This window comes from Lytechinus pictus, chromosome 2 (genome assembly GCF_037042905.1).
Source record: "Lytechinus pictus isolate F3 Inbred chromosome 2, Lp3.0, whole genome shotgun sequence".
In the NCBI taxonomy this organism is placed as follows: Eukaryota; Metazoa; Echinodermata; class Echinoidea; order Temnopleuroida; family Toxopneustidae; genus Lytechinus; species Lytechinus pictus.
In genome coordinates this window covers 1,247,981-1,392,159 of record NC_087246.1, presented here as the reverse complement: position 1 = coordinate 1,392,159, position 144,179 = coordinate 1,247,981, and the positions used below count along the sequence as shown (strand labels likewise).

The 144,179-nt window shown below is 35.5% G+C and overlaps 6 protein-coding genes and 1 long non-coding RNA gene across 9 annotated transcripts; 3 read left to right on the top strand and 4 right to left on the bottom strand.

Moving 5' to 3' along the window:
• Positions 1–29,188: 29,188 nt before the first annotated feature.
• LOC129255034 (ribosomal protein S6 kinase-related protein-like) lies at positions 29,189–40,299 on the top strand. Its single transcript, XM_054893584.2, has 6 exons — positions 29,189–29,261; positions 30,002–30,150; positions 30,577–30,694; positions 36,179–36,378; positions 36,906–37,118; positions 38,847–40,299. The coding sequence occupies exons 1-6, from the start codon at positions 29,192–29,194 to the stop codon at positions 38,883–38,885; spliced, it is 789 nt and encodes a 262-aa protein (XP_054749559.1). The 5' UTR covers positions 29,189–29,191; the 3' UTR covers positions 38,886–40,299.
• A 9,072-nt stretch (positions 40,300–49,371) lies between these two features.
• Positions 49,372–58,146, bottom strand: LOC129279550 (cytochrome c oxidase subunit 6A, mitochondrial-like). Its single transcript, XM_054915654.2, has 3 exons — positions 57,978–58,146; positions 53,091–53,251; positions 49,372–51,477 (listed from the first exon to the last, which is right to left on the bottom strand). The coding sequence occupies exons 1-3, from the start codon at positions 58,078–58,080 to the stop codon at positions 51,397–51,399; spliced, it is 345 nt and encodes a 114-aa protein (XP_054771629.1). The 5' UTR covers positions 58,081–58,146; the 3' UTR covers positions 49,372–51,396.
• A 15,355-nt stretch (positions 58,147–73,501) lies between these two features.
• LOC129255036 (apoptosis-inducing factor 3-like) lies at positions 73,502–90,308 on the top strand. Of its 2 annotated transcripts, none has more exons than XM_054893586.2 (13): positions 73,502–73,709; positions 76,134–76,250; positions 77,423–77,684; positions 81,661–81,770; positions 82,180–82,289; positions 82,897–82,941; positions 83,476–83,557; positions 84,424–84,536; positions 85,597–85,775; positions 86,426–86,556; positions 86,884–86,999; positions 87,557–87,769; positions 88,658–90,308. In XM_054893586.2, exons 2-13 carry the CDS (start codon positions 76,211–76,213, stop codon positions 88,805–88,807), a joined length of 1,551 nt encoding a protein of 516 aa, XP_054749561.2. In that variant the 5' UTR covers positions 73,502–73,709; positions 76,134–76,210; the 3' UTR covers positions 88,808–90,308. The 2 variants fall into 2 exon arrangements, with proteins under 2 accessions (XP_054749561.2, XP_054749562.2); XM_054893587.2 differs by having other exon boundaries at positions 73,588–73,709; positions 77,540–77,684.
• Positions 90,309–99,536: 9,228 nt separating this feature from the next.
• On the bottom strand, positions 99,537–107,573 carry LOC129253699 (uncharacterized). Its single transcript, XM_064106897.1, has 2 exons — positions 105,083–107,573; positions 99,537–102,740 (listed from the first exon to the last, which is right to left on the bottom strand). Exons 1-2 carry the CDS (start codon positions 106,658–106,660, stop codon positions 101,994–101,996), a joined length of 2,325 nt encoding a protein of 774 aa, XP_063962967.1. The 5' UTR covers positions 106,661–107,573; the 3' UTR covers positions 99,537–101,993.
• Positions 107,574–107,860: 287 nt separating this feature from the next.
• LOC129270756 (uncharacterized) lies at positions 107,861–112,164 on the bottom strand. 2 transcript variants are annotated; one of them, XR_010295169.1, is made up of 4 exons: positions 111,976–112,107; positions 111,237–111,412; positions 109,904–110,018; positions 107,861–108,212 (listed from the first exon to the last, which is right to left on the bottom strand). It is a non-coding gene; the product is annotated as an uncharacterized LOC129270756 (long non-coding RNA). The 2 variants fall into 2 exon arrangements; XR_010295168.1 differs by lacking the exon at positions 107,861–108,212 and adding an exon at positions 110,430–110,547 and having other exon boundaries at positions 111,976–112,164.
• Positions 112,165–117,876: 5,712 nt separating this feature from the next.
• Positions 117,877–123,196, top strand: LOC129276553 (apoptosis-inducing factor 3-like). Its single transcript, XM_054912938.2, has 4 exons — positions 117,877–117,971; positions 119,274–119,349; positions 119,701–119,805; positions 120,487–123,196. The coding sequence occupies exons 1-4, from the start codon at positions 117,893–117,895 to the stop codon at positions 120,518–120,520; spliced, it is 294 nt and encodes a 97-aa protein (XP_054768913.1). The 5' UTR covers positions 117,877–117,892; the 3' UTR covers positions 120,521–123,196.
• On the bottom strand, positions 122,775–129,509 carry LOC129255037 (large ribosomal subunit protein mL63-like). Its single transcript, XM_054893589.2, has 3 exons — positions 129,070–129,509; positions 126,063–126,174; positions 122,775–125,081 (listed from the first exon to the last, which is right to left on the bottom strand). Exons 1-3 carry the CDS (start codon positions 129,138–129,140, stop codon positions 124,938–124,940), a joined length of 327 nt encoding a protein of 108 aa, XP_054749564.2. The 5' UTR covers positions 129,141–129,509; the 3' UTR covers positions 122,775–124,937.
• Positions 129,510–144,179: the final 14,670 nt, after the last annotated feature.

The window sequence follows — 144,179 nt, the reverse complement described above, 5'->3', positions numbered from 1 at the left end:
GCTTCACTGACCCGAAGATTCTTGAACCTTGAGTGGACATTGTATGGGTTAAGCTCTAACAATTTTGGAGTACTATACAGATATTTTGTGTTAACACTTCTACATATAGGCCTATACAGCTTATTCTCTGCTTTGACATTGACCTGGCCATCATTATCTGGGCCCGGGTTACTCTCAACATCCCCACTAATTAGCAATGTAACATTAAAAGTAGGGATTGCATTGTTATAGTACAAAATACGTGCATTTGAGTAGCCTTTTACCTTTACAAGCATTTGTTTCCAAACATTAATACATGGTAAACTACAAGTACGAATACATGAAGTTGTACAATGGTAGTTTGAGAACGTGAGAAGAGTCAGCATTAGACTCACAATAAAGAAAGGTCTCATTCCTTCCATTGTACTGAACCTGACAACTATTAGTCTAGTTCTAGATGATATTAAACGAATTTGTTTTCACCGATATATACGTTCTATTCCGTGCGTACGCCCCGCCGAGTGTGCGCGCAAAACCGAGAACCTGTACTCCGAGAAAAATATCGTCTAGAACAGTTGCTCAGCGGTGACGTCACTCCCTCAGATTTTTGAGGGAAAGTCGTTAAAAGTGGACACGCCTCCCGTTCAGCCGCTAGTCTTTGTTAACAGCAGGGAAGATTACTGGGTTGAGAAATATGGTGTGATCTACCGATAAAATGAATATTAATTACCTAAGAAAGGACTTTTTGTTGTAAATAATTTATAAAAGAAATCAAATTAAACACACAAAAACATCATAAATGAATCGGATCGTGTATGTTTCCCCTGATACCTACAATAAGGTTTTTGAGCGTAGACTATCGTATATAGATTACATATACAATACACACACACACATAATCAATCGGATCGCACAAAGCAGCACAACATTAGCCATAGACTTGTGTACTGTACCGTCTGCCGTGATGTTGTATCAGGGAGACTCCCAACTCCCTGGTTGTATTGTGTACTGTAGGCCTATACATAATTATACAGCGCGCGGTTTCCAAATTCAGTTTCTTGCGTGTTTACCAAATCAGACAAGTCTTGATCACTTATATCTTCGTTTTTTCATATATGGTGTGATGGCGACGGGTAATTAACGTCATTCTATCAGAGATTCCATCATGCATATGTCCAAACAGTTGGGAACAACGACTTTGAAGATCCAACAGAACAAAGCTCTCGAAAGTTTCCTCCGAGGCCACGATGTCTTCTTGAATATACCTACTGGGTATATATGGAAAGAGGGTAGCAACTTTATATCCTTCAAAATTGACACTCCCCTTGATTTGGGTTAATTATGTAATTTCTTCATGATGCCAGTTTAATTGAAGTCACATGGCCCCAAGTTTCCTAAATGGAGTCACTTAAAAAGCAAGAAATTCTATATTTCAACATGTAAAATGACAATGACAATTTTACACATTTCCTCATAAACTTGTTCCACAGAATTGCTTCTTTTGTTCGCATGACAGTAATATATAGCAGGAAAATAATGTCAAAGTCATTAAAGGTCAAGTCCACCCCAGAAAAAATGATTTGAATAAATAGAGACAAATCAAACATGAATAATGGTGAAAATTTCATCAAAACCGGATGTAAAATAAGAGAGTTATGACATTTTAAAATTTTGCTTATTTTTCACAAAACAGTTCTATACTCAACTCGGTGATATGCAAATGAGAGAGACGATGATGTCACTCACTCACTTTTTCTTTTGTTTTTGTTTGAATAATACAATATTTCAATTTTTACGAATTCGATAATATTAGTGCCCCTTTGCTCGAACCACAAAATGTTAGAATAATGGAATTACATGTGTTCAGGGAGGAATGAAACTTTTTTAACAGACAATGACGAGAAAATCAAAATATTTCATAAAATAAAATACAAAAGAAATAGTAAGTGAATGATGTCATCGGTCCCCTCATTTGCATGCTGACTAAGATGTGCATATAACTGTTTTGAAAAATTAAGCGAAACTTGAAATTGTTATAACTTTCTTATTTTACATCCAATTTTGATGAAATTTTCAGAGTTATGTTTGTTTGATTTTTCTTTATCTATTCAAGTCAGTTTGTTGGGGTGGACTTGTCCTTTAACTGGCAAGTTTGATCTGAAATGTACTGTTCTTTCATAATATGGCTGACCAAACAATAATTGGAATTTGCAGTAGAACAAGAATACAGTAATTGTCTCCCTTTTGCATTTATTGAAGTTGACTGAGTAAACTCTCTCTGGAACAAAAAAATCCTAAAGAACCATGACCAAAACAAAACTCACAAGTCGGTCATATTTGTACGTATACAGTATAGCACTTTAAACAGTGGCGTACCTGGAATTTTCCACAGGGGGGGGGGGGGGCAAAACCGTCCGCCAAAAAAATTGACAAGCAAAAAAAAAGTCTTCAATCACAAATAAAGGACTTCGTACCTGGAAAAAAAATTGACAAGCAAAACAAAAAAAAGGTCTTCAAGCTCGTCAGGGGGCAAAAAAGGCTTTTTTTTCAAGCTCGTCAGGGGGCCAAGATAGTCCTTCGCCCCACCAATAGAAATAATTGGGGGGGGGGGCAAACATATCGTTTTGCCCCCCCCCCCTCCTCCAATAATTCCGCATGTACAAAAATAAAATAAGATGGTAATGTTACACAGAAATCAGCAAGCGATATTGAGCTACACGACTCGTTCTTTGTTTAAAATCGTGCTCAAATTGTCCGCTTTTCAGATTGGAATACAAAAATTTTCAGCACGCGCTTCGCGCTCGCACCATTTCTGTAGCAAAACCCCATACTTTTCATGATTAAATAGGTGAATAGAATGTCCCGTTCTCAGTTCTAAACCTCAAAAGAAGTCCCGCTTCGATTTGCAATAATCTTTTGTTGGATATAATCTTGTTCTTTATTAAAAACGTCCATTAAACTGTCATTTTTTTTTCAGATCGAAATTTTAAGCTCGCGCTTTGCGCTCGCATGTTTTGTCTTTTTTAGATACCCATCTTAATCATAGGTACCAAAATGCAGAGGATATCAAGCTTTCTGGTCAGAATATAAAGAAATTTCAGCTCGCCCTCGGCACTCGCATTATCTGTGTAGTGAGATATGTATTCTCCTCATGAGTTACTACAAACAGTCTTTAAAAGGCACCTTTTTCCTATTTTCAGGTCAGTTTACTAAAAAATTTCAGCTATATATATATATATATATATATATATATATATATATATACGAGTGTGTGTGAGTTTGTTTGTTTTGTGTGATCGAGCGCCGTTGGAAAGTTGATTTATGATTTTGCCCCCCCCCCCAATGTGAAAAAAGGATCGACGCCCCTGTGTATATATAGTAAAAAAAATTGCATCTCAATTAATATACACAAGTATTGGCCTCATCGCAATAAAAGGGTTGGGACACGAGATTTTGAAATCGCACATAACATGCATAATTTGTGTTACTTTTTGCTTGTTTCTTTCTTTAATAAGTTTTTCAATCTCTCTCTATATATGTCTAAGAAAGATTATATGTCTAAATTCATGTATATTTTATGTTGTAATGATATATGTTTAAGTGGATTTCAGGGAATGGTCGTACGCAGCAAGGGGGAAGGGGGGGGGGCAAATTCCCGATCAGTTGTTGTGAAAACACATTTTTTCCCTTAACATTTCATGAAAACTATGAAAAATGTGCAAATGTGAGATGTGTACCAAATACTTTTATTACACTTTATAAAAAAAATAATTGCCGCATGAGCAGCTCGGTCCGTTTACTCTATCGTTTTTATTTTTCAAAAATATGTTCGAGTTTTGCCCCCCCCCCCCGGAAATATTATCTGCGTGTGGTCATGCAAAATGGCATGACTGGAAATCCTACATTTTGAAAAGAGCATTTGACAGGGTCAGACTTTACCCCTTTTTCAACATTTTCTTTTATGGTGCAAAAATATGTGCGCCGCTCGGCGGTGCCCCCCCCCCTTTCGCCAAAAGCTGGATCCGCCTATGCAAACTACATGTAAAAGTTACACTGCAAACGAATAGTTACTAGCAATTTAATTAACTGGCAAGGTACATGTAGATCTGAACATAACGCTCTTTCATAATGGCTGCAAAAAATATATTTCATAAATACTGTACTTCAAAGGTAATGAGAAAATGTGCCTTCAAGTTTATTTATAGATCCAGACCGGACCCGAAATGAAATTGATAAATTATATACCAATCGAAAGCTTATAAGCTACTAAATACAGCAAGGTATGCTATATTAATTTTCACCGCTTCCCAGCTGAGTAATTTGCTTAAGAATATTCCAATTATCGGCCTTCGAACCCCGCTTAGAAAATAGGCTTTATTGTGCTTTTCACCTGCCTCGAGACCGTGACGTCACGTTGTGTAAGAAGCGTTGTGATTCCATAGGTTTGTACACAGAAAAACAGGGTGATTTTTTTGCTTTCCAGATAACGCATTTCATTCTCTTCACTTCTCTCACAGAGGGATATCACATATATTTTTACCCACAAGCTTGAAATTATGAAATCTACAGTTTTGAACTAGTTTTTGCCATATTTATTTCCTGCTTACTTGGCGCAAATTTCAATTCTATCTGCATTTAGATTATGTATAATAACTTTTCCTGACATAGCAATTTAGGCCCAATAAGAGCCAAACAAAGAAATCACAAAAAAGGTAGTGAATAGTTGTAGGTTTACAACAATTTGAACAGTGAATAATTTTGAGTGCCATTTTCATCTGAAAACGAAAAAAAAATGGATTCATAACATGGAAATGGAAGAAAATACCCAATGCTTTTGTACACAAACCTACAGAATCAATCCTGACACAACGTGACGTCATCATTTCCAGGCGACATGGGGGTGCTCAATCGAAGCGTACTTTGGAGGAGTAGTTTCTTTGATTTTTATTTAATATTTTTAACTATTGGAAGAATCATTACCTTTATTTTAATATATGATTGTTTTTACACCGGTCAGGGTCTTTATCGAAGAGGCTTCGTGTACATCATTGGCAATATCATTTCCTGGCTACCTGTAGCTAGATAATAATGTAGCTGAACAACAAAAAATAATTGTACGCATTATCTATATGTCCATGTAAAGTAAATAAATAAACTAAAAGTTCCAAGGACAATTGCAAAGATTTTCTTCCAAAATCTGATGCACGCATCAAAATCCGCATTTGTGAGATTAATCTACTTTTAAAAATCAATAATGATTTTTATTCTGTTTTCCTTATCCCTTTCACAGCTCTGTACTAATCTGTACAAAGTACATGTACTTCTCAACCCTTTTTGTCATACTCTCTGCCCATGGGTGTCGATCGGTATTCTTGGTTGGGGGGGGGGGGGGTGATTGACACAAATGTTCTTGTGGATGGGGATCTTTCAACATTACCCCCACTAAAATCACAAGTTAGGACATTTGAGAGTGGTTGATATGCATGGTGTTCTTGGAAATTGCTTAATTGTTGCAGTGTACTTTACTTATATAATTTTTTTTTTAATTCAATTTGTGTTACAAGTAAGCTTATTATAAACCCATACGAAAGAAAAATGACAAAAAATGTCTGGACCATGTACAAAGTGATATGTTTATTGAGCATAATGTATACAACTTCTCTCTTAAATCTAACCCGACTGGCAATATCTTTTTTCTTCTTAATGCATGATGATAAAATGCACATTCGGACAAAAAATATAAGATTAGCACAAATTACAAACTGTGTGGCTTCTCGTGTGCCATCGGGCTTACCGTCATTCCTTAGACGATTTTAACCCTGGATTTTAACATGTTTTAAATACTTTATAAGTGCATGAAACAAAAACAAACATTAAAACAATCAAAACTCAACTGTCATGTCATGATATTTCTCCAACATTTTCTTGAACCATCAGCATGATCAGTGTGTAATATCAGCTAATATACATTATGTGTTACAATGAAATTTACGTACCGCATGAGTGTGCTCATATAGAATGTAAAACTGCCATCCTTTTCCAAACTCAAAAGATATTTCTTTTTGCCAAAATAAGAAAAAAATAATCAAGTTTAGTTATTCAAGTCCATAACAATAACAAGAATAACATGAAAAAAAAACATCCGATGTTCATATCCTCATATCCGCTTTAGAGAGAATGAATGATTATTCTTTCTGAAACCATCAATTGATTTCACTTATTAAAACATTTGTAAAAATATGATCATATTATATTGAGCTCACTGAACCTCAATATTTTCATGAGAGGTATCTGATGGGGTCACATGTGGGGTCACATAAAATGTTTTAATATCAATTACATCCAACCGCATACAACAAAGGCACCATATATGAGCTACTGATCACCAAACGACTATATATTATGACTTTTTTAAAGTGAAATTTTTGCATTTGATGTGGGCTCACTCTTTCATGACTATAGGCACCTCATTTCCACATAGATAGATAATGAGGACATCGATGCTCTCCTGCAAAATATTATTGACCAAAAGTTATCGTTCAAGCATGGACCTACTAGGTCCATGGTTCAAGTCAAGGTATTTGGATATACAAGTAGGGGTGACTTTCGTTTTGTGCACATCTTGCTTTTGGTATATTTTCTTGTTCAAAGGTTTACTGAATGCCGAACTTAATATATAACTAACATGACATACATCGGTAAAGTGTGTATAACCAGGCAAATAAATGAAGTGATAAGCCTATACTCTATAGAAACGCAAAGGTATTTTTCTTTTTCTCTGAATTTTCTGGAAATGAATAAGAAAAAGGGTGAAATAGAACAACATCTATTTCAGGTAGTCTCAATAATGTCCGAAAATCTTTCGCCTCATGTCAGACCTCATTGCAAATAACTTTTTATGAGCGGCGATCCCTGGCGATTTACTTATTTTACATAACAAAAAGGAAGTGATATTCAAAAGGGTTGTAGATTAAATGGAACAAACATCATGCACTTGGATGTGGGAGGGGTAAATCTGAGAAAAGTTATTTGTACTTTTTCAAAATTTACCCCTCTGGGATTTACGTCCATGGGGTTTTCCCTGTTTATCTTGCCACCCTTTTACTCCCGTTTATTTTTCCACCCGTTTATTTTTCCACCCTTTTGAATTAATTGATTTATTAAAATGTATTTATTCACCACTACCTGGTGGGATAGAACACCCTATCAACAAAAGTTGTTTTTAGTTCGTCGGGGTCCTTTTATGTCATGTGTTAAAACTTACATAAACATTTAAATTTTTGTCATCTTGAACCTCCACCCATCTGTTTTAAAGTCCTGGAAAATAATGTTTTTATTTAATAACAATATACACACATTGCGACGGAAACAAACTGATTGATGGCATACTATAATCATCACTATAATTATCATGATCATACTTTTTCATTTTTCATCATCATTATTATAATTTTTCTACCCTAAATTATTGGGGGGGATGATAATACAGGCCATCCCCCACTTGAAATATTAGGGGGGGATATATCCCCCCATCCCCCCCCCCCGTGATCGACACCCATGTCTTTGACAGTGAAATATGTGAAGAAGACTTTGAAAATGATATATTTACAAGTGCCCACAGTAAAATGTACCGCGATGTGATCCATTCACAAGAATGAGAGTTTAATTACATGTATGAGTCTGAATTTTCAATACCCATACTAAGACAAAATGCCTTTATGTAATTACATGTGTAGATGAAGAAGAATATAAAATATATCATTCAAACATGTACATTAATTATTCCATCTGAGTAAAGTGGAAAAACTATAGTCTGTATTGTTTTGAAGTTTGAAATTTGGTACATTAGCACCTTCTTTCATATATCATGATGGTAACATCATACCCACAGATTTAACCAAGATATGCACATAGAGTGAAATAACTATTATGCATGTAACAGTAATTTCCCAACAATGAAATTTCTATTTGTAGCCTTAAAAGTAATGAACTATCTCAAACTGTCGTATGATACATGTACATGTATTTACATCACATAGATCACGGACGCTCACGTCCCTGCATATATAGATATACTACATCAATCCCACGTGCACAATGTATGCAAATAACGAGTGCAAAACGTAAACAACGGTTCGGCGCAGCGAGATTGACAAGTAACTCATGCATATTCATGAGCACTCGTCCGTTGACCTTTGACCTCTGACGTCACCGCTGAGCAACTGTTCTAGACGATATTTTTCTCGGAGTACAGGTTTTCGGTTTTGCGCGCACACTCGGCTGGGCGTACGCACGGAATAGAACGTATATATCGGTGAAAACAAATTCGTTTAATATCGTCTAGAACTAGACTAGACAACTATAAGCAGCAGGCCTAGACAATAGTATTAAAAGCTTAAAGGTAGCTTATACAGACCATGTAAGCACTTCACAGTAAGAAAGATCAACTCAAACCAGTAGACAGTTGAGTGCACAGATGCTGTACATGAAGGACTATCAGTATGGAGACTGTGCACTAAAATAGCATAGAGAAGATATAAAAATCTAAATCCAATATAGCTGAAATACATCAAAAATTCAGAATTATACAACACAAAATTGGTCCAGGAGATTCACAAAGTATATGAGATATAGCTGATGTAAAAATAGAAGACTGAAAAATTAAAACAGCACTAGAAATAGCAAAACTATAGAGAACTGAGTGGAAGGCAGCCACGCAGGGCGCTCACTCATATCAAGATATTAGATAGCACTCTCAATTAATTATAGGAAATAATACTCAATAGAGAGACAGTTTTAATGGTTAATGGAGGTACATTTTCAGGAATTAATTATTGTAATTGATCAATAGCAAACAGATTCAATGTGAAAGTAATAACAGTGAACACGAAGGAGCTTTGTGATAAAATGTAAATGGCAAAGATATAGATTTCAGTGCTAAATAACAAATGTGACTTTAAAGTTTAAGTTTGCTTTGATACAGCAGGAGTAATAAACCATTAGCTAAAACTACTGTTGCTGAATAAAGATTAATTGATGAATTAGATTGATAAAAGGGTGCCTCAAGCATATATAGCGTCATGGGCGCAACAGGGGAAAAGATGATCCATGTCTTCGAAGATGACAAGCCACCTGGCATATGGAGAGTGAGAAAACTCAAACCTAAGGAACTGAATGCTAATATTAAATATGATACAATTAATGAAAATGAACCTTGTTGTATCAAACTGTAATAGTTTGGGGGTTTTAATTAAAATCAGAGATGGGTAAATTGATTTATTTAAAATTTTTCATATCATTGTGTCCAGTCGATTATCACAAAAGACTTTAATTGTCTACACTTTTGATGAATACATGTAAGACGAATGAGCAAGTGAATTCCTTTTCTAATCCATAAAGATGTTTTGTTTGCCCTTCTAGTTACATTCTTTTTATGACCAAAAGTTAAACATCAAAATCCCAGACATAAGTTCGAAGTTTCATATTAAAATTCTGAAATTCATGGTTGCATGAATTAAGCTGTGTAATCGGTAAATCTGTTTCCCAATACGAAAATTCCCAATACACAAAATTACCAAATCAAATGATAAAGTAGAACAAACTTCAATCAGGTGATAATAATTGAGAATATCTAGTTCCCATGCAAAGTACCTTCACTAAATTAGCACAGTTCTATTTTCAAATGGATTTTAGGCAGACAAAATCACAAACCAGGTTTTTTGAATATTTCAAATGCATTAACCCAAATATGTCCAAATAGATTGGGTAAAGGGGTCTGCTAATTGCTCATATCAGGTAAGAGCTGTGTTAGTATTTAGACTGTTTGAATCCAACCAAACTTTTTATAGAGGTTAATTTAATCCATAGCCTAGATTTAGATATCTAGAGAGAGAAAGAAAGAGAGTGAACGAGAATATGAAGGTTGGATAGTGGTAAAGAGTAGAAAGTGTTCAAGGAAATATTAGTCCAATTTCCTAATTCCCATTAGTCAGTCTTGAACCAAGAATCCAAAGTTTTAGAACCATTTCTAATTGATTGCAAACATTTCATTACAGTGCCATGATTAATTCTTTATCGTTCAGTAATGGTCAGAAAAATTGCTAGCATTGCTCCAGGACATTTGCTAGCTTCATTTCATTTATGTATTTCCAAATGCATTGATTTATAGGGTCAATAGAAGGATCATGAGCTGCTGAATGCAGATGTAATTTTTCTTCGTTTTTTTTTAATTCAGAGATACCTTACTTTAATACCCTGGAAGGGAAGTAAGTTATTACCATGGCCTCATTGCATTAGCAGTTATTAACAGGATTATAATAGAGATCAGACATAGGTCATTCTTTGTATGTTGGCAATTATATACAGACATATAAAATATGCTATAATTTCTTCAAGTAATTAATATAAAGGATGCTTACATTGTCATACTGTCCTTCATTGTTTTATTCAAACATCAATTTTGTTTACCTCCATTTATAGTCATTACTGAACTTAACTTTGAAGCAAACATTTTGGATGCATGAAGAAAAGTATTGCTAAATGGCAAATTTATCTTTATATAGAAAAAACAGAATAGGCGATTGTTTGTTTCTATTCTCTTTCAATCTGAAATTATATTATTTGGAAAATCAACATACGTATTTTCTTGCTTTGTTTTAAGCTTGTTTACTAATAATATATTACTATCTACTGATGATTGTGGTCTAGCATTTTGGTGAGAATAATTGTTCAAAACATCTCTATAGGTCTACACCCACACCCCATAAATTATTTATTTAAAAAGATGCTTATTCATTGCTTCAAAAACAAGTTTATAGTTGACCTTGATTCAACCTTTATTTATAAAAAGGATCCCTTGGAATTGAATTTTATATGTAAAGTGTTAAGAATAAATCCTCTCTCTGAACCTGTAATAAAGCCCTTGTTATATTCCTTTAATGAATGTCTGGGGAATAAATTACGTATAAGTGATTTCCATCCCCCTCAAATCTGACTAATTACCAACCATTCGTGCGGGGAACCAAATTAGGTTTGATAAACAAGAATTTATAGTGTTTTTGTTTTTAGCTGCGTAATTGAGCTGGTTAGGGTGCTGATGAGGTTTTCAGCTTCTCGTTTGGTGGTGTGTGTACTCTGTGATTGTTTGATGTGGGAAATGTTCATACGTTTGTCATGTAAAGCTGATACCTGACTCATGTACGATGATGTTGGTTTAATATTATATATATATTTATGTTGTTGTTGAGCATTGCACCTTGTGCACTCTTCATAGTGGATTGAAAGCATTATAGATCATATTTGATTTGCTTCATTTAAAAAAGTATTTTTCATCAGATATATATCTTAAGTAATAAGAATAAAATAAATTAATCAGTTCATATTTTACATACTTTTCTTGATAAACACATAATCTAGTATGTCAGCAGGGCCCTGGGAACAATTTTTTGACTGGGGGTGCTGATGTAAATTTGACAAGCAAAAATAATATTTAAAAAAAAAGGTTTCACTCCAAAAGGAAAGTCATTTTCTTCCTGAGAAATATGACGAGCCCCCCCCCCCCCAAAAAAAAAAACGAAAAGAAAGTGAAAAAAAAAAGGTTTCCCTCAAAAAGGAACGTCAATATCGTCCCTACCAATTTGATAAGCAAAAAATATATATTTTTTTTAAATAGAGGTCATTTTGGTTACATTTCTCAATTTTGTCACACCGTTGGGAATTCCAGGGGGTGCTGCCTATGGAAAATAATACACGCAGCACCCCCTGGAAAAATCTTTGGGTGCTTCAGCTCCCCAAGCACCCCCACTTCCCAGGGCTATGTATGTCAGTGTATTTAAAATTTCTCACAAATTTAATGATAACCCTTAAATTATAAATAATAACTATGAAACTTATAAGATGGCTAAATGGAATGAAAGCAATGATCATCTCATGTTGGATTTGTCTTAATTTGCCAACAAAAAATGTAAGCACGGCCGGCCGTAGATGATGAGCATCTGCGTTAATCATCACAGATGTCGAGCTAGGAGTCTTAGTGAAGAAATCAGGTCAACGGATGACACAATGCTCAAAACACATTTGATTTATAACAAGAAAATGTGTATGCATGATCAGAGCTTACAGCTATTAATCTTTAGAAATCATCTAAGAGGGAGATGATTCTCGAAGTATGAAAATCCCTCTTTGAGAGATTTGTTTATCCCTGTATGTCTATTTAATAATCAACAAAGGAAAGTTTTTGAAAAAAAAGCAAGCTGTTCCTAGCAATGTTTTTCAATTTGCAAGTGAATGTTTGAATGTTTTATTGCTCCTTTTTTTTTTTGGGGGGGGGGGAGGGCATTAGAATTTATCTTTGATTGAGAACTTTAGATGTGAAAATGAAGATCCTTCCCCCCCCCCCCGATATTCTACCCCATATACATTTTTTATGTCTTGTGAGTTAAACCATGAATTTTGCCCTGGATTATTGATGATTACACCAGTGTATAGCCACCTCTGGTTATTAACTGTCAAATACTCATAAAGTGGAGTACAGAAAAGACAAATGAAGAAAGAGCCACAACTATTAAAGGATGGCTTGATAAAACATTTGTTTCTTTTATTAGCTATGCAGTATTTATCTAAGATTAAATTGATTGTAGACTTGAAGCCGTAGGAATGCAATTTGATTTTCTCATTAAATCATAATAAAAGCAATTCAATATTTCAGAGAAATGATTTAAAGCATTTGATTTTCCAGAAAGAGATGATATTGAGGAGATATTCTCTCTTGATTTTGTTGAGCGGGTAATGATTTGATTTTTAGCAGCAGACTTGTTGTTGATCCTCTCTTCCTGTCTGTATAGCCATGAGATGAGTTCATTAAGATCAGTGTAATAGATACATTATTCATCATTACCTACAAACAATAGAGGTGATCTTTATCATCAGAAGATGAGATTGACTAGACTTCATTATAGTCATGGACAAGGATATTCACCTTAAGCTCGTTATTAAGATTCATTAAATATTCAAGGAAATGGGTAAAACTGTGATTCTTGGAACAGAGGCATGTATCTTTGTAATCTGATGGTGACCTACAATACATGTAGGTTTGGAACCAAGTTGACATGCCATTTCTAGGCTGCATAATAAATATCTTTTTATTTGATGGTAGGACTGGTTTGATGTACTTGATTCCATTGATCATTATGTATGTTCAAGCAAAGAAATCAACTTTACAATCAATCTTAAAGTTTTGTGATACAGGCCCCTGATCCATCAGAGAGAACTTTAAAGAGCTTTGACAGCAAAATCGATGTTGAGCAACAACAAAAAAGCACAAGTGCAGAATGGCCTCCCAAAATCTCATGTCAAGCACAATTTCTTATTGCAGGTCATAGCACAATTATTGGAATTTAAAGTTGTGTTAAAATTGATGTGTCTCTAACATTTTCAAGTGTTGTGGTATTGAGTGGATTTTTTACATTAAGCATAAACTGAGGCCCTTGATTCATGCTTGCATTCATATCCTTCTACGGCAGATGTGTAAAGTAGCTGTCAAGAATGTTTCTGCCCCTTATGTAATAAAGTTATCCTTGCAATTAGTAACTTTAGAGCTCAGTGATTACTTCTGTATATATCTGTTTCTGTTGAGTTAACTCCTGTAGGAACTCAACAAAGCAGCTTTCAGCTGCAATAACGTCAAGCTGCTGGTATATAACCAACATATGAAACATTTTTACATCTTGGTTAATCAGTCATAGTGGCTAACCATCATAGTCGACAGAAATTACTCTTTTGGTTAAAGTAGAGATAATCGCAGAGCTGGGATTTGAACTGACAACCTTCCAATCATGAGTCCAATGTTCTAGCCACTAGACCATACGACCCTCATATTGCTCAGCAGCAATTCAAAATCAAGCTTTCTATGAACCTGACTTTGTTCCATCTTAGGTTTTTTCAATTTTTAGTCGTGGTTCTTTGACTTACATTTCCTTCAATTGAGTACATTTGAATATACAAAGTACGGATGTGATGAAGAGAAATCGATCACATTTTCCTGGCTTTGGATGGTTACCGAAGCGGTATGGATGCCACATGGCCTAGGGAATAAATGAAGCCAGTGTGTTATCATTTCTCATTCAACCAGGAAGTATGGAACATGAGTAACACAGTCCCTGGATGAATTTACAAAGGTCATTCACATCACAATATCCTGCTCTATCAGTTTGGAATAGAGATTCTCAATTTCATAAGTACTCTCCTTGTATTGGGTGGAGCTCATGGCATTGAATTGCATTGTTATCTTAATCAGTATTTCATTGTGAAATCAAATACAATTAGTGTAAACTTCCTGAAGCAAACTTTATCCGAGAGTTTATGAGGTTAATGTTTCAGAAGCATAAGTGATGAACACCCATGTTCTGTAGTGAACTATATGGATGGCTTCACTAAATAATGTGAGGATGTATATGTGCAGCTGATGTGGTCACTTGTACGTTTCAGACTTTCATCTACTGACAGGGCCCTGGCAATGGGAACGCAGTCTGCTGTGAATTACAGAAAGCAGTGGCCTTAATATGTTTAGATCCAAAAGGTAGTAGGTTCTAAGTTGAAAGAATATGTGTTGATATCCTCACTGGATGGCATGACCATGAAGTTCCTAGAAAGCATTTTAACGAGAGGGATATCCTCTTTAATTACCCATCCACTTCTTTTATATAGATCCTGCACATCCCACCCGACTACCCCCACAGCGAATGAATTACCAAGCGCTAGACTCCCTTGGAGGTTTTTTGCACCCACTAGATTACCCACGATGCTTCTGTTTAATGGCTCATTAGCAATCCCGGTTAGCAATCATGCAATGACCGTGAGTGGTGCGTAATGCATTTAATTCTATTACCTTACCCTGCACATCACGTCCCATCGTCGTGTATGGAATAAGATTAATCTGATACAGTTACTCTATGGCTCAGGAAGGACCCTTGCTCAAGTCACATTAGTTCCCAAGATTTCGTCCTGACCTCCCGTACTATCGGTATTTTCAAGAAAGAGTTTTGTTTTTCTTTGAAATCTGAGCATAAAATTGTGTGTCGTGCTTGATGAACAAGAAGTGTCTTTAATGGTGTGGTAGCGAGAAGTTCACATCTGAATATTTAACTTCCTTTTTACTATTTAACTTCCTTTAATCAGTATGTAAATCCAGTTTTACTCACTGAAATAGATCAAATTTAAATGGCCGAATCGCTAGAAAAAAGATTGAAATACAAGCATTTGCTATCAATAATCCCTGGAAAATGTCCATCTGGGAAATGAATGTAGTTTTCTGTTACCGCTTAATATCTGTCAATAATGAGTGATATGTATGAGTTTAATTGCATTGACGCCCACTGGCGACAATGCATTGTTCTTGTTCCGTATTCCTATTCCGTCGTCTTCTTCTTCTTCTTCTTCTTCTTCTTCTTCTTCTTCCACAAAATCCCATTTGTTTAACACATGGTGTTTGTTAGCTCTGCCCTGGCTCCGTCCCTCATCCAAATTCATCCAAACTTTGTAGACATGTTGTCCAGCATCCCTAGTTGTGCCCCTCGTCTTCATTTTTCCAAAATCACTCATGCATGACCATCTAGGCGCCATTTTGTAAATTTCAGTCCATTTGCATACCATTACTAATCTCGTCCTAACTCCCGCATCCTGCATGCTACAAACTTCTAACAAATTCCTATAGATAGTCAAAGAGTTGCTCCATCATCTGCGACGTATAACCTGACCTTCAAAATGCCATCTTCATGCCCTAAATTCAAATCCGAAATAGCCTTCCTTCAAAAACGTCACATTTATTGAAATGTAAAGTCAAAAAATCGTAAAATGGCCATAACTTAATTGTTTTTATTCATTTCGAGCTCATACTTTTAGGAATTGATACTGGTACCATATCATACTTACGAGTCAGTTTTCACGCATCACTGAATGTCCGTTACTGAAATAGCGCCCTCTAAAGTTTCAAAAACGCTTATCTTTGAATGCTCCTCATTTCGTCATGCATGGCCAAACCCGTACCCTTTTTTAGATTTAGGGTGTTCAAGATATGCTCTTTCATGCCATTTAGAAAAATATATACCTTACCGCTGACAAAATATCTGAAAAATGCTCCCGAAAATCAGCAAAATACGAAAAAATGCACTATAATGCCAGCACAACTTCAACTTGCTCTTATTTCCTTATTATTGAAGCTTATCCTTTCTAACTTGGCAGATATGAGTATTGATATATACTTCAACCGTTCGTCAACCTTTTGTAACAGAAACTGACAAAAATCTGACGTCAGCTTAAAATTATTGTGCAAAACCTTCATTTTTAATGTTTTTCTTTATATGGCATTTACTTCCGGTCTATTGCTTGAGCACAAATAAAAGTGGTATCAATGTCACCGCATTTGAATGCTTTTTCCAGTGATACCAAATATGACATAGGTTACAACAGAAAATTTGAAGATAAGCCAATCTGAACACATGGTATACTACTCAGAATGCACACATTATTAACAACAGAATTGTACACAATGTCTATGGCATAACGTATTATGCATGCACATCGTTCTGCTATGTACTTTACACTGAGTTACGTTAATGAACTGTCAGGGAAATGTGTATGCTTATTCATATCACTCTCTCTGTGTCTTTCTCTCCCTTCTCTCTCTTTGTTTAGCGGCCATGGTCAAAAAATGGACGAAATATGTTTGACTCGAGAATGCAACTTCCTATGGAGGGCATAATGTCCTAAATCCACTTTGATTAACATGTAATTTTTTTTAATTCCTCCCCTGCCTCCGCTCCTCATCCAAATTCATTCCGATTTGGTAGACATGTTGTCCATGATGCATTATTGTGTACCTCTTATTTCATTTTCTAAAATCATTCATGCATGACAGTGCATGCACCATTTTGAGTGAGTGACATCATCATCTCTCTCATTTTGATGTAACTGGCTCGTTCATATAACTATTTTGTTAAAAATAAGCGAAACTTTGAAATGTCATAACTTTCTTATTTTACATCCGATTTTGATGAAATTTTCAGCATTGTGCTTGTCTGATTTTTCCCTATTGATTCTAATCAAGATTTTTCTGAGGTAAACTTGACCTTTCAATCAGACGCGTCAATGCATGCACATCGTTCGGAAACGATTGCAGTTCTAGTTAGTGAATTGTTTTTATGCATTGCACAGCAGTATTGCTAACTTCAAGGAAAGTGAGGAGGTTAAGGACATGTGTGCAATATTTGTTACACAATCTAAACTTCATCAGTCATGCTTTATCTCGGTCAAAAATTAATGTTTACAGAGAGCTACTATTGCATTTAATCCTTGAAAATTGTGAATATGTGTGATTTTTTTTCCATTGCATTAAATAATAGTTACCTTTTCATTTTAAGGTTTTATTATTCTTTTCCTGAAATATTTCAAATGTATAAAAAAAAATTAATAAGGCCAAAGAAAAATAACATCTTAGCAAAGCAGTTTGATGTTCCTTAATCCAATTACTTCACTGAAATTAGTTAGAATTGTATAAAGTTATATTTTTTATCCTATCTAATAAAAGTCAGTGACGGAAAAGTTGGTTGATCAATTCTGTTTTTATTTTAGTTAAACTCTAGGATACTTGAAGAGGATGTTTCATCAGGTGAGATGAAAATTGACTAGATTAACCTGTGTATCAAGGATTACCAGATAGATGTGTGGAGGCGAGGAGATTGGCATAGGAGTTTGTTTGAATAAATATTAATGGAAACAACATGTGTTTAAGAGAAATAAATGGGAAACGAAAGAAAAGCAAAATGCTGAACTTTCCACTTTTTCGAAAAAAGACACTAAGTTAAAAAAATTAGGAATAATGAATAACAAAAAGAAAAACAGACTGAAATGAAAGCAGAATTATGCAAAATAGTTTTCAATAAGAAGGTCATGCTTATAGTATAAACAGTCTTTCAAAAAATCTGAACAATTGTAGATGCATTCTCTTTTAAAAATGCTTCATTACGTTCTCTTCACAATTTCTAGTTCAAATCAGCATTCTATTATTTTAATAGGGAGAAAATAGCTCACATTATTTAGATCCACTTTCTGAGAAATCATTTAAAAAGACTAAAAGAGATTAGAACATCAATTTTGTTTTACTAATTGACTTTATCAGAGTGGATAGGGGAGTAATAGAATTGTTTATATCAAGCAATAATTCTTAATAGATTCAATGACATTTTAGTTATGATGTGTTTTCCTGAATTGAATGTCTGTCTTCTTTTATCACAAAGTTATGGCTGAGTGAAAGCTGAAACAAAATGTGACAATAAATAGGTCCATAAGAGATTGAGTGTGAATGAAGTTGATGTAAAAGAAGAAATTAATGTTGAATTTTGTCCTTCTTTGAGCAGTCACATTCTAACATACTGTCATCTTCAAGAGATGATGGGGGGGGGGGTGGTTGGCACTTGAATTCTTGTTAAAAGTGTTTTAAAAAATATTTCAAATGTGAAAAGAAAGCTTTTATAATTTCTTCTGAATACTTCAATTGTTTCTTGGAAGGAAATGAGAATTGCATGGCTTCATGTCCTTTTCTTTTAAACAAGAGGATGGCTTCGGTATTTCGTTAAAGATTAGATTTATAAAAAAGGAAACAAATTTAGAGAAATCTTGGACCATTCAATGCTCACATTGTGTTTTCATATTAAACTACAATTACTGTTTTTGTGGGCATCTGTGGGTGTATTTTGAAGTTAATTCTAAGTCAAGGAAAAAAATAATTAAGAAAGATTATGGGTATAAAACTATAAATCCTAAGAAAGATTAGGGGTATAAATCCTTAATCCTAACAATCAGGGGCGGTATTCTGAGGTCATTTTATCTTTAAAATATTAAGATGCGCTAGCGTATAGTGCAAGCGTATTTGAAGTCAATAAATTGACGCAATCTCACTCCTTTGCCACTCCTCCTGGCAGAATGGATTTCTATTGGTTGAGTGAGATGAGAGAGCTATAAAAGTGTGTTTCTAATTGAATATTGCTTCAAAAGTAGGTGTGTTTTACAGAGATAAAATGGAGATAAAATTGTTCTCAGAATAACAATTCGGAGAGATTTCAAGGGTATTTTATCTCACTGATTTTAACTGAGATAAAATATTTATTATTGGATGGCTCAGAATGGAATACCAGAAATATTCCACAAATCGCAGATGAGTGGAATATTTCTGGTATTTCATGAAATAAAGCCATCCAATATAATCATTATCATCTATACACCCCCCCCCCCCTTAAAGAAAGAGGGACAAATTTGATTAAACAAGTCATATCACTTATCACAATGGCATCATCACTTTAGGACCAATTTTAGTCATTGACCTACGACTTACATGTACTAGTAGTTCATTATGACGTCATTGAGCGTAATTGTGATCTATGCTGTGCATCGCATTGCTTTCATCGTTGTACGCATTGTATAATTCGCGCATACGCACTAGACTGTTGAATAAGTTCTCATACCCAATGGTAAATTTTGTACACGAGCCTATTGGATATTCGTTGGATTTCGGTCATTTAAGGATACACTCTGATACTGCACAGGCACTTGATGCAGACCAAAATATGCGGTTTTAATGTATGGCTAAAACGCTCTATATAGATGATTTTATTTGAGATAAAATGGATCTCAGAATACCAACCCTGAACTTTGATCTCTCTAAATACTTGTATTTTGATGTTTGGATCAATGTTAAAAACAAGATCACCTTAATGAATAATGTCTTGCCAATATCAATTAACATACTCTAAAGAATAAAGCCTGTAGTGATGATCACAGTCATGTGACCTTGTGTCAAAGCTTCATTAAGATTTTAATGATTTAAAAGATATAATAGGAATAATAACATTCTACTGAAAGAAAAAAAACCCACCCACATGTATCAAGCTACAGGGTTTAAGTGTTCTCCCATGTGACCACTACACCTATCAAGACAGTAACTGGAGATTGAGTAGTGTCAGCACCACCCATTGAGGCATCTCATCTCAACCTGATCTTACCTTCCCACACACTCTATATCAGGTAATGAAACTCAAGTTGTGCAGGACAGGTGAACACAGCTCTTTCCAAGATCGCAGAAGCCATTCCCCAGCCTTGCCTTCACCCCCCCCTCCCCCACCCCAAAACAGTGCTTTTCTTGCTTATACTAATATCTTCAGCTTAAATCCCATGTTACATTAATATTAGCAGCAATATATCATTGCTCTGAAACTGATTGACTATAGTTAATAGAGAGTTTTAGGAGCAGTGAACGTGAACGACGTAGCAGTCATCTGATCGTTAGAGTCAACGTCGTCGTCTGCCCTTGTTCACTAGAGATGCGAATACTTTAGATTTCACTCGACTTATACGTGTACGTACGTCCACATGAAACAGCGCGATAACCAGCGGGTCATGACACGCTGCCCGACCCGGAAGATCTGGCGCACCATCGCTTGTCGACCCGGTCGGGTGATGCGAAGGTGCAACTTGTGCACATGTGCCCTTTCACTTGCTTTGATTCCTTTTTACACGAGTTAGGATATATATCGATGTATATTTTGGAGATCAGAAAGCAATTTCAAATATGATAAACATAGTGCATCGTACAACTTACATTAATTTTGTGAAAAGTCACTGAAAACTGTGTTTTAAAAGGGAAAGGTTAATCTTCATGCTGGGCTTGAATGGTCAAAATGACGTCACTCACGTACACGTCCACTATGATTTAGGAGAACCGCAAAATGGATGTGGCGAGGTTCTCGATTCTGATAGTGGACGTGTGTGAGGACCTGATGCATATGGCAGGCCACTATGTGGACGTACATTTCTAAAAGTGCTCAATGATCTGTCTATAGGAAATGAAGATAACTCTACAGATCATCTATGTTACTCATGATTGAGAGTGAATTTCAGTCAAATGTTTTTAATGCCATGTCTTTCCCTAGGGAATGACTAGTGGTCTGTTGCCATGCAATGGTCATGAGATGTGTTATGTAGCAAAGAGATGTCTTGTAAACTTGTTCGAACTGTGAATAATGAAACAGAATTTTGTGTGTGTGTGTGATTGGGACATCTGTGATAGGTTTGGCCTATTTTTACCACTTGTTTGTTTTATTATTCATCATGAGGCCAAAACTTCACAGCATCATGGTTTTTGTCCTTTTCTGTTGCTCACTTGCTTTAAACAAGAAACTGTATTCATTTGTTTTTTTTAGTTCTCACTAAAATCGCTGTTGACTGCTTAACGGAATTGAACTTTTGATATTGCAGCATACTGGAAATGAAATTACTTTTCATGTAACTATTTTCTGTTTTCTTTTGGTATTTTCCATGATCTTTAAGATTAGCACATACTTGCTATTTCCTTCAGCTCCGTATGTGAATCGATTGCCAGGTTGTATTCCTGAAAGAATACTTTTACATAATTGCTGTTAGTGCTCTGTATGCTTGAATTGTAAAATTTAACCCCAAAAGGGTAAGAAACTCTCCAAACAGCATGGCAGTTATATCTTACGTTGGTGAAGGCGTCATCATATATTCCACCCACGTCGATATGGTTGAGAATAGCAATCGTTTCTCTTTGAAGGATTGCACTTAACAGACTAAAGAACATGCTTGAACCCTGAGGCTCCCATCACTCTATTCTAAGCTTGGCTGACATCAAGCGATGCTGTCCTCCCCACCCCCACTCCTTCTTTACCCCTCCCTGATAATCTTCCATCCTCCCATCGTGATTTGTTCAATCCATATTTTCTATCAAGCCTATATGAGAACATATACAGGTCACATACTTGATTACAGTTATGAGATTTAATTTGTGATTTCCTACCCCCCCCCTTCTAAGAATACATGGACTTTTAGCAATAAAAAATTGTAAATGTTTTCAGATAGATTAATATAATTTCATTACTTGGAATAAAAATATTAATCAGTTTCAACAGCTTATTGACAATAAGCTGAAAGAGAAAGTACTTTCTTAACTTCAAGAGAGTTTGTTATTTTACAATCAATACTGACTAAGAGGAAAATTTCCTCCATGTTTTATTTGCCATCATCATCTGAAGGGCCGGTAGCAAGGGATCTTTGTTGAGTGATCACTCCAGAGCCTTGTAATCCATAGAGCTTGTTTTTATATCCCATGATCCTCTCCCAATAGGGCGTGTCCCTACTGACGGTGTCTGTTGCTAGAGGGTTGTAATCCTTTTACAATTTTCTCAGCTTTACATTCTTCCTTTCTTGAACTGTTTCCATGGAATATTTCATTTTTTTATATGCTTATTTTTCAAGATGCAATCATTGGATTTGTTTATTTTTATTTGCTGTGATAGGATTTAGTGTGCATTAGCTTTTTGTGCATAGAATAAATTCATCAATATCCTTGAAGGTTTTTCTGAAGCCAAACTTGCATCTCCTGTCCAAGTCTCCAGTACTATTCTTTCTGGCTTAAGATATTGAAATCAATTTCCTACTTGATTCCTATATAGCCTCACTTCATCAGTTGGCTTGATCAGTCGTTCATAATATTTATAATTAGGTATTGGATTTAATTCATTAATTTTGAAAACCGAATCTAAATAGGTTATTATTAATTTCATTTGTTTCAGCCGAATACCTTTTTTTCTATACCGTATAATTATTAAAAAAAGAATTGAAAGGTACAGTTATTTCAAATGCTACAGTTTGATTAAGTAAAGAGTTATATATCTTAAGAAGTACATTTTCATTGAATTTTAATCTTATACCCCTTTCATACTGCCCTCTTCATTTTTCACCGGCGAACTTCTCCACCTTGCATTCCTCACTTCCCCGGCGAAGAAAAAAATGTACCCTTTCGCACTGACATTTCTTCCCCGGCGAAAGTCAACGGGCGATTGCAGAACAAACGAAAGAAAATTGTAAACATTACTTCTTACCTATTAGAAAAAGGTATCAAAAAATTAATTACAACATATTTTGGAAGTATTACGATAAAAAAAACAATATCACCTTTATATTTTAGCGCATTTTATACATGTAAAGAGTGCTTTTTAATAAATATTGTTAGTAAAAAAAAATTATGTTCGAGGGTATCTACTTAGCCATAGCATTCAGCTGAGCTTGCAACTATCGCGCGCGGAATCTCGGTACAGGGGACTTCGGGAGAGAAAAAAATTTACCTCTGACGTCATTAAAGAGGAGAAGTTCTCCGGTTTGCTTTCATACTGGCCTTTTCACCGGCGAACTTCGCCGGTGAAAAAGTTGCTGGCGAAGTTATCCACCTCTAGAGGTGGAGAAGTTCGCCGGCGAACTTCACCGGTGAAGTTCTCCTGTGTACCTTCATACTGGACACTTTCCCCTTCGCTGGCAAACTTCGCCGGTGAAGTTTGCTGGTGAAAAGCGCAATATGAAAGGGGTATAAGCTGTCCTTTTTACAAGGTCAGCACAATTTTATCGATTAGAAGCAGACCTGAACAAGATGAGAAATAAGATTAGTGATTTTGAGAGAAGATTTGGAAGGAGTGAGGATGCGGAATATTCAGCTGTTAATCTCGGAGGAAGTATTAATGCAGTAGAGTGCTTCGTGAAGCAACTAGTTAGTGACTTTCACTTACAAATCAGCTCTCAGCCAAAATGTTGCATTACTGTCTATAGAAACTACTAGTTTTAAAAGTTTTAACATATTTGTTATGGTTATAGGGATTTTTTTATCAATATATATTCAAACAAATAATTAATTCATTAATACTGTAGCGATGATAATTATTTGTGAGATGAATGTAACCAAATGTTACAGCATTACCTTTAATTAAAAGTCCAGCCAATATGAACTCTACTTTGTACTTTCTTAAGTACGTCACCATCTTCTTTTGAATTCCCCCTTCTCCTACCCAAACAAGTTTAATACTCCAGACTTAGCAGCATAGGGATAGTTCTCTGCTCAATTTCACTCCATTCAAGACCATCATCCACCCCTGAGTGAGCGAGGATTTGAACAACAGTGTTTGTGATGTGCGTAACTAAAGCCTGTCCGTAATTGCATCTTGATCTTACTGATTGTAAGATTTTAATTTAAGAAAAGTTTATGGGATTTATTTGACATTCATTGTTTGAAAACTAGAGCTTTCTTCATAATTGTGAAATGCTAAATTTTGAACAAGGATACTGTAGCAATGACAAAAAATTGGAGTGATCCTCCTCATTGTAATTTGGGGGTTAGAATTTTATTCTCATTAAATTTTCTTGCTAAAATTGTGACATGATGCTTGTTAATTGCATCTAAACCAAGACTCAAACTTCCAAGTTTTTTTTCCTTAAATGACATTGGTTTATTTAGGATAGAAATCAACAGCAATTCATTTAAACACACTTTGTGGTATTCCCCAGTCAGGATTGATTATTCGAGGAATGGATCTCAACTGCTTCTAGAATGATAGACATGATTTTAATGAAATACAGAACTGTGGTTTGCAATTCCATCAACAGGACAAGATGTTCTGCAGACAGAGCTTTGAATCCAGCACTTATTTTGTTAGAGTCATAAGATGAACTAGTATTGTTTTTTATCATGGTTTAATACTTGATGATGGCGGCTTGAGATAAATATCCCCCAGTGAGAATGGACCGTTATTAATCAGTCTGATAGGGAGCCAGCCGACTGATCAATCGAACCATGTTCTCAGACTTGCTGCTTCATTTGGCGAGTGACGACAATTTTTAGACCCAGTTTCCTCAACCCATCTTTTGGGAGTATCACATTACTGGACTGCATCATCCCAACAAATATTGACACTCCTCCTACCAACAAATGATTTTAATCTCACCCTCTCATGATGTGATATTTTGTTACTTGACAGAAGGATAGTGAAGTGGGAAGGAGATAGAGAATGAAAGATAGATAGAGTGTCGGTGGGAGAGTAAAAAAAATTGAGTGTGAAATAAGAGGAGGAAAAGAAAAAAAATTGGGCAGGAAGAAGCGTTCAGAGACTTAAAGAAAAGGGATTGAAAGAAGAAATAAGTGAGAGAATGAGAGGGGTTAGTGATAGAAAGTTTGAAAGAAGGTATGGAAGTTGATGAAGAAGAAGGAAGGGGGAGGAGCAAGGATTTATGGTAGAAGAGAATCGATAGGTTGATTTTGAAAAATAAGGAGGAAGATGGAATAAACAAGAGAACACCATGATAATGTGATTTCCCATTCAGTAGATAAGATTATTTTCAAAGGTTTATGTTCCCTAACCAGTCTCAAATTCCCACAAAATAAAAACAATTCAAGTTCATACCCTTGTCTTATATCAATTGAGCAATAGTGTGCAAGAAAAGAAGTAAGAGAGGAAGAAATTTGAACCTTTCATGAGTTGAGGTAGACGCACTCTCCAAATTCTATTTACACATGAGCTTCCGCCTTTGTGAAGTATGTCTTCCTCCTTTCTTAACTACTCCATTGTCTGGCTTGGTTTCTTCCTACCCACTCAAACAGCTTCAATTTTACCTGTCATCATTTTTATGTACTGTAACACTAAGCAGGGTGCAACATAAGCATTTGCCCGATTGCCCGGGGCAAGTAAAAGTTAGAGTCGGGCAAGTGTTTTTAAGTAAAGACCAAAACTACTTGCCCGAATTGGGCAAGCAAGATTTTCACAATAGAATGACCAATATTAGGGTGGATATGATATAGATCTATTGACCCTAATTTTGGTCATGGCAGGCAAGATAAAATCACTTTGGAAAAAGAAATGCAATAACGAAGTAGATCAGTTCATGTCAAAAGAGAGAAAAGGGTCAATGGTTTATAAAACCGCAAAACTTTCTTTTGGAGAGGTTAAACTTTTTTTCAATGATTTTTGGGGGCAAGTGAAATAGATTTTTGGGCAAGCATATTCCAACTATTTAATAATTTACTTGCCCGACCGGACAAGTGTTTCTAAAAAGTTATGTAGCACCCTGCACTAAGTTTTAGAAATGTTCTGTTTTATTAAACGAACATCAATGCACCCATCACAAATTTAGAATCGTTTTCATTGTTAAAGTTATTGATGGTGTTTTTTTTTCTACCTGCCAATTGGTATGTAATCAAAGTACGATTTGAATCTTTATGTAGTTTCTGTAAGTAAGATTCAGTATCACAATTTTAATATATTTAAGAATATTAAACAGGTAATGGATATTATAAATTTTACGTGAATGAAAAAGAAAATTATGAAAAATAAGAAAGCAAAAAAAATCAAGCTTCAATATCAGTAAATTTCTAAAATGTGTTGATTCATATTTTTCATAGGAGTGTGTGTAATATCTTTTCAATTTTTGAAAGTACTTATTAAGTGCTTTGACAAGACAATGCATTAAGTTGATCAGCTTTCTGCAAGTAGTTATGAAACATAAATTGTCTACAATGCTTTTTTCTAAGTAATTGCATTTTTCTTTAGAGGTTAATGATCATTAGAGAATTCATAATGAGGATATTCTTTCAATGATAAACATTCAAGCTCAATAACCAAGGGGGGGGGGGGGTTCTTGTATCATTTAAGAGTTACAAAACATTTTAAGTTACTACATATATTTCCAAAATTAAGCTTTTTATTAATGGCTGGAGAATTGTTTCATCACCTTGGAATCATTAATTTAATTTTTAATGATCGTTGGGATTATTTTCAAATGGAAGCTTGAGGTTGCATAAATTTCAATGGGTTTAGTTATATCACATTAGGTGTGTGTCTCATAAAGCTGTTCGTAAATTAAGAGCTACCTTAAGATTGACTGGTGAAACTTATGCGCTACATAATCACCAATGAACATTTAATGGTGAATATCATTTACCACAAGAAAGGATCACCAGTCGTTCTTAAAGTCAACCTTAACTTACGAACAGCTTTGTGAAACGGTCCCCTAAACTATAATTTTTGTTTCCTGTTACCGGTATCCTAATTGTGATTTTGATTGATTATGATCATGAAGGTCACTTTGAGATGAGAACAGGTTAACATCTACCTTAGATAGCTAATATATTTTTACTTTTGTTGTTGATGTTTTCTGGAATTATTTTTTCATATTCATTTTTGTTTTTACATCCCACCTGTTTTTATTCATGTTCTCTTTCCAAATATTCAACCATCCATGACTTTCACTCATCTTGTTTATATTTCTTTCTATTCTTTAACATTTGTATCATTGGCCACAATCTATGTGTTTTTTTATGTTGAATTTACATCTTATTGGCATTTATATAAATGTCAAAGCATGACAGGATTGTAGCAAAGTGGGATAGGTATATGGGGATTTCAAAAACATGATGATTGACGATGTGAATAGAACCCCCCCTACACACAAAAAAGAAGAAGAAGAAGAAGAATGGTGGCGAGGGGAAAGGTAGCTGGTTAAGACAAAAGATGAAAGAGAGGAGGGGGCTTGGATACTTGAAAGAATATAACCAGGATCTACTAAAATAGATCAATTATTATTGCTAGTCTGTAGCCAATTTAATATTGGAATTTAAAATTTGACAACAGATTCTTTTTAAGAACTGATACGAATTCACCTTAAGCATAAAAAATAAAGCAATTAATTTATAGAGGGTAACGAACTTCGGGGAGAGAGCATTTTATTGTATAAGGGCTTTCAATGGTTGAAATCCCTCTCTGTATATTCTTAATGTATATTACCAGCTGAGTTGTTTATTCCATTCAAGATAATTGGAGCTAGGGTCTGTAAATAACATTTTATACAGAATAATAATTGTTTTCTATGTGTTAAAATCAAGCAAAAGACATACATCATTCAAGTTATCAAGAACTGTTTCTTAGTTAGCTCACAATTGCCGATGAAGTTTAAATCAACTGGTACATTATAACCTTTATTGATATTATCTATAACACCTGTGGAGCTGTTGCTTTCTCATTCAAACTGATACGAACACTCTCGTATCTATCCGTCTCCTTGCGGAAGTATAAAGAAAGAACGTTTCTTCTTTAGGTTTCCTCACCACTGCTGATCAGACCCCCTGTAACCTGTAATCGGGCGTGAACAATGAGATACAATGTGCATTCTACCAAAAAGTAGAGCGATGAAAATAGAGAGAAATGGTGGAGATAGAGAAGGAAAAATCAATAAATTCAGCTCGAGATCAGTTTGATGGCATGTATAGTAGTCATAGTCAGAGATGAAAGAGCTATAGTCTAAGGCTGTATAAGGATAGTTGCATTCATGAAAAAAAAAAAAAAAAAACTCTGCAGAGTACTTGTAATTTTTTAAATCCAGGGGAGCATTTCATAAATATTTTTCGTCCAACATTTTGTCAGATCTGACAATTTCCTTGATTTTGACTGGCTGAGAAGTACTGTATGGTAGCTGTCGGATAAAATAGGACTTGTCGGTTAAAACATCCCCACAAGTCCTTTCATGGAACGCTCCTCTAATGACACTACATACAGCCAAGTCCTAATCAATACAGAGGTTTGTAGGATATGGTTTAGTATCTCTAAATCTGAATATGAAAGCGAAAAATGATTTTTTTTAAAGTATCATTTTGTAGCTAGTTGTCTTATTTTGCCCTTATTCACATTTCAAGCATCCCACCCAGACTATCCTCTTCAAACTAGGTGATATGTAAAACATATGTTGTGGTGTATTGAGTATGCACATAGAAGCTTATGTTCCATCAATTATCAGATTTGTGGTCTATGGTGGCTAGCATATATCAAATAAACAAAGCTGAAAGAGGAAACCTGACAAGCTTGGTGATATAACAATGAGACGTTGCTTTTGTCAAGATGATTCCCCCTTAAACGCTTGGATTTGAAGATGGAATAAATGCAGTACCTACCATATTTTTATTGAATATTTTTTCTGATATACAAGCCTCTCATGTAAGAAAATTAAGAAAATGTTTCATACCTGATTGGTCATGAGAACTCAAGCTCAAGTGATTGAGAGGAATATCCTCTTCTTACTATATATAATTATCAATGAAGTTGGTTTGTAGATGTATATGTAACAGTCTTTTCCATTTTAGATATGTGTTTCATTAATTATTGAAAGATAGAACATTTGAATTCAATATTTCTTAATGTCGATGGTGTATTGAGCATGTGTAATGTAGAACTACTTTGTTAATCTAACCGTCTTTCATTGATTTCTATCAGTTTTGAATGTTTTTCTCTTCAAATTTCAAATTTTCTCCTCTTTTCTTGTTTCTTTTGATCTCCAGGCTATGGTTGGACATCATCCTTTTATTATCCAGATATACAAATCATGGCAGAGCAAAATCAACTTACATATAGGTAATTACAACCAAAAACATACTGTATAGTGGTAGTAATATGGTTCAAAACTCTTATGTATGTTCTTATAGTCTACAGAGAATATTACTGGAGAGCTGTATTTCATATTAGAGAACTCAAAGGACATATCAGTCATTTTTAAGGTTCTTTGCTACCAGCAAGTAGCTCTCTCTGTTTGCCCACACCGGCATATTGATGGTGTCTCCTTAAGAGTGCACGCAAGTTAGATATGCCTGAAGAAAAGTTTCAAACATACTGAAAACTTTGTTGTGGGTGATTGCCCTCAACGTATCAGCAAGCCTTGTATCGAACAATGCGACAGTACCTTAAGAGTTATGACATGAGTGGCAATCTTCTTTTGCCTTAGAAAGATTTCTCTAAAGCCTTAAGGAGACTGTTTTCAGACAGCTTGAGCTTGTAAATGTTGCCATACTTCTATAAGTCTGCTTTTTCTGAGCTGCCCTCAGAAGTTTTAATTTTTAAGATCTGAGTTTTTAACAGCTCAGGTGCTATATATAGATACCTATATCATTGTCTCTAACTTAGCAATAAGAGTATCATAAATACCCATTGCTGGAATCCTCCCTAGGAAGTGGAGATTGTGCATACAATGTATATGGACAAGCCAAAATACCGGACAGATAATACGTCTGTTGAGTGCTTAGAGATGGCAATCCAATGTGAAAAGCGTTTTATAAAACAAAGTATTTGTATTATCATGATTCTTTTTTGTGTTGCAGTAATGGAGTATGCTACCCATGGTGATCTGTACACACTGTGGATTCTAGAAGGTGTCTTTACAGAGATGGCTGTCTGTATCTTCATTGCAGAACTATCGATGGCATTAGACTTCTTACATAATGCTGGTGTTATCTACAGAGACCTAAAGGTACTCATCTTGAGATTTATTCTGTGATATGCCATGTGGGCCCCACTTAAAAAAAAAGTGGGGGGAGAAAGATTAATGTCTAGGAAGGGGGACAAAGACCGCTCCCCCCCATCTGCACCTGACGTGGGGTCATGTCACTTGTGATTTTGGAAATAGAATCCTGTGTTCAATATGTATGACTTGTGTAGTCATTGTAAATTCAAGATCTTAGCCTTGTAACACAAAGGTTTGCAATCAGTCGCTGAATAACACTGGCCAATCAAGATCATTGTTGCATTCTTATTTTGTTCAAATCACTAACTAGGAACCAATCAGAACTATGCTTTCATATTTGCAGTTTATCATAAACATCTCACAGGCCCGGGGTGGGGGTGGGGAAGACAATAGAATTTAACCTTTTTATGTTTTTTCTTTGTTTGGTCACAGATGGAAAATATACTACTGGACCAAGAAGGACATATCAAAGTGACCGACTTTGGCCTTTCAAAATGGATGAAGAAAGGCAACCGGACATCAACAATATGTGGAACATTACAATACATGGGTAGGTAGTATTTTTTAGAAAGATAAACATATGAATTGTTTAATAATTCATTCCAAACATTCTTCACATAAAATCTATATATTAGCTGACTCTCAGTAGATTGCTGTAAGTTGGGAATATTTTAATGTATAGTAAATATCTTAAGGAGTGTTTTATTCAATTTGAGAGGAACTTTAAAAGACCCTGTCAAAAGCCAAACAATTATTTCTAATTAAACAAGGAGACTCTTCATGTTCATTTTTACTGTTTTGTGTAATGTAAATATTTAAATCAATAAAGGGAATTATAAGCAGACATTTGAATGTAATATTTAATGATGATGAAACATACAATGTCTTGATTAGAATGTGACATGAAACCAAATTTAAACAATTTGATTGAATGTAAATAACAGATATTCAGATATTAAAACTTCTGGCAGACCGATATAACTAGCATGATATGAATGATATAAACTCCATTTGACAGAAGAAATTTAGCATCATAATGAACTGAACATCAAATCATTCACTGTAAGTAGCCTCAAGAAATGACATTATAGAAGATTCCCTTCTCTAGTGAGGTGAAAATGAAGTAATTTCCCTGTGAGAGCTAGCAAGCTCTAAATTAGGGAAATTTCCTCTTGCTCCTTGCCTGTGGCCAGTCATTCATGTTTGCATTAGCTTCGCATACCTGGTAAAGTAATATGGGTTCGAGTGTGATGGTAAGAAGAGAGGATGAGGGGGGAGGAAGAGGGCAAGAGGAAAATGAAAGAGTGAAGTAGGGAGAAGAAAGAGATGGTTTGAGATGTGGAGAAGTAAAGAGGAAGCATGAGAAGAAGAATGATGAAAGCAAGAGAACGAAGGAGAGTACAGAGGGACAGGAATTGTTGGAAGTAAATACAATAGAAATAACCTTAAAGATATTGATCAAAATGGTAAGGATAACAGAGTTTTTAAGAGAGAAGGCAAAAAAAATGTATGAAATAATGTTTAAAAGACAAAACGAATAGCAATCAAGACCTTCAAACGATGATGTCAATTAATCAGCTGCATCTTCTGCAAATATAAAGGAACAATATTACTTTCTGTGCAAGTCTTTGGTGACAAGAAGTATGTAGTCACCCTTTAATGATTAATGTTAATGTCACAGAGCAGATGATATCATTCATGATGAAATGAAAATGACAAAGCATTTTCAAAAGACTTGAATGGATTATTGTCAAGGAAAAGATAAATTACTGTTGAGTTGAAGGACATTTTAAAATCATGACTTGTCAATCCTCAATTCCTCCCATCACCACTTACTGTAATGCTTTATCTTTCTGTATCCCAATAATTGAGGATCTTTAGATAAGAAATACTCGTCATTTTCATTACTGGAATCTGCATTTCTGCATAGTATATGGAAGGGTTGCAGTTTTAAATTTATGAATTAATGAGGCAAAGTAAGAGCCATGGAATTTGAACAACGGTCCTCAAAAGATAAGGAAATATTTGTTTAGAATCCTCCTTTCCATCAAATCAACCTCTGTTCCCGTCAATCCTTCCATCTCTCTGATCCTCCTTTCACACCCACCCAGGATCTTTCACACCCACCCAATCTAGAAAATACCTCATATTCTCTGATTCAGAGTTCTACCAATATCAGAAATTACCTGGTAGTTTGACTGAAAGTAAAATGTTATACCCCTTTCATAAACCCAATAAAACCTATCCTCCAATTAGCCGCCTAAGAGTAATGCGGATAATAAAAAAAAAATTGCGTTCACAAACTCTGAAAATTATCCGCATTATTTTTACGAGCGCCCATCCTGAAAAAGGCGGATAATCGTCATGACAACTGGACACGCCCCCTCCGATGCGGTTGTGTTGGAAAAGGGTGACCTTGTGACCGCACCATGGCAATTATCCGCATTATTTGGAAATACGTTCATAAACTCAAAATCTTGTCCCGATGCCGCTATTATGCGGATAATAGCAGCATCAGAAAATGCGGATAACTCTTGTCCTCCTCTGATTTTACGACCAAATTATGCTGCTATTAGCCGCATAATTGGGTTTTATTGGGTTTATGAAAGGGGTATTAGTGATATCCCCAAAAGATATATTCTACAAGTTAGTAAGTTCACTTCAAAATTAAAAACACTTCACAGGAATTTTCTAAGGTTGCTGGAGTTTTCATAGTGTGAATAAAGTGACAAGCATTTTAGATCAAGAAAAGAAGATTGCACATCCTTTGCTTAGGAATTCAGAATTCTTGTTGTCTTCTCACTATGGGAGCTTAGTCTGGATAAGGCAGAGGTGGATGGATGCTCAAAATCATCATGTTTTATTTTTAGTCTTGAACGAGTTCTCATAATTCACAGGTATTATCTTTATTGGATGGGTGTGAAAGCAGCTCTTAGTGATGGATACTGTAGTTTTGTGAGTAGCAGCTTGTATTACCAAGTCTGTTCATTTATATATCCTCAGGCTAATGTAACATACTACTTACAGAGACCTTAGGCAAGATCTATCTTTCTGTGGAGGTTGGTGTGGGTGTGTGTGAGCTTGTGGGGAAATGGTAGAAAGAAAGCGAGACAGAATGTTTTGTAAAATAGCAAGTTTTCCTTTTTATTGGTATTTTTTAACATTGATTATAAACTTAAAGTACACTTTTATAGTATACTTGTCGCCAACTTGTACATCTCTAGTTTAACTTTTATCAGTACGAAGTACAAATGATATAAAGTCAACATGTACATCTAGCTGTTGCTACATATACACAGCTAGAGACGGATGAATTGCACGACAATGCCTTTGGGTACCAACTGACATAAGAGACAGACAGAGAGAGAGAAAAAAGAAAAGTTTCCAAAAATATTGATTTTTACAGTAAAATGTGAAGAAAAGGAGAGTATTGTGCACTTTGCATTGTATGAACACAGTGATGCAATCCAATTATTACTCTGTGATTCATGATGAGACTATGTATGGGTCTGTATGCTCAGCTTGCTATGAATCATACACCTCATCATGTCTTTATTTCCAATCATCATATTAAAGGATATCTCAAGTTCTGGTGCATTATACTGGTTGGTATACAACTGAATAGGTTATTTTCACACATTGTGTCCATCATGAATTGAATTTACTTTACCAATTACTGAGCTATTTACATAGGCTTTGTTTGTAAATGAATTTAAAATCTTGTAGAAAAAGACTTGTAGTTTAGAGTAAGGATGAATACGAAGCCATCTGTCTTTATTTATCTTTTTAAGTAATCTCAATATCTCAATAATGGTATTTCACCATGTAGTAATGTTTCATATGGGCAATTTTATAAAGTGTGTATTGTTACCCGTACTTGTTGGACCTTCTGAAAATGATATGTATTTCACTTATATCAAAGAGTATATAAACACTATGAAACTATCATTGCTTGATCAGTTCATGAAGAGAAATGAAAATACAAATGGGGGTCAAACATACAAAAAGGTTTATTATTCTATGGATCACCTATATTGATTTTGCAAATCAAGATAAGAATTAAGATCTTATAGGGCAACAGTGAATATAAATGTTTTCGTGAATCTCTTATGAAATATAAGAACTCCTTTTAATTTTTGAAATCAGTGTCACTGCTTACCTAGGGGTAGAATATAATGTAACCATTCCATCTTAGTGTTAGACGTCTATTATGAATGATACGTGAGCATGTATTCCCATTAATATGCTACATTGTAAAGGCTACGGGTAACATGAGTAAGAAAGCCCTTTCAGACTAGTTCTTATTCCTGTAACCTTTCATCAAAGAGGGTCATTCATACCGACACATTCAGTTGGACCTGAAATCTGGCAAATAAACTTTTTTATTAAATTTTCACAAAGAGGGAACCAATTCTCTTAGCCTTTGGGAGAGCATTTCAAGAAAGAATCAGATGTTTCATCCTATATAGTTACTATAATAAGTTGGACTTTTTTTCCTCTTAGCCAATAAAAATCAAAGAAATTTTTCAGATCGGACAACTTGACAGACAGCAGAGGTTGATTGTGAAGAATGTTCTTGAGGCTTAGTTTTAAGTATTTCTTGAGTCATTCTGCATTTTAACTGCTGTACTTGATTGTGTTGTGTTTCTGATGGTGTATTTGCAGGCCATTTACATTTCAAGCCATCAGTTCATTGTGATTTGAATCCATGCCAGGTGCTGAGTGCTTTCTAATGGTTGCTCTGATCATACCATAGTGTAATGTTTCATGGTGTGGATTAAGTTAAGCTTCATGCATTGGCTGGCTGCCTGCCTGTCTATTTAGAGTAATAAAAGATCAAAACCCTGGGGTAACATGAAACCATGTGCAAAAGTGTGACCAAAATGGGTTTGGATTTCAAAGAATTGATTAAAATTAGGAAGAAAGATGGGTGTGTTGTTAAGCAGTAGATATAAGAGATTATTAAAGGTATTGTGTATATTTTAGTTAAACCACCCATTGAATGTATTATCACTGTAGAATTTCAACCTTTATTATGGTTTTGATTTCCTTTAAATCTTCCTTCCAGTGATTCGCAGAAGACAAAATTTGTATCGTTTCAATCCCATGAACCAAGCTTTGATAAATCAAGCTAACACAATTCATGTTGCTTCTGTCAAGTTAAAGGGGTACTGCGGGCTAAAAATGGTATGGTTTGAACAGACTTAAGAAAAATCAGACAAAACAAAACACTGAAAATTTGATCAAAATAGGACAAGGAATAACAAAGTTATGACAATTTTAAAATTTGCACTATTTCGGCAAGAGAGTTCTTTGCATGTGTTCATGAATATTCAATGAGCAAACTGATGATGTCATATCCCCACTTGTTCTTTTGTATTTTATGATATAAAATTATGTTTATTCAAATTTTTCCCCCAAGAACTAAATGCATTAGATATTCATTGCTGCAACTTATTCTATTATAAGGGAGACATGTTATTCACTCTTGTATAAAAAATGAAATAATTTTGGTTTCATGTAATAACATGTAAAGAAAAAGGAAAGTGGGATGTGGCATCATCAGCCCACCTTATTCATGACCACGTGCATATAACTGTTTTTCACAAAATATTGCTTAACTTTAAGATTAAATAATTTGTCTATTTTTATCAAATTTAATAGCATTTTCAGCAATTTGCTTGGTGAATTTTACTCTATTTATTATATTTATTCATTTTTAATTACTTTTATCTTTGATATTCATGTTACACTTTGTGTGGATTTTGATGTTTCATGACCATACTTGTATCTTTTTTGAAAATATTACTTGTGTACAATTCAGCCAGTGGCTGTGAGATACAATTGAAATAAACCATGAATAATTATAATATATAAATATTTTCAGCCTGGAGTATCCTTTAAGTTACCTTCAATTGAACTCTTTTATTTTCTAGGAATAAATGAATATTTGACATGAGACTTTTAAATAAATAATCAATCAATATAATATCAAATAATCTTTTATAAATTTTTGTTTGAATGTTTTCTCCAGCTCCAGAAATCTTGAATGAGGAGAACTACACACATGCTGTTGACTGGTGGTCGTTAGGTATCATCATGTATACGTTACTAAGCGGCGGTTACCCTATAGATGGCGCTAAAACACATTTCACCATGTACAGTAGAGTTCTTGCAAAGAAATATGTTCTACCATCAAGTATAAGCAGTGAGGCCTGTGATGCATTAGATAGAGTGAGTGGAGTATTTATCTGTATTGTGGGCATGCTTATCCAAGTTAACATATTTTTTTTCTATAAATTTTTTTACATAATTTGTTGATTTCTTTTCCTCCTCTACTCCCCTCTCATATAGATATCCCTTTCATTTTCATTTTGTATTCCTATAAGAATTTCATAATTTAGAATAGAACGAAACCCTTGAAACTAGTTAGTTTGTGTGAGAGGAGAAAATTCAAAGATACAGATTAAAGAATGTTTGAGATCAATTGGAGAAAAAAAAATCAGAAAGTTATGTGCATTTGAATGTTGAGATCACCAATGCTGTAGGGATCCTCTTATTGGCAATGCAGCAAGGTGTGTCATATGATATCACAAATGTACAACTCTCCCTATTTGACACTGAAAAATACCCTTAAAGATCACTTTTTGCTCCCTCTTTACGAAGACTTGAATCGTAAACTGCATGAACAATCTTTTGATGTAGCTCAAAGAATCTGATATCTCTATATTGCTATGTCATTATTCTTTTCCTGTTGGCAGTTACTCAGGAAAGACCCTAATGACAGACTGCAATCACTTGGAGAGTTTGTTCATCTAGATTTCATCAAGAACATCTCACTAGAGCAGTTAGTACGACGAGAGATCACCCCCAAAGACTACCTTAAGAGGAGGCTACCTAGGACACTAGCTAGGAAGTCAACTAACAAGAAAGGCAGAGAGTTTCTCTATGATAAAATACCTACTGACATTACTGTGAGTATAGTTGTATAAATTTTTGTCTTGTTAAAAGAATATTGCAGCTTGTGGGGATTTCCCTGCTACTCTAAATTTAGCCCTTAGGTCAGCTTCACTTAGTAATTACTTCATTCTATTTATTCTATAGCATCCAGATATTTATTTTTAAGTAGTAAATGTTACATGTAAACATGTCATATCTTAACGTTTTAGCCAGCTTATGTCTATGTACATAGGCAGACCTGCCAACCAGTACGTTTTTGTCGTATTTTGTAATTACTTCATTCTATTTATTCTATAGCATCCAGATATTTATTTTTAAGTAGTAAATGTTGCATGTAAACATGTCATATCTTAACGTTTTAGCCAGCTTATGTCTATGTACATAGGCAGACCTGCCAACCAGTATGTTTTTGGCGTATTTAGTACGTTTTCTCAACCAAAATACGGCAGTACGTTTTTTTTTATTTTTACAAAATCGTAATTTATTGAGAAAAATCATCTCAATGGCCTGTATTCTGATAGCAGGTTTAACTTAAACTCAGGTTTAAAGTTGTGGTTTAAGTATGGGAAACCAAAAGTATCAAAATTTTAATTAAGTTGTATGTTTCCTATGTTTACTGTGCTCTTTCCTGATTAATCGATGGTGAAGACAATCATCTATTTATACTTCTTAGACAATTATGAATGATTTGAGAGCCAAATGAGCTGAAGTATGCTATCTCTACTGTTAGTGATTTATGTAACAATTGGCTATCCATACTTAAACCACAACTTTAAACCTGAGTTTAAGTTAAACCTGCCATCAGAATACGGGCCTATATGTCTATCTTTCATAAACCTTACACAAATATGGTTATTAGATCAATATGATTTCAGGTAACTTGTTTTTTTTTTCAATCATTTTGTTTAAAACCGGGTGAGATATAAACATGTTTCAATGTTGTTTTTTTTCATCTGCAAGAGCAGTGTGCATTTTAGCTTGCGTGCAGCTTGAGCGCCGCGATGAGCGAGTGCGCCACGCATTTTATTATGAAAAACACCTTTGGGGGGAAAAATTATTATGGTAACTTTGCCATCCAATGGTAACTACCATGGTAACGATGATCAACGGCCAATCAGAATGAAGGATTCCATGCAGGTGACCATTACGTGGATTTCTTGATTTGAAGTATTGTCTGTTGTTAACAGCATAAATGATCCTTCATGTAAAGAAGAATTCTTGATGTTTTGCGTTACTAACGGAATGCAACTTTTGATATCAGAAATAAAATGCTTGATATAAGAAAAATTGGACTGAAAGAGAAAACGACTTGCCACCCATAAGGTAAATCAGCATACACCCTCATAACACATCTAGGTATGACAACCCCTTTATAAATTTGGTTTAATGCAGTTTGTGTACAATTCTTCTTTTTAAAATCTCTCTCTCTCCTTACTGTGTAAGTAGAGTTCAGATCTGTCAGATTAAATATTAAACAGCAGCAAGAAAATAATTATTACAATTTGTTTTGTGTTTTGTTGTTTGATGGGAGGAAATTACAATTGGCATATATTTTTTATTCAAAACTGCATTCATCAAAATCTGGAATTCTGTATTCTATTCAGATACCTACCTTCGTGAATTTAAAGATCAAAACACGCTACTTTTTCTCCATCTTATTATGGTATATCTTGTCAAGCCTAAAAATTTTCACCATTTTATAACTGAAATCTTCTGTTTTCATTTTTTTCATATATATTCAGGTTGATAATTTTGAATGGACTCGAGTGACTCAGTTATAGCACCAAAAAAACTCAAGACGGACTCATCATGAGCAACTGCTACAAGACAAGACTGGTTCTTAAAGGGACAACTCAAACGTACCTTGATAAAATAGAACAGTATTCTGCCTAACAAGAAAGGCTAGGAACCAATTATGTCTTTGTTTGTTTGATGACAGGCAGAGGTGATGAACGGTCATGATGGAATGATCGGGATGAACCGTTTGAAATGGACAGGGTTGGCTTTATCATCAATGAGGAAAACACTGCTTAGTGATGATGTCTAGGAATGTCATTGATACCTTCCGAGTGCCTGTTGCAGAGAGATGTATTATCCGTCTCAACATATGCTGAAGAATGATGCTACTGAATGAAGGAAGAGAAAGTATTGAAGATGAAGACTACCGGTACTTTGAATCTTTGTAGCAAGGTACCCGTTGACCATACTGTTGAAGGGAGGATTGCATGCAGTGATCGGGTCATCACTAGTGTTGTCTTTGCAGTAGATTGGTATCTCTTTCTGAATGAAAGTAATCCTCTTGCCCTTGGTGGTATGTGATATTCTATGGATGCAATGAGGCTGCTATCATCATTCAGGTTGAGGCATGGATGTTGAAATCCTTATAGAGAATTGTATATTTCTATTGCCATCAATTAAGGATGTGGTTCATAAAAGTAACTAAAAATAAAATTATCATCATCATCATCATCATCAATACCATCACCATCATCAACACAATAATTTTTACCATCACAATAATCATGACATCAGAATTGTAAAAGTGGTCACCATTATTGAAATTTGTCTCCATTATGACCAAATTCTCTTCCATTTTAATGGCATTGCCCCTATATCACATAAGCAATCATCATAACCATATGATTGTCATCATCATTATGACTATTCTTCTTAGTAGCGTTACGCCATGTTGGTATAAATGATGTCTTTGTTAGAATGAATCTAAGATTGATGTACCTTCCTGCATGCCAGTTTTAACTCCACTTGAAGCATTTTGATCATTTATCAAAATATAGTGTATGCACATATGCTATATATATATATATATTTTTTTTTTTTTTTATAGTCGTCTTCAATTTTGAAAGATAATGCAGAAATCATCTTTGTTTCCTTTCATCAAAGACGTCTGTTCACCAACTAAATGTTCAGGTGTAATAAACATTTTAATATATTCCTAAATTGATCTGAATTATTGAAACAATATGCTGAATGTGATCTTTTTTTTTTTTTCGTTGAATTTTATTTTCATGAGATCACAGCTTCATGAGTTTTTGGGGTCGGTATTTAATGAATCCTCTTGTTAATATGCTAAAAATTGTTTTGAAATCAGTGTTTGAACATGGTGCTATAGATTATGTGTTTCCCAGCAATTGTTTGACTTGAATGTGTATTTCATTGGTTTGCATAGAGACACTGAAAAAAAGTTTCAGAAAAAAATATTTTCAAAATGTGTTATATCATACATCAGACGATATAAGTCACAAAGTCAATTGAAAAACTCAGTTTTTAAATTCAGGGCAAGTAAATGTACTTGTACCTTATTAGTGTTTAATTTATAAGTGTAAGTGACATCAATACATTGTGCCAAATCATTTCTTACATTAGCAGCCAAATTCTCATTTCAATACTTATATTGTTTATCTTTTTTGTTTACTCATTGTACGATACCTCCTTATTTTATTGACCAATGATAAATACTTGTACACAACCAACCAATAAGTTTGCTTATCACCCATCCTGGCATACATATTAAGTGATAAATTATCAAGAGTTTTGAGATTCTTGATGGATGGAAATCTCGCCATCCAGGGTCCCGTGAAACATGCACAGGAATGATTGTAGAATAAATTTTATGATTGATTGTATAGACCACATTGTACATTCAAGAAGAAGTATACAATTAATCATTGTGCTTTGTGTAGGACCCATATTGATTGATTAATTTGCATTGATCTATGATTGATCATGATTGCATGCCCTCTGACAACCCCTTCCCGTGTCTTTATAGAGTGACTGAAAAATGTCATGTTTTGTGATCTATTTTGTTATCTTAGTAGCTTTTAATAATCACATTTTGTATATTGCACTTGTCTTTTTATTATTCTTCTCCTAGTTACTAACAATGCAGGTAGTGTTTCACAAAGTTATGCACAACTGTATGAACAACTGGGACATGTTCTTGAGTGCCAGATAGTAGAAATCTGAGCTTTATAGAAAAAATTCTAATTTTTAAAGAGCATCTGAATGTAAAGAACTGCACTCACATTTATTAAAACATGGGAAATAGTATTATGTTATTTAGCATAAGAAAGGGTTATCAATTGTTTCTGAAATCATGTTTATCCTGTAAACTGCTTTATGAAACTGAGAGATGGCATGCGCTGAATGAGTCTGTGAAAACAATTTGAATCTTCCAATAAGGCTAGGACTACATGATAAATCAGTTGTTGATTTTCTGAATTTCCATTACAAGAGCTGAGCATTTATTAGAAGGGGTGAATGATGTAGCTCTGACTTTTGGTAAGCCTTGCCTGTTTGTGAAACCACCTCCTTGTATTTCATGAATATACAATCTTAACATTTGCTAACATTTCATTTATACCTTGCAAACTATTTTGGTGAAGAAATTAATCAACTATTTGCATTTTGGTAACAGGATTGCATATTTTCACTTCATAAAACTTCCAAAAGTATTGGGAGTGACTTCTCCTTTTGCCAACATTTTTATGCCATTCTACGAGGAAATTTTTTTTGTACTTGATATTCACCAATTTTTATACAGATGAAGAATACACATAAAGCTTGAAACATTTGTTGTGAACATGATAATATTAAAATTCATGTATTCAATTGATTGAGAATACAATTATCAATATAAGAAACATGTACAAGCTTCTCTTTACCCAAAGAAGTATATGTGTCTTATTTGTAAAACTGTACAAAGTTTTAATCAATTTGTATGATGCCTTGAAATGCATGTAGAATTATCTCTTACAAACAAAGAGCTGGTAAGTGTAGACCGTATATTTTTTTCTTTGATTCACAAGAACTAGGCAATAATGATGTGATGAATAGTTGAGTAGTGTTAATAATTCTAAGAAGTTTATTTCTGCATTTAGTCAATTAAAGTACACTTTCATCATTTTTTTTTAATCTTTAAGTATCAGATTAGATCAATCAGGGGCTGTAACACATAACATAGTGATTGATGATATCCTTGATTTTAATAATTGATTGTAGGCCTACAGTTTGATAATTGCAATCAATTGTATTTTTTCCTACAATCATTTTTGAACTTTGTGTTACAGACCCAGAAGATGCATTTCTATCACTTGATATTTATTTTCATATATTTATACATTTCATTGGAATTCCTTGTCTTTGTTTTCTCATTCTATCTTCTTGACTACATTCTATGATATGTAGAGCATTGGTGCCTCACATGTAGTGAATTAATTTATTGAATCATGTTGATAGAAAGCTCAGATCACAACTCGTTTTTAGATCTATTTGAAAGTGTACCATTTATCTTAAAGGGCCCAGCCACTGACAAATCATGGGGAAATTGAATCAATACGATATTTGCAAAAGGCCAATTGACTTGCATAATATAATCCGTCCGTCATAAGCGCCTTTGGACTAATGCGATAAAAGTTCGAACAGCACGAAATTGACCTAACTCGTGATGGTTATTTACTTCGGATGATCGCAGTTCCAGTTTCCAACAATCCCAATTCCTAGACTCTTAGCAGGTCTCTTGATTGCTAAACCAAAATGAATAACGTCTGTGAAGTTACATGTTCCAAAGTGAAAACAGGCAGTTTACTTCTGGTTGGTTAGTCTACTATCTAATTGCTCTCCTATAGACCTCCCAGACATGCCGGCGTCTATTACATAACACCCCCAGGCATACAGCCAGTGAAAGACTTGAATCCCTTCTCTGTTCTGAGATTAGCCTTGATTTCCCCATGATTTGTCAATGAAAGGTCGCTTTAAGGTATAGTGCATTATCTAGATGATAGTAGTGATGATATGTGACTTGCTGGTTGTCTAGTAAGTTATAATACTACATGGTACCTTTCGATTCCAATTAGATCAGTGTTACAACTGTTAATTGCAAAAATTTGGTGGCAGTGATTCACTTGTTAATGATGATCAGGTATTTATTTTTATACTGGTATTTTCTCAATGTGTGCTAGTCTGCTAGACATCCGTAGCCTGAGAATGATTGTCAAACAGCTCAAAATCGCTAGATGATATTGATTTATTTCTTGTTTTGTTGTATCAAATGGTGTGATTCAATCCACTCAGAAATAAAAACATCTTGTTGGTGGGCAGTTCAAATCTTGTTTCTCAAAGTTTGGAAATTAAGAGGATAGCTCAGAAAAGCCCTTTTTTAGAATTATGGAAATGGTAGCATTGTCTGATAACAATCTTGAAGTTCCGCTAGAGAACTTGATCAAAAGATGTTTGCAACTTATGTCATAACTCTGAAATAAAGATTTTCTGAGTTGTCCTTAAAAATTAAATTTGAGATAAGAGGTTCAATAGTCCTACGAGTTACACCTTTTGATGAGGTTTTTAAGTGATTTATGCAAAATAAGTGCAATATTTACTGAAGATAGAGATAAGCTAAGACTTTGATCATGAGAAAATCACTTTTGCTGAAACAGGATATATTTATTTGTAGAAGCTCTAATACTGTTATTGCTCTCTGGTGCTGTATGCTGTGATGTGCCCATTGCATAAAAGTTATTATTATAGTTAATATTATATTAACTTTTCCATCTGATTGTAACTCCATTGAATCCTGGATTTTGATAGGCTATTGAGCATTTTGCGCCATGGTAGGTACTATTGGATGGAAAAAAAATAACACAATAATAGTAACTTTGTGAAGTAGAGTCTCAATGTGAGCTGTAGAATATGAAAGAATGCTTAAAAGATTGATCTTGAACTATTAATTTATCCAGGATATATATTACTATTTTATCGAATTCAAAGTTCATGGTGATTTTTTTGTCATGTATTGATACTAAATTAAAAATGGCCTTTCTTGTTTTTCATTTTACTTTTACTTCAACCATAGAGCTATATAGCTCTATGCTTCAACCCTATAATATTCTTAGATTGTTTTTTATTGTCTTATTGAACAAGGCACTTATTATTTGCCATTATGAGCTTAAATATTCAATTCTGAAAAATAAAATAACAGTAAACAGAAATCTGTGGGTTTTATTTATCTATTTTTTTTGTTATGCTAAGACCACCACCAAACTGATATGAATATGTTTGGTTATTCTGCTGCAAAAATATAACTTTATGAGCATTTTTTTCCCCACAACTTTATGATATATTCTGTAGTTTGTTATTTTTAAGTTTTGCTGCATCATTACCTTCATACATTTAAGTTATATTTGACAACTACATGTACTTTGCTAAAAAAACGTTTGTTTTTATATGGTAATAAGTGAATATAAGACTGAATTAGCCAAAGTGTAAAATATAAACATACTCTATGTCACCTGCATACTATTGATTACCGGTAGCATAAAAATAAGAGATTTCTAACGTACAAACAGACTTTAATCTGCATAGCATTTCAATTGCTACTTTATTTTCATTGAAATCTTTCTTAAATTGCTTTTTCTATCAGAGTTGTTTTCATGACTGATTTATTCTTTATGTTGTAAGATTAGTTTTTTCTACTTAATGCCATGTGACTTAAATTGTGGGAGTAAAATTCACGTTTGTGCTTTTTAGGAGTACCGATGAGCTGTTTTGATTTTTAATATTAAAACATCGTACATTTTATTGAAATAAACTAATTTGAGTAGAAACTTGTTCAAAGATGCAATTTAACTGATGCATTAAAAAGAGAAAAATTTAAGAATACTCTCGTATCTATGACAAACTTTTGGTATTTATAACAAGGTGATATCTTGGATTCTTGGTCCATCTTTTTTTAATGCTTGGTCATTTTTCTCAGCCAAGATAACAGGTGATTTTAATGATCTCAAAGTGTTAGATATTACAAGGGCTTACTGTTGTTTTTTTCTTAAATTGTCCTTACTGAGCAAGCACCTTGACTTTATTGTAACATAAAAGTCAAAATCCATACTTTTTATTTTTTGACTTGCAAAACTGTTTATATTTTTGTCCTTGAACTTGATTGGGTTTGGTTCAGTCACTAATATTTTACAGTCAATAAATCTGATGATTGTTGATGATACACGAATATCTCAATTTTATTACCAAGATCTGGGACCAGTGTGAATTCAAATTGGGTCAAAAGTCCAAAAGAAATTTGCTTTTTTCTTTTTAAAACCCAATACTTGGCTCTTCCATATAATATCAGAGCCGTTTGTGAAAATCCTGATACACATGTAGAAAGGCAATCTTTAATAGCTCCAACCTCATGTGGTGTGTCTAGATTGAATTAAGTTTGAATCTGAGATGCAGACAAGTTGTTTTAAGCTTTTGTAATATGGGATGAATCAATGCAACAGTTATGTTGATATATAGGTGTAACTTTAAAGTTAGAGATTGCACCTCATATTCATGTTTTCCCATCTTTATTGATTAGAGAGATAGAAGATGATTTATTTGATGCATAAGTCAGAGCTTCCAAGTCTCCCGGATCCTGCGGGAGAATACTGGATTGCGATCCAATCTCCCGTTCTCCCGACCCCATGCCAAAATCTCCCGGATAATCAGGATTTTTAGCTGTTAAATTGTAAAATTCATACAAACGACTGTTTAATGAGTCTAGCATGTTCAACTCCCTAACACCCACGTGGAACCTCCTTATCACATTTTCATTTTACCCAGTAACTTCTACCAGTTTTTGTATAATCGTACATTGATTTCCCATGTAAATGAAGATAATTTTACTGAACGACTGGTGAAGTAGTCTAACAAGCCATTTTATTTCCGGGTTCTGCAATGTGTGATGAAAACTCTTCAGCGGTACTCCATGCACATGGCCGCCGCTGCGCCCCGGCGGGGCTCCAGCCGCGCTGCGCCAGGAAGCTCCGAGAAGGAAAGTTCACGAGCACTGCGAGGCATTTTTCGTAAGCTTGCTTGCGCCTTATTCGAGCTGAAACTGTGGATCAACGATGGGATTAACAAGTGGATTACTTTTACACCTCGACTTTCAGTTTCAGGAATAATTTTATTGACAATCCTGAAGAATTAGAAGCAAAGTGGAGATTTTTTCGCCTACTTTCACTTGGGTTGATCGGATTCGAACATTTTCTCTTTCGTGAGTGAGCTAGCCTGGCGCTGGCTGGCTGAGCCAAAGGGCTGAGCTGTGCGAAGCACGCCCCGTCCCGATTCATCCACACTACAATCGCATCGCCAGTGACCATGGAGATCATGGAGATGGAGTCATCCAAGACCAAGACGACAAAATACTTGTCGAAGTATAAAGATACTTTTCAAGCAGAATGGGACTGTGTGACAGTTTTCACAGGAATCCCTCAGAGACTTTAAACAGTCCACATATAAAGCTCATTTACCATGTTTACCACTACTGCAGCCCCTTCCCCCTCTGGCCAATTAACTAAAGCAAAGGTATTTTCATGTTGAATGCATTCTTTTATGAATTATTTAAAAAATCTACTGTATTGCCTGAAGTGTATATTTAGTCAATGACAATTCATAAATTCTCTCTAATGTGCATTTCATCTATCAGAATTTTTTTTGATGGTTTAGACAGCTGTCGGTTACTATCAAATGTTGTTTCTTAATGTGTTTTGCTACCCAAAACTCCCATCCGTGGGACAACGTTCCGCCGCTCCCTCACAAAATCATACCTCCGCGAAATCTACTGGATTCTATCATCCCAATGTTGGCAGCTCTGATAAGTAAAGTTTCTTCAGATGTTTTTAATCTTACACCTAGCCTTGAGGGCCACATCATGGTTTCACTCCATGGATTTTTTTAATAAAAACAAATGTGAACTATTTTTCTTGAATCTTGATATATGTAATTGTACAAAGATTTTAAATGTAAAACTTTTTTAAAAATAAAAGAAATTAAAATTTTCGTGAAAATTTCATCTTTTTCATTATTTTGATTGTTGTCATTGAATGATTGTGGTCAATAGAAGTAACGAGATAGATACATTAAGTTATTCAAAGAAAATGAGTATGGATGGCATTTTGAAGAAGTGAAGTTGAATAAAAACAGATAATTGAAATAGAGACATGAGAGTAATAAAGATTAATAACAGGCTGTTTAAAATGGTACAAAAAAGACAAATTTACAAGAGCAGGAGAATACATAGATTGTAAAAGGAAGTATTTTAAGATAAACCACATTAAAAGCCATTTCACCAAATATTGAATAGACCACCTCATCATAGTGTTCTTGAGAGATGATTGTCATTGCTATGTTGACCAATACGCATTCCCTCTATTGTTCATAAACACGAGGTGTTGGGTTTGACTGATTTATACACCACCCAAAGCACCAAACTTGCAATGAAGCAAGTGCTGTGATCAACACCATTTAATAGAAATTGAGCTATCAATAATTTGATTAGTGATGTTAATTGTTGCAAACCCACATTTAGTTTTGGAGTAATGAAACTAGACGAGACATTCAGATTCACAATCTCCAACACCTTCAACACCTAAACACCAAACATATTCCTGAGGATTTGAGGAATCACTGTTTAGTTTTCCATAATTCAGATTAATTGAATCAATTGCAGTGTTATAAGAGGACATGGGCATAGGCAGAATTTTTTTTGCTGGGGGTGGGGGGAGGGCAGAGCGCTCCAACTTTTTTGAAAAAAATAGAAAGTGAGAGAGCGAAGCAACCAAGCTTGTAATTGGGGTGTTTCTGCATGTTGTAAAGTGGAATTGAAGGATTTGGTGCAAACTTATGGTGAATTTTGTGAAAGCTTTCAGTAAACAAGTGGAACATCTCTGGCAGTCTCGCCAGCATTACGCGATTCGATATAAGCAAGTGCCGACTTTGAAAACAGCTATTGAATAATTATTCACAAAAGAAAACATTCATATGATAATAAAATACTATGTCCATTGACCCAAAATTACCTTTGACCATGATCATGTGATCTAAGATGTGTGCAAAACAATCATCTATACTCGATTACCCTTATGTCTATGCTTCATGAATTAGATCCATAAACTTTCTAAGATATACCAATTTAACAAATACCCCCAATATGGACAAAGTTCATAACCCTAAATGACCTTTGTCATGTGACCTGAAACCCAGCCAGGATGTTCAGTAATACTTCATTACCCTTATATGTAAATTTCATGAACTAGGTCCATATACTTTCTTAGTTATGACATTTCAAAAACTTTTAGGTTAAGATTTTGATATTGATTCCCCAACATGGTCTAAGTTTATTGACCCTAAATGACATTTGACCTTGGTCATGTGACATGAAACCAAGGCAGTAATACTTGATTACCCTTATGTACAAGTTTCCTGAACTAGGTCCATACACTTTTTAAGTTGTGATGTCATTTCAAATACTTAACCTTAGGTTAAGATTTGATGTTGACGCCGCCGCCGGAAAAGTCTAGTCTTGCTCTGCCCATGCAGGCGAGACAAAAATGTAAGTTTTCAAAATTTCGGGGGGGGGGGGGGCTTAAAGAGAAATTCCAGTAGTTGCAGTAAACACTGATTTCATGAGAAAGTCTGTAAAACCAGGCTTAATTGTCAGTATATCGAGGATCTAGATCTGGTACAGTTACATAACTGAACTTTGTGAAATCTTGAAATCTACGCTGAAAAATGTTCAGACTGAACTTCCCCAACACAGATAAGCGCACGTGGGACAGTGTATAATTATTGCTTTGAGCGTCGGGGCCCGACGCTCTACCCGAATCCTGTGCTTATTTCTCAGCAATTACACAATTTCTTCCAGAATCCTTTGGCACATGCGTTTTATTTATACAAACAGACACTTTGGTGGTCATTTCATTGGATTCTGTACGAATCATTTTGATATCGTTACCAAAACTAGCATTTACCTTTAACTGCCCTGCGTAAGCCATGTAAGAGGACTGATTTTTGCCCTTGGTTTATAAAAAAAAATACCACTCACACTGATTCAAGGCAATGTCACAACTCATCCATTCCATTCAATCCTAACAACTTTGCAATGTGAACAGAATGGTAAACATACCATTTGCTCCAATTACCTAAAGTTCTCAAGGTTTTGGGTTGGAGTTCTAATACAAATTTATCATGTTGATGAAGTTCAATATCTGGGGCACGCTTCATATAGACAAAAAAGCATCATAACTTTTCCATTATGGCAACTACAAAGAGGCTCAGCAGCCACTCAAAATCAAGGTTTCCATGGTAGTGACAAAATAATGGCAATTTTACCATAGTTGTCAATCTTTAAAGACTGAAAGGCTCCAGGCTGAAAATAATATGATTTGAACAGATTAATAAAAATCAGACGAAAAAAACACTGAAAAATGGATCAAAATCTGACGAAGAATAACAAAGCTATGGCAGTTTTAAGATTTGCATTATTCCGGTGAAACAGTTCTAGGCATGTCTTCATGAATTTTCAATGAGCAAACTGATGATGTCATATCCGCACTTGTTCTTTTATACTTCATTTTATTAAATTAGGTTTATTCAAAAAAATGGTTTAACAACTGATTATGTGCATTAGATATCCATTGCTTCAACTTATTTCATTATAAGGGAGACATATCATTTGCACATGTATGAAAAAATGAAACAATGATTTCATGTAATAACATAAGAGAAAGGAAAGTGGGGATGCGACTTCCATCAGCCCACCATGACGACGTGCATATAACTGTTTTCACAAAATATTGCTAAACTTTAACATTCAATAACTTTGTACTTTATTATCAAATTTTGATGATATTTTCAAACATTTTGCTTTGTGAATTTTACTCTATTTTGATATATATATTTTCAGTCCAGAGTACCCTTGGCCCTAGTTTTGGGTTGGATTCTATACCTGAAGTAAATTTTCACACCAGCAGTTTTTGCCATTACAAAAACCAGGCCAAATCTCACTGTTCTAACTAATCAACACACTATGCTAACATTACACAAGTCAAAGAATAATATTCAAACTTAGAAACTTCAATGGACCTAAATAATTTGTGTGATTATTTAAAAATGTAATAATAGGATGAAGTATGATTTGTTTTGCTTTCAAATATTTCAAGACAACAGTTCTCCCTCTCTCTCTCTCTGTATTTGATGTACACACATTTGTATGTAGAAAAGATCAATTATTTTCTTGTTTTTCAGATTATGAAATTGAAAATTATACAAACATTATGTACAGAAAATAGTGAAAAAAGTGAAAGGATTTTCTGCTAATATTGATTAACTAACAGACAGCCCATGAACATATTTGGGTAATTTTCATTTGACGCATATTTGGTGGCCCTTTTTATAATTTTTATCCTGTGTCTGCATTCAGATCGTATTTAATGCTTTTACATAGCAGTCTTGAAATAAAATCCACAAATCACAGGAATACTAAAGGAATTTTACTCATACAAACCCATGTAATAAAAACTCACATATTATGACGTCATAGCTTCCCAGCCAGTAATTAAGCCTATTTTGAAGGCTAATGAAATTTCTATGTTTCTCTTGCAAATAAGTAAGCTGTGAGTGTGAAACTACTAGTACTTGAAAATATGAATATTTTTATGTTGTTACCTCATCCATTGGTGTACAAATTCAATTTCACTTTTTTACTTCTAATAGGGTCTCCAAATCAACATCTTTTCTACTGAGAGACAAATGACATTTAGTCCAGTGATACTATATGACAAAGCCATACAGTTCCAATTTGGAGGAGTTTGTAAGCAGTATGCTTATTTCTCTCAGACAACACATTTCCAAGAATCACTAGAATCCCTCATAAGCAAAGATACCCTTAGCTATATTACTTAGATAAACAAGGTACAGAATAAAACAAAAATGTCAAACAACTTTGTTTAGTTTCCTAAATAATTCACACTTTAATATCCAACAGCGAAGTTTGGTGAGAAAAGTGCTTCACTATACACATAGATTGCAGTTATCAATGCATAAGATTCTAGCTGTTTATATCAATACACAGCACATAGATAATCTTGAGATTAATTTACAATAGAAATATCAAGGATTGGTTACTTGGTTTAAAATGAAAGTGGTATATTTACTTCCCAATGAATGACATGAACTTAGCATTTCATCCATTAATTAAAGTGGCCATTTGATAATCAGCAATAAAATAAAGGAGAGTGTAATTTGGATGCATCTTCATTGCAACAGCAAATGGGCAATTTTATCATTCAAATAATATTCTTCATTATCACTGTTCCAATTTTTTATGTAGTGCAGTATGACACATCAAAGTCAAATCTGAAGAGTAGATCAGTTCCACACGTGTATAAACATTAACAGCTTTCAAATGCAAATCTCTTGATACAATAAAAGACAAAGACTTTAGACATCTGGAGAGCAGTGGAGTTATTCTTCATAACCCTCGGGGAGAGCGTTGGACTCAGCATTGTGGAAGAGAGAATGGTTGCCATCTCCCCATGGGAAGGCCTGAAAATGAAAGGAAATATATGACTTCAAGTTATATCAATAACAAGAAGAATTGCAAGTTTGTCAATTTACAGTAGGGAGAAATTAAAGGTTTATAGCTTAGGTGACCATTGGTAAAATCATTTCCTTTGTAATTGTTGATAACTTTAACCTTACCCTAGGAACCAGTACATATTTTTTTGTGGAAGAATATTCTTTATATGACGATGTCGATGTTCAGATGTAACAAGATATTTGGCATTTCTTGCAATAAAGAAATAAATACATCCATAAGTTTTATGAATTTGGAAGTCAAAGCCCTTTTATTGTATTTTTTTTTTCCATAGAGCATTTCAAATTAATATATACATCTACAAAGTTCGTAAATTACAAACATGTCAATTAAGTGTGTGTTTCACACAAATTTGAAAACAAATACTGGACTTTAAAAAATCAGATTGCCATCAAATCATTCAAATTTATCAAATTAAATCAACCTTGTAAAAACACATTTGATGAAAAAAATTATTTAAAAAAAGAATAAATTGTTGGTACATATAGGGCCTAAATTGCACAAGTTTTAGAGCAATGTCATTTTTTCTTTTATTCACGATACATTCTTTCAATAATCCACAGATTGAAAGAATTAGTTAAGGAATAAATACAAGCATCTCAGAGGCTAATGATAGAGTTATTGAGGTCAATAGATAGGGACCTAATGGCATCCATGGCCTGAGATTAATTAAATCCTTGAAAAATCAAATCATTTATAATATCCCAATAAATTCTAGAAATAGTGAAGGGGAATCAAAGGGATGTGGTAATTTAATATATTGCAGTTGTGATATCATACATGTGTAGTAATTGCAAGAGTTTTCAGTTCAATTGATGTTTGAAGGTTTGTATGGTGGTATGGATAATTGCAGAAGTGGTTTACCGAACATCACGAGGAAAGTCCTGGAAAGGACTAAGGAAAGTGGATAGAGGTATAAAAGTGAATTGGATTGGCAAGAAAGTGGCAGACAGGCAACCTGCCCTGCTCCTGCTCTCCTACTCCACTCACCGACTCGAGCCAGCCTTTTCTCAATCACTATGCCTCTCTCAAGCCAGCCTTCTCTCATCTCTCCAAGTACTCAAGCCTCCCATCTCTTCAACTACTCAAGCTCCTTCACTCTTTCTGGTTTACAGTCCCTTTTAAGGGCTACACTCCATTCTGAACGGAATACTCTTACTTTCTCACCTATCCCATATCATTTCTACCTCTATCCATTATCCACATTTGTATGACTCTCCACATGGTATACTGTAAACCACTTCTGTGATGTTTAAGTTTGTATTAGACAATTATCTTATCTCAGCCCAAGAAAGACTTTCCATGATTAAATAACAAAAATTCCATAGTGGTCACAAAGGCTCTATTGGTTTAGAAAGTAATTGTTCTTGATTTCGAACATCACTTTTCTCAAAAAGTGTCCCTTCTAAATAAAGGTCATTGCGAAAATGTTCATAACTCTGAATGCTATAAAGTGGGTATATTTCCAAAATTTCCCAAATGTGAATGTAAAAGCTTATTTGATAAATTCTAACAGTTGTTATTTATGAGCACTGTAGATACTACACCTCATAATTCTCACCTTTGTCCTAATCCTAAGATGTGAGTAAGCAACAAACTCTGGTTTGTGATGTGCAAGATGAGCTTTGTGTTCCATTTCACCTTTGTAAGCATTCACCATACAGAACATCACACCTGGCAAGGCTACCAGAAATGACATGTACTTCCATGTCTTGGCCGTACCTGATAAAACAAAGCAAAAAATTACCATTTAATAATCTCTTTTCGAGAATCCACTGTATTCTCCTAATCAAGTAAGTATATAACACTCTGAAAAGGCAAAATGCTAGACCAATATTTTTTTAGGAACCACAAGAAAAATCTGCTGATGTGTAGATACATCGCCAACTTTGCCTTTGTCATGAAACCCAGCTGAACAATCGAAACTCCACAAGGTTTCAATTTACGATTGCACAGTTGTTTTCCACAATAAAAGAAATGGTAGTGTAACCATTTATTTTTTTTCTCACAAAAAATGTGCTGAGATTCGAAAGTAACATTTATTTCACAAGCCAGCACATTTAATCACTATGGCACACACCAAATCCATTGTTATACACACAGGCATTATCACTCAACAAGTGGAGCGCCTCTGGCAGTCTCACCTGCTTTATGCGATTCAATATAGCAGCAGTGCTGACTTTGAAAACTACTTTGAAATAATAATTCACAAAAAACACCATTCATATAATGATACAATACTACGTCAAGGCTCCACATTAACTTTTTTTGTGGTGGCCCGTTCGGGCGACCAAAACCATCAAATAATTTTTTTTGGTGGCCCGATATTAAAGTTTGGTGGCCCGAAAAATATAAAGAAACACATTAAAAATTAATAAATCAAACTTCTGAAATATTAATTCTGCAGCCACTACGCTTAGTTACTTTCACTTTATCATCTTGTATGTAAACCTTGTTTGCTGTTATTTTACTTTGCTAATTGGCTTGTGGTAAAATATAAATTGTTTCTATCGTTGTAAAAATGAAATGATTGAAAGAGAATAAATGAATTTTATTGTTCGCAGGTTGTGTGGACTTTTTTTTAAATCTCCGTATAGACACACACTCATATTGGTAAAGTAAATAAATAGTGCATAGCAAACTCAGATAGATGTACAAAACAATGGTTTTTCATTTCTTCCTCTTTGAATCCTAAAACCTAGATTATATGCAGGCCCCAAATCCAGTTTATTTCTGTTTTCTCTTTTGAAGCATATTATAGCAGGAGAAAATCACAGAAATATATGCTGCAAAATTAGAACAATGCATAAAAGGGGGAAACAAATGAAAATAATTGTCGAAAAGTATATTACAAAAAGAAAACAAAAATAATAAAAGAAATAAGTGAAATAAAACAAAAGAAAGAAAATGAAGAAAGAAAAAACAAAGAACAGGGAAAAAAAGAAAAGAAAAAATTTAGAGAGAAAAAAAGAAAAGAAAGTGAAAGAAAAATGAATAAAACAAACTTAATTTAAACATGGGGAAAAGGGGAAAATTAAAAAGCCATTACAAATATTTTTTAACAGCTGTGGCAACAGTCTATTCTGACTGGAATATAATTAAAAGCCAAGCAAATAATTTTCACTTACCTTCTGGGAATGGCAGATTTCTATTTTTATATCCTTTAGTTTATTTTTTTTTTTCAGTAGAAACATATTTTTTAATCAGGCATATTCAATGGGAAGGGGTATAAATGGTTTAACCACTGTAAAAAAAATGAAAGAAAAAAAAATAAGAAGAAAACGGCAAAAGTTATATCTGGAAAAAAAGTGTGAGAAAAGTCCTTCCCTATATTTGCCAAAATGTTGGAAAAATTCACATTTCATATCAATGAAATGCCTTCCCAAAGTATTTACTTTCTCAAGATAGTTTAAGAAGTCATTTATAAACAAGAAAGAAAGAAACTGTCTGTTTATTTTTGGCTAGAAAAGACACAGCTTCGAAAGAAACCAAGTATCAACATACATACAAATGCACACGTGGGACTGTGATGAACTTGCCTATGTGTTTTTATGTGTATTAATTCATTTGGAAATCGGTCTTTTGTAGTAAAAAAAGAGGTCATAATTCCTCTTCTTAATGCTTGCAAATAATCAGGGTACACCAAATTTTTGTAATATAGACTGTAGAATGTCATTTCATTGGTGTAAAATGTGACTTTGACTGTCTTGTATGCAGTATGCAGTATGCAATTTGTATGCAGTGGCTTCATGCAAAGCTCACGCCAGCCGGCCGGCGCGGCTGGCTGGATAATAGCTACTGTATGCTATAGCTGTAGGCCTAATATGCAAACTTTGTGTGTGTGTATTTGTGTGTAGATCAACAAAAAGGGCGCATGACGAATTGGGTTGCAATTTGAACTGTAGAAAGTTGATAAATGTGTGCAAAATCGGGAGAAAAATTGCGCTACTTTGAAAATTATTGGTTGCCCGATTCGGGCCACCAAAACTTAACATTTTATCAATAATGGTTGCCCGAGGTGAATTTCTGGTGGCCCCGGGCCACCGCTAATGTCGAGCCTTGACTACGTTCATTGACCCTAAATGACATTTGACCTTGATCATGAGACCTAAGACTTGTCACTGATACTCGATTACCCCTATGTCCACATTTCATAAACTATATCCATAAACTTTGAAAATTATGACAGCAATTTGGCCAAAGTTCAATGACCTTAAATGAACAACGGCTGATTGGCTGTTTCACGCCGATTGCCGATTATACAAAGTATATTGGTATGATCGGTGGCCATTTGAAATACCTCTTAGCGCAATATTTAAACCGTTTCGAAGTCAAAGCAATTTTAAAACACTTCCTGATAGATCGTGCAATTAATTTGAGATCGCCGTGATATGCTTAATTTTCATTTTCCTTTCTGACAATGTCGAGAAAATGCGTCCTTTATATTTCTTCTTGGAGAACGGGAGTTCAAAACGGAAGGTATATAAAATATGTTATCACTTGTTAGCACCTCAAAACAATTTCAAAATGTTCCTGATTTTCAGTTTATTAATCTGAGATATTTACGACTTCTATTCTGTTTTATATTCCTTCCCGCTGTTGTGAATAATGCGTCATTTATATTTCTTTTTTGAGAACGGGAGTTCATTACGAAAGGTATATTAAATAGTTTTACTTGTTAGCATCTCAAAACAATTTTAAAATGTTCCTGATCGTCCGTTTAGTAATCTGAGATATTTACGACTTCTATTCTCTTTTATTTTCCATCCTGCCGTTGTCTGAATAATGCGACATTTAGATCTATATATTTTTATTTTATTTATTTTTTTTTTATTACCGATGTACTGGAAAAATGCAGAAAGCTGCAGCCAAGTTTCCAGGTCTAGCTTTCGTCCAAGCTCAATCTTCTTCCACAAGTATAATATGTGTGAGTGTCCAGTGTACATGGTGCATTTGCAATCACGGCCAATATGGGAGACTCTCTCCAATAGGGGAGGCAATCTCCCACATTGGAGACTTGCTTTGCAAAAGGACAAAAGAAACAACACCAACAAAAGCATGATTTTTTCCACCCAAAATTTTGTCTGAGGTCAGAAGCCCATTTGTTTTGTGTGTGATTGACAACAAAAATCCTTATCAAAACAAAAGTAGACGGTGAATTTTTAAAGTAGATGGTGAAAAGGGGTAATTTTTTCATGAGGAATCTGCTTATCACATTTTTATTTGCCGCCAAGGTAATCCTTTTGCAGCAAATGTAAACAAAGGAAATTGGTCTCCAAAACTGGAGACTGTCTCTGAAATTGGATACCCAAAATCTTTACAAAAGTCTCTGATATTGGAGATAATCTCCCACATTGGAGACAGTCTCCAATATCGGCCGTGCGCCTCTACTGCTTAATCTCTTTCACGTAACGCGACGCACGCGTCGCGTAACGTTGGGGAAGTACAATAAGAAACAAGATGGCGGCATAAACATCGGGCAAGTCTCTTCCGTCTTTTCACAATATTTTTCTCATTTTTTTTATGAATTCTTGTTTAAAAATAGAACCGAGAGCGTAGAAATGTCGGAAATTAAGTTTTATCCCATGTACCAGTACATGATTTAATTATGGCTAGATGTTTTAGAAGTAGAAATCTCGGGGGTGAAAGTTTCAGGTTTTTTTTGCGGTACACACAGATGAATAGGAAGGAATCCCTGGCTTCATTGAGAGTAAGCATACGTTAGTAAATAATTTCGCATACATTCGTAATTCTGAAGCTTCGTTATTCCGAAGGTTCGGTTATTCCGAAGGTTCGTATTTCCGAAGCTTCGTAATTCCGAAGGTTCATTAATCCGAAAACGAAAGAAGGTTTGTAATTCCGAAGGTTCGTTAGTCCGAAACGAAATGAGGTTCGTAATTCCGAAGGTTCGTTAGTCCGAAAACGAAATGACTAACGAACCTTATTTCGTTTTCGGACTAACGAAACTTCGGAACAACGAACCTTATTTCGTTTCGGATTAACGAACCTTCGGAACATCGAACCTTATTTCGTTTTCGGATTATCGAACCTTCGGAATAACGCCACAAATGTTCGGATTAACGAACCCTTTTAGTTTTACGTTTTCGGATTAACGAACATCGAGGTATAGGCAATTTACGTGTTTCGGAATTACGAACCTTCGGAATAAAGAACCTTCGGAATTACGAAGTGTAACCAATAATTTTACTCTCAAGAAGCCGCCTGGCTACTCGGCACGGCAATGCACGGCAACGCTACGCCTACGACAGACTCACAGAGCACATCCAACGAAATGGCTGCCCGTCTTGACTCTTTGTGCGATCGCATGCCGCGCCTGTGCGGCGCTACGGCATCTGCGCCGGTACACTAGTAAAAAAAGTCATCCAACAAAAGGCAAAAAACTAAAAAAATCACAACATTCATATGGATAATCTTTACATCCACATACCTGCTGCATCTTCTGCTGCTGGTCCGTGAGCTGCTGCCGTTGATCTCCTTGTCAAGGATGTGGAAAATTGACGACGAAAAACGTTCAACATTTGTGAAGCCATTTCGACCTACCGATTTCAGCAAGAACTTATGACCCAGTCTCGATCAGTCATACGCTTCTTTTATATAGAATTTTATTTAGATTTTAAAAAATAATGATCGCTTTGTATTGAAATTTATATTTTTAAATATAGTAAAAATTTTGTAAAAATTTTAATAATTTTTGTACCTAGAAATTTCCATTTATGTATCGAGACATTTAAGATATTACTATTTAGATAGGCCCGTCGCGGATCGATCGGAGACGATGTTGTTTATCGTTGCTATCCGTGATTATTCACGTCATGTTTCAATCTTTTTTCTCATCGTAAATGTTTCAAATCATAAAACCAGCCATCTGAACAGGATCAGTAAGTCTTACTCTTTCTTAACTTGATGAACAGAATTTTCTCTACATCTATTTGAATTTGCTATTCCTGTTTAATTCAGCTGTGCCTGGCCTGGTCTCATCTCACGAGCCGATTGCGGTACGGCATCGTAAATTCAAAAGAACTCCGCCCGTGTCGTCGGGGAAGTTCCTTCGAGCTCGGATGGCAGCGCAGCTTCATGCACAGCTGGCTGGCTAGCTGAGCCTCTGCAGCTGCAGCCGGCTGCCTCAGCCTCAGGCTCAGGGCTCGTTTCTCTGTATGGTAGTGGATCGTATTACCGAACACTTTTCATGAATTCAATCATATCAAACACATTATTTTCATGAAATTCACTTACTGCGGCAGCCCGAACACGTACTGTGTTCGGGCTGCGTTGTGATTCACCCCGGCTCACCAGATCAAACCAGATGAGCATCGGGAATCAATCAAAAATACATAAAATTGCACAAAACTGTTACAAAGGAATCAATACATAGGCCTACTTACAACTTAAGCCGCAATATGGGCGGCCCTCAAAACTTCGAAATAATTCCCCAAAACGAAGCAAAAACGTCGGAAAATTTTGCCGGTGTGCATTAAAAGTCGTTTGTACAGGAAGCATGTGTGTGTGTGTGTGTGTATTTGAGTTTTGTCAGACGTGTATCAATCAGATATGATTATTTACGTCTGGGACCGACCTTTAACGTCACCATCCGAAAGACGTGACCACGGGCTCGGGCTCGAACCTCTGCATCAATTTGTAACTTCCCCACATTGCTTGGGGAGGATTGATATAGCCTTTTGACGAGGCAACGAGATAAATTGATTTTTATCTTCGTGCTAGCAGAAAACAAAAACAAAAGAAAAATAATAGCCTAATCCTTATAAAAACAAAAAATAAAATAATAATCGATTATAATACGTTTATAATACGCTCTTCCTATTAATTTCACCCTGTTTATTCACTGAGGATCCTATAGAAATATACTAGAAGTCTTTGACAAAAGGCTATCGTATGAGGCATGCGAGAAAGGGTAATATGAATATTCATAAGTCTAACTTAGTGGCGTAATTTCTTTTTCGATGGTTTGGCTGCGTGGCAGCCAGTGAATAAATCACTATTTTAACGGCCTTTTGTTTTTATTCGATTAGCTTCTTTTCATGTAATTTTTTTCTTCATTCTTTTCTCGTGTTCTAATATTATTTCTTAGTTCTCCCTCGTGATTTCTTTTCACTTTCTTTATTTTTTATCCCCTTTTCCGTTTTGTTTTTATTATTTTCATATTTTGTTCATCTACTTTTCGTTTCGTAGTTGATTTTCTTTTCCTTTCTTTACTGTTTCATTCTTTTCTTTTTGACTTTTGCTCTTTTTTCTTTGTTTCTTGTCTTTTCTTTTCCCTTTTGTTTTCTTTTTTATTCTTTTTTTCTTTACTTTTCTACCTATTGTCTCTATATTTAAATTAGTTTCTTTATCATCTTTTTTTTTTTCGAGAGAGATTATGCACGTGGTGTCGCACATTTTTTTTAATATGCATAATTGAAAACAATTGATACACCTTGTGAGTAAAAAGATAATTTGATAGCCTATTTTATGTGGTTTGTATTGACGCTTGAAATGATGAAGCCTATTCTTTTCAAATAATTTATTTCCTTGTATTATATTAAGAAGTACTAGTAATTTGATATCATTTCATGTTTGTATTTGAGTATTATTCTATTGTTGTAAATTGTTGTACAAAATAATTATTCAGCCTTTGGCTGCGAGGCATGTTTTTAACAAACCATTATTGAATTGATTTTAGCCATATATATGGCTGCTATTTTTTCAAGCATTCAGCTTACGGTAGCTGGTCTCTGCATTTGAATTCATTTGTTATTGTTTACATGAATTATGTCTATATCTTCTTATAACCATAGGCGGCGGAAGTGGGGGCGGGGGGAGTATCCCCCCTAAATTTTAGGTGGGGTTACGAACCCCCGCCCCCTAAATTTTTTGTTGATAACCTTTTTTTTTTGCTTCAATTTTTTTTGCTTGTCATTTTTTTTTGCTTTTCAAAAAAATGTGGTGCCCCCTAAAACTACATTGTCACCGTTGTAATTTGATCATTATGTATGTTTGATTTTAAATAATTGTTATAAATTTGCAATTTTGAATAAATGCAGAAATACCTGCTTTAAAAAGAAAGAGAAATGCTCGCATATATGACGTCACAAATAAAAAAAAATAAAACTCTATTATTAGCCCGGGGGTGGTGGCTCAACTTACCCCGCCTTCCCCTATATATATATACATTTTTTTTTTTACCACAACCGGCTGGATACGTCTTTCTCAGGCAACATCTTCCCACTAGCGTACCTATACTGCCCCCCCCCTTACGAGTCACACTCACAACCCATGCAAGGGACGTGTCCCTAGCTATGCCCCCCCCCCCCTGATGAGTCACAACTGATCCCTGACAAGCCACCATAGTGGCCCCCTCCTTTGAAGTTGAATACCTTCTTTTTTCTTCTTTTTTTTTGCTTGTCAATTTTTTTCTGGTGCGAAATGTCCTTTACATCCTGTTGAGGATCATTTTTTTTTCCTGTTTTTTTTTTCTGGTACGAAATCCTTTAGGCCTATTTGTGGTTTAAGTCAAGACCTTTTCTAGGCGTGTCAAATTTTTGGGCGGACGATTTTGCCCCCCCCCCCCCCTGTGGAAAATCCTAGGTACGCTACTGCATCTTCCTCTTATACATTTTTAGTTCTTGTTTTGCGACATTTATATATTAAGAGCATGAAAAATAATAGCAAAAACATGCAGCCATCGACTTAGCAATGGATCTCATTTCCACCATTTTTTAAAACAAAAGCTGATCGAATCGGCTTGGAAAAAAAATCACCGGGCATCACTGCACCGGTAGCGACGTCCCGTACCGTATTATACCGCCGCGCCTCGCGCGCGCCACGTGTGTTGCATTGAAGTATTGTCGTCCTGTTCAAGAGTCCACTTTCGGATTCAAGGATTCAAGACCGGCATGAAGTTGGTTTGATATTCGATATTTGATATTCAAACTGTGAAGTTGGTTTGATATTCAGGTTCGATATTCAAACGCATGTGAAGTTGGCCCAATATTCGATATTCGATTTTCAAAAACTATGGTGTTTGAAAGCTGATTAGGGGATCTAACAGGTGCAGCACGTCTCGGGCAACCATAAAAAGACTGGCTTGCCCAAGTACGAGAACATTGGGGGGACAAACGTCAGTGAAATAAAGGGCATGAAATTTTTAATTTTTTTTTTCGAGGGCACCCAGGGATATGCCGACGGCTTAGCCGGGGCAATCAGGTATCCTAACTTGTAGAACTCGACTCGGGCTACCAGATAAACACTAGCTTGACCCGGCGCATGCACATTTAGGGGGCTCAAATTAACAAAATTAAAGGGAATAAAGGGCTATTTAGAGCATTATTTTAATTTAAAAGAGTATTTTTTTCACTCACCATTTTGTCTAACAACCAGTTGGTCCAATAACCATTTAGTCCTAACCATTTGGTCTAATTGGACTAAGTGTTAATCGGTTAAAATTATTGGAACTAAAATGGATATTAGACCAAAAGGTTATGAGAGGAAATTGTCATAAACGAACAGGTGATAAGACGAAGTGATGATTGGAATAAACGGTTGGAGCGAAATTTAGATGGAATGTTAATTAGACTAAATTAAGGTAGACCATGTGGGAAGTGAACGAGTTGGCAGTAGACGAATTGGAAATTTACCTTAGATATGACCTCAAGAAATATGAATACATGATTTGCCCCATTGTAATCTAGGAACCAGTCCAATGATTTATTGACTTCAATGGGGCTAATTATGTATACGGTACCTAATTTTATGGCCTAATGTAACGGGATTCATTAGGTCTTAAAGCCCCTATCAGCCTATATGCCTACGGACCGATTCCCACCATGTTTGGATGTGGAGGTATTTCATCATGCCCTACCAAACTAGGCCTATAAATCACTCAAATTCGAAGAAGAAAAATTTCGTGACGTCATCACTTTGGTACAGTACTCTATAATTTTATTTTATCTAGTAGACTCCAGTAGATTTATAAATTGGGCCACTTGATTTTCAACTGGACCAGTACTAACAAAATTGGATGGTGCTGTTTACGTGGTTTAGTTATTTGCATTTTTTAAAAGCAATAAATCATACTTTAGAGTGACAATGCAAAAGATTCTGAAGAAGTATGTGTAGGACTTAGAATAGGCCCTATATTTCAAATTAGAGCAGAAAGATTAATTTATGAACCATCTATTCCATCTCATGATTAGCTTCACGGTACCGTACGCCATGACGTATTTTTCTTTACTTGGGCAAGTGTTGGTCCTGAAAACCAGTTTAAACTGGACCAGTTTAAAACCAGTTTAAACTGGACCACCCAATCTCTTTAAAAAATAATTAAAAAAGACGTGTTGCATTTTGACCAAGAAAGATCAGTATGGAATCCAGTTGAGTACTACTAGATTAGGACACAAGTAATAATATTGTGACCAGTAACAAACTCCAGTAGACTAATATTATATTAAGACCACTTTAATTTCGAGTTAGTAATTCAAGATCAGTTTGACAAGTGGAATTTCAACTTGTAACTTTTTAAATTGACTGGTCTAGCTTAGTTGATCCAGTCTAATTTCATATGGACAAATATACGCGCAGCACTGAACCAGTAAGACAAGTAACCAATGTTGCAATTTCCAGATCGAGTTACCAGTTGAAATTCTACTGGTCAGACTGGTCCAGTTTAAACTGGTTCTTTGTGATTTATTACTTTCTCCATTAGTTTGTGATGGAGGGCAAAGCACGTGCTCTTTCCGTAACCCGTTGGGAGAATCACGAGACTGTCATTTCCTCTCTGGGCCTCTTCCAGGGCCTGTTTTTGAGGCACCTTTAATTTTATTGCAAATTCTTCTTCAAGTTCCTCCATATTTGCAACGCGAACTACGTTTCTGACGTCAATGTCGACTCAATATTGACCTTGATTCTAACTTATTACATCTCTAATTTAAAAAAAAGATATTTTGTAAACGCAGTCATGTTTGTTCATAATATACAGATTGAGATAAATATAATTTTAATGAAATGAATTCTTCTTTAAATAATGTTTTTTTTTCTATGTTAAATGCAAGCAAGATTGATATCCATTACTGAAATACCTAAATCGCGATTTATTTGAAAAGCAAGTTTGTGATTCGACCGAAGTTTTCTTATCTCTTCTTGTAATGCATATTCATTAACCTTAACAGTGACGACATCTTATAAATATTCATGTTGCGCATGCGCATACATGTTTTTCATTTAATTCAACATGGCGATTCGTACGAAATCCGAAAATTGATCCTCTATTGTACGATTCCATCGAATTTTCGTAATTTTAAGGAGAACGTATCTTGAACTCAGTTTGTTTAGGTAAGGTCAGTCCTAACTGTCGTATTTTTGGTTTCGTTTTATCATCCATGTTTTTGTAATTTAGCGATTAATCTAGTGCATCAGTGCACTCCGGTGAGAACGAATGGTAGCGTTCAGGACCTCGACACTGTCTAAAGACGTCGTGTCGAGGTTCCCGGGGCAAGAAATTCACCAAACTTTCACCATAAATACACAATTACCTACAAAATATCAATATGTAAAAATTTTGCCGAAATTGTTTTTCCTTTTTACGATATTAGCTTCCAATCGGACCCCTCTTCGCATGTGAAATATTTGGGTCACTTGAAAAAGGTATCGTATTACCGAACGTGTGTTATCTATGGGAAAAGTTGAGAAAACAACAAAATCACTGATGAGCTATTTTGACCATATTTTATTATTTTAAGAATATTAAGACTTTGAAAATGGGTTTTTTTACAATTTTTCATCATCTTTCTATTCAAGTTCTCTTTGGAAGGATGTTGCAAAATTTTGAGCGTAAAATTATTTTCTGATGCGTATGATGCGCGCGTTCGGTAATACAAGGCCGGTCGGTAATACAATCACTCACTATACTGATTGTAATATGTAGGGCCTAGTATAGGCCTACCGTCAAATCCATATTATATTTGTGGAAGAAGATTGAGCTTGGCCTTAGGCTTAGATAAAATTAAAAGCTCACTCACACGTATTGCGAGGTTATAATAGTTATATCATAGGCTAACCTCGCACCACGAATCGCGTTTGGCAGTGGATTTCTAACTAGTGGGTCGCGCGTGCTGGGTCTGGGATCTCACTTCTTGGGTCCACAACACAAGACTTCTATGGCTTGAATTTTCTGTGCGCGGCGGCATGTAATGAACCCTTGGGTGATAAAAGCTATACCACCATGGCACCAGTAGAGGCGAAAAACTTGTTAAAAAGTTATCCTGTTTTAAAATGTTTTTCTTTTATAGATTCTAATTTCTACTACTAGATTCAAGAATATCTCATGACATAGATCTTCGATGAAGGGGCAACCTGTCCTGGCTTATCGTTTTCGGGAAGTAGACTAATTCCCCTGTTGTTTGCTGATAGTGATATCTTACTCCTCAGTGTTTTGTTTCGTATGTATTTAAATGTTGTTTTTTTCTTTCATAGAAAAAAAGGAATGAATATAAAAAAAATAATAATACTAAAGAAAATTGTTACCCTTCTTTTCAAATAGTTGTGGAGGCAGCATAGCTCAGTCGGTTAGAGCGCATGTTTCGGATAAGATTGTAGATCTCAACGTGAGGGGTTCGAGTCCCGCTCATGCCAAAACGCGTTTAACAACAAATCTGATGCTATAGCGTTGTGTGTAAGCGTGCCTCACCACTGTATTCAGTGCAGTGCAGGTGTGAATGCAGTTGGAAAACACTCCGTCCATCGGAAAGGATGCAAATGTTGGTCTCGTGTATAGGAGAGTCACAACCTATGCACGTTAAAACCAATACACTATTCGTCAAAGAGTAGGGTGTTCACCCGGTGTATTGCACCTGCCGGTCCCGGCAAAATACAGGTCAAGTCAATATTGATGTTCATATGCCATAATAATCAATATAATGATTGTGGGCATTAACGGATAGAGAAGACAAGACAAAAATAGTCAATCATGACTTATTGCCAAATAAAAACAAGGAATGGAATGGAATGCGCACAGACAATATGGGAGACTCTCTCCAATATGGGAGACAATTTCCCATATCGGAGACTTGCTTTGCAAAAGAACAAAAACAACAGTACAATTTTTTTCCACCCAAAATTTTGTCTCAGAAACTCTCATTGAGGTCAGAAGCCCATTTGTTTTGTGTGTTGATGACAACAAAAATCCTTATCAAAACAAAAGTAGAGATGGTGAATTTTTAAAGTAGACAGTGAAAAGGGGTATTTTTTCATGAGGAATCTGCTTATCACATTTTTATTTTCTGCCAAGGTAATCCTTTTGCAGCAAATGTAAACAAAGGAAATTGGTCTCCAAACTGGAGACTGTCTCTGAAATTGGATACCCAAATTCTTTACAAAAGTCTCTGATATTGGAGATAATCTCTCTCATGGGAGACAGTCTCCCACATTGGCCATGCGCCTCTACTGACCACAGGGGCCCATCTTACAAAAGTGTTTGTTATTTTATTAACAATTTTTAAAGTGTGTGTTGTTCAGCCTACTGCATTGGCATACCATACCTCAAGTGATCTTTGTGCAGGCTCCACTACATACTAGGCTTGGGAGTAAACATCGATTGATCGAATGGTTCGAATTGCTTGCCGCCGATCTCTAATCGATTAGCACAATTTACACCGATTAGACACTTGGGATAACTCGATTACTCAAGTAATAGTAACAAAATGACAAGATAACAATGATAAAACTTGTTTTTAAATACTTGATACAGTTTTGAAAAATTATGTTACCGATATAATTTGTCAAAAATGAACAATGATTGTATCACATTCACAGTTAAACACCAATCTCAAAGAGGTCCGAAAATTTTAATCCCACCTGGCCTTGCATGCCCTCGATACACAATGTCTGTTGTTGCATAGGTGTATATAACTCTAGATGGTTGCATGTCTGTGTGCATAAAAAAAGAAAGTACATACACACATATACAACGAGCTGATTTGAGCCGATATGTGATTGGACATTCGATGGCCATTGAAACTTTTGGGAGACAAAGAAAGAAGCCAGTGGCTTCCCATTAAGGTTGTGACTCCAGAAAAAAATTGACCCCTCCCCATCTCTGTGTGTGGGTGTGTTTGTGTGTGTGAGAGAGAGAGAGAGAGAGAGAGAAAGATAGCGTTGGAAGCAAGAATTCTTTCATGTTTCAAAACAATGCAATCTGCCCGGCCCCTCCCCCACTCACACAATCAAAATATCATTCCAACACGCCATCACCTAATTCCAGATGTCGACTAGTCTCCCAAAACAGACCCAGTTATAGGTTCAAATGATAAGAAATAGTAATTCTGAGAGGCAATTCAAATTATGAAAAATATTTTTAACATTGTGGGCAGTACCACATTCTCAAGTGCATCAATATGCTTTACCTTGTATGGATTCCACACAGCATACCCATACTCAAGATGAGGTCGAACAAAAGCCTTAAAAAGTCTCCACTTCTCGACTTCACTACCGCTACACTACGCTCCACCTACCCGAACCTCAAGGTCCAAAACTCGCTCTGATACTCGGAGTGGCAAAGGTGGGAAAAATGCATATTTATTGTGAAAATTGTACACCGAAACTAGCTTTAAAAAAATAAGAAGCTTGATTTCTTACTCTTCATCTTAATTTCACTCCATATCCATCCTCCGGTTAGCCTGATAATTTGTGATTTAGAGCCAACATCGAGTTCCTCTCACGTATAAATAATTCGCTGCCAATTTCAAAACATCGCATGCGCGAGGTCTGAGCGTAGTGAAGTGGAGCCTGCACGAACATCACTTGAGGTAGGCATACCATAGTCCTACCTGTACTAGATTCCCCACAGGCAGGATGGTTGCAGTGAGCATAGTGGCAGGGGTAAGAAAAAAAAATGTCCCGATAAACAAGGACAGTCTCAATTTATCAAGACATGATTTGTCTTGGTTTATGAGGATATATCCTTGTTTTCTGGGACAATCCCAATTATTGGACCAGCGCCTCTACTGACCACCTGACTAAACTAATGAAAGTCAAAGTCTGAACCTGTCACAAGTACCAGTGTCAGTTACATTACATAAACTAATACCCTTTTTACACAGGATTTTCTTAACCCCGGACTATCGCTAACCCCGTACTATCCTTAACCCCGTACTATTTTTTTTCCCTTTTTACACATGCCAAATTGTTATTGCTAACCCCGGATAAGGAATGCTTGCTTTTCACACACGAAACTCGCTAACCCCGGACTAGTGGTTTTTCGATCATTCGTAGTACAAGTACTTCACTCGTACCATTTTACACACGCTACAATTTCCTTAACCCCGTACTATAGGTGGGGCTAAATTGCCATTTAGCCCCACCTATAGTACGGGGTTAAGCTTAGCCCACTTTCGTTTTACACTAGCGATCTTAACCCCGTACTATCGCTCTTAGCACCGCAATTGCTGGGATAACCCTGCTTTTTTGCAGGGCCAAATAATCCCGTACTAAAGGTGGGGTTAGCCCACTTTGCAAAAATGCTGTGTAAAAAGAAAGTGGGCTAAGCTTAACCCCGTACTATAGGTGGGGCTAAATGGCAATTTAGCCCCACCTATAGTACGGGGTTAAGGAAATTTTAGCGTGTGTAAAAAGGGTATATGTCATAGATCGAACGTTAGGCCTTGTGGCATCATGTGTGCATCAAAATTTGAAAATTATAATCTTACATGACATAGATCTAGTCGAAATTACATTTGCAAAACAATTTAGTTATTAGATCGAAATCTATAATGTGCTAGATCTTTCACATATACATAGGTTCGGTTCTGGACGCAGGATCTTCTGTTCATCTATATCCAGCTCCTGGTGATAAACAGTGATGTCTGAAGAATTGGCATGGTCCGGGGGAGGAACCTTATAATTTAAATTCTGCATTATGCCAATATATTAATGGACAGAAACTAGATCTAGACCTCTCTATAAAAAGCTGTTTGGTAAAAATTAAAAGGCATAAAACTATTCATTTTGAAATAGTAAAATAATTGAATATATCTAGATAAAGATTCTACCATGTCAGGCCATCCATAATTGGACTCGTATTCTTTGTTTTCAGACCTGTTTCAATATTTTGATGAATTGTATCTCTACTTTTATGCATAGAATTTGTCAAATGATATGTTTCAGTATCTTAGAGTTAATACTTTATTTTACACCATTTTGATGGTGTTTGGAATCATTAAAAACTGTGCAACTATCATCGTTTTACAAAGAAAACTTTTTGGGTTTTTCTCCGTAAACTATGAAAATTTGATATCCCAGGGGTACCCATCTCCCCCATCTCAATATCCACATTTTTTAGTCATGAATTTTATTTTCTCAGCAATTGAGTGCTGTATGTATGATTCATATTTCCCTCTGCTATTATTGTTATCATATGTGTCTCCCAATTTATCACAATAATTGCAGTTTTTATGGTTTTTCTTTTTAAAAATTAGGCTCTTTTGTATCTAAGGTTACATCTTGTCTGCTCCTTCTGCCAATAGTACTGATATCAAGGGATTCTAATTAAAATGTAGGAATGTGGTTGGCCAATAAAGATACATGTATGAATCTCACTTGTCCCAGTGTTGAGAAACAGGCCCCAGTCTAACAAATTATTAAGACTAAGACAGTGAAAGTCAATGTGAATTTCAAATTCAAGTTGTTGATGTTGACTTTGTAAGTTGTTGCTGTGGATATTGAATATTGAAAGCTGGTGTTCATCATGTTCATAAGTCATAACTCATAAGGTTAGGTGCTGGTCAGAAAATTGGGCTCGTCACAGCTTACACTAGTACATTGACTGTCTCAGTTTTCAAAGATTTCTCCACTCAAGAAATCTAGGAAAGTTTGTTCACTTTATCAAGTGCTGACACCAATTGTGTGCGCTAGTCAAAGTTAACATATCAGGTTTCATAACAAGATTAATGGAAAATAATAAAAGATCATAAAAAGATTATTGGAAGATAATAAAAAATCATAAAAAATAGACAGTGAACTGGGGATAATTTTCACTGAATTTATTTTTGCTGTCTACATGTATGTCCCACTGGGAGAAGTGAAACATCCAATACATTTACTACATGGCCATATCATGCATGCTCACACACACGCACTGGTCTTACGTAAAAGTGCATTAACTTGGCTTCATTCTCAAAGCCTCTCGGGCGTGGGTATATATGGAACTCTTTCCCCACTTTCAAAATGGAATAATCTCTGTTAATTTTTAAATCTTTATTTTGATACCAAATATTGATAACTTGAGTGGGCAGCTTGGGAAACATTGATTACTTAGTGCAGCATCTCATACTGTCACCCAAGAAAAATGATGGCTAAAATTTGGACCATACTGACCGATTGTACAAGTTAAACTTTGATTGACTCCTTCTTCTTTCGCTGGATCTTTTATCTGAACATTGCAACATTTCAGGGAATTAGTAAGGATTAATATCAGATGCCACAAGACATCATCCAACATTGCAAATGATTTTTAGAACCATTTTGGTTAGGCAGTGACAGATGACTGGCACAGCAGTGAAAAACTCAACCAATACATTTGCACGTTAGACTAGGTCAGACGTAGTAGTAGACAGCTAAAATCAGTCTGTTGGCAGTTGGGTGGAGTTTTTAAACATGTTATTTTTTGGTTTCTCTTCCAACAAGATGTAGTCCAGCAGAACAACCAAAGAAACACAGATATTGAACCTTTCGATCTAACATGGTAGAGGTTAGACAGCTATACGTCTATTTTAGGCCCGGGGGGGGGGGCAGTCAAATGTATTGCTGTACACATGTGTGACCAAATTATTTCCAAACATCCCCTAAACGAGTTTTTCTCTGTGTGCAAAATAACCCCCTAAACAAGTCTTTCGCTTGCTTCATTTACACATTTTGGCCCCTAAACAAATTGTTGCCAGAATATGACCCCTAAACAAGTTTTGTCTACTTGCTATCAATAATAAATAGACAAAACTATGTTCATGGGTATTGCATGACCCCAGTGCAGTTAGGGTTATAATACCACAATCGGGAAGAACCAGAACACTTTTCAGAAACGAGGAGGAAAAAGCCCCGGAAAAAAGCTTGAAGAAAAAACATACCCTAAACACCTTTGGCTAGTCTTTATAAAAAAAGCTTTTTGGAAAAAAAACATACCCTAAATACGTTTCACCCTGCGATTGACCAGTCTCTCAAGACCACCTTTTTTAAAAACCGTATTTGATACCCTTAATGAGTGCATGCGCGGCCCGCGTCCAAAACTGAAAAAACACCTCTTTAAATGTGTTTTTTTTGTTGGTCACGCATGTGTAGCAATATATTTGACTGCCCTCCCCCCCCCCCCCCGGATTTTAGGGCTGAGTCAAAACGTTTAAACATGGTTCAAATGACCGTTCAAAGCATTAACGTTATCCTAATTAGACAATTGTTTGTCTGTATGGAGAAAAAAAATAATTAATTCAATGACAACTAGGCTTTTGTAATGTTTGATGATACTTGAGTATATTTCATATGACTGACCCTTTTATGCTTTTAGACAGGCTTTTAAGAGTGCATCTGATTGAACATCTAAAAGATATTAATTTGAGGCTCAACGCAATACCTACACTCATATAAATCTAGTGAACATTATTGATCCTATTTATTAAAATCTTCTTGATCAAGATGTGATTATTAATTCCTTGGCAGTGTTTAAAATATATTAAGTGGAACTATGATAATGTAACATTTGCCATGAGTGGAGTAAAGTTTGAAACACAAACAATAGAAATTTCATGAAAATTGATTGACAAAAAATAAAGAAGTTAGTAAATTTTTAAACTAAATTATTTCTGTGAATAATTTAGAAATTAGTGAGCTAATGATATCATTTTACTACATCATTAACACTCATTTTATATTACATACAGTACAGTTACATGTATTGTCTTCTTTGTATTTTCAACAAAATATAACTGCAGGAATGATGGTCTTGCATATCTCAGAAGCTTAATTTTATAGCAGAAATTCGAATAATTATCATTTCATATAAAATACAAATAAAAAAGCTGAAGAGAAGACATCAACAACTCACTCGTTTCATTGTACATACTTTACATTATGACATGTGAAGAATTGTTTAAGTGAAATCATGCAAAAGTTAGAATTCTACTTTTCATTTGTTTTCTGTAATGAAATTTTCATTGTTTTGTTTGAATTATTTTGCTTTTCTTATTCTGATTTATTTTTTTTCAATTCAATGTAATTTCAGTTCAATTTTATTTATTCCATGCTATATAAATTAGTAACAGCAACAGGTAGAAATATGATTATCAAAATATTATATTTATACAATGATATAGATAAAATTGCAAAATGGAAAATGGCCCCTGTATATGGGACCCGGGGGGGGGGGCACTCAGTATATAATGCATAGTGGGTATGTGCCGCGGAGGGGACCCCCATTTTCACACTCAAATTTTCGTTCCGAGGCATAGCTTTTTTGTCTTATTGAGACAAAAAACAAAGAAAGCCGCTCCAAGGCATAGCACTTTGTTCTTATCGAGAGAAAAAAAGAAAGAAATCCGCTCCAAAGCTTCGCATATTTTTCGTTACGCCGTTCCGGTCGCATTGATCTGCTGCAATTTTGGTGAAAAGCGGCCGCCGAGCGCTGTCCGACCATCGTCTCCGCGCTAGCGCACCCAGCGGAGGCCGCGTATAGCTGCATCATGCACGCATGCCCGTTCCATAGGGGTACATACGCACGTACTCGCACGCTGGCGATCCGTTCCAAGGACCCCCGTTTTCACAAAATTGTAGTTCCGAAGCCCGTTCCGAGGACCCTCCTTTTTACAATAAGACCGCTCCAAGGCCCCCGTTTTTTGTCTCGCCCGCGGCACACCCCTACCACTTTTTTGGTCGAGTGCCCCCCCCCCCCCCCCCCCGGGATATGGGATTGAAGAGAGTATGGTGTTAGAAATAGTGTGGGTTTATGAAACCATCATGAGAAAAGGGTATTAGATTCTCTGTTAAACAAGGTACTGCTGTGTCTGTTTCCGGCAAACATACCAATGCCATTAGGAAGAGCATGGACCATGGGATGAGCATCAGCTGTTGCTCATATCATGTACCTATAGGTCCATGATATGAGAGATCTTTCGCCCTTACATAAGATTTAGATTGGATTTAGACAGACAGAAAAGGAAGAAAGAAAGAAAGAAATAAAGAAAGAAAAAAAAAAGGAAGGAAGGAAGGAAGAAAGAAAGAGAGAGAGGGGGGATGGAGGGAGGAAATGATGAAAGGAGGATAGAATGAAAGAAAGAAAGAAAGAAGGGATTGGAAAGAGGGGGAGGAGAGATCATCATGATAGAAATTATCTCAAAGGAAATACTGTTTTATCAAATTAACATGAAAATAACTAATGATGAATATTTTTTTTAATTTATGAAGAAAAGGTGAATTAGTGATTAAAAATCAATGTTTTATCTATTTCTTTACTTATTTGTTTATTTATTTTCTTGTCAGGGGTGGGGAAGTGGTTGTCTATGGTAAAGTATTCCTAGATGATATGCTGGCTGTCAGGTATCCAACTGAGTTCCACTCCAACAACCTCATCCATGTATTAAACAAACAATTGTTATTCTACCAGCATGTCTATTTATTGCACACATGGGTGCCACTTCTCACTAGGATATTTTCAAAATTTGAAGAGAGAGGGTGGGTGGTGGGGAGGGGAGGGGTCACTCTGTCATTGGCATGAAAGAGTAGCTCATTTCACAGCTCGTAAATTTGCAGTAAAGGCCTATTGAAAATGAGCTAAGAACACATTTTCTGTAATAATTGTTGATTTCCCACTAACCAGTTAGTAAAAGTAACCACCACCCCTTCCCCAACCACCTCTCTACTCCACCTGCATAAAATACTAACCAAGAGTAAATTACAGAGCCTACAGACAGAGTACATGTATACACAGTTGTGTTGATAATGACTTAGCAGAAATATTGCATGCATCTGTGTCTGGCCTATATTTGCATTTTGATTGTTATTATTTGCAGAGTAATTCTTGCGATCAGTAGGATTAACACAAGTTGGAAAGGAGATCATATCTGTCAATGTAAGGAACTTGGAAAGGACCAAAATTGCTGTGTTTCTCGTATCAGGTTTTGGGGCATTTCTAGTAAGTATCTTTCTCATCAAAGATCAGAGTGTTTTGGTTAGCCCTTTTTTTCTTGAATTACTTTTAATATTAAAAATTGTATTTGTAAAGTACAAGAAAGTTTGAAATATTAATTTATTAATTTAAAGCGTAAAGCATTCATGTTGCTCAATGTCCACAGTCTACACCATATTAATTTTAGGTATTTTTTTGTAATGTATTTACAAACTGAAATGGTAGTGGATTAAACTTTGAATGAGTTCAAGAGCAATTTTAGCTTTAAAAGCTCCTTGCTTTAAAGCACCCTAAATTATCAGTCATCTAAAGGGATGTGGTAATCAAATAGAGAGATCATTTACAAATTCTCAATGGATCGATCATATCTAATTATTTTATAGCAAAGTAATTTATAGCAGTCCAGCAATTATTGACAAATGCTAGATTTATGATGGATTTTGCTCTGCAATTCTCTTGCATTTCATTCTAATTTTCTTGCAATACTCCCTAATGGGGGTACTACAGGTTGAAAATGATTATACATGTATGTAAATAGTGCATAATGCTGAAAACTTCATCAAAATCTGACAACAAAGTTATATTTTGTGAAAATAGATGCCCTCACTTTCCTTTTTCTTAAAATCATAATTTTCATACATGTGTGTATGATATGTCTCTGTTGTAACGAAATAAGATTTTTAAAAATTTTGTAATTTTTTTTATCCCTTTTTTATTTATAATAATTACCAGATTTCACCATCATTACCATAAACATTATCACCATCATCAACATCATCATAGTCGTCGTCATCTTCCATCATCATCATCATTATCATCATCATCTTCATCATCATCATCGTCACCACCATCACCATTATCACCACCATCACCGTTATCACCATCATCATCGTCATCATTATCACCATCATCATCTTCTTCGTCATCATCAATCATCACCACCCCCACCATCATCATCATCGTCACCACCATCACCATTATCACCACCATCACCGTTATCACCATCATCATTGTCATCATTATCACCATCATCATCTTCTTCGTCATCATCAATCATCACCACCACCACCATCATCGTCACCACCATCACCATTATTATCATCATTGTCATCATCACCATCATCATTTATCATCATAAATTATAGATTGAATTTAAGGTCAAAGGCACCAAACAAGTTTTATGATCTCTTGTTACATAGCAATTACTAAATAGCTTTCATTTATCTCTAATAATCAATTTATGTTTTGTAATTTTAATTATATTATAATTTATATTTGGTTCTTTTGTGTCACTGGGTTGTTACCTCATCTTTTTTCTTTCAATTTTTTTTTAAATGGCAGATGACAGATTTTAGTTGAGACACAATTCTTTAAACATTTGATTTTTTATTTCATTTTAGATACCAGCACAAAATAAATATATTGATTTTGAGTGACATTTGAATTCAATTTTTTTCTCTCTGCATTTTCTATCTTTATTGAATTTCTTATGAGAATTTTGTTGTAAATTTGCTGCACTAGACCTTCTTGATAATTAATAATTTACACTGTAGAATTGTTAATTAACCATTATTGAATTAACATTGCATTCTGTGTGTAGCAGAGTGGATGAAAATAAACTTGTACTTGATGTTAATGGGGTTTAATGAACTTGAAACCTTGTATTGCTTTCATTTCTTTACTGTTTATTTGTCTGATGATAGGGATTGAAATGTGTAAAAAATAATATTAATGTTACTCTTAGAAATTGTTCCTGAGATGTATTGATTTGATGGAGAGCAGGGTTTAAAACTTCATGTATGCAGAGCTATGTAATACATACAATCTTTTTTTTCATAGAGTATTTCATTTTATTTCAATGTTTATTTTCTTTTTTATTTCCTGCTATGTTATATTTTCTCTAACATTTTACAAGTAGGCGTATTTACATGTGTTATATTTTGGGGTTTAGTCCTACTAAATTCCAGTTTTGATCTGTTTTTAAAGAAAACATTAGAATTTCCTTATTGTGATCTCAGCAAACCACCTATGTCTACAAACACTAAGCCATTTAGCTAAAAAAAATGATTAAATAGATGACCTTCTACAGTGTGTTTTGTGGTTGTGTTCATTGAATTACAAAGTGGGACACTGAATGAAAAAATATTTCTGGTGAAAAATAATATCATTTTGTTGTTTTAAAGAGTAGCTAGTATAAAATAAGTCACATCAATGACTGGACAATTTTCAGCCTGGTTTTGTGTGTGATGCTGCATACATATTGTTAGCTATGTGTCTCTGATAAAAGTTTATAGAGACTTTATATCCCAGCTCTTTTCTGCCACACTATTGATTAGAGTTATGAGTTTTCCTGAGAATTTAGCTGATTGTGATGAAGGTATGGAGACATTGTTTTGGTTATTATGTTGTAATGATTTCTCTCTCTCACAGAGATTGTATGGTATAGCTGGTGTGTCCAGTCCTTGTTACTTGAATGGTAATTCATAGCACTAGCTGAGCATATAGTCATGGGTGGGTGTGCATCTAAAGATGGTACAGTGAGGCAAGGTAAGCAGTTACTTTTGTTTCTCTGTGATCTTTAATCAATGATTCATTTGAATTTTAATCCAAAGAAACTTGTTTTCTCAATAATAATATTAATGATTTTATTCAAAAATTAGTAAACCAATCAAAACTTATCTATGCTTTTTATCTATAGCTCAAGAAATAAAGTAGGTCTTTAATTTCTGTTGAAAGGATTATATTTAGATGGACGGAAACAGACATCATTATGTGCTAGCAAACCATTCCATGTATATTGGGCTTGATATATTTGAATGAAATTTAGTCTGTAGAAGATAATTCACCTGTTAGTGGGCATGTGAGTAAAATATCATATGAAAATAAGATGGAAATAATATTTTGGTGAATAAAACAACCCAGATGAAAGATCCAGGCACTTAGTATACATATGAAGAGGCTATTTTATGTCAGGATCTATTGTCAAAATCAATTCAAAATACAATATGTTAAGAAAATTTTGGATGAATTCTCTATGGAATGTTTGAAAACTATACTGAAATCTTCCATTTTATTATTATGTTTGGAATTTTCTATATTTCTTAATGTGAATCTCTGCAGTATTTTTACAAAAAAAGATTATACATATACTGTATACTGTTCAGGAATAAAGAAGGAAGATATTAACATGCTCACCTTTATTTTCTTCTTCCCAACTTCATATCTTTATTTCACTTTGAATTTATCATTGGTGAATGATAATTGGTACTTGTCATCATATGCCACTTATTATATGAGCACTGTCACTCTCATTGTGCATGTTTCATTATCATTTTATGGATTATAATCTCATTGGTATAATGGTATTTTTTTCATTTGTTCAATTCAATACTGTATGATCACATTTTAATGAATATTTGCTGTTCAAAATTATGGTAACATATTCAATGACTCATTGCGCACACTTAAACACTCACATTATCCATTATTCTGGCAAAACTATTGTTGTGAATATTATCAATTTTCGTTTTGTAACATACTCATTTGTCCTCCATTGTATGGAATTATTGATTGCTTAATGGTTATTTGAACACATCATGTACTTGTATACATTACAATATTGGGTCTTTTAATTTGTCTTCGTCTTTTGGTACCATATGAACATGATTTATTTCCATTCATCCATTATGAAATGCATGTTATGTAATGCATGAGTATAGTACACCCTACTGATTCACATACCAATCATCATCAGGATTCAACACTACCTTCCACTACTCCCCTTCACTCTGACCCCGCCCACTCCCCTACACCCCCTGGTGACTCCTCCCATACAGGTGATGTCAAGGTCACAACAGGTGGTGGTGGTGGTGGTGGAGGTGGGGCTTATAGGACCGGTCCTGGTCCTGCAGCTATCAAACCAAGCAAGGTCTTAGACGTGGAGTCTGTTGTTTGTAAGGTGGATGACATGAAAGACGGAGAGTAAGTATGCTATCCTTATAGTTAATATCTTTTCATAATAATAGTTAATATCTCTTCATAATATAGTTGATATCTTTTCATTTATTTTTCACATCTTTAGAGTATATTTATTACTACACCTTACTCTCCCGGTATTCACTTTGTCAAATCTATATGGTCCGTATTCTGAAGTCTGGTTTAACTTTAAAATAGAAAATGGTCTAACCCTGTGCTGAAAAATGTTAAAATTTGGTTTGCAGGGTGCATTTCTTGTTTACTTGTTCATGCTTCCATAGATGAGGAAACTTAATTTAGTTGTTATTTCATGGCATGTTTGACTGATTTAAGTGTCAAGTGAACTGAGTAGTTGAATCTGTACGTTTGAAGATTTGTGTCACAATTGACTGTCCATGGTTTAGTCAAAGAGTGATATCTCCTTGGTTTAGTCAAAGAGTGATATCTCCTTGGTTTAGTCATAACTTTAAACCAGAATCTAAGGACGTTCCACAGTTATGTTTGTGCGCATCTTGATCTGCGCATATTTTACACTCTGCGCGCTGACGTCACAATGGATGAACTGGTGCTTAATCAGCTGTAGGTAATGTGAGCTGATTTTTCTCCTACCTGCACAAACTGCAGATCCGATGTGTTATTTTATGAAGCTAATAAAGTGGAATTATTCCATGGACCATTTTTGTCTCACCTGCATAGCAGAGTGAGACTATAGGCGCCGCTTTTCCGACGGCGGCGGCGGCGGCGTCAACACCAAATCTTAACCTGAGGTTAAGTTTTTGAAATGACAGCATAACTTAGAAAGTATGTGGACCTAGTTCATGAAACTTGGCCATAAGGTTAATCAAGTATTACTGAACATCCTGCCTGAGTTTCATGTCACATGACCAAGGTCAAAGGTCATTTAGGGTCAATGAACTTAGACCATGTTGAGGGAATCAACATCAAAATCTTAACCTAAGGTTAAGTTTTTGAAATGTCATCATAACTTAGAAAATATATGGACCTAGTTCATGAAACTTAAACATAAGGTTAATCAAGTATCACTGAACATCCTGCATGAGTTTCACGTCACATGACCAAGGTCAAAGGTCATTTAGGGTCAATGAACTTTGGCCGAATTGGGGGTATCTGTTGAATTACCATCATAACTTTGAAAGTTTATGGATCTGATTCATGAAACTTGGACATAATAGTAATCAAGTACTGAACATCCTGTGCAAGTTTCAGGTCACATGATCAAGGTGAAAGGTCATTTAGGGTCAATGAACTTTGGCCAAATTGGGGTATTTGTTGAATTACAGCCATAAATTTGAAAGTGTGTTGGTCTAGTTCATAAAACTTGGACATAATAGTAATCAAGTATCACTGAACATCCTGTGCGAGTTTCAGGTCACATGATCAAGGTCAAAGGTCATGTAAGGTCAAAGAACTTTGGCCACGTTGGGGGTATTTGTTGAATTGCCATCATATCTCTATAAGTGTATTGGTCTAGTTCATAAAACGTGGAAATAAGAGTAACCAAGTATCACTGAACATCTTGTGCGAGTTATAGTAGTTTTCAAAATCAGCACTGCTGCTATATTGAATCGCGTGATGCAGGTGAGACGGCCAGAGGCATTCCACTTGTTTTTTATTCCTCTTCAATTTCAAAATAGTTTCTCTGTATAGTGCTGCAAAGTATGATGAATATGACCCCGAGTTTGAATAAATGGAAAAGTGGTTCGGAATTTTTCCTATTAGATACAAAGCTTTTGGCGCGTTCTGGGGTGTTTTAAGAAGCAAATTTGCTCTAATAAGAGTGCTGATAGTTTGAAAGCAAGCACATGAACCCATATTTTGTAATGTTTGCACCTCTTAGGTATACCTTCCTCTACAACTTTGCAAAGTTTGATGAAAATGACATGGGTTTTGAAGAAAGTGCAGCATTTCTTTTACTTCTCAAGTTTGTTATTGGAATTTCACATTTTTGAGGTTGAGTATCTTTCCTGCAATTTCTAAGAACTGAGAGTGTTGTTAGACTTAAATGAGCAAACAATTGACAGCAATATAAATAGATTATCCATCTTACGGATACAATTATTAATCATATTGCAAAATTTGATGAAATTTTCATGGATTTTGACTGAGTAATAGAGCTTTAAACTCATTGTTGTGATCTCGTGAGGTCTAAAAAATGCCAAATTCTTTTGGATGCGCAATTCTTAAGAACATCCATTTGGGTGAACTTTGAAGCTCTATAGCAAAAAATCGAGCACATAGACCCACGGTAATTTTTGCATAATTTGAATATTCAGGTGCTAAAGTATCTATGTGCAAAGTATGATGAAAATGACATGGATTTTTAATGTTTGGGAGCAAGACTACGGAACCATTTGCATTTTAGACAGTATTAACAGACTTTTGCTTGTTTTCGGCGCATTTTGGACTGTTTCAAGCCAACTCGCTATAATTTGGACACTGATAATTTGAAAACGAGCACATGGACCCCATAGTTTAAATGTCTTGACTTCTTCAAAATATATTCCTCTACAAATCTAGAGAGTATGATGAAAATGACATGGATTTTGAATGTTTGGGAGCAGGACTAAGGAACATTTGTATTTTATACATTTTGGATGGTATTATCAGACTTTACTTGTGTTCGGCGCATTTTGGGCTGTTTCAAGCAAACTCGCAATAATTTAGACACTGATAGTTTGATAACGAGCACATGGACCCCATTGATTAAATATCCTGAGTTCTTTAAAATATATTCCTTTACAAATCTAGAGAGTATGATGAAAATGACATGGATTTTGAATGTTTGGGAGCAGAACTAAGGAACCATTCACATTTTAGACGATATAATTCTATTAGACTTTTGCACGTTTTCGGCGCATTTTAGGTGGATTTCAATATTTTCAAGCCAACTCGCTACAATTTGGACACTGCTAGTTTAAAAACGAGCACATGGACCCCATACTTTTAATATTTTAATGCCTTTAGAATATATTCCTCTACAAATCTAGAGAGTATGATGAAAATGACATGGATTTTGAATGTTTGGGAGCGAAATATGGAACCATTTGCATTTTAAAATGTATTAAGAGACTTTTGCCTGTTTTTGGCGCTTTTTACGCGATTTTCAAGCCAACTTGTAACACTTGGGACACCAATAGTTTAAAAACGAGCACATGGACCCCATATTTTAATGTCTTCATAATATATTCTTCTACAAATCTAGATAGTATGACGAAAATGACATGGATTTTGAATGTTTGGGGGCAAAACTACGGAACCATTCGCATTTTAGACTATATTATTAGACTTTTGCACGTTTTGGACGCATTTTCGGCGATTTTCATGCCAACTCGCATCACTTTGGACACTCATAGTTAAAAAACGAGCACATGGACCCCATATTTTCAACATCCCTACACCTTCGATATGCATTCCTCTACAATTTATCCGAATTTGATGAAAATGACATGGATTTTGAAAAAAGTGCAGCTTACAAAATACTTTTTAATTTTTGAGTAGATTCACGTCTTTGAAGATTTTTTTCCCGAGTTTTTGCACCATTCTTGCCAAATGAGGGCGCTGCTGACTCCAAATTGATATAGTTTTACCAATTAAAAGACTTTCTCTTACTTTGGTATACACTTTGCTATATATCTTGAAAATTTGATGAAGTTTGATGCGGTATCCACTGAGTAAAGATGATTAAAACTCATTTGGTGAATTCGTGAGGTCTAAGAGAGGCATGATTCTCTTGATTGCGCAAGATTGCATGTCATTCAAATACGGCGACTTTGAAGACCCGTAGAAAAAAAATAAGCACATGAACCTATATTAATTTTCGCATTTTCATAATGCATAGATACCAAAGTAACTCTCTGCAAAATTTGGTGAAAATGACATGGACTTCGCTTTAACTGTGGAACGTCCTTAAGTGAAATCCAAGTTGAGAATATAGGAATGCCTTATTCTAATTCTTTTTCAGAATGAGAGAGGTGGATGTAGGAAAAGGCAAAGCTCTTCTTGTTAAAGAGTTAGGCGAGTTCAGTGCTATAGGACATAAATGTACTCACTATGGTGCACCATTGGTCAAAGGTAGGTATAGTATATTATCTTATAGTTCTCATTGTTAAAAACTTAGGCAAGTTCAATGCTATAGGACATAAATGTATTCACTGTGGTGCACATTTCTTTCCAGGGAAACATTATGTGGTGGCTAGGGGCAAATTCACCCCTAAAATGCCCTACAAGCCCTGGAAATTATTTTAAAAGAATTTGCATATGGTCTAAATTACACAGGGTCTAATGTGAAATGTAATACAATGTATTATATTGGGCGGTGAGCTTAAAAAATTAGTTCTGAAAAAAAAATCCCCATTTCTTTTCCTTATATTGTAGTAATTGATATTTCCTTCCTTTGTACTAGTTATCAAGCTATAATTTTATTTTCACTTCAAGTGTTGTGTTTATTGATATGTACTTGATGTAAATATTCCCAATATAGGTGCATTATGTAATGGTCGTGTAAGATGTCCATGGCATGGAGCATGTTTCAGTACTAAGACAGGAGATATAGAAGACTTCCCAGGTCTTGATAGTGTTCCTAAATATGAGGTGAGTGTAACAATACAGATGATAGAGATCAAAATAGTATAGTCAGCCAACTATAGGACCACCTGTCGGTAAAAACCACAAGTTTGATTCCATTGAATAATTTTCAAAATTGAAACATGTATTGCATGAACCTGTCCATGGAGACCACCTGCTCATAAAGATTGGCTTACTTGTATCCTTTAGTGACTTTAAGATCATAACTATTTATTTTGGCTATTTTGCATATCTTGAAATTCCTTGATTATCTGAAGTAAGTTTTTTACACTCTATTTTAGGGAGAAGAGATAATTATGTTTTTCTTATGAAAGTCTTGAAAATTATGGATGGTCTGCCGTCCATTGCAAATATTACGGATCAAACTATTTCCTCATTTTCAGCTGAATGCTCATGAGACTTGTCACACAGTTTGGTTTTTGGATGCAAAACATCCAGGATACATTGTTTAGATGTGTCGGGTACTATGTTGTCTAGTAATGACATATTGTATATTTATCATGATTGGGCAGGGGTATTTATCTCATGTAGTGATATATCTACTTTATTTTATTACTTTGATTTTTGCATTCTTAAATTTGATTCCAGCTCCATTTTTGTTATTTCTTTTCAGGTCAGGATAGATGGTGATAAAGTAATAGTCAGTGGAAACTCAAAGGTAAAACCCATGTCATTTGTAAAATTTCATTTTCAGTCTTGCTCTTTGTTAAGAAGTATTACGAACATAAACAAAGAATTGAATACACTGATATAGGAATGATAAGAGAGGTATATGTATACCGGTAGTCAATAAAAAATAACTTTCAACATTTTTTTTGGGATAATATTTGCTGGGAGCATAACATGAAAATGGTCGCCCAAAGTATCTTGTATCATAAATACTACCAGGAAAGTTAAATTTGAAAGGCCTTTATGAAATTAGCAGGCAATATTATTTTACACAACATATGTAACATAATACAGCAATATGTCATGTACGTTTTATTTGTCGTATCTGTCACTACATTTTTGTTACACATCCCCATCTCTCCTTCTCCATTTGTCTGTCTGTCTTTCCCTGTCTGTGTGTGTGTGTGTGTGTCCATATTTCTCTTTAACCCCCTCCCCCTTCTCTCTATATACTCACTCTATATATATCACCCTTTCTCTCTTCTTCTGACTCCCTCTCTCATTTCCTTTACCATCTTTATAGGAGTTAGCTTCCCATAAGAGGGTAAAGAAGATGTGTACAAGATCACCAGATGATGATAAGACTGTTCTTATTATTGGTGGTGGTAAGTAGAACAGTCCCCAGCAACTTCCAGGGTGTTAGGTCAAAAGATTTATTTGGATAATCAACCAACTATTAAAGGCAATAAATGAAGATGTATTTTCAGAAATTTAAACAAAGTCATTTTTATGATGATTTATTGCAGACTGACAGAATTCCTGTCTATGTTTTTTTAATGTCATAAAGGTTCGTTTGTACCAATGCCATCTCTGATGAGAGTAAGTAAGTTCAATCTGATTTGTAATCATTATCATAAACATTGTGATCTAATCATGGTTTACATTTTGTTGCGTAATATTTGATTTTGAATTTGAGTGAATCCTCTCATGGAGACCAAAAGTTTTATTTTTTTAAAAATTGAAATAAAATTATCTGTAGAGAGGTCTGTAGAGAATAAACGGTTTATTTCCAATTGGTCTAATGCCAATTCATCTCATTACCAACTCGTCTACTATCATTTAGTCTATCATCAATTTGTCCACTATCCACATGGTCTAATTGCCATTTTGTCCACTCACCATTTTGTCTAATAACCAGTTGATCCAATAGCAATTTAGTCCATAAACCATTTGGTCTAATTGGAATAGTGTTAATTGGTCGAAATGAATGAAAAGAAAATGGGTATTAGACAAAATGGATATAGACAAGCTGTTGATTAGACGAAGAGATGATTGGACCAAATGGTTATTAGACCAAATGGTTGTTAGACAAACTTTCAATAGACGGGATGGCATTAGACTAAATGAAGGTAGACCATGTGGTGAGTGAACGAGTTGGCAATTTACCGAATAAACTTAGTTGGTAATGTGTTTCATCTTGCATTTATCATCTTTATTTTACATTTTATTTACAAATCTTCTCATTGAACAGGTGCAGCATCAATCACATGTGCAGAAACGTTACGACAAGAAGGGTTCAAAGGTCAAGTCATCATAGCAACCAAAGAAAAACATCTTCCTTATGATAGACCCAAACTCAGCAAGGTAAAAAAAATTCCTTTTGATTGAGATGGACAATGGAAAAGTCTTATCTACTAATTCAAGATCTGAGTGATAATGCTGGTTTTAAAAAAATGAGGAAAATATGGTAAATTTTACAAATCTAATTGTTTTTTATCAGATGATCAATGAAAGACAAATTGGCAATTCTGTCAGTCATTTTAGTTTTTTTTTTTAGGACATTTGTAATATTCCATGCATTTCTATTGTAAAAATGAATATTTCTATCAAAGGCCAACCTCATTCTTCTGGTTACATTCTCTTCTTGAATTAAATCACTCTTCTGTCAAGCGCCATTTGCCGAAGGCAAACATTAATATTTGAACTTTTCTTACTGTACTCTATGAAATAAGTGTAATTATTTATGAGAAATCTGCATAGTCCATGGTTTTGTATTATGGTGCAATTGAAACCTCTTTTAAAATATGGGCCTAAAATTGCATTGTTTACTGAAACCACTTAGCCTATGAGGGCCTTGTTAAAATACATTTTGGGAATAAATCACCCTTAAGATGCAGTAAAAATTCCTGTTTAAAGTTGTTCTTGATTTATATTATGAAATGTATTTTTATGGAATTGTGTCTTTAAAAAGCATTTCTCCTCAAGTTTTCAAAAAATATACCTTATTTTCATATTTGCTATCATCAGGATTGGCGCGGGGGGGGGGGGGCGATGGGGAGATACTTCCTTACAGTTACACCATTTTTTATGTAATTGATTTATAGGGGTGTTATAGAGTTCAAACCTCTCTTTTTAAAATCTTCTTTCTTCCACTTCTCGCTATCTTTTTTCTTTTTATTTATCTTTCTTTTTTTTTTCTTTCACTTCTTGAAAAAATCATGGTGAGACGATTACCCCTCCCTTGTGGTGCGGCCCCTGGCTATCATAAGAGTAATTATCAGCATCAAGCATAATCTATAACTTTTTTTTCCATTTCACTCTTTTTTATGAAAAAAGGAAAAAGAAAAGTTGAAATATTTTAGCTACAAAAAAATAAGAGAATAAGACAATCAATAAAACATCTGTATATGTTTTTATTTGACAGGCAATGAACTCCAAACCAGAATCATTAACACTACGTAATGCAGACTTCTTCACCATTTATGACATCACAATGATGACAGAGAAAGAAGCAACATCTGTAGACACTGTCCTCAACTCAGTAACCTTCCTTGATGGAGAGAACATCTCATTTGATAACCTACTCATTGCTACTGGTGGAAAGTAAGTCATTCTCAAAGATTAAAATAATTACATGTGCCTTTTACCCCCGGGGGGGGGGGGGCACTTACATTGGCGAGTGGATACCATGCGCGACCAAAAAAACATGTAAAAAGGATGTCTTTTTCAAGATTGGGCACGTTACGTACGTAACGTAATAAGGGTGTCAAAAACACTAAAATAATGAAAAAAGGGTATCTATTTTGCTGAGAAAGCTACGTGTTTAGGGTCAAATTTGCGAGGGTGTAAAAAATTAAGACTAAAGTGTTTTATAAAGGATGTACTTTTTGCCCCAATAGTCAACACTACGTGTTTAGAGCACGAGATGTGGGGCTGTACTAAACCCAATGATGTAGGTAAAGGTAAAACTGACGACCGACGTCCGTGACATAATTAAAAAATCGCTGTACTTGTTTAGGGGGTCAATTCAGGGAATACTTTGCAAGAGTATTGTTTTGTTTCCAATACTTGTTAAGGGTAGGGTTTCACACGCCAATACTTGTTAAGGGGTGCATTTTCAGAATACGTGTTTAGGGTGCTTTTCGAGACCCCATGGTCGGGCATGGTATCCACTCGTCAATGGAAGTGGCCCCCCCGGGCTTTTACCATGTTTACCAAATACTAATACTGATTCCATTTGTACTTGTTTGCAGACCTAGAACACTCAACATAACGGGTAATGATCTTAATGGTGTATGCTTGCTAAGAAGCCCTGAGGATGGTAATACTATAGCAGAGATAGGACAGGCAAAGAATGTAGTCATCGTTGGAACTTCATTTATAGGTAAACAAGATCATAGTTCATGAATCTAGGCAGCAGTTATGTCCATCAGCTTCGTGCATGCATTATTTTTATTTTGTGGTTTCCTTATATGAGGGCCATTTTATACACAACTAATGGCCTGTTCTTGTTCTGATTGAAATACCCTGTTTTTTTTCTTCTCATTATAGCGCAGTAGGAGTGAATTTCCATAACCCTTATCAAATTTTGACGAATAATAAACTTTGCAATCTTGTTGTCAACAGCAAGAGGATGATTAAGAAATCTTAATGGAATTATGATTTTCATGATATATAACTAAGCACCGATTTCATCTGTCATTCGTACCAGGTATGGAGGTAGCAGCTTATTTATCAGATAAAGCAGCTAGTATTACAGTCATAGGTAGAGGATCCGCACCATACAAGGCTTCATTAGGGGAGAAAGTAGGCAAGGCATTGCAGAAGGTATGTGTCATTGTAGTTTTATCTTTCAAGTGAATTGAGTAATGAATTACCAGTATATCCCTCAAGATAACCATCCCCGCTCCAGAGTGCATATAGCCTTTCTTATCATATCAGCCACTAAGAATCCTGTGCTATATAGTGTGGTATGATGTTTTCTTTGCCTTGTCGACATCATTGATGATAGTTGATGATTTTGTGTTCTCATGTGTTTGTTTCAACATTTCATATTTTATATGAAGAGAATCTTGTACAATATACTAGTAGTACAATATATCAATGAGTCAGTGGTTCAAAGTCTTACATCTGACTTGATCTCCAATGGACCAGGGTGGTCAGATTCACTTCACTCTGCTGTCACCCTTTACCCATTCCTTCACTTAGCTCGATTCCAACAATGGGTATTGATACATTATTCTGTCTACCCCCCTCCCCCTCCCCTCCAAACAACAGGTTTCCTTATCAAATCTACGCCCTTGAAGCGTACCCTCTTCTCCTTGCTTGTTTTATGTCCTCTTAGCATAGTGTTCTATCATGTAAATTTTTTCATTTTTTTCCAGCTTGCTGAATCAAAAGGGGTCCGATTTGTAATGGAAAACGGTGTGTCAGAGTTCAAAGGTGAAGGGGGCAAACTGAAGAAGGTCATCCTCAAGGACGGCCAGACGATAGCTGCAGATATCTGTGTCTTAGGAGTAGGCGTTACCCCAGCAACAGATTTCCTCAGTGATAGCAAATTAAAGATGACAGATCAAGGGGCAGTGTGTGTAGACAAGGTAGGTATTGTTCAGGTTCTAAGCTAAATGGTGTAGTAGGGTGGGGGGAGGTTACAAAGCACTAGAAAGTCCAGAAATGTTAAACAAGACGGATAAACTTGTCAACCACAGCAAGAAGCGCATTAGCCAAGGATCAGCTTCAAGTATCAATGAGGGCCCCACAACAATCCGATCTGCAATCAAGAGCAAATATGATGATAATGCACAGCATTTGTATAGCGCCATATATCTGTCAAAGACATTCAAAGGCGCATTTTTTTAGCAGCCAGCCAATCAGGGTCGCCTAGAAGGTTGCGCTGACAGAACTGTGACCCGCAGGTCTCCTCCCTATATAACTGGTTGGGGGAATGCAGGTGGACCACTACACCAGGGTTTCCCACTACTCTTATTTGAATTGTGCAGTAGGTTCTTAACGTGCAAAGGTGGTGACTCTCCTCTACATGGGGCGTCCATTTAACGTCCTATCCGTGGGATGGAGTGTTTTCCACACAACGCACTGGCTTCAGTCATCCGCCTCGGTGGACTCGAACCCACGATCTTTGGTTCAACAGGCAGACACTTTACCGACTAAGCCAACTTTGCTCTCAAATATCAAATCTGATTAGTTAATAATAAGCTTGTTGAACATAGATCAATGAACTTGATTTGAAATATCATTGTGTGATTGAACGAAAAAATGGTGTTACAGGTCAAGGGTTCTGTTTTTCAAAACTGTCATAGGTCATTGGTCAAAATTCAAGGAAATCCCATATGTATGCATCTAAATTCTATAAAAATACATTTCTTTGGCTTTTTAATTGAGTTATTATGAGTTATTTCAAGAAATGTTTGGGTTTATTCCTCTGCTTAGTATGATTCAATTTTCTCTGTATATTTAATCTGATACAGTACATGAAGACCAACAAGACTAATATCTATGCAGCAGGAGATATTGCATCATTTCCTTTGGCAATGGCTGACAATAGAGAGGTCAATATAGGTCACTGGCAGATAGCTCACGCACATGGTAATGTTCAATTTCATTTTGTTTCTTCATAACATTCGAGAAAGTGCTGTGAAAGAAATTTATAATCAAATGCAAATATTGATAGCTCAATTTGAACTATAAGGAAACGATTTATACTTCTGCAAACAAAACAGATCAGTAGTCAGTTGCAAACAATTCAATTGCAAGACTTTCGGTTGATTTTAAGACCCAAATTTGAATTTGAAAGTTGCAGTGGATTGTAAGTTTCTTTAAATGCCCGTTCTTCAGTCATGAATTCAATTTAATCAGTACATCACCATTTCATACATCTTTGAGCATTCTGGTTGTATTATAATCATGAGAACTGAAGATGTCAAATTAATTTCACAGCAAGTCAAAGTGGTAGACTGACCACTGTTTGTGACAATGGAATGTTTTGAGATGTTATACCCTGGCTCTTTTGAGGGGATTTATATTATCTTGCATGCGATTCTTCAACTCATCTTTATTTGATTTGTTTCAATTTGCTTTTGTTTTCATCTTCGAATGTTTGGAGACACAGGATGTTAACATCTTGGCTCTTCTTATTTATTGGAGTTTGCTTGACTTTGCTTGCCCTACTATAACTCATTTGTTATTTATAATTTTCATATTTGTTTTTTTCTTATTTTTTTAATTTCAATTCTTATCATTTGCTGCTGCTGTATTTCATTGTGCAACAAGGTTAACAGACTAACTCTACTTGCTATTGTCCATTTATTTATTTGGCGCATTACAAAGTAAGAAATACAGAAATGTTTGAACTAGTTGACCTTCTCTAAGTCCATTATTCTTTAAGTAAAAGTAAAACTTTTTGACACAAGATTTGGCAAAGCATGTCTCTTCTATAAAGAATTTTGGTTTTGTTTGCCATTCAACAGAGATCCTGAAATTATTGACAGTATCAATAATACCAACAATCATAATATTTGTTTGATGCTTCATAATACTGTTCTAAGCGCATTGTGTTCTGTCTACACAATTGACAACAGGAATCTAAAATGTAATTGGTTAATAAAAATACTTAGCAACCAAGGATGGTGCCATGGTTTTTTTATAAGGGGGGGAGCAAGACTACTCAAAGGTGACATCAATTTCTCGATAGAATAACAGAGGTATTATAGAATTGACTCGAATGTTCTTCTTTATACTCTTATTTCTTCCCCTTTTTTTTCACTACTTAAAAATCCCCCCCCCCCCCTGCACTGACCCAACCTACATTTGAAAATGAGAGCAAACTAACAAGCAATATGAAAATGGAAGCTTAAATGCAAACATGTGCACCTCAATATTAAGGAAGAACATTGAAGTTATACTCTTTTAAAATCATTATTTTTGTTCATATTTCATTATTGTTTGATTGTGAATGAGATGAATTTTTATCTCCAGTGCATGTTTTGCTTTGTTTAATCAACATTTCATTTTAGTTTATTTTCACCACTTAACATTCGAAACAGAACTGACAGATTGTTTGGTGTGATTTCATTTTTTCTGGTAATTCCAATTAGTCTTTCCATTGCTCATCCCCCCCCCAAAAAAAAAAAAAACCCACCTAAATCCCCCATACAGTCAATAAATTCAAATTTTATTTTCTTTGTTTGCCAAATTGAACAATTTTTTTTTTTTTTTCATGGCAGAAAAAGCTGCTGAAAACTGCTTATCTAATAAAAGAGAGCCAATGGAGTAAATTAGAGTCAAAAGGGGCCTAAGCTTTCTATCCTAGCAGAATCTTCGTCGGCTCTCTTTTTTTTTTATAACAGGCTCAAAGAATAAACTGACAATGTGATACATTCTATCAATTGCTCTTGTGTTTTTTTGGTATTTATCAGTTTTCCTTTCATCTACTCAGTCTGAGCTAGTTATTGACAACCATTTAGTTTATTTCTAGATTTCATTATTTTCATCACAATTTACTGTAATTTTTTTCTGTGCTACTTCCTCTTTATCCATTCTTTTCTTTTTGGAAATTTTCTTCTTTGATTTCTTCTTTACTCTATTATGCCACGTCATTGATTAATACACATCATTTTTTTTCAAAAGAAAGTTTCTTAACAATTTTGATGACCATATTGTAAGTGAACTTAAATCGTTATAAAATCAAGTGCGAAATCTTTGACGCAATTTTTAGTGAAAATTGAATAAATTTCAAAGTAATCTCTGAAAATAGTCTCTTTGTTCTTATTGTATTAGACTATTAGTTATTTTCCCCTTCGCTTCCATTGGAATATTAGAACACAAATTTTCTTCTCTGCATTTGACTGAATAAAAGCCTTTGATCTTCAGCTTTAAAAAATAGGAGTAAGGCCCATTACACTTACAAACTGGAATCAATAGGAATCGGGAGAATCAGCAGGAATGAAAAAAAAATCAAGAAAATTTGTAGGGGGATTTCACTCAACTGGATTTCAAATACGGTAAATTGACCAGGCGACTCATCACTTGCTAATCACACGAGAGATTAAATGAGCTGCAAAGGAGTTGAATTTTAAATTTGTGCTACGTTCTGGGATATTCAAGGGGAATTCTGAAACTTCAAACTGCATTCTGTGTGCATTTGAAATAATGTGTGAGCTAAAAAGCGAAGAAAAAAACTTGATCAGCTGGTATTTGAACAAAAATCATCTTATTCTGGTTGATACTACTAGTGATTTATTCAAATAAGTGTGATGGATTTCTCATTCAATCTGTTGTACATTTGTAACATATAACTCTCCTCATTCATAACATTTTTCTTTTTAGTCATTCAAATTTCAGGCATAACCTTTGTTCATTCAAATGATTTTTTTATTTCTTTCGTCATTCCATCAATCATAACATTGTCATATCCAGTCATTCAATCAATCATAACATTTTAATTTCCTTTCTCCATTCAATCAAACATAACATTTTCATTTCTTCATTCAATCAAGCATAACATTTTCATTTCTCCATTCAATCAAACATAACATTTTCATTTCTTCATTCAATTATGAAATTTTCCAAACTCATTCTTCATGTTTAACATGTCCTTCCTTCTTTCAATTGGTTATAGTTCTTCTTTTTTCATTTTCATACTTTAATCAATTACATTTTATCTCTTCATTTAATCAGTTATAAGTCTCTTTTCAATTTCACTCTTCATTCAAGGAACCAACATTTTTCACTCCTCACTCAATTGATCGTAACATTCTTTTCCTTTATTAATCAATCACGTTTTAACATTCCCTCATGTTTCTTCATTCAGTCAGTTTATATTTTTTTTCTTTTATCTCCTTTTCAGTCAAGCAACCGTAACTTTCTTTGAATTCAAGTCTCATTCAATCAATCATATTTTCTACTTTTTAAAATACATATTTATCCATCATCCATCCAATTGGCATTTTCTTTTCATTTTTGCTACTTAGTCAATCAATCTATCAAATTTCATTTCTTTCACACTATTCTTTCAATTAATCACTTTAAAAAAATCACTCTCCGTTTATTCTATGATTGCACTTATTAAATCAATCATCCACTTTGCACCGCACAAAAAGAGCCATTGAAAATATAAATTCTGTTTAAGATAAACTTGTATTATACAAAACCTCCTTGAACATGTCGGCAGTACTGATTACATTTTCATACTATACAAATAACAGTAATAAAATAAACAAGAAAATAATCTTAATAATATCAACAGTTTTCTTGTAAAAATATCAAAGTATAAAAGTAGGCAAAATAAAGGGCAAAAAAGTATATTTCTAGATATCCTCATGATTGATAAGCTGTTGGCAAGACAGGATAAAATGGTATCAAAGATCATGTGAGCATTTTTCCTTGCATTTGTAAGTTATTATGGATTGGGAGAACAAACAATCTTGAACATATGACATCTTATCATCCAAATTGTAATGTTTCATAGGAAAACATTTTCAAACATATACAAGCTTTCTAAACATTACTTGGCAGTGGTTTTCAGAATTCTAGGAAGAACAAGTTACTCCTACAAGACATCTTTACAGATTGGCATTTTCACAGTTTCAAGAAAAAAAGCACATTGGTAAGTTGAAAGGTGTGCATGTCAAGCGAGTAAAAAGGCACAAAAATAGTCACAATAAAAACAAGTACATGTCAAAAGATAGAGAAAAAAAATGACCTCACTATTTAAATGGTTACAAACTATCGATAATTTCTTATTGCATGCTATGTCATTTTAAGATCATGGGGTATGATATTAATACTTGAAATGTTCTCAGGTTAACATTTGAATGTACAAGTAAATGAGAGAGATAATCACATTCAAAATGAGTCCATGTCACATGAATAAATGTTGGAGACCAATACCATAAGTATTCAGTTCTGTTCAGAATATCCATACACGTTCATGATGAGATACAAAGTTTCTCTTATCAAGTCTAATGAAAATAAGATTCATGAAGTCATGTCAAAGATCTCAGATCCAACACTGTCCACATCTTGGTAAATATCGAGTACTTCTGTTACAGCGATCCACGCTGAATCATTACGAAGACAAGATCTGATGGTTGATGTAGAAAGAGGAAGCAGAAGCCGGGAAACACTAGTAGAACTAATCCCACGATCAGACAAACCAGGTACGATCTCCAAGAGCCGCAGTCGTAGGGATTTAAGAGTTGTTGATTCAAGCTCTTCCAGTGCTACTTGCTGGAGCTGGCCTTCCCCAAACTTTGCCGTCCTGATGAGATCTGTAACAAAGTCTGTGATGATGCCTTCAAGCTCGGGAAACTGAATGCGTAGTGGGATTCGATGAGGTTTGCGAGGAAGTAAGCCGCTCAGGATTTCCCGGATCCTTGGAGATGGGATCGGGACGTCGTTTTCACTGCTGGCGCTGGCTGGGTGGCTACATGTGGGAGGTGGACATGGTTGAGCAGGAATCGGAGAAGGCAATGGCTCTGATGAGGTAGTGATAGGCCCACAAGGAGTTGAAGTGATAAGGGTCCACTCATTACCTGCAGCACCACCGGTCGTTGAATCACACAAGTCATTGTTATTGATGTCACGCAAATCGTTGTTATTGATGTCAATATGTCCATTTGATCTGGTGGGATACAACGATTGTCGCACAGGATTTAAGAAACAGCTAAATGGTGGAATGATGTTGTTCGGTAGAGACGGGTTGTTGCCCAAAGAAGGAGACTGAAGAATCTGCGGCGGTGGGTTGGGCGACGGGACGGGTAAGGACGGGATAGCGGACATGACCGAACCCCAGGTGTTAACGTCCACGAAAGTCTGTTGACTTGGCCGTACGGCTCCAGCATAGTCCATCGCTCCAGCGTCGGGTGTTTGGAGAAAGTCAATCGGTGTTTCTCTCCTCGAGTCGACGACCGGCCAGCTGATCTCTGGTACAGGTGGAGAAACCCACGGAGACAAGGCAGGAGATTGACGATCGTTCATTGTCTGATCAGCTGGGTTGATTGAAGATGGTGGGTCAGAGTTGAAGAGCCAGCTGAAATCCCAATCGTAGCTGTCATATCTGCGCAAACCACAGCACTGTCTTGGGGCATAGCCATAGGAAATGGGTGGGTGATGGTTACTGGTTGAAATCACCGAACCAAACTCAGAGTTCACATCTTTCACGGAAGTCATGCTGAAGAAACTATCAATTGCGACGGTCGATCAAAAAAGTAGAACAAAATCAATGAATGGATGATTGAGCGTAACTTGAAGTTAATGAAAAGTATTGAGATAATCCACTCGTTTTATCCTTATTCGCTACCCATTATCCAACGCGCAAAAGCCAATGGTAGCAATATTGTAAACATACACACGTGGACACACTTAGCTCGTGCCTGGATGTCCTCCCAAACAAACATCCTGATTGGTTGATCGCTAACACCATCGTGAGGTGATTGGCTGGTTTATGTCACATGACTCTTGACTGACAGGTCTACAGTGCTTGTCAATCATTCTCGCAGCTTGGACGGAACTTTCCCACAATAGACTTTTACATGAACAATAGGATTTTGGCCTCCTAATAGAGATAATCTTTCAACGAAGCGTAAAGAACAATACAACGTCAAGCCGAAAAGAGGGAGAGTCGGCGAGATCATAGACTGGCGGCGTATTTGTCATGTCATAGAATTCGGTGAATGCAGACATTTTGGAACTCTCTTCTCGGAGGGTCATTAACATTGTTTATTTACAAGGAGGTTTTGTTCAGCTCTTTGAAAAGAAGGCTTAGGCTCAGAGGAGAAGAAAGATGGGATGAATAAGAATCCTTGGGATTATGACTATCGTTCATGTCATCTAAATAACAATTTGCTGACATTTCAAGTGATCTAGATTATGAAGTGAAATGTGAGAAGATATAAAACTCACTCTTATTTCTCTTGGAAGTAAACAGTCGATCAAAAGAATAGATAATCAACAACAAAAAATGTTCCTCTCCCCTATATCTCTCTCACTTTCATCGATTTACTACTTGCCAAATTTAGACCCCGGGACTGAACCTCCTCATTCTAGACTCCATGATCACTCCAGGGGCCGCGGAATGGTTTTGAAAGTGGGGGGGGGGGGGGGGTATGAGCCGAAAGAAGGGAGGTTGACCATGCAAAAAACAAAATCAGAATCATATATGGTAATTTTTACGTTTTTGTACAGGGCTTTGAAGAAAAAACGGGGGGGGGGTAAAGCCAACCAACCCCACCCCCCCCCCCCCGGTCGACTGCACGACTCCTGCACCTTCCCCCTCCTCTCTCTCCCTCCCTCCTTCCCAGGTAACTTTATTTCAAAGTGTCATTTTGTATCTCCGTTATTATATGTTAATTAGACATATCATTTGTATTTTTTCTTCGTCATATCTTCTCCTTAGTGCAGACCAGAATTATATACACCTGCCTCACTGAGGGTGATTACCAACAAGCCCCAAATTTGTTTTGGTTTAGTCGAACCCGGCCAAGACGTTTAGTTTATATTTTCAAAGATTGCTTGGAAACTCTTTCCGTAAGCCGTTCCATTGTTCTTTGGTGATCTTAGGATATAAGTCCCCGGGATAAGTCCCCGGCTCGTTAGGGGGATTAGCCTATTCTCAGCCCATGTAAACTCAAACGCGAATAAAGTTCATCAGTTGATTAAGTTTGGTAAGGTGGCCTACTAATTGGACTTTTTTTTACTTTTGCAGCCAGCATGGAGCTTGCCCGATCTTGGTGTCGCTTGTAGGCCTACATTGTATAGGCCTAAATAACTTTCAGCATGTCTGTTTTTCATTGCTCTTACCACGCATATATGCACTGTTTATTATGCTAATTTGTAAATATACTTGATTATGATATCAATTTAAGGCCCTGAAACATGAGTAGGTACAACGCTACTTACAATATCCGTCATAAACTTGTAAACATGGTAAAATACTATAGGCCTACAGTATAGTCTGTTAAACATTGGCCGTGTGGCAGGGGTGACCATGCACAAAATAATGCAGGTTAATAATGACAATGCTTATGAAATAACATTTGCATGATTTCATCTCGAAACATTGATATGCACTGACAGCATAGTGCCTCACAGCTCGGATTTTTGCAAACCTCCACAAAGTACTAAATCCCTATTTTATTACATTTTATTTTTTATCCATGGTCTTCTCGCCTTAAAAATCTTAAATGAAAAGATATTGCTCTCGGAATAGCAACATGGACTTTTCTAAATTCCTCTCAATTAATTGTGCATTTATTTTTGTTCCTACTTACTTAGACTATTAAATGGCAACAATGCAGATAACGGGTTGATATTTGTAAAGGTGTTTTACGGTTTCCGAATCAAGCTCCTTTGTTACGCTGATTTTTGTTTTGAAAGTGCACATTTTGCTCGTGCTTTTATCTACGCAGCCCGCCAAAGGGTTATTTAATCTCTTAATACGGCGTGTGCTCAGTTGTTTGTTGAGCCCGGTTTCTACGTTAATTCATAAGATCATCGAGTTGGTGATGTGAATAGAGGTATAAAACCTTGATAATCATTATATTGATCAGGAATGTCACGTTGCAGTTCTTACTTTTTTTTTTTTTTTTTTTTTTTTTACCAAGGCTTATAACTAGGCCCTTTTGCAGGTTTCGGGGGGGGGGGGGGGGTCAGCTCTCACATAGGAAAGATTGTCTTATTTATTCCACATCTTTATCTCCATTTTCTGTAGACTGTATATTGGTCATCTCGACTTTTTTTTCTCTCTCTTGACGTCCACCCCCACCATATATTTTTCTTCTTGCATCTTATCCCACCATATTTTTTTCTTGCATCTTATTTTATTTTTATCGCCCTCATCTGTCGCTTCACTCTTGGATATAGAAGTGTCTCGTCCGTGGATCCCAATAGGTCCCCAATAGGTCCTCAATATGGGAAAGGGTTTACTTCTTTTCCAAATCCCCATCTTTATCTCTCTCAAGTTGTTCTTTTCTGTGGTCACCTCGACTTTTTGCTCACTCTCCTTTTTGGACGCCCTTGACCCCCCCCCTTAAAAAAAACCATTGATTGATTTGACCATGATTTGATTTTCAGGACAACCCTGATCAAACGGGTTTTTTACCAGATAACTTCTATGAACGGTTGTTATGACAGTGGAATGTGAGTCTCGACGACGCGCACGTGTATCTCGATCTCGACCATTAACCTCGACCCCGTCACCCCCTTCCAAATGGTCGGATGCATACCACTTGGTCTACTTATCAGTTCGTCTAAACCCATTTCGTCTACAACCAGTTTGTCTAATATCCAATTCTCCGAATTCCCACTTGGGCTAATATCAAATTCGTCTAATTTACATTTGGTCTATGACCAGCTGGGCTAATTCTCACTTGGTCTTATATCCAATTTGTCTAATTTCCCCTTGATATAATATCCAAATCGTCTGAGACTTGGGCTGAAATCATTTAGTCTAATATCCAGTTGGTCTAATGACCGTTTGGTGTAATTCACAATTGGTCTAATGTCCATTTAGTCTAATATAAAATAATTCATTATGATTTATTTGATCTAAAATTGCCAAATATGGTCATGGATGAATAAATACAACATGCATCAGTTAATACATGTAGCCAGGATCCGGATAGGTAGAGCCGGGGTAGGGCTGGTGGCGGGCGCAAAACCTCTTCGTGAAGTATTACCGATGACGAGATAGTCGCTCATCGAATGAATTACTCTAATCAAATATAATTCTTATAATTAGGCTTATATCAATTATATCTATGATGCTGAAAATTATATCATACTCGTAATCATTACATCACCGCATGCACATTTACAAATTCTAAGTATAGGGTAAACAATAAGTTGGGGATCTTGTAGTTTATAATGGTCGAATGGCGGGGTTAGAATTATCAGAATAACATTATTATGAAGGAAGGAACGAAAATATAATGTAATTGATTGTGTGGATACGTATCTGGTAAACATGTTTATGCCTCTTATAATCATTGTTATGTACCATTACGGACGATACTTGAACTTGACGGAAAATAAGCAAATAGTTATGCAGTTTGGGGGATTCCAAAAGCTACAAAGCCATATATTAGATCATGTAATTTTGTTTTGAATATTTTGTTAGTAGTCATTCATCTTATCTTCTCATTCTGTTTTTTTTTTGTTCTGCTTCTTTGCCTCTCCTCCATAAAATGGATTGGGGGGGGGGGGTGGACGGGCGGGCGCGCGATCCCGATATAAGATTATCAATGCTATCCCCAACAAAATATTTAAAAACAATTGCAGTTTTGTATGTGGTAGCAAGATGTATGTTTCTTTTCACCCTTTTATATTTTTTCGTTTCCTTTCCCTCTATTTTCCCCGTTTCCTTTCTCCTCCTTTTAACATTTTCTCTCCCCTCTCCTTTCATTTCCCCTTCCTTTCCTCTCCCTCTCTCTTTCGTTTTCTCTCTCATATTCCCTCTCTCCCTTTTTGTTTTTTTCTTCATTTTTCTCTCTCTCCATTTCCCTTTTTCTTTCTTTTCCTCTTCATTTTCTTCCCCTCCTGTCTTTTCCTTCATCTGAGTCTCTTCCCTTCTCTCCCTTCAGTTCCTCCTTTCTCTCTCTCTCTCTCTCCTTCTCCCTTTTCCAAATGATAATTAGACCAGGTGACGATTAGCCCAACTGGCTATTAGACCAAGTGGTCATTAGACTGAAACCAAGTGGTCATAAGACGAAATGAGAATTGGACTAAGTGGGTTTAGCCCAAATGTTGTTAGCCCATCTGAAGATTAGACCAAGTGATATTAGACCAACCGTCAGTAAACCCTCCCAATCATGTCCATACTCCCCCTTCTTTCGTCCTCCCTCCTATGCCAGGCTCACTCACATCTGCACTTTCTCTTCTCATTTCTCTTCACGTTCTGTTTATTTCTCTTTCGTCAGGTTCCCCCTCCCCGACTATTTAAAATCTTTTCAACTTAACGTTGATATACGTTTTAGAATATATCTTTCTTTTTGCAAAATGGCCCTTAGACATACCCCCCCCCCCTTAAATCGAAAGAAAATAATTGCTCAAAAACTCACGCAAAGTGCTTTTTGTTGTCCCGTGAGTGGACAACAAACTTGACCGGAAGTTTGGATTATTCCAAGAAAGCTTGGCAGCTATCCAACTATCCTATTGATAACGTGGATTATGGGCTGTGGCGTGCCGCTTTTCAAAGGATTGGTTAATCCTGCGTGTATACACAGTGTTTTGAGGAATCCAATATTTATTACCAAAGTAGAGTTCCACTTATCATGGTGCTAATGGATGTGATTTAACTGAATAATGAAGGGTTTAAACCTACTAGGATGAACAATGACAGAAAATCGATTTGATATTCCTTGACAAAAACGTTTATTAACCATGATAACAAACAGTTGAATATAACAGCATGAACGAGGTCAAAACTACAACTACAGAACACCTTATCTACTGACGATGGTTTCTATTGTAACAAGTGATTGGTTTATCACAACATTATTGTATGAAAACAAAACAAAAATAGTCAAGCCTTAAAGTAGGAATGTTAGCCTTTTCATAAAGGAGTTTGGAAACTTTGCCCAAATAGTATCAATGATTATGCAGTTAATCAATACCAAAGTTTCCTTGAAAGTTACAATACTGACATAATGACATTAATCCTAAATTTTATGAAACGGGTCCCTTGGTCCAATGACTAACAAGCAGATGTACCTTCTTATAAAGCCAGAAAGATTATTCATTCTTATTTCAAGCAGAGGAAGAAATGATGAATAAAAAGTCTGAACTTGCAAGTAAATTCATTCGGCACCATTTCGACGAGGTCCACTCGTTGACAGACGAAACATAATTCCTGAAAGTTCGATTTCTTATTCATAATTTCTTCATCTGTTCCCATTTTGTATTGTTGTATGAATGAGACCTAAACCCACACCAGGGAATTAGTGTAAAAAGAATACTTCTGTAACTCCTTTTCGTGTAAGCCAGTATTCAATCTAGACAAAACATTACAAACGGGTTTTATGAGATTGAGAGCATAATTCTAAGTATCATTACTAAATGCAGACAGAAAATGGCATATGATGTATACATTACGTCGTGTCATTTGTGGGAGGAGTGCACCTTCACATGATAAATATATACGTATAGGCCCTTGAATGTAAAAACCTATCAATCCTCATCCCACTATGCACCCCTACCGACAGGAATTGTGCACCCCTATTCGCGTAGGTTTACAAGACCAATGCCTATTTATTTTATATTTTTCAAACCGATCACCATCACTTTTTCAGGCACATTAGAAATAAACTTCTAAACATAATCGTCAACCAGTCCGACTTACGTACAAGACGAGAATAAAAATTTTTGTTCACACACTTGAACAAGAATTGACTCGCAAACGTTGATCTGGTTCGTTAATTTTAAAGTATATGATCGAAAGGCCCACACGTAACAAACCCGACAAGCACATTTTGCTTAATGCGAAGCCACGCCCCACCCTCTCCCAACAAAAAGGGGAAAATAAAACAAATTTACCTCTGAAGGCAAAGCATGAACGTTTTATCATGCGAGCAGTTCAAAAAGTTATGCATAATTTTTCCGAACAACTGAAATATGAGCTATAGCTTATTGAGCTATATTAATTCTTGGACTAAATGCTACAAAAGCACAGAACGATGGTTTACTGATAATTCTGTGCTAAATAAGGTCAGTCAAATGCATTCTTTGACTGATGTGTTTGGCACCGTACAGGTTACAAACAAAATCCTTTGGAAACTGCTGAATACAAAAGAATGAAAAAGAAGAGGTGAATGCCGGTCTGCAAAGTTTCAACGAATCATATTGTTATAAGAATTGTTTGAAATAATTTGTTTCAGCATTGATATTTAAACGGCGGTATGGGCAGAGATACATTTTTACATTTTCATTTTTTAAGCGTTGAGATGTAACGTGAAATGCACTCTCTGGCTATGTAAAATGACGATCTCACATTTCATTTTTTTTATCGTACTCACAATATTACAATTCGAATAGGGTAAAAGATAATACTGATGATTTTGTTATTTCAAATGGCACGTAAGTATTGTAGTATATAATTGTGGCAAACATTATTCAAATTGTTAGATAATGCAACGATTCGGCAACAATAGCCCGGGGCTAATCCAGATGGGGGGAGGGGCTTGTCCCCATATCTGATCCTTATTCTTGGCAAATGGTTTTTGGTCATCCCCCACTCAATCATAGATCCATCCCTGGTTTTCGATGAAGTCTATAGTTACATTTGTTACCTATGCCTACTATGGTATTACGATATTAATTGTTATGAAGGCTGTTTAATGGTTATGTAACTAAAAATATGGTGCCAAAAACAAATGCTCTAATTTTTGTTGAAATTACCACAATCATTTTTTTAATTTTACTATAATATGCGTTATTTAAAGAGAATTCGTGGATTCTCATAAGTTACTAAAATGTCATTTTACTTTCGACTGATCACAGCTAGCTCCCTATTAAATTTCCCCTAAATGCTCTTCAAATCTGAATATTTCCACTGACCCGGAAGTTCCTTTATAACAACGATCAGTGGACCTCTCCTTAAAACATGGAGTAAATCGCCGAAATATGAGAACGAGGTAAAATATATAAACGACTTCAGCAACAGTTCAGCAATCGGCAATTGAATTCGACGCCACTCTGAGGATGACAGCAGAACATGAAGTATGTTATTCAACAATACCACGTAGTTATTACAAAAACACCAACATCGACCCCGGCATCGATCTTATGGAAATGTTAGATGCGAAAAGGCACCTAGTATGTTATCTTCAGGGTGTTTTGCTCATCATCCTCGTCGATGACAATGACGTAATCAGATTCGCTGTCATCACATACCACGCGGTCATCGTTGGAGGGATCATTGGCCGAATCGATTTCCACAGAGTGTTCTTCATTGGCTGATCGAGGTGAACGGAATGATTCCGTGACGTTGCTCAACCTTTTAACTTCATCTTCTGCGATACCATGTGCTTCCATGAGTGACTGGAACGATGAGTCGCTGGTTGAACCGTTGTCATTGGAGTTTTTTGAAGCTGTTGAACCTAACTTTGGTTTCGCGTCGTTACCAAGTGATCGATAGGCGCTTTTCACTTTCGTAAACGCCTTTGATCTGACCCTCGCCTTAGGAATGGTGTCCACCAATTTCATGATGGACAGCAAGACTGGTTCAGCGGGTTGCTTCGCATCAGAACCAGCGGTATTGCTCATGGAGCGTGAGGACGAATCCGCAGGATCTTGTGGAAGCTCAGTGGTGTTTCCTTCTGAGTTTGAATCTAACGCCCTCTCAGCTAGCTTCATCAGCGAAACTGACGCCTCTCCCATCGTAGATGTCTTGGTTGTTTCTGTCTGATCAAAGCTGACTTTGTTGGGCATGTTCTTTGCCTGACGGATTAGTCTTCTAATTACGCTCAAGCTGATACCGCCGCGATCTTTGATCCCAGGAACGCTTTCAATGATGATCTTGCGAATATGCTCCGCAGTCAGTGTTTTCGAAGAGCTGGTCTGTGATTAAAACAAATGTATGAGAAGGGAAGAAAATCAAATAGATGTCAAACTTGGCCATGCAGCTGCATATTTAGTGGCGCTCCCATACCCCCTATATCTATACCGTTTGTCATTTTTTGCTTGGCATTGTACCCTATTTATTTCATCTCTCATTGCCGCCTTCTCAATCTTCAATCTCTCTGGGTTAAACAAAAATGCATCGTCAGAACACTTCATATTATACTTTTGAATTTCAAACAATTTAAAAGTAAACAACAAACTAATAATGCATTGGTGGACGCTTTAGAAATGTTAATGTATTTGGAAGCCCACTTTAAAATGAGTCCGCTTGAATCGCATCAAAATGAAAATGACTCATCAATTTGGAAAGCTTCATTATTCCTCTGTAGAGTGTGCAATCTGCTGTGATTCAGTTATAATGGAATGTATCTAGTCACCCCGAATAGAATACAAGGCAAAGTCAGAAGTGGAATGTTAACGAAAAATGCATTGTTTTTTTTATTAATGTCTCTACTTGTTTTGATATGCAAAGTGTGTTTTTTACGTTGCCCACGTTCAGTGAATGTTTCGGAACAAAATGCCAACGGTAAAATGAATATCTAAATCTTTAAAAATGAAACAAGTGGTAATTCAAACGGGGTTGACCGTTGAAATCTATTTCAAACCATTAATGTGCAAATGCCTCAACGCATCCTCTAAAGGATCTGGAATTCATGACTAAGAACGACAAATTTCATTTGATTTTTTTACATTGCTACATATTTCTCAGGACTGCACATTTCCACGATTACTGACACATCATTGTCATAAGAATAGTCAAGGACAAGTCCACCCCAACAAATCCAACAAGAATAACACTGAAAATTTCATCAAAATCGGATGTAAAAATAAGAAAGTTATGACATTTTAAAGTTTCGCTTAATTTCACAAAACAGTTATATGCACATCCTGGTTGGTATGCAAATGAGGAGACTGATGACGTCATCCACTCACTTTTTCTTTTGTATTTTATTATATGAAATATTCTTATTTTCTCATTGTCAAGTGATACAACGATTAATTCCTCCCTGAACATGTGGAATTAGCATTGTTTAATACTATATGGTTCGGTCAAGTTGGTCCTTATTGTCAAATCTATAAAAAATGAAATATTGTATTATTCAAACAATAAAAAACAAACGAAATAGTGAGTGATGGACATCATCGACTGACTCACATAGTTGTGCATATCACTGTTTTGTGAAAAATAAGCGAAATTTTAAAAAAGTTCATAACTTTCTTATTTTACATCCGATTTTGATGAAATTTTCAGCACTATGTTAGTTTGGTTTTTCTCTATTTATTCAAGTCAGCATTTTCACGGGGTGGACTTGACCTTTAAGAATGAGATAGAATAGCACCGGCGTATAACGTACTTTGTATTTAATAAGAAGTAATTATATATAAATCCTGAATTACAAATCACTGATTTTTGTTGTCACGGACAAAATTTATCTGACATCCTTTTAACAGTACACAATCCGACTGCGACGCAATTTTACTATTATTTTTAGATAGATCTGAAAAATAATTTTTCATATTTAATGCATTATGAGATTAGTGAAATTTCACTTATCACATAATGCATTGAGCATGAAAGTAAAGTAAAATTATTTTATTTGAAGTTCGGCGTCGAAGAGAACTGCTTCCTGAAGGCAAGCAATGTGGTCGGAGTAAAACCCAAATCGGCTTCAATTCGCAGCCGATGAATGAATTAATTATGATTTGATGTTAACATTTCGATTTAGTACTCATTATATAGGTTGGAAATTTTAAAAACTCCTTTGAAAATCGGATCGCAACGGATAATGGAGTGTGCGCCGAGATGCAAGTTTCATCGTGAAGGTTTACCACTTAATGCATGATAGTTACATCTGGTTGGCATGGTTACCGGCGAACGAAATAGGGATAAAATGCCCACGAAAATAAATTGTTTTAAAATACGATACAAAGCTTTACTAGAATTCATCGCTTCGCTTTGATTTTAAATCCTTTTAGTAATTTGTTGTCAGTAAAACTTTTTATGACCATATTATTATTATTGATTCTATTTTTACTTTTCACAGAAAAAGTAGTAAAATAGGCTCATACATGGTAAATCTAGTATATTTTTGTTTTAAAAGATTGAAAAGGACTCATGGTAAAAAATAAAAATAATTTCGCGTCCCGGATGGACGATGAGGGGCCTATGATGCTTTCCCCATCAGTTCATTTTTGTTTTTCCCCAAGTACTTGTCTTCATGTACGAATAAAGAAACCTTTATATGTAAACATTGTATTAGGTGATATACTATAATTACCTGCGAATAGTTCATGCACCAAGCGACTGCAGGCAAGAGATCAGGGAATTGGTCCACCAAACGTCCTCCCTGGTGTGGAATCCTCTGTTTTTTAACACATTGATCATCTCCAGAATTGAAGGGACTACCGTGGTCATCAACCTCGCCATCAACCATCATATCACGGGGCAAAGGCCGCTGAGGGATCGGCATGCAAGGGAATTGTTTATCCATGACTAAATTACCAATCCCGCGGAAGAATCCCGAGGGTGGTTGGGCGTGGTGCATGGGGGGCATCACCATCGGATAGGGGTGGTACCCTGGCCTTGGTGAAGGACCAGGATCGTTTCCAAACGAGGGGAAGAGATAATTTGGGAGAGAATGATGGGAGGGGTATTCAGGTGGTGGATATGGAGGGATGTTGGACGGATCATATACAGTGAAGTTTGGTTGTTGGTAAACATCAGGACGCCTCGGGTAGACCCCAGGGTATGTGCGATGATAGATATCACGATATTGGGTGTTTTGTTGGTTGCTGGTGGTAACATCAATGGATAGAGAGTTCTCAAGACTTCGCGAGGAAGATCCATCCAGTATACCATAGTTCTGGGAGGAAGTAGGAGAAAGTCGTGCAGGCAAAGATGTTTGAGAACTGTCGGGTTCTGCCTCTGAAACCGAATTCATCGTCGCTGGCGTTGCTGCTTCAAGTTCATTGCCCTCATTGACAATGCCTTTCTTGACTATTGTGGATAGCCAATCAGATGGGACAACCTCTATTGGATACACCGGACCCTGTTGTTCATTGGGAAGAGACTTCAGATCATTTAAAGTGGGTCTGGTAGACAACGAACTGGTAGAAGATGAACCAACATCCACGCCCTCATTCGCAGGTGATGGCAAGGAGGTTTTCAAGCTAGAAGATGTCGTAGGTTGGAAATGACCTGGGCATACCAATGGAGAATTTAAGCACATAGTCGATAACGTACCCGTGGAAGAAAACTGGTCTGGTTTGGTGTTGTGAAGTAGATCAGGCATATGATACACGTTTCCATTGTAATCCGGTGATGAGACTGGGTTGAAGCCATGGCATCGGCAGTATTGAGGACATGGTTTCACCGCTTCCATAGGTGACATGAAGATGGGCAAGGTGTTAATGGTAACCGGAGTCGAAGTTGGCATCGGGCTTGGCAATGACGACGATACTTCATATCCATTCACACCAAATCCTGGTTTATCGTAAGAATATGAATATCTACTTGTACCGCTGTTGATACTTTTAGTTTTATTCAATGAGGCATTATATTCAGCCTCTCCATAGTTCAACATCTGGTTTCTAAAATGATCATGACTGTTGACTTCATGAACCGCAGGTACGTTGCATGGCACTGACAACAAATAACCCAAGCCACATTCATCGAGATTGTCAGGCCTCAAGTTAGGGCTACATGTAATTCTGTGATTGGTGAAAGTTTGGTCCGACGCCTCGGGCTCAACTGCCAGATAACTCGGTCCGCTCCTCAAGGCGTTATTGGAAAGCAAACTCCGCAACTTTGATGGATGAGAAGGGGATTCGCAATCCACAGACTCTGATTCTGACATCGTTGAATAAATCCTTAGTCAATCTCAAAATATAATCAAGATAGGGCCTATGTATCCCTATGTATCAGGTAGTCGTTCGTCAACTTCAAAAAAGAGAAATACCACTAATCCGTGAATGTCAAATCAAATTCAAAACATTGGTCTAACAAGTTCCCAGGTCAAAAAACCAGTTAAGGACCAGTTCATCCAACTGGTACTGGTACCAGTTGATTCCAGTTAGCGAACTGGATTCAATATGGAAATTGGAATACTGGAATCAACTGGAATCCAGTTGACAAATTGTTACTGGTACCAGTTGGAAATACCAGTTGGCAACTGGTCCTAACTGGTACCAGTTAGCAACTGGTACCAGTTGACAACTGGTCCTAACTGGTACCAGTTAGGACCAGTTGGAAACATGAGTTGTCAACTGGTGCCAGTTAAAACCAGTTGGAAACACCAATTGTAAACTGGTGCCAGTTAGGACCAGTTGGAAACATGAGTTGTCAACTGGTGCCAGTTAAAACCAGTTGGAAACACAAATTGTCAACTGGTGCCAGTTCGGACCAGTTGGAAACATGAGGTGTCAACTGGTGCCAGTTAAAACCAGTTGGAAACACCAATTGTCAACTGGTGCCAGTTAGGACCAGTTGGAAACATGAGTTGTCAACTGGTGCCAGTTAAAACCAGTTGGAAACACCAGTTGTCAACTGGTGCCAGTTAGAACAAGTTGGAAGCACCAGTTAGGACCAGTTGGAAACATAAATTGTCAAGTGGTACCAGTTAGAAACACCCTGCAATGTATAGCATAAACAAAAATGAATCATGTGGATATGTACATTCCCGATCTTTTACTCTTCTCATATAATCACTCCTTCGTTTTCCTTGCGCACACACACATTAGAATATTGGTACCAACACCCCCCCCCCCCCCCCTCTCAGGCGGTTATTTCAATTATAAATTATCTTCAATTATCTTTACATTGAATGTCCACTCCTGTTATAACAATGTGCATGGACAAGTGAAATAATTATCCTTGCACATAGGACTGATGAAATGAATCAAGGTAAATTTGTAGCATTGTATTGAAACCTTGTTAATTTCCACATGCACAATATAACAGGATTGGACTGTAAACTTGCTCTGGTAAATCAATCCCTCAGTCTCTTGAAATCTGTACCAAAAAACATCAGAGAATGACAAAAGTAAAAAAAAACATCTATATGGTATTTAAACTAGGAATTTAATGAAAGAAAATTATGTTACAAACTGTAACATGCTGTGTATAATTCTTGTATTATGTGTCAACAAAGATCATTAACTTACACAGTAAATATGTAGTCAATCCAATTTTTACATGCTAGCTTGGAGACAAAATTTGAATATAATGCATCTAAGCATTTACCTTCAATAAATAATATGTACTATTTTTAAAGGAATGATAAAGGAGTCCTTTTTTAATTATTATTCATTGAGATCTTGGGGCCCTCACTGGCTCTGAAGAGGAAACGTGAAACAGGTACCTTCCTTTCCTGTAGTGGCACTTGATCTTTGCTGGTAGATGCGATGTATCTGAAGATTAGAAAAAAAAACCAATGGAATGAAAAATAATAAGTACAGTGAATACCGTAATACAAAATTTCAGTGGTGTAAAATTATATCTGCACATAAAGAAAATACATGGGATAGTGAAACTTCTCTAAGTTCCATATTTCAATGATTCAATTATAAATGATAGACAGCACATCATCATTTTTATTACAACATGTATAGTAAGTTCACATGGTCTTGGGAATACTTCTGAAATTGACATCGCAGAGATGAAATTGCCTCGACCTTATACCTATACATTTATTTTAATAATAAAGACTTAGACTAAGTATGTTTGCATATATGTATCTAGGAGTCTATGTTGCACATTATCTGCTAACATCTGATGGGTATTTCATGATTGTCAGTGCCGACTATTTCAGTGAAATCATTGCTTTTGATTGGCTGAGAAGCACTGGCCTCTGACTGTTACTATGGTAACTGTCGGAAAAAGACAACTTGTTAATGCTGACAACTTTCAAAAAGCAGTTCCCAGAACATGTTTAAAAACGCAAGACAAAGCAAAAAAAAAAAATGAAATACAAAATTTTATCCGAGGATTAAAGGGATGGTCCGGGCCGAAAATATTTACATCTAAATAATACTTGAGTAAAATTCACAGAGCAAAATGATGAAAATTTCATCAAAATAGGATAACAAGAAGTTATTGAATTTTAAAGTTTATCAATATTTTGTGAAAACAGTTGTATGCACTTCGTCATGAATATTCATTAGATGGGCTGATCACATCTCCACTTTCCTTTTTTTTTTATGTTACTAGATGAAATCATAAATGTTTGATTTTTTCATACATGTGTAAATGATGCGTCTCCATTGTAATGAAATAAGTTGCGTCAATAACTAATGCACCTAATCAGTTGTCAATCCAATTGTCAATAGTTCTTGGTTAAAAATATCTTAATAAACCTAATCTCATATAATAAAATACAAAAGGGCAATTGGGATATGACATCATCAGCCAACCTAATGAATATTCATAAAGACATGCCTAGAACTATTTCACCGGAATAATGCAAATCTTTAAAATTCAAAACCTTAATTAGTTATCAAATTTTGATCAAGTTTTCAGCATTTTGCTCTGTGAATTTTACTCTATTTATTGAGATATGTTTCCAGCCTGGACCATCCCTTTAATTCTACTTCTACGGTACCCCCACACATACTGGTAAGTCAGAGGTAAAAAACAACGAGAACCAATTTAATTTCAAAGATAAAAAAATACTTCAGCCTCCAGATTTAAGAAAAAATTCAGGAAATGTTATTTTAGTTCAGACTAATTGTGCACGTTTCATTTCGGAGGTCAATCTGAAATTATACTTCCAGTTCCAAATTCACGCCATTTGGTTATGCAAAAGCATGAATTAAAATTGATGGGCATGGGCCCATGTCACTGGCTAGCCTAGAGGACTCCATGAAGATAATTTTATCATTTTTACATTGTATTTTCATCACGGAGCCTAGACAAGCCTTCTATAAGGTTGCTCGTACAACTGTGTGAACAAAGATGGATTTCCCTCGGAAATCCACCTTTCCCATAATGATTTTTGGGCAAACATTAAATTTTTACATTTTGTAAGCCTTGATACTCTAAATGTGTACAAAGGCTTTAAAAAAAATTAATTGTAAAATGTACAAATTGGAAATTTTCTTACAAAAAGGATCACTTGCTTGCAGATCTTGTCCTCACTGCCTCTGAAGAGTTCACGTGCGACAGGTACATTCCTTTCCTCTACTGGCACACATTCTTTGCTGGTAGATGCGATGTATCTGAAGAATTTTTTTCAAAAACAATGGAGAGAAAAATAATCAGTACAGTGAACAACAGCGAATAACAAATACGTATATATTACAGTGAATAGCAATACATGTCTACACCTAAGGCGGGCAAGGGTTACTACAGAGTGTTGTAAAATTCCATTTGCACTTTAAGAAAAATATATGGGATTGTGAATCAATTTTTACATTGTATTTTCATCACGGAGCCTAGACAAGCCTCCTATAAGGTTGCTCGTACAACTGTGTAAACAAAGATAGATTTCCCTCGGAAATCCACCTTTCCCATAATGATTTTTGGGCAAACATTTAATTTTTACATTTTGTAAGCCTTGATACTCTAAATGTGTACAAAGGCTTAAAAAAAAATTAATTGTGAAATGTACAAATTGGAAATTTTCTTACAAAAAGGATCACTTGCTTGCAGATCTTGTTGTCCTCACTGCCTCTGAAGAGTTCACGTGCGACAGGTACATTCCTTCCCTGTACTGGCACACGTTCTTTGCTGGTAGATGCGATGTATCTGAATAATTTTTTTTTAAACAATGGAGAGAAAAATAATCAGTACAGTGAACAGTGAATAAAAATACGTCTATATTACAGTGAACAGTGAATAAAAATACGTCTATATTACAGTGAATAGCAATACATGTCTACACCTAAGGCGGGCAAGGGTTACTACAGAGTGTTGTAAAATTCCATTTGCACATTAAGAAAAATACATGGGATTGTGAATCAATGATTCAACTATAATGATAAACAGCACATCATCATATTTATTTAAAAAATGAGTAAGTTCACTTGGTCTTGGGAATACTTCTGAAATCGATGTCGCAGAGATCAGTCCTTCATGTTTATAATTCCATGGAGCTCAATAAATGGCTCTCCTTATGCCTCCGAATTTGCTTTCCTAGACACACTCAATTTTATAAAATGCTCAATTGTTGTAGATTGTTATTAAAATTGTAAATGCAACAGCTGTGTAGCTATTAATTAATCTGTGGTGAAACTAGGCTTGGGTCATGTACAAAAATATCGTGCTCCTCAAAAAAAAATTATAAGTAGGGTGTCCGAACTCATATTAGGCCTAAAAAAAGTGCTAGAATTTCATATTTTACATCTTTAAAACCATTAAATCACCATCTCTTTTCCATAATTCTCATAATAGAAGATAAACAAAGACCCCAAAAGAAAACTTGACATCTGAATTACCTAACTTACAGCCTCCTCATATGGAGGGCAGCAACGAAGTATTCGGATCTCCACTCCTGGCGGTTCTGAGCTGGGCCTTCTTCTGGAAACTACCGGTACCCCAGGTCATGTTCACTGACTTCATCTCCTCCTCGAGGCTCAGTATGACTCCAGGTGGTTTTGGGTCTCCCTCTCTCCTGAAATACACAGTCAAAAAGTGATAAACAGCTATTCATGAAAAAATCAGACTCTTAAAATGGTGGAAAAAATAATGAATTTCGATTTTCGGCATTTCAAAATCTCATCAAAATCCTCAAATCGTGTGTAAAGTGATTGGTGCGCAGACACGAGGCGCTGGCCACTATCATAATGTTAAATCTGAAATTGAAAATCATAACTGGCTGAGTCTCAGATTTTTTCCAAGACCAAGAAAATCAGTTTCACATTCGATCACATATCTCTCTCATTTACTTATAACAATATATGGAACAATATCAACTGAAAGATTTTGTGAAATAAAAAGAAATTCATGTTAAATCTTAACACAAATCGTAAGGTCAATATGATGTATGTGCGCAGACTTGCACCGGCATGGCAGCCACACATCCACGCCCGGCTAGTCGCGGCCGGCAGGCAGCGCTGAGGGGCAGTAACAGGATGTCCTGACGAACTCTAACGTTACAGCTAGCCCCGCAGCTAGCTGCGAGCCGCGCCATTTAACAAACTACGAAAAGAAAATCATAGAAAATTGTTAACTTACCTGTAGAGCCTACTGCGAATGTCTTAGCTTTCAAGTCATTGTCCAAATCTGGTCCGTGTGATTTCAGTGGTTGAATTATTATTAAAACGGCCTTCTTTACCCTTCTTCATCGCACTAGCACTCGATAAAAGTGCGGTGCAAATTAACGGCGCGAAGATGGCTCTTTCAAACAGCTTTCAAATTCAAATTAGATTGGCGGTTTGCGTTTGGCGCGGCGGCGCTGGTTAATTTGCATAATTATACGGACGATAGCGATCAGTGGCACTCAGTGCGCATGCGCAGGCCCGCCCGCGCCCGGCACGGTGATTGAAGGAAGATCTGCTGAGTCAGGAATAACGAAGGGGGGGGGGGGGGGTCTAAAGCAAGAAAGAAGTTTTAAAATAGATATACGAACTTCTTAACATAAACATTTCTTCTTGTTTGGTTTTGGTTGGCAACCAGTCAAGAAATGACGATTTTTGCCTCTGCTTTTGGAGCTTTTTTTTTTCTTTGAAAGTTTAAGAATGAATTAGCTTAATATTTGTTCTTTATTTATATTTTATTTATTTTCTTTTTCTTTGAAAGATAAAGATAGCCTTGCTTAACATGGCAAGGTTGTAAACTAGCAATAAATATGCGCGTTATAAATAGAAAAAAATAGCTATTCTATTCACCTTCAAAAATATTTTTAAAATATCAGTGAGTTAAAAAAAGAAAAATACATTAATTTTTATATGATTTGTAAAAATAGTGTAAAATAGTCCTCTTTAACGTAAATTACAAAAAGGGATTAAATAGGAAGAAAATTTTTTCTCGCAACAAATATCTAGGATAACAATTTTTTAAATGTAAACTAGAAAATTTCACTGAGAATAACATGTTTCGATTTAAGTTATATGGTAATATCGAACCACATACTTTAATGAAACTTTTCAAGGTGGAAATATTAAAATTAACATAAAGAATAATTAAGTTAGTTATTATGTAGATATTTTTTTCCTCTTGTCCTCAATCGAGCTGTGTATAGGATGGATAAATGCATGGCATTTATTGTGGTAAAAGGCTGAATTACATGAATTTGTACAGAGCAAAATTTCAGTAAACAAATAAGCAACAAAAAAATAACAAAGTATACTAATGTATAATATTGGAAAGGGGATACAAAGTATACAGGGAGGGGGGGGGGGAGTAATGTCAAAAGCAGGAACGGGCAAAGGTTGGGAGTAGGCTAAATGTATATACCTTTAACATAATGAACATTTTCACATAAATATATATTTAACCAATGTTGAATGAATAACAATACATGTAGATTAAAGAGTGGATTGTATGAAATAATACTTGCTTTTTTTAAAGAAAAGTAACGCTTTGTTGATGGTAACAATAATAATAGTTATAGGAAACACATTAATGAATGATAATCATAAAGAATTATCTCAAAAGGAATTAAAAACAAAGATAAGAGGACTTTGAAGTAATATGATCTGTACAAAAAATATAAATATTAATGTAAAGTGGGTTACAGCTATATTGAGCCAGTGACTTGTCGGATAAGAAATTTGAATGATTACTGCAGATATCAACAATTACAAAAATATTTCAAAAGTCAGTTACAGTTTAAGAGAAGCGACAAATAAAACAACAAAGGTATGAAAACATAGTTCTTATATAATATATATATTTATATATATATAAACTCTGTTGGAAATAAGGACAATGCATTACCACTATGCCTCTAATATACATATATATATATGTATATATTATATATGTATATACGGGTTCTTACTAGAATCAACTGGTAAGTCCTATTGGTTCTGACTGGTATCATTTGGTTTGATATTCCAGTATGGTAAATGGGTTTCAAGTGGGTTATGGGAGGTCTATGGGTTCCAACTGGTAAAATATGTCCCAGTTTAATTTATGGGTTTTAGCTGAAATCAGCTGGTAGATATATACTGGTAATGCCTATTGGTTCTAACTGGTATCAATTGGTTTGATATTCCAGTGTGGTTAATGGGTTTCAAGTGGGTTATGGGAGGTCTATGGGTTCCAACTGGTAAAATATGTTCCAGTTTGGTTTATGGGTTTTAACTGGAATCAGCTGGTAGTATACCAGTAATGTATGCTGGTTTAACTGGTATCAATAATTGGTTTGAAATTCCAGTATGGTTAATGGGTTTCTAGTGGGTTATGGGAGGTATATGGGTTCCAACTGGTATAATCTGCTCCAGTATGGTTTATGGCTTTTAACTGGAATCAGCTGGTAGATATGCCAGTAATGCCTATATTGGTTCTAACTGGTATCCATTGGTTTGATATTCCAGTATGGTTAATGGGTTTCAAGTGGGGTTATGGGAGGTCTATGGGTTCCAACTGGAACACTCTGATCCAGTTTGGTTTATGGGTTTTAACTGGAATCAACTGGTAGGTATACCAGTAATGCATGTTGGTTCTAACTGGTATCAATTGGTTTAATGATATACCAGTATGGTTTATGGGTTTAAGGTGGCATTAACTGGTATATACACCCATTGGGTTTCTATGGGTTCCAACTGGCATCAAATGGTCCAGTTTGGCTAATGGGTTTTAAACTGGAATCTATTGGTAGATAAACCAGAAAGGCCTATTGGTTTTAACTGGTATTAACTGGTGTACTAATTTATACCAGTATAGTTAATTGGTTTCAACTGGAATAAACTTGTATGTTTTCAGCATGTCCAGTTGGGACAATGGGTTTCAACTGGAATATACTGGCATGGTGGGAGTTTACCAGTTGTGCCAATTGGTTTCAACTGGTACCAGTTGACTCCAGTTGAAACCAGTTAAAATTTCAATTGGTTTCAACTGGTTTTTTTACCTGGGTTACTTTTACTTCAGCTCGCGCTAAGACACTGATGACACCGCGTTGATATTGCGTGTTTAATAACGTTAGCGATTGTGTATTTTGGTTGTGGGCCATGCACTTGCAAATTATTATACACATGTGCTTCAAGATCTGCAGTGGTTTTACGTATTAAAGCGTGTCATTTGAGAGAGAGGGAGAGAGAAAGAAAGAGTGAACGAGATGTTGCGCAATACGACTTATAAAATTACAAGGTAATCCACGTACCCCATAGGCATCGAGGTATATCTTTCTGACGTACCCTCTTATAGCGTGGTTCACTGTTTCTTCCCCAAAATAAAGCCCTTTTTTAGCAATCAAGGGATTTTTAGTTAAATTTTAGGGACATGGGTTTAATTTGATGCTGATAGACCTCGTAACATTGTTATTCCATAGTTCTGCCATGGTTCTGCTTTATGGGTACAATCAGTCGTTGGGATGGATGCAATTGTACATTTCGTAAGAATTGCTTTGCGTTAGGAAACAATGATAGATTGTTTGTTACCTAATTCAGCGTAGCGGGATCTTTGGTGATTTATACTTCGGAATGTGGCCCGTTTCACATTCGTCCTAGTTTACATTCTGTTCTGAGTAATAAAGGCCTAGCTACATTGTTAAATTAAGGTTTTGTTCACAATTGGTTTTTATTCCAGTTTCTTCATGTTGTAATAGTAATGATGTTTAATGAAAGTATTTAAATAGTGGTTACGCCTGCATGGTTCAGCGACCAAGGGGGTTGGCGGCCTTGGGGGCTCTGCCCCATCCCCGAAATTTCCAAGGTCAAGAACAGAAAGGAGAAAAATAAAAGGAAAGGGAAACGGGTGGAATTATATTATTTGTTAAATATTAATATGTCTATTTTTCACAAAATTTGATTTTCATTTTAAAAAGGACATCTCTGCTCATGCACTCACTTTCCATCGCTCGCGACCTTTTAGTTTTTAGAAATTCCCCCCACATTTTCCAAAGGGGGGGGGCAAATTTTTCGGAGGGAATTTTTTACAAGCCCCCCCCTCCCCCAAAAAAAAAAAAAAAAAAAAAAAAAAGGTTTTCAACCACAAATTAAGGATATTTCGTACCCGAAAAAAATTTGACAAGCAAAAAAAAAAGTTTTCAACCACAAAGTAAGGGTATTTCGTACCCGAAAAAAATTTGACAAGAAAAAAAAAGTCTTCAATTTATAAAGAGGGGGCACACCTATGTTTTAATGGCATTTTTACATTACAAATTTTAAATTTTGCTTCTCAAAAGGGGGGCACGTGCCCCCTGTGCCCCCCTGGATCCGCGCCTGCATAGGCCGTGATATGCCACCTCAGAATTTTTGCCTCATATTACGCCCCTGTCAGCGAGTGTACAACCATAGAGCTATAGCTCTAGGGTACAACCATGTGGGCCCATGGTAGAAGTAGCTCCATGGTACAAGGAAATTATATTTTTCGTTTGTAAGATTAAGATATTTTTTGGAAAAATCTCAAACTTTTCGGACAAATCGGGTTTTTCTGTCGATCTCGAGGCATAGGTGCCTCAATGGCGTCTGTTCTGTGAATCATTTATCAACAGGCAGTTTATGGCATACCCCCAACATGAGAATAGAGGCAGGAGACAGACTGGTCATTTTCGAGAACATTCACATTTAACCTTGTTTTATGAGCTGTTAAGTATACCTTAGTATACCCCCACCCCCTACCACCGCCGATCTTCATTTCAGTAAGCGTCGTAAATCTCTTGTACCTTGAGACAAGTCAGAGTTGTATGATGGAAGTTGATGAAGTTGCAGAGACGGTGGTTTTTCCCAGGCACCTAATTGGTTATCCTGAGAAATGTTCAATAATAAGCTATTATATCTCTGGTTTTCGTTTTAATCGACCAATTGTTGAAACTTGTCAGCTAACTCAATTTTCATCACTTTGAGATGTTTATTTTGATGTGATTGCCGTTCAAAATTTAGCCAAAATGTGAAAATAAGATACTAAAGTAATTGGAGAGATGGGGCAATTTGAAAAAAAAAACATATACTGGAACATAATACCAGCAGAGTAGGAGATTGGAGGAACAAATTAAGCTAGCAGTTAAAATGGACCTGACATTTGTAACGCACAATAATTAAGTTCTGTAGAGGAATTTAGGCTCAGGTTGCCAATTATTGCCCCTTTTCTCAGAATACATCTGAAAGTTGATCGCGAAGTTGATTGGATTAAGTGTTCTCTACACTCTCATCCCCTTTTCTGCTCACATGGCTCCTCGTTTTATGCAGGTGTGACCCACTATTATTTTGTGGCGACAAACCACGTATTCTTTCTTAAAGGTCAAGTCCACCCCAGAAAAATGTTGATTTGAATAAATAGAGAAAAATCAAACTAGCATAAAGCTGAAAATTTCATCAAAATCGGATGTAAAATAAGAAAGTTATGGCATTTTAAAGTTTTGCTTATTTTTCACAAAACAGTGATATGCACAACTCAGTGACATGCAAATGAGTCAGCCGATGATGTCCATCACTCACTATTTCTTTTGTTATTTATTGTTTGAATCAGACAATATTACATTTTTTACAAATTTGACAATACGGACCAACTTGACTGAACTATATAATATTAAACAATGCTAATTCCACGTGTTCAGGGAGGAATTAATCGTTGTTTCACTTGGCAATGTGGAGAAAATTATAATATTTCATATTTCACATAATAAAATACAAAAAGAAATAGAGTGGATGACATCATCAGTCTCCTCATTTGCATACCGACCAGGATGTGCATATAACTGTTTTGTGAAATTAAGCGAAACTTTAAAATGTCATAACTTTCTTATTTTACATCCGATTTTGATGAAATTTTTAGTGTTATGCTTGTTGGATTTTTCTCTTTTTATTCAAACCAATTTTTGGTGGGGGTGGACTTGTCCTTTAAACATCGAAATGGCGGGATTTGCTCCCTATTCTCATGATTTATCATATTTTTTGTTATAACTTTGGATTTTAAAAAATCAATAGGAACTTGTGTATCATGATTTCTCCATTGTTTTTGTCTTCCAGGTCGTGTAGCAGCACTCAATATGCTAGATCAGAAAGTTGAGATAGAAACAATCCCATTTTTCTGGACTCAGATTTTCGGCAAAAGTGTCAGATATGCAGGTAAGAAAGAATAATTTTTTTTTAATGTTGAGGTCAGGGCGTTGATGATCCACATTAAAAAAACTAAACAGGAGATTTATTTGAAGTAAAGAGGAAGGAGAAAGAAGAGTATTGGAAGGAATGAATTAGATTATTTTGGAGCTATAAAATGCCCCCATTTTTCATTGAAAGAAAAAATTAAGTCACTTGTATATAATGTGGCTACCCCCTCCCCAATCAAAATACCTGCCACCTGTAAATAGAGCGAGATCAGAGAGTAGGCAAGGCAATATCTGTCTGCTATTTTGCCTTCTAAAATTTGATTTTAGAATTCAAAACCATGGCAGTAAGTAGGGTATTGCTTCATCCCTCTAAAAGTAAACGTGAAACGATGAAAAAAAAATGTTTCATATTGTCTCGCTGACATGATAGCTCGTCGAGCTCTTTTATGGCCGTCATAGTTGACTAAGTCTAATTTATTATAGATATCACAATCACTCCTTATCGTTGAAAAAACCAAGTCCTCGAAGATATCACGTTGATAAGAATTACAAAAATAACAATAATAAAGCAAGAACAGTGATAGTTTATCAAGATTTGATTTGTAATAAAGAGGTTGTTGCATTTTTCAGTTTAACATTTCCCTCATAAAACATTGAACATAAAATATGATTATGTATAAATGGAAAGTCAATGATGACACACACGAGAATTTTGATGTTTTAATAGAAATTTCCATAAATAATGATAAATATGCTTTCCATTGAATCATGATTGTTTAAAATGATAATAGTTTTTAAGGGGTAAAGAGGTGATTTACATTATTTGGGAAAAATCGAAACATTTATAACTTCATTGAATAAAGAAAAAAAGAAGTATGACTTTTTCAGCTCCTTCATTTTCATGCTGAAATGTATTATACTGTATACCTTTTTCTGAAAAAAATAACAACTTTTCATAGCTTTCTTGCGTGTGCAACTGAATCTGGGGCCCCGTTTCATAAAAGTCATCATAATAACAAATTTGCAATAACAATTGAAACAAAAGCAGCTTTCAATCTGTTTGGCTGAATTTTTTTTAGAAATTGTTTTTTTGGTTTTTATTTTTAAAATCTTTATGAAATGAGACCCTGAAAACCTTTTCAGTGTTATATTTTGTATCTTCTTTCATTTCAATCAAATCAATCTGTTAGTGTGGACATGGTCTTGAAGATTTTAGTTTTTGTTTTATGGAATTTTTTTGCATGATTTTTTTTTGCATTCCCCCCCCCCCTCTCACACACTCTCTCTATATATATATCTATCTTCTTTCTCTTTCCATCAGGATTCAATGAAGGCTTTGATGATGTTGTTGTTACTGGTGACCTAGATGAACTCAAATTTGTAGCTTACTACATCAAGTAAGTCAGAGTTTGTTTCATAATGACATCATGAGTATTTTTCATGTATATATGTTGTTTTTTTTTATCCAAATGGGTCCAAATAGTCTTTGCCATTCCCTCCCTTTAACTGAGAATTTTATTATTTTAATTTTAATAAGTTTGTTTGAAATTTTTCTGATAATCATCTAGATTTTTGCATAATATCCTGGTAAAAAAATCATGATTTCTGTACTGAAAAAAAGGGCAACAATTTTGTTCTGTAAAAGAATCTCTTTTGAATTCCTTTTAATAATTGTAAAGCTGTGCCCTATAAGATTTATTTAAAAAATTTAGCCCTTAGACGATATATATTTCATTTCATTTCGATAGGGACAACATTGTTGTTGCCATGGCCAGTATGAACTCTGACCCTATTGTTTCACAGTTTGCCGAGCTGCTAGCAAGTGGGAGTGAACTAAATAAATCAGAAATACAGTGAGTATAAAATCAAATATAATCCAATATTATTTGCTGAAGAGATCTATGTTTAAATTTGGCATTTTATGTAGTGGCTGTCAAGTCCTTGAGCAAGAAATCAAATTTACATTCAGTTATTCTACACATAGTTGCTAATTGGTAACCTTTAAAAGAAAGAATAATTACACTTATTCCCACATCTTGATATCGTGGGAAATATATGTGCAAACCATTTAGAAAGGTTTGTTTAAATTAGAATAAAAAGTTAAAACAGGACCATGTCATATCTTTTGTTTTCATATAAGCATTATTTTCACAAGGACTTTGATGTTTTATGATGGAACTCTCCATAGCTCTGCTAGCTAATAGTATTTTACTCTTTGTCATTTTACTTGTATGGTGCACTTTAACAACTTATTGAAAGTGACTGGATGATAGGATCATTGGGTGCATCTGTTATTTCAGTCAAATTTCATTACTCTCTATTTGAATCTGTCAAGAGCACATTTTTTTTTTACTATATATATAGTAATAAGAATATGACTGGACATATCAGTTTCACACAGGTGACTACAAATGTCATTTTAACTAGTTTGTTTTATAGAATGTAATATTTCACAATCCTTTGTATTCATATTCCACTTCTTGTTGCCTGAAATCAAATAAATAAATGAAATTGATATTTTCATCTTTCTTCAGGTCTGATCCTAGTCAATGGTCAAGTAAGTTATGAAATCCCTCTGATCTCAATGATACTACACACCTCTAGCATTAAGACCACCCCAATCAACTGAGGATCATCGGCCGATTGTCGCACCTCAATCAACTGATGATCATCGGCCGATTGTCGCACCTCAATCAACTGAGGATCATCGGCCGATTGTCGCACCCAATAATCCAATGACTATCGTAACCCATCAGCAATTAGCATTATTACTAATCTATGAGTATGGAAGTGAAAGATAATGGCCTGTATTCTGAACTGTGGTCATCTGAAGTCACTGTTTAAATTCATATTGCCAATTGTGAGACAAATTGATCTAAATTCATTCATAACTGTCTGGGAATAATCAGTTTAAGTTACTTTTTAAAGCATACTTTTATTTTTCATGTGTAGAAATTGTGTTTGATGACACAGCTCATTTAATTACTTAATTCAGAAGCCCTGAGAGTTTGAAAGGGGGATCTAATTCATTAAGGGCAAGTCCCAAAATACAAGCATAAATCCTTGATTAAATGCAAATTTGTAGTTGATTAGTTGAAATTCAACTTTCTTGTAACGCTTCCTTATACTTCGAAATTTGGGGACTTTTGCTTGATTTGCAATTGAACTGAACTTTCTCACAATGCCCCATTAGCTCTCATGATGAGTATGTACAACATGAATTATCTTTTCACATAAGTTTGTTCTCAATATCTTATGTATTAAAATTGTAAAAAGTTGTATAATTCAAACAAGAGTCAAAAGTAAATTCTGGTGTTGGATTTTGTGGTTTTCAATCAACATCTCAGATATTATTTTTACAGTATCTTGACTTTGTCCCATTCTAATATATGATCACTGATTTATTCACTATTTGTGCTGTCAAATATTCTTTAGATGAACAAATTTGAGACCAAAGTTTAATTTATTGAATTCTGCAATGTACTATATAAAATTATGTTATGAATAATGTATTCTACTGTATACTGTACTATACAAGGAAAAATATATGGATTTAATGTTTCTTTTTATTAAATGTGTTTATGTAGGGCTCCTATGGAAAGTTTTTTGCAAACCTCAAGTTGTTTTTGAGAAACAATTACCAGTACTGCTGTAGAGCTGACACACTATCTGAAGTTATATATATTTAACCATTGCATTATAAGAAGAAAATTTTCTTATGGTGTGAATAATGTTAGGGTCTTTAACATCTATGCATGCAGAACACTTGGAATGAATGTCAAGTTTTCCACTTCAAATACATGTTATTACTATTTGAGCATTTTTTATTTCCTTTTCTATCCCCTCTCTCTTTCATTCTCCCCATCTTCATCTCTCTCTCTTTCGCTCTCTCCTCTTCATCTCTCTCTCTCCCATCTTCATCTCTCTCTCCCTCGCTCTCCCCTCTTCATCTCTCTCTCTTCCGCTCTCCCCTCTTCATCTCTCTCTCTTTCGCTCTCCCCTCTTCATCTCTCTCTTTCGCTCTCCCCTCTTCATCTCTCTTTTCTCTATCCTCTCTCTATATCTATTTGGTTGTTTGTTTTCTTTCTAAGATAATGGCTACTTTGCTCTGTACCATTCAATTAACTCAATAAGATCATTCTTCAACAACGATGATGATTATACTTTTGCTTCGTCTATTTCTTTAGAAGAGGGGGCGGAGGGTAGTTTCCATTACTATATGGAACACATATATTGAATATTGTAACATAAGACTGAATGAGAGCCTCTGTATGAATCAGTTTGTTCTAGTGTATGTATATATATGAACAGGTTCAACTTTATATTCTTCCTTGCGTGCCTTTTCATTACACAGCAGCTATGCACTGGCATTAAAGCCTGTTAACACTTAACAGGCATGCCACTTTTCAGGTTAAACTATATCAATTTATTTTGATGCCATAGAAATTACATTTCAATGTACAAATTTCTTCAATCTAGATGATTCACAGGATTTTCTATTTATTCCAATTGCCATCCCTGAAACAAGGTAAACTGGAGTTGGTTTAATCATGTGGATGAATGATAGAAAAAAAGTATAAGAGAAAAATCATACACACTAATTGAACGAAATTATTTGCAATATCTTTTGAAAATAAATTCAAATACTAAAATCTTAACCTTCAGAATTATTGTAATTATGTATGACCCATATTCTCAAGTCTAGCTTAACTTTAAACCATGATCTAAATCGGCTAAATTATGGGAAGGAGAAAATGTAAAAAAAAAAATTGCAGCTCATTCATCTCATCTAGAATTTTTCCCCCATATTTTAAATGATAGCTTTTCCAATTTTATTATTGCGAATACCTAATTTGTTCATATTCTAGACTTCTACAATAACTTCACATACGACTCCATAATGAAGCCATATCTTCAGGCCACACTAAACCAGAGTATGGGTCCATTTCCCGAAGTGTCGTTAAAGAAAAGGGAGTCACTATTTTGTGTGTGATCAAGACTTGAATTGTAAATAATATTATACAATCATTTAACTTAGTTAGACTAGGTGCCTATGGTACTAACATGTGTAGAGGATGTGCAAAAGGGGATAAAATGTTATGATATATAATAGAGAGTTGTCTTTTATCAAGTTTATGTAATATATACAACAAGTGTTCTAGAGATTTTTTATACAAGTTATAATCAATTTGTGTGATATATTATGTGTGTATATAATATAATAAAATGTAGCATTGCAATAAATTTAGAAATTGTTTGAATGTGTACTTATTGTTATATCATCCACTATGCTCCAATAGAGACACACTTGCCTTTAGAAGTCTGCTGAGACTGGTAGCAATAAAAAAACCCTACTCAGAAGAAATCTTATGAATACCTTTAACTTAGGTTGGATTTACCTGTTTATGCTACCATGATCATGTTATAGTCATACATTTATTATAGTTATCAGATGCCAAGACAACCCACCCCAACAAACAAAAAGATTAGTTCAATAAATTGAGAAAACAAAATAAATCGTAACACTGAAAGTTTCATCAAAATCAGATGTAAAATAATCATAAAAATAAGAAAGTAAGGATATTGGCCAAAAACATTAATATATTGATGGTATTACTAGTATGTAAGTGTGGATGCATGTGATGTCACACACATACTATATCTTTTGTATTTTAACTCAAATAACAAATATTTCAATTTTCTCCAATAATGTAAAACTTTGCTTGATTGATCCCTCATGTAATATTAATATTCAGTTTGTGAATCAAGGAAGAGCTATATCACAAAAGCCTACAAATCAATTAAAATACATGAACTACAAAAGTCTTGTTTATGGGTTGGTGTGTGGACATCATTGACTCCATGGTTTGCATACATTCCACGATGTGCATATAATAAGAGAATAAAGCAAAATGTCACACCTTTCTAATTCCACATCAAATTTTGATGACAATTTCTTAAGTTATACATGTTCGATTTTTTTCTCTATTTGTTCGACTCTACTTTTTGTAGGAGTGGATTATACTGTAACTATGCAAATTATTTTCAATGAATCTTGAGAGATGAATGAAAAAATGTAAAACAAACTACATGTAATAGATTACAAAACACCATCATCATATGCATTTTATTTCCAATTACTTCCATGATCTCATAGAAGTGAAAACCTTATCTCTGAGTGACCTCTGACATATGTCATCATGCAGGCATCCAGTTGATATAATGCATTTAGCTGACATGTTGTGTTTTCCTCTATGTCATTTTAGTACACCATTGATAATATTTATTTCTTTAAAATGCTTCAAATGTCATATCATTTTCTGACAAAAATAAATGGAATCCTCTCATGATAGTGATATACAGGTAGGCTCTTACTTTGTATTGATGCAAAAGTTTGTATTCCTTCAAATGCACATCCCTCACCACCTACAATGTATCAATTATGCTGCATTTTATAGGGTGTTTAGAGATTTCTGATAAGAGCTTCATGCTTTTGAAGGGAAGGAGAAGGGCCTTTTTTCTCTCAAAATGGTAGACCAGGCCTTTTTTTTTAAAGACACCAGTTGAACTTTTAAAATTATTAAAAATCATTTTTCCTTGAAAATTTTCATTTGAGAGTGTTTACCCCCCCCCCCTCAAAAAAATGAAATAAAATAAAATAAAAACTACAAGAGGCCACCTCCAAACAGGATGTGGCGGGATACTTAAAAAAAATTGATTTACTCAGATGACATGTATCTTACAAGATAGAAGTACAATGTAAGAATCCTAAGAATGTCAGTCCTAATTAGTAACCCAAATGACTGCAAGTATATTCTCATAGCAGAAGCTGAAGTATACAGATGATAACTCAAGTTTAATGTCACATCATTAAATGTGTACTTGACAACTTGCATACATCCATTGTTCTACAGTGGCATCAAGCAAACATGTCTCAAAGTTCAAGAGTTACTTTCAAGCAGTTCTCATAATATGACTCCTTTGGTCATTCCCATTTCTTTGATACTCTTAGATGAGCTAAATGATCATCAATGTATTGGTTAGGGGGTGCTTTGCTGAAATGTCGGACTGTTTTGAATTCCTCCTTTAGTCTGGCTCGTCTTTCCTGAGCATGACAGTATTCCTCTTCCTGTTCGGATGTAAAAAGTAAGGGGTAAAAACTTTACTGAATATGGAAGCAATGCTGTAATCCATGGAGAAATTCTGTGAAAGATGTACCATTATCCTCTCATTGAACAATATCAGCATGAGAATAATAAAATATTCCAATACACAGGGTGCTACATAACTTTTTAGAAGCACTTACCCGGTTGGGCAAGTAAATTCTTAAATAGTTGGAATATACTTGCCCAAAAATCTATTTCACTTGCCCGAAAAAATCATTGAAAAAAAAGTTTTACTTCTTCAAAAGAAAGTTTTGCGGTTTTATAAACCATTGACCTTTTTCTTTCTTTTGACATGTATTGATCTACTTTGTTATTGCATTTCTTTTTCCAAAGTGATTTTATCTTGCCTGCCATGACCAAAATTAAGGGTCAATATATCATATCGACTCTAATTTTAATAATTCTACAGTGAGAATTTTGCTTGCCCAATTCAGGCAAGTGGTTTTGGTCTTTACTTCAAAACACTTGCCCGACTCTAACTTTTACTTGCCTCAGGTAAGTGCTTGTGTAGCACCCTGCAATACAGCATACTACTAAAACTAGTCTTGACCACATATAGTTTTGAATTACTGCACCACAAATCATTCTATTTTTTTCTTCTTCTTCTTTTTAATTGAAATGTAACATTGGTCTCTGTTTAATTGTACTTAGCCATCTTTGTATTTTTACATACACTACACCAGATCTGCAAAAATATACAGTGAGATATATCAACTAGTGGACTACTGTACTTCATGATCCGAAGAAATGAACATCACACATAAGTTTTAAACAAATTAATGCATGAAATAAAAATTACTGCAACTAATAACTTTGATGATCAATTTTACGATATATGTTTTTCTATACTTGGTCAATACACCATGTCAGGTCATCAATTCAGTTGCAGCTTCCAAAGCAATTTATCAGTCATTTTGGTACCCCCAGCAATGAATAGTACCTACCTTTGTAAGGAATGGTCGACTTAAATGTTTAGCATTCTCTTCCTCCACTGCCAGTCTTTCTTCAAGATTTCTGATCATGTATTTGGTGATGGGTCTGAAACGGCGATGTTTGCTGCACATAAAAAAACCCATTAGAATCATTGTTATATTGGGTTTACATTTGTCTTCTCTTATATGTAAGGAAAGATACAGATGACTATACAGTGATTTGGAGGTAAACTCCTACACTTATCACTTCAACCATAATTTTAATTACTTCCTCTCAGTTAGAATCTACAAGGGATATTGAATTCATTGAATGGAAGATGAAATTATTTCAGCAATACAAAAAAAATATGTGGAAAGATGGGAAAATTGAGGAACATCCCTTGGTGATATTGCAAAATAAAATTCTCATTCTTTCATCATCATCATCATCATCTGCTGTAATCTTCAAAGTTCAAAGGGCTCTGCAGCCTACCTCGAAGATGAAATTAGACTTGGACGCACATTATGAGGAGGAGTGAGGGATGTTTTCAAGGTGATTTTGCAGGAGCTTTTGGAAGCTGTCAAGCGAAACTACATTAACTATTTGAAGAGGGAGTTTATTCCATTCAAGTATAGATCGTTGGGCAAAGGCAAATTTGTCAATATTGCCTCTTGGATGATGTGTCTGAAAACACTTGTTTTTAGTTTTTTTGTTTTTCTGGTCTATATATTTAATTTATTTTACTATTATTTGAAAATCAATGACAACCTTCATGTTATAGTAAAGTTTCATTCACAGAATGCCAATATGTGATAAATCAGATAACAAGAAATCACCCTGGTACTGGCCTCCTTGAGCTTGAGTTTGTTACTCACTCATATTAATCACATTCACAATACACTGTGTAATCAGTAATATCTATTTGTTAATTTCTAGATGGTTTATTATTTTCATTGTTTTGGCAAGAGTTCCATATGCACCCCCACTAAAATTGAAAATAAAAAAACATGAAGGTTTAAAATAATATATCTAGCCCTAATATGATGGGAGAGTGGAAATACATACCAAAATATGGCTAATTCCATCAAATCTTGAGCAGGATCAAGCGCGTGTAATAGCCCATACACATCAGTTTATTTAGTCAGTAAAAAGGGTCTGTGAGTCTAGACTAGACTATTGGCTGATAATCGCTAAAACTCAAAGTCCCTTTCAGTATCATCGCTTCTCGCTAACATAGCGGGAAGAGGTCTTGACTGCAGATAAAACTAGGTGAGTTGAGTCCCAACTTAGGTAAGCAACAGTAACAAAATGATAGAAAAATCTGAAGTGAACAAACCGGAAGTCTCAACAATCTTTTCTCATCTTATTTTGGTGGGGGTGCATATGGAACTCTTTCCTTTAAAAAAAATTTGTTCTTTTACACATCCCCACTTATGTATAATCGCCTCGAGTCCTAGCTAGCACTAATAATACTTTCATACCACTCATTTCAATGAACAAGGTTATGATATAACCTTGTTATAATTCCGGGGGGGGGGGGGGCCAGTCAAATGTATTGCTGTACACATGCGTCACCGAATTATTTTAAAACACCCCCTAAATGAGTTTTTCCTCTGTATGCAAAACAACCCCCTATTTTGGCCCCTAAACAAAAGTTGTCGCCATTATATGACCCCTGGGAAAAAACATACCCTAAACACGTTTGGATAGTCTTTAAAAAAAAAAAATGGAAAAAAACATACCCGAATTACGTTTGACCCCGTGATTGACAATTTACTAGTCTTTCAAAAAACCACCCTTTTTGTGCGTTTTTGATACCCTTAACGAGTGCACGTGCGGCCAGCGTCCAAAACTGAAAAAACACCCATTTAAACACTTGTTCACTGCAACCACCCTGCCTGTGGGGAATCTACAGGTTGGACTACGGCATGCCAATGCTATACAGAGCACACACTTTAAAAAATGATTAAAATATCACTTTTGTGACCAAAATTACTAATTTCCATACAGTTGCAATTCATTTTTCATTAGTAACTTGGGAATAATTTTTGTATTGACTAGAGCACTCAAAAACTTGAATTTTGGGCATATTTTTGTGTACGCCCTCTATTGGTGAAAAATAATATGGCAAGAAAATTTTCATTTTTTAATCTCTTATTTTTAATTAAGAAAAAATAATTTAAAGAATCAAATTTACTTAAGGGCCAAGTTGTATGACGAATAGGTGTAATGGAAACTGTCAGTGTAAAAAAATAAAGCATTTGTCCCAAAGAAAAAGAGAAAATAAGCCAAACATTGCCATCCTTATTTTGCCACACATGGAGTTATAACTGAGAACAAGGTTATATAACCTTGTTCATTGAATGAGTGCCTTTAAATGCATTTTTTGGTCACTCATGTATACAGCTATATATTTGACATGCCCCCCCCCCTGGGTTATATTGGTAAATTTTTTCATACTTAAAGAACAATTTATAGATAAAAATTATTATTTAACAAATAATGAAATTTGAAACTTGATTAAAAATAATTTATAATAATAATAATCATTTACAATCACGTATTAAATTTATTATTTGTTAAATAATAATTTTTATCTAGGCCTATAATGAATTGTTCAAGGGTCAAGCCTATTGTATTTGCTTTTTTGACAAACAGATTGAGGGATCTTCACAAGATCGGTCTGGTAAGAAACCTCTCATTTTTCACATAGTGAAATAATTTTTATCCCTAGCCCTAGGCCTACATACGCATAGGACCTACAAATAAAAACCGATTTCACCCTCTAAATATGGATTTCCTAGCCCTAGGGAAATCCATCGGGGTGTGAAGGTCTCGCTTATGCGTCTATGGGAAGAATTTCAAGGCTTCATGATGAAGAAGTATATGTCAAAGTATTAAAAAATATCACGAAGTCCTCCATTATCCATACCCGGCATGTTCACAATGCAATGCAGGATGAACATTGAGCAACAGCAATATGAACATATGGGACTGAACTAAAATATTCCTTAAAATTAAATGATCTCAATAACTTACCCTATAAATTGCACACCAGGAACCTTTGCACTCCGAAAGCGATGGCCCAATAGTACTCTAGTCAACCACATACTTATGGCTATGTCTGTTTTAGAAATCAAAGGGTGTATTTATTGCAAAAATACAATTAAACGTTTCCGAAAATTCAGACCTTTTTTTACAAAAAAGAGCAACATCCAGTCCATGCTATGGTAGCCGCGAGCGCGGAGCGCGAGAGGAGAAAAATGGGTCTAACTTTGCTAGTCAATTGATACTTTTATAATGATTTCATAAAAAATACTTGTAATATCATTACCAAAGTCACTATACACATTCAAAATATAGCTCAAAGCGAAAGGTAAACCAAAGATGTCATTTTCTTGAGCAGATTTCATGCCCGGATTTTACGTCTCAGGCGTACACGCCGCTAATACACGACGGCCCCAAAGCATATTTACTTTACTTTACTTACTTTAAGTCCACGATGCTGTAGGCTTGAGTTGAGTACCTGTTCATCGATCGTAGTATCTCCTCTGGTGGTAGTACAGTATCCATGTTATTAAAACAAAATATATATACCGGTACTTAACACGAGAAAGGACTATCAGAAGTTTGTACATGTGTGCTAAAAACCTTGGGAAAACCCCGGGGGAAAACAAAGACAATACTGCCTACACTGGCTTATAGAGCAAATCATAATTCTTTGACCAGTGCCTATCTAGACAAATTTTGAAGGAGTTGACTGAAGAGGCTGAAACAACACTGTCAGGAAGACTATTCCACATATCTACGACTCTGTTACTGAAAAAGTACTTTCTAATATCAAGCCTATAGCGAGAAAATTTCTTTTCCAACTTCAACCTATGACCTCTAGACCTCCTTTGCGACTTAGTGAAAAGGTTGTGTTGTGTGTAATATATTCCAGTCATGTACTTGTAGACATCAATCATGTCACCTCTCCTTCGCCTATGAGCCAGACTCGGTAATTTTAGTTTCATGAGACGTTCCATATAAGACAGATTTCTAAAACCTGGAATCATTTTTGTGGCTCGCCTCTGTACACTTTCTAACTTTCTTTGTTCACTCAATTTATATGGTGACCATGCGGCTTGTCCATACTCTAATAGGGGTCTGATAAGACCTTTAAACAAATATGACATTGTAACTGCATCCAGACAAACAAAAGATCTTCTAATGATTCCTAAGACTCTGTTTCCCTTTAATGCTGCTTGTGACACTTGGTCTTTAAAAGACAGCTTTGAATCAATTAATATCCCTAGGTCTTTTTCTGCTTGTACCTCCATAAGAGTAATTAGATTAGACTCTCCTTTCATGTAATACTGGGTCTGCTCTTCTGTACTGTTTTTTCCTAGCTTTAAGACGGTGCATTTATCCGGATGGAATCGTAGCTGCCATTTTTTAGCCCACTCTTCTAAAAGGGAGATATCTTTTTGGAGTTGTTTGACACCAACAACACTATCAGAACGTACATACATCTTTGTATCATCTGCAAACATTACAATATTAGACTCAACAACACTTGGCAGATCATTGACAAAAACCAAAAAGAGGGTCGGACCCAACACACTACCTTGCGGTACGCCGCTCAGTACTTCTCCCCAAGATGACGATTTTCCACCAACAACTACACGCTGCCGTCTTCCCGTTAAAAAAGACATAAGCCATACGTGGAGTTTACCACAGATACCGAAGGATTCCAACTTTAGAAGGAGACGCCGATGAGGCACCGTATCAAACGCTTTCATGAGGTCCATGTATATGGCATCAATTGTACCACCCTCATCCAGTACCTGTGTCCACTCATCAAGCACCTCTAAAAGATTAGTGACAGTTGATCTTCCATCAACAAAGCCATGTTGACACATAGAAATTAAATCATTCTCTACCAAATATACACACAATTTATCACAGATTAACTTCTCCATAATTTTACAAACAATGCTTGTTAGACTCACTGGTCTATAGTTTTTACAATCAGCCTTACTGCCTTTCTTGAATATAGGTGAAATATTAGCAGACTTCCAATCCAATGGTAACAAGCCACAATTCATACTCTTGTTAAACAGTAAGGACAACGGCAGCGCCAATACATCAGCCAATTCTCTCAATGGAAAAGGATGAAGACCATCAGGTCCAGGAGATTTATTAGTCTTCAAATTTGACAACAACTTAAAAACATCGCCTGAAGTTATTTCAACATCACTAAGAGGGGAATCATAATGCATTTCCTGTGAGAGGGGAGGAATATCATGAACATTCTCCTTTGTGAAAACAGACGAAAAAAAGGCCTGCAAAATCTCTGCCTTGTCCTGGTCAGAAGAGGTAACACTTCCGTCTTCCTTTGTAAGGTTTGCTACATTTTCGCGAGTTGTTGTCTTTGATTTGACATACGACCAAAAACCTTTTGCATTTACTGTTTTATTCTATTTTAATTTTCAACATTGTTATTATTCATCTCATTGTCGATATTAATGATGTGTTATGAAACTTATGATGTTCGTAAACTGTTTTGTTTCATTGACAATTCGCGTACCACTTTCTTTATTGTCATATTTTGATTATTAGATTGAAACCCCAACTTTTTTTAAAATTATTTTGTGGTAGATCTCCACTTCGATGTATGCATTGTCGCCCTCTCGTGATACCATGTTTACAATGAGGGAAAGAACCATAATCAGGGTAGGCCATAGAGAGGTAGGCCTACATTCGGATAAACGGGGACAGGGCAAAACGAGGTGAGCTATTGTTAGTAGTATAATCCAGAAATAGTACGTTTGTATTACCCTAAATTTCACTTTTCCTTATAATTATTTTGGCAGGGCATGATTTGTTCACTGTTGACTCTTGGATATGGAGCAAGTATTCCAGACAACTCGCGAGCAAGCAAAACTTGAAAACAAAAATAACTAAAGTCCACATTTCCTAATGATGCGAAGAAATCATTTACCGATCCCCTTAAAATAACATCTTTTGGTCATTGTAAACAGTCAAAAGCCCTCTATGCGTACTATCTGTCACAAAATTAGAATTTCAATTTTTAAAATAAGCCTTTTTTCTCGCTCGGAACTATATAGTATTCAGAACAATTTTTTTCTGCGTATGTGTCATCTGAATTTTTGTAAAACACATCGCGTCATTTGTGGTACCAATGGGAGGATCATGGGGCACCTAACCACCCCCCTCCCCCGACTAGACTCCTTTTCGCTCTCCATTTGCCACCCTCGCGGTTTTTTTTTAATTGTGCGGCTTCTGATAATCACAACATACCGACAACATTCTTTTTCTTTTTGAAGGAGTTTCTGCATTTTATTCATTAATCAGTAATTAATTAACATGTTCACATAATAAAAAAATTTATATGTCAACTATCGAAGAGATAAATAATACTTACAAAGAATGACGATTACTTAAAGCATGTGATATACTAAGTTGGGTAACAAAAAAATACAGGCCAGCTATTATAAGAACATAACATTACTGCTTGCCTTGAAGCAATAGCAACCAATGACAGTAAGATTATTCACAGGTCCTGCAGCAATTTTTTCCACACACACTGACTGATGATGACAAACTGATATTACCATGGGAATATTACGTTTAGTATCCAAGTTTGAATATAATGAGAACCGTTGGAGGGCCTGGTGAAAAGAAAATGAAATAAGATTAACGAAATTTTGAGTAAAATTGAACAATGTTGAGAACCCTTTGCTATGAAGATCCTCTTATTGGCAATGCGAACAAGATCTGTAACTCTCCCCTTATAGGACTCTGAAAATACATACCCCCAAACCATGGAGCTAGTAGTTCCATGCCCTAACCATAGAGCTATTGCTCCATGCCCAAACCATGGATGAAGTAGATAAAAGCATCAATGCATTTTATGAACTTGAACAAAACAATTGAGGTAGCAACCTCTTTCTTGCTCATTCTAATGATAGGACAAACAATAATGCATGATATAATGTTGAGAAACCTGTATTATTATGTCCTCTCATAAAAAGGATATGCCCACCTGATTTTACGATAGACTATAGGCCTATAGATATAATAGAAGATTTATCTGAAATAATATTATGTGCTACAGTAACAGAGAAGTTGTGCATGAGTGACATCACAGATCTTGGTTGCATTGCCAATGGAAATATCTCAATATTCAAAAGCTTATTTTTCTCAATACAGCTATAGATAAAGCAGTCAAAATTTCTTTGATCTATTCCTTTGATTTTTCTCTTTTATATATGAATTCATCTAATTAAAGGCGTTTCATTTTTCTTTAACATAATCAAAACGGAATTTAGATTCTGTCGTATATTAGCTCATTTTCCTGACACTGACAGCTATATCTATATCCATATACCGGTATTTCATGTGATATTGTTATTGGAAAATAATGATTCATTGTAAGTTGTGGATGACATATTTCACGATCTGAGAAACTGACATTGCAACTTTATTCTTGCTACATGCCTGCATATTATTTGGGGGTGTTTTTTCCTGAAATTATAATTTTCTTATATCATGTATGCATAGGCTTATTATATGACTTTAGTTTAGACTGTACAAGCTTCTGTTGAAAAAAAATAGTTGGGGTATGATTCTGAAAAAGTTCATACACGCGGTAGCTAGCTATAGGACACATGGTCAAAAATCTATTCTTTGGCACCCACGTCAACTCCTTCTGTTTTACAACTAGGTCGATCAATGACCGAGTCTAAACGTAGTAATGCATATAATGTATACATCAATACCGATACAAAATAACCGTGTGGATTTTCCCGCCAAGAGAATTTGACGTCATCGAAATTGGTTGACAAATCGATTGTTTGAACAAAGGGTAGCTGTAAATGATAAACGGTGTATGGTTCCGAATCTCTCTCATACCTAAAATAGCACTCTTTCCACTGGCGTAAATCCGTGTTGATGGGTGGGGGGGATGACTGAAATATTTTGGCATTTTTTTGCAATCATGTTTTTAGATATGCAAGGAATTGTCATTGATATGTCCACTGTATCGACCGTGGGTCACGGCATGGGGGGGGGGGGGCACCAGCAAAATTGTTGAATGACTGAGTGAGTGACCTAATAGAGACATTTTAAGGACAATGTCATTAAACGGATATGTATCTCACTGATCAAATAATGCGAGCGCGAAGCGCGAGCTGAATTTTTTTATTTTCACACCTAAAAAGGGACATTATAATCAAATTTGTGTAATCATGATAGGTACCTGTCTCGCTTAACAATGCAAGCGCGAAGCGCGAGCTGAAAACTTAGATAATTCAGACCTGAAGTGGGGCATTCTAAGGTTTCTTTGTAGGAATTAACTAGAACCATATGTATTTGGTTCTAACCAAATGATGCGAGCGCGAAGCGCGAGCTAAAAATTTTCGATATTCAGATCAGAAGAAGGGACATTTTAAGGACTGATTTTAGGAATTCATGAAGAGCAGACATATCTCACCAATCCACTAATGCGAACGTAATCACGTTCAGGAAATGTTTCATATATACGAAGACCTTACTTAACATGGTGCAATCACTTTTGAGTCATGAAAAAGAAGCATATGTCACTACATAAAACAATGATAACTCAAGAGCTAGGAAATATATTTGGTTTATATTGACTTGAAAACGGGATGCTTTAGTACAAAAGGATTATATATCTCGTTAAACAGACAATGCGAGCACCAGGAACAATGAAGACGTAGGCCCTGGGCAAATTATGTTTCATAAAGTTATGATGAAAATGTTTCTTATGTAATGTAACTTAACATAGTTATAATATAACATTCTAATGAATAATATTTTCTTCTTTCCCACTACGTTTCTCTTCCTTTCTCCCTCTTTTCTCCTTTTCCCCCTTTCCCCGTTTTTTTTTTGGTCAGCCTATGGGGGGGGGGATGTGCCCCCCATGTCCCCCGTAATTACGCCACTGTATGTCCATATGGCAAATACCCCTCCAATATTATTATCTTTTTTACCCCATGATGGTTTAATGGTTTTATTAGAGATTACATTCAACAAATTTTTGATATTCCATCTTAATCCCTTCCCAAAGATCCCAACATTGATGAATTGGAAGAAACGGGGGTTTCTCTTCAATGTTATAATAAGGACATAAGTATTTCGTTTGGAAATGGTGAACTGGCTCTTTATTTGCATTTTATGATTCAATAATATTATTTTATTTGTTAAGCGGTATTTTTGGAAGAATTTTCACCAATAAAACAATTATCTCTTGTGATTTTTTTTTCATTTCTTTCGTAAAAAGTGGGGGGGGGGGATGTTTGTACAGGCCATCCCCCCTCCTCGAAAAGTGGGGGGATATATCCCCCCATCCCCCCCGGGATTTACGCCAGTGACTCTTTCTATCGGGCATTGAGATAATTACAGATCTCCCGTTTGCTGAATGAGGTCGTAGTTCTATAGGGCGACCCCCCAAAAAAAATAAATAATAATAATAATAAATAAAATAAGAAGAAATGAATAAAATAGATATAGGGGGCCAGCATCATGAAAAAACAGGGGATGCACTAAACATGGAGTACATTTCTCCGAACCTCGACACGATAGCAATAATAGTATATGCGTATCGAACTATAACCCATAGTGATATTCATCTTTCTATCATTATCACAGGGGCCGCGGAACGGTTTTCAAAGTGGGGGGGGGGGGGGCTGACCATGCAAAAAATCACAATCGTATATATGGTCATTTTTACGTTTTTGTACATGGTTTTGGAAAAAAAGTGGGGGGGGGGGGCTGAAGCCCCCCAGCCCCCCCCCCCCCGCTTCCGCGGCCCCTGTATCATAATTATGTAATTAACTGATGCATCATTTTGATGTGATAAAAAAAAGGTACAGCTTAATTTCGCACACCTGGAGAATACAAAACCTCTTGGTCCTCGAGTTTTTATTCATTCGAAGGGGCTTGGAGAAAAGTTATAGGCATAATACAGCCCTCTCGACCTGTATGCGCCTCCCACTCTCTCTCTCTCTCTCTCTTTATTTTTCTTTTCCTCCCTTTCTCTCTCTCTCTCTATCTCTCTCCTTATCCCTCTCTCTCTTACTTTCTATACTCAGTTGTTGAACCCATGATTATCAGTGCAATAACGATTATACTGTACAATGAACCCTATATTTATGAAAATTACCTGTAATCCGTGAGAATGTCAATGTTCCCACTAGGCACTATGTATAGGTTTCATTGTGATCCTCTTGGTGTGTTTTAAACTGTTAACGAAACCCAATAAACATTACTTCATACAATATTACATTTCATTTCATCCTTTTCCATAATAATATTAAAATAACTTATTTTAAATCTCGAAATCCTGTTATCAAAATACAATTGAAATTGCATTTGAAATATAAGAATTTAAATACATCAAACTAGTAGAATAATTTTTGTGGAAGAAGGTATTACCGGGTATTGAACCATTGGAAATTACTGAGTACAATCACTGTGACTTTGACAAGCCCCCCCCCCCCCCCCACACACACACAAACATAAACACACCCAACAATATGGCCATACATATACATTTTCCTGGGGAGGGGGAGGCAAGACGCGTGTAAAAAAAATTGAAGAAACTCAAAATCGAGGGCGTGAAGTGCCCGAGCTTGACTGGGGGAGCTTTTGCAAGTGAAATTTGAAGATTTCGTGCATTAGGAAATATGACATTAAAGCACTACAAGTAATCATCCTTCTCCCCCATAATTCAAAATTTCTAAACGGTTGTGGACCCTCCATCCCCCCCCCCTCCCCAACATTTCAAAAGGATACCTTTAAGGTATCAGAAGCCGCGGAACGTTTTGTATATGGGTGGCTGTAATCAATCTCTTCTGAAACTAAACAATGTGATGCGCTGCATTTTCTATTGGAAATAATTACTGATTTGAAATGTGATCTTTAATTTTATCCTCATCTTTATCATGAAGCTCTTTCACCCTCAAAAGGCTGTTTATTATTTTGTAAGACATAATGATGAGTTCTGTGTCTATCCGGTCCCATAAATGTCTATGACCGGATCGTTTGTTGACTCCCTTATCATAAAATTCGACCAATTGTTAGAAAACATCGTTTTATGTTGATAACGGTCGGGCACTATGCCAATTCAAACAACAGTTCATCATGCTATACTATTTTATTATGACTTTAGTTCCTCCTAACATCAACATGAGAAACACAAGTCATTAGATTTGTTACACAAAAACATTCATCATAAAGACATCATTTACATTTGCAACCCGAGCTGTCACGTCGGTTTATTTCCAATTCTTTTAATGCCAATTCGTCCAATTGCCAACTCGTCTACTATCATTTGGTCTACCATCAGTTCGTCCACTCACCACTCACCACATGGTCCACTTTCATTTAGTCTAATGCCATTCTGTCTAATAACCAATTGGTCTAATGGCCACATAATAATATTAATTTGGATATACAATGCATCCCCTACCAAATTAATACCCTGGCGAAGAGGTGCATAATGGGGTCAGTAATAAGCCCTTCGTGATTCATCAAAACAACGCAAGGGGTTTTGCCCGTTTTGAAAGCTGATGTTTCTAATATGCTCCCGAAATCGGCATACATTATCATGTACATTGCGCCATGATTATAAGTCTCTTTCAAACATCAGATAGACAGGAATGATGATTACTTCTTTTTCTTGGGGCGTTTTAACGTAGATGCATCTGTGCTGAATTCCATGCTTTTTATCATTTTTTAGTGGACATACTGATTTTTATGCCATATAGGCCTATTGATATCTTCAAAAATATTGTTTGTTGCCATTTCTCCCGGCTCCTCCTCCTCGATCCTTCTTTTTCTTCTTCTTCTTCCTCTTCTTCTTCTTCTTCTTCTTCTTCTTCTTCTTCTACCTCTTCTTCTTCTGCTTCTTTCCTTTTATCATTATTTTGTAATGATTCTCCTATAAGAGCAGTTGATCTGGCGGGAACGCGATTGTACGCATAACTTGATTTTCTCCAAAGTATACTGAAATGCCCTAAAATGTCATTCACTTTGTCATTCACAAACAATGGTGAATGACGTCATGAATTAATAGGTGTGGTCTTTTCAGCCCTTTTTGTATTGTATAAAAAAAACATTAATAGAGTAAATAATGAACTGAAGCAGGGAGTCATCACTGCGTATGCACTGTGGGAAATTGGTGCTCATAATGGGGCTACTATATATTGTCATGTTCATGTTTACGGGGGTGTTGGCGTGTCCAGGGACGGGTGTAAGATGACATAATAGATCATAAAATTTTTTATGGCCTAAAGGGAGGAGAGTAAGGAAAAATTGGGGATAAAATGGGGGAGTAAGCATGGGTGTCGATCGGTATTCTTGGTTGGGGGGGGGGATGATTGACACAAATGTTCTTGTGGATGGGGATCTTTCAACATTACCCCCACTAAAATCACAAGTTAGGACATTTGGGAGTGGTTGATATGCATGGTGTTCTTGCAGTGGCGAACCGTGAGTCACGGCATTGGGGGGGGGGGGGTACCAGCAAAATTTTTGAGTCACTTAGTGGGCGCGCGAAGCGCACTCAGTTGCCAGGTATACTGACCTAATATAGGGACATTTTAAGGACAGTGCCATTAAACTGATATGTATCTCACTGTTCAAATAGTGCGAGCGCGAAGCGCGAGCTGAAAATTTTTGATATGCAGACCAAAAAAGGACATTATAAGCACATTTTTTGTAATCATGATACATACCTGTCTCGCTAAACAAACAATGCGAGCGCGAAGCGCGAGCTGAAATTTTTGTAAATATTTACCCCAAACAAGGACATGTTAAGGACTATATTTTAGGAATCCATTAAGAGTATACATATCTCACCATAGTCATCTAATGCGAGTGCAAAGCACTTGTTGATTTTGCTACATCTAAACACATGAAGCACTTTTTGTAGTCATTGTAATCATGATAATACGCATCTCACTCATCAAATATTGCGAGCGCGAAGCGCGAGCTGAAAATTTAGGATATTCAGACCTGAAGAGAGGCATTCTAAGGCCTGTTTGTAAGAATTCACTAAGACCATACGATACGTATTTCACTAAACAAATGATGCGATCGAAAATTGTTGATATTCAGATCAGAAAAAGGGACAATAAGGACTGATTTTTAGGAATTCATGAAGAGCAGTCATATCTCACCAATCTACTAGTGCGAACGTAAGCACGGACAGGAAATGTTTTATATTAACACCTTAAAATGGGGCAATCACTTTAAGTAGTCATGAAAAAGAACCATATGTCACTACATAAAACAATAATAAGTCGAAGTGCGAGGAAATATATTTGGTGTATATTGACTTAAAAACGTTAAACATACAATGCGAGTACCGGGAACAATGAAGAAATCTAGGCCTGAGCAAAATAGAGTTATGAAAAAATGTTTCTTATGTATTATAACATAACATTATTATAATATAACATTATAATGAACAATAATTTCTTCATTCCCACTACGTTTCTCTTCCTTTCTCCTCTTCCCCGTTTTTTTTTTGCCAGCCGATTGAGGGGCACGTGCCCCCATGCCCCCCCCCCGTAGTTACGCCACTGTGTTCTTGGAAATTATTTCATTATTGCAGTGTACTGTACTTATAATTTTTTTTTGAAAATTCAATTTGTGTTACAAGTAAGCCTATTCTAAACTCATACGAAAGAAAAAATGACAAACATTGTCTGGACCATGTACAAAGTGATCTGTTTATTGGACATGATGTATACAACTTCATGATGATAAAATGCAGATTCTGACAAATTAAGACTAGCACAAATTACAAACTGTGTGGCTTCTCGTGCGCCATCGGGCTTACCGTCATTCCTTAGACGATTTTAACCCTGGATTTTAACATGTTTTAAATGCTTTATAAGTGCATAAAACAAAAACAAACATAAAAACAATAAAAACTCAACTCTCATGTTATGATATTTCTCCAACATTTTCTTGAACCATCAGTGTGTAATATCAGCTAATATATGTGTTAAAATGAAATTTACGTACCGCATGAGTGTGCTCATATAGAATGCAAAACTGTCATCCCTTTCCAAACTCAAAAGAGATTTCTTTTTGCCAAAATAAGAAAGAGTCAATCAAGTTTAGTTATTCAAGTCCATAACAATAACAAGAATAACATGGATAAAAATCCGATGTTCATATCCGAAGATACGCTTTAGAGAGAAATGAATGATTATTCTTTCTGAAACCATTAATTGATTTCACTTATTAAAAATTGTAAAAATATGATCATATTACCACTGGTGGGATGGAACACCCTATCAACAAAAGTTGTTTTTCGTCGGGGTCCTTTTATGTCATGTGTTAAAAAATATCATATACGTAAACATTTCATTCTTTTTCATCTTGAACCTCCACCCATCTGTTTAAAAGTCCTGGAAAAGAATGTTTTTATTTAATAACAATATACACAAATTGCGAGGGAAACAAACTGATTGATGGCATACTATAATCATCACTATAATCATCATGATCAAACCTTTACATTTTTTCATTATCATTATTATAAATTTTCTACCCTAAATTATTGGGGGGGGGGATGATAATACAGGCCACCCCCCATTTGAAATATTGGGGGGATATATCCCCCATCCCCCCGTGATCGACACCCATGGGAGTAAGTATGTTTTTAATATGGGGCGTTTTTAAAGGGGGGGTGTTTCATTTTCGCGTGTGATCTAGTTTATTTTTGTCTATCCATTGATTATGTTGAGTAAATACTGAAGTTTTCTTTTTTTGTCACTGGTGATTATTCCGCGTGCCATTATTGTTTCGTCTCTAATTCTCAGTTCGACACCTAGAGGGTACAAGAGCTGATCAAAATAAGTAAACTTGCCATGCAAAACATTTCTATCCACGGGGTTCGATTTCAATTTTAGATTTTAGTTTTAAAGGCCAAGTCCACCCAAGAAAAATGTTGATTTGAATCAATAGAGAAAAATCAAACTAGCTTGATGCTGAAAATTGATCAAAGTCGGATGTAAAATAAGAAAGTTATGACATTTTCAAGTTTCGCTTATTTTACTGAAAATAGTTATATGCACAACTCAGTGATATGAAAATGACAAAATGAGTCGATGATGTCCTTCACTCACTATTTTTTTTTATCGTTTGAATTATACTATATTTCATTTTCTACATATTTGACAATAAGAACCTACTTGACTGAACCATTAAATGTTAAAACAATGGTAATTCCACATGTTCAGTGAGGAGAAAATTTTGTTTCACAGGACAATGAGGAGCAACGTAGAATATTTCATAATAAAACACAAAAGAATCAGTGAGTGGGTGACGTCATCAATCCCCTCATTTGCATACCGACCAGGATGTGATAACTGTTTTGTGAAATTAAGCGAAACTTCATAAAAATTGTCATAACTTTAATATTTTACGTCCGACTTTGATGACATTTTCAGTGCTATGCTTGTTGGATTTTTCACTTTTATTCAAAACAACTTTTAGTTGGGGTGGACTTATCCTTTAAAAATGTCAATCAAGAAATGCACGGAGAGAAGATGGATATGTAAGAAGCTGTTTCTTAGATAAATGATTTCACAATTCATTAACCAAACGAAATTGGCAACCCATTAGGTATCGCGGGGAAATGTATCAAACTCACGACTTCTTGTTCTTTTTTGTCGTTAAAAAGGGGATGCGTGACTCAGTTTTGCTGTCAAAAACGAAATAACTGAATAATATTGAATAAATTGGCCATGTTCATGTAAAACAGCGAGTGGTTGGGTATAGAGGAATCGTGCAGGGAAATGTAATTTTCGTTGCATTAAAGGGGGAGTTCACCCTGACGAAAAGTTTATTCTAAAATAGCAGAAGAAACATTTGAGGAAAATCCGTTAAAGATCAAGAAAGTTATTAAAATTTTCAGTTTTGGATACACGAGCAGCTGCCCCATACGTGGTGTAATATAAACTGCATAAATTTCTTTCTTTTTTTGGTGCCTGATGACTAAAAATGTTCTTATTTCAAGAGCGACTGTGAAATAATTTGTCTGTTAATAACATTATAATCCATCTTCAACCCATCAAAATGTATTTTAATCGATTTTTATACCGGCGTGAACCAGCTCGCATGTGACGTCACAAATAATTAAAAAAAATCTGATAAAATTTGAAATTTTTGATGGGTTTTCTTCAAACCTTCGCTAATATTTTTAATTATTTTTTCTGCTATTTTTTTAAAGCAAACTTTTTGTCAGGGTGAACTTTCCTTTAATAATAAGTTTGAATTAATTTTTCTGTGAGGGCTGTACTGAAAGAAATATTGTACAGAATAACTCAAAAGATGGGAAGTAATGATAGTAAGTAAATCTCGGACATAATGAAATTAATCTAAAGGCTTTCATTTTGGGAAATATCGAGAAACACATGCTTGCATAGACAGACTATATAGGGTGAATTTCATTTTAGTTAGGGGGCTGGGAACTGGGATAAACTTTTTCTTCAAAATCTGTTACAAGGTTTTCGTTATCATTTATTATAAAATTTCAATCTATGGTTGAAATCTAAAAGTGCAATGTCTCATTTTATTTTTGAAATAAAGATATCTGTAAAAAGGGAAATAAAGTGAAAGAAGATGTAAAAAGAAGGTGTTTTGGGAAGAGAAAAATCAGTTTAGAAGCCTGGAATTATGGGCAGATCCATGGTGGAATAATGAGTCCCAAAATCAAAACATGATAGATAAGTTCACAATTACATCGTTAGTCAGCCTGATATCTCTTTCCTATGGTTGAAATTTGGGGATATTGGGATTTTCACCCGTAACCAGATAAATACAGTTTTATAATGACACTTTAAATGTGACACACTAAAATCTCTTTAAAGGTAAAGTTTATCCCAACAACAGATTGATAAACAGAATAAGATGACAATATTCAACATTATTATCAGATGAATAAAAAAATCATTATAAATCATTATAATTAAATAAAAGAAATGAAATCAATCAAATAAATAAGTAACAATACAATCTAAAAAAAAGTTTGCCCAATATTGCTTGGGTAAAATGCGAACATGCATGTTTGTTAAGTAAAAAGATAGAAAAAATATTTTGTAAAGTTTACGCAATATTGTGTTGAAATTTACCCTTCAAACATGCATTATGCCCAATATTGGAAGAAAAATACCCAGCTAACATGCCTGTTCCTTTTCTATCCAATATTGAGTAAGTTTACTATCCGTTTATAGAATGTATAAAGGACAAACATTGCGAAAGGATCTAGTTCATGTCATGTTCTGAATGTTTATGTAGGCCCAATGTTAATACATATATAAGACATGCAATTAAACCCTCATAATTTTTAGGAACATATTTCTAATATTACTGAACCATCTGGTAGTTGGAAAACTCGTTCGTTTAACGAGATCGCATGTTGGTTACCTTTGTTCCACGGTCGATGAGTCACTGGAAATCAATTACGTCTTCGTCGAAGCAATGATGAAGCGATTCTACGAACCAACACAGTATTGTATTATAGTGTAGGAGCAACGATCACCTGTAAGATATTTCTCTCCTTCTCTTCCTTGGTTTTTCGCTCCCTCCGTCTTTCACGCTTTCGTGTGATTGAACCCAGGGGCGGATCCAAGATTTTCCAAAGTGGGGAGGGGCACTTTTATACAGAAAAAAATAACAAGCCTCCCCCCAAAAAAAAGATGAAAAGAAGATGAAAAAAAAGATGCCTTCTTTCGACAAGAAAAAAAAAAAGGTTCCTCACTGGCGTATAAAACCGTATCCGGACATCTACCCCCTGGACATCCACCCCCCGGACATCCACCCCCCGGACATCCACCCCCTTAGGACATCTACCCCCTAGGACAAGTACCCCCTAGGACATCTACCCCCCGGACATTTACCCCCCGGACAAGTACCCCCCGGACATCTACCCCCCGGACATCTACCCCCGGACATCTACCCCCCGGACAATTACCCCCCGGACATCTACCCCCCGGACATTTACCCCCCGGACATCTACCCCCCGGACATCTACCCCTCGGACATCTACCCCCCGGACATATACCCCCCGGACATTTACCCCCCGGACATCTACCCCCCGG

Excerpts from the sequence above, each read along its gene's own strand:
- LOC129255034 (XM_054893584.2), top strand. The coding sequence starts at position 29,192 with ATGGTTGGACATCATCCTTTTATTATCCAGATATACAAATCATGGCAG. Across the intron at positions 29,262-30,001 it reads CAAAATCAACTTACATATAG|TAATGGAGTATGCTACCCAT; the intron begins GTAATTACAACC and ends TTTGTGTTGCAG. Across the intron at positions 30,695-36,178 it reads TGGAACATTACAATACATGG|CTCCAGAAATCTTGAATGAG; the intron begins GTAGGTAGTATT and ends TGTTTTCTCCAG.
- LOC129279550 (XM_054915654.2), bottom strand. The coding sequence starts at position 58,080 with ATGGCTTCACAAATGTTGAACGTTTTTCGTCGTCAATTTTCCACATCC. Across the intron at positions 53,252-57,977 it reads AGCAGCAGAAGATGCAGCAG|GTACGGCCAAGACATGGAAG; the intron begins GTATGTGGATGT and ends TTGTTTTATCAG. Across the intron at positions 51,478-53,090 it reads ATCTTAGGATTAGGACAAAG|GCCTTCCCATGGGGAGATGG; the intron begins GTGAGAATTATG and ends TTTCATTTTCAG.
- LOC129255036 (XM_054893586.2), top strand. The coding sequence starts at position 76,211 with ATGGGTGGGTGTGCATCTAAAGATGGTACAGTGAGGCAAG. Across the intron at positions 83,558-84,423 it reads TGTTCTTATTATTGGTGGTG|GTGCAGCATCAATCACATGT; the intron begins GTAAGTAGAACA and ends CTCATTGAACAG. Across the intron at positions 85,776-86,425 it reads CTCATTGCTACTGGTGGAAA|ACCTAGAACACTCAACATAA; the intron begins GTAAGTCATTCT and ends ACTTGTTTGCAG.
- LOC129253699 (XM_064106897.1), bottom strand. The coding sequence starts at position 106,660 with ATGTCAGAATCAGAGTCTGTGGATTGCGAATCCCCTTCTCATCCATCA. Across the intron at positions 102,741-105,082 it reads GGTGCATGAACTATTCGCAG|ACCAGCTCTTCGAAAACACT; the intron begins GTAATTATAGTA and ends TTTTAATCACAG.
- LOC129276553 (XM_054912938.2), top strand. The coding sequence starts at position 117,893 with ATGCTAGATCAGAAAGTTGAGATAGAAACAATCCCATTTTTCTGGACT. Across the intron at positions 117,972-119,273 it reads CAAAAGTGTCAGATATGCAG|GATTCAATGAAGGCTTTGAT; the intron begins GTAAGAAAGAAT and ends TCTTTCCATCAG. Across the intron at positions 119,806-120,486 it reads CTAAATAAATCAGAAATACA|GTCTGATCCTAGTCAATGGT; the intron begins GTGAGTATAAAA and ends ATCTTTCTTCAG.
- LOC129255037 (XM_054893589.2), bottom strand. The coding sequence starts at position 129,140 with ATGTGGTTGACTAGAGTACTATTGGGCCATCGCTTTCGGAGTGCAAAG. Across the intron at positions 126,175-129,069 it reads CCTGGTGTGCAATTTATAGG|CAAACATCGCCGTTTCAGAC; the intron begins GTAAGTTATTGA and ends TTTTATGTGCAG. Across the intron at positions 125,082-126,062 it reads GTCGACCATTCCTTACAAAG|GAAGAGGAATACTGTCATGC; the intron begins GTAGGTACTATT and ends ACATCCGAACAG.